At 35.1% G+C, this 142,768-nt stretch overlaps 2 protein-coding genes and 1 long non-coding RNA gene across 4 annotated transcripts; 2 read left to right on the plus strand and 1 right to left on the minus strand.

Moving 5' to 3' along the window:
* The first annotated feature begins 13,972 nt into the window (after window positions 1-13,972).
* Window positions 13,973-22,167, plus strand: MIXL1 (Mix paired-like homeobox). The gene is made up of 2 exons (XM_051993416.1): window positions 13,973-14,404; window positions 18,982-22,167. The coding sequence occupies exons 1-2, from the start codon at window positions 13,973-13,975 to the stop codon at window positions 19,285-19,287; spliced, it is 738 nt and encodes a 245-aa protein (XP_051849376.1). The 3' UTR covers window positions 19,288-22,167.
* On the minus strand, window positions 20,730-104,642 carry LIN9 (lin-9 DREAM MuvB core complex component). 2 transcript variants are annotated; one of them, XM_051993414.1, is made up of 15 exons: window positions 104,492-104,641; window positions 74,263-74,295; window positions 70,796-70,890; window positions 67,060-67,164; window positions 52,884-53,017; window positions 41,651-41,776; window positions 39,313-39,470; window positions 35,093-35,226; window positions 32,613-32,732; window positions 32,180-32,281; window positions 30,944-31,024; window positions 26,477-26,602; window positions 25,096-25,275; window positions 24,869-24,966; window positions 20,730-24,372 (listed from the first exon to the last, which is right to left on the minus strand). In XM_051993414.1, the coding sequence occupies exons 1-15, from the start codon at window positions 104,568-104,570 to the stop codon at window positions 24,267-24,269; spliced, it is 1,677 nt and encodes a 558-aa protein (XP_051849374.1). In that variant the 5' UTR covers window positions 104,571-104,641; the 3' UTR covers window positions 20,730-24,266. The 2 variants fall into 2 exon arrangements, with proteins under 2 accessions (XP_051849374.1, XP_051849375.1); XM_051993415.1 differs by lacking the exon at window positions 67,060-67,164 and having other exon boundaries at window positions 104,492-104,642.
* Window positions 87,349-95,012, plus strand: LOC127559547 (uncharacterized). Its single transcript, XR_007953160.1, has 2 exons — window positions 87,349-87,539; window positions 94,072-95,012. It is a non-coding gene; the product is annotated as an uncharacterized LOC127559547 (long non-coding RNA).
* Window positions 104,643-142,768: the final 38,126 nt, after the last annotated feature.

Consider the following 142,768-nt stretch of genomic DNA (forward strand, 5'->3'; position numbering starts at 1 on the left):
TGATGCAAAAAAAAAAAAAAAAAAAATCCCTTAGACCAGAGCAAGAATGAGACTCACATTTCCAGACATGGCCACTGTGTTGATTTGTTTTGCTTGGCTATATTTATATGTTACAAAGGAAGACTTCTATTTGGTTGATGAGTAGTGATAAAGATACAAAAAGAAAGAAAAATGAATAAATGAAACATTTTAAAATAACCAGAAAAGAACAGAAGGAAGCTCATAAGGGTTTGCAGTCAAGCACAGCAATTATATAACTGAGTTATTAAATTTAATTATGCTAATTTTTTAAAAAAGCTAACTGAAACACAAATTTCAGTTTCACATGTGATTCTCTTTTTTATTCTTTTTCTTATGTTGAGATGTTCAAGATAATTAATTTTTAAAAGAAACAGAAAAACTTAGTCATTAAAATAATATATATTTTTAGTCTATACAACTATGAATTGGACCAAGTCTGAATAGTCTTAACCACCATGTAGGCCTTATCCCACCCTGCCTCAGAGGAAATCTCAGTTCCTTAAATTTGTGGACCATTCCCAATGTATTCATTAAGGCTTTTGTGTACTCTGAGAATAGAATTTTTCTTTCCCAAAAAATAAAAGTTCTTCCCAAACTTAGAATCTGGTGTTTTAACCAAATAAGTCATTCCACAACTGCAAAAGCCATCCTACTATTATGCCCGGTCCAGAGAAGGACTTGATCTGAATATTTCATGAACATTTCATTCATTTATTCATTCATCAAACATTTATTAACCATTTACTATGCACAGAGCAGTATTGTAGGAGTTTGCAGGGAATACTGAAATTTAGTTACAACATCATTCTTTCCCTCCAATCCAATTAAAGACAACATATGAAGACTGTCATTGAGAGATCAGAGAAGGCTACAAACAAAGCTTTCATTATGTTGGATGCTGAGGACATTTCTCCTTACCACCTAGTTCCCATTAGAGTTATTCAGAAAAATAAACAATTTCTACTTAGAGATATGAACAATAGTGGAGATGGCTGAAGAAGGGAAAGGAGGGGACCACAGGAAACTGGAGGAAAGGGAGAGGACTCCACCAGGTTTTGCCTTCATCTTTCCCCAAAGAGATGACATGGGAAGACTGGAAGATGCTGGAAATTGAAGCTAGTTTCAGAAACTAGTGGTTGCCTTGGTCACCATAGATGCCATGAACTATGGACCATCACAAATTACACCCAGAAGTTAAAGAGAAAAAGATTACTCACATTCCCTCTCTTTCCTACGCTTCTCTTCCCAGCTCTGGATTTTCTCTCTTTCTCCTCCAGTATTTCCAGAATCCTTTGTTGGGATTTCTCCTTTGACACATCACCAGCTACCTTGTGTAATGGGGGAACGGGCCAATGAAGAGTGAGTTTTAAGTGGTCAGAGGGGTCACCAGAGCAATGGTGGTGCCCTTGGAGTCAGCAGAGGAGTCTGCTGGTGGCCACAGCAGCTTGTCCAGTGAGAAGTTATTCCAGGGGAGTGGCCTGCTTGGATAGTCCTGCTGAGCAAGAGAACAATTTGTTCTTTAGATTTTCTTTAGATCAGAAGTCAACCTGATGGGGACTCCTTGAAGGGAGAAAAGGATTCCTAGGGGTCAATAAGTACACTCTTTCCTCCTTTCGTCCTGCAAGCAATGGTTGGGGAATGGGGATTTTGTCGCAATTAAACACAGGCTGTCACTCTGACTTAGTTAAAGTCCTATCTTCTGCAAGAAACCTTAGTCTCAGTCCTCCTTAACTCTAGGGTCTTCCCTCTGAATCTGCCCTAATTACCAGCAGATGTCTTGTTTGTTCAAAGTTGTTTGAACATTGTTCTCTCTTATGGTCAAGAACTATTTTTGCCTTTCTTTGTAGCCTTAGCACTTAGCACTGTACCTGTCACATAGAAGGCACTTAACAAATGTTAATTAATTGACCAACTGTCACTTTAAGTTTTAGTCTACTTACTGGGAGAGGAGATGATGGAATGGGGAGAGTCTCCCAGTTTGGGGAATGCTGTTATACGTTTAGTCTTTGCTATATCTTTCTTTGTAAAAGTCAACTGATGGTAATTGTTTAATTGATATTGGAAAGGTATTGAACTGGTTAAATGATATTGAGGAACACATTACAGGGGAGCAATAAGCCCTTAGTATCATGTGTCCCCCAAACTCTACATTGCTTTTAGAATCCTGAAAGGGGCAGCATTTAATCCCCACTAGAAACCTCACCTTTTGTGAGTAGAGAAAGTGAACCCATCCAGGGGTCCTCAAACTTTTTAAATAAGGGGCCAGTTCACTGTCCTTCAGACTGTTGGAGGGCCGGATTATAGTAAAAACAAAAACTTTGTTTTGTGGGCCTTTAAATAAAGAAACTTCATAGCCCTGGGTGAGGGGGATAATCGTCCTCAGCTGCTGCATCTGGCCCGCGGGCCGTAGTTTGAGGACCCCTATCTTACTTTATAATAATCTGTGTACAGTAGAAATATTAATTCCTGAAAGGCAGGGACAATTTTGTATCCCTTGTTCATGATGGTATAATGTCTTCCAAATAGGAGGCACTTAGTGTTTGATAAATTTAATAAAATCAGAGTATTAACTTCTTTAGGATAAGGTTTTTCCTCTCTATTTTGTACTTGTATCCCAGGGTCTAGTACAACATAGCCACACAGTAAGCATTAGGAAGTATTCATTGAATTGGAAAAAAATTCATTTTGACTATCTAATAGAAAGGATAGATAATGGTCTTAAATCCTAGATCAAAAATATAAGTAGAGATGGGAAGGCAGGAGATAAGCATTCATATATCATCTCCTATGTGCTTGGTAAGAGGGCTCTGTAGTTCAGTGGATAGAATGCTGAACCTGGAGTCAGGAAGACTCCTTAATTTCTGTTTTCCTAATTTGGAGAAGGAAATGGCAGACAACGCTAACATCTTTCCAGGAAAACCCCATAAAGGGTCATGAAGGGGTGTACGTGACTGGACAACAAATGTGCCAGACTCTGCTAAGCATTTTACAGATTTTATCACTGATATTCAAAACACCCTACAAGGTAGACTCTACTGTTATCCCCATTTTACAGCTGAGGAAACTAAGGCAAACAGAAATTGAGTGGCTTACTCAGGGTTACACTAGTGTCTGAGGTCTTATTTGAACTCAGATTTTCCTGACTCCAGGGTCAGCCCTATCCACTGTGTCTCCTCTTTGGGAAATTGTGTAGAGATTTTGAAAACAAAGGCCCATCTTTTTTTTCTTTCATTTTTTCTCTTTTTAAAATTATGAACTTCTCAATATGATTTTTTCCTATATACAATGAACAGAAAAGATTGCATGTGAAACTATGAACCTCTATTGGGTATAAATTGCTTCCTTTTAAAAATATATATGAAATTTAATACAAAACACCTTTAGTGATAGGATTTGTTTTTACACCTCATTTCATATTAGTAGTCAGAAGATTGAATAAAGTTATTTCTGTTGCTATATCTGATGAAGGAATATTTTTAAATGATTTTTACCATATTACATAATAAATAGAAAGTTGGACTCAAAATCCAGGAAATCTGGGTTAAAATTCTACCTCTGATTTATATTAACTGTCTGTCCTTTGGCCAATTACTTTTTAAAGTATTTTAAATATCTCCAAGACAGATGTCAAACATGACCTGGGGTTTCTAAGTCAATGGTGTCAAATTCAAATATAAAGTTTCCCTCATGCTGTATATTAACATAGAAAAATACATAATATTGTTATCTCTGTTGTATGTTTATTTTGTGAAACTTTACCATTTTAATCTGATTTGGTCCTTCTTGGTAAGGCTTAAATAGTTCCCCTTTCTGTCTGAGCTGGACTGCTTTCAGAAGATAATATGGAGGGAGGGTGCAGACTTACATTGGTAGAAGGACTTTCCTCCTGGGGGAGTTCCCTAAGACTAATAAGTCCACAGATCCTGATCTCTAGCCTAGTGTAATGGGAATAAGAGCCCAGTCCTTAGAAGGGTGTGCAGGGTGCTCAGCCTGGTGCAAAGTGTAGACTTTGGAACTCAGGAAGGCTTGGTCTGCTAACCAGGAGGCACTACCAGACCAAAACAGACAGATCTACTCTCTTTCCTGGAGGGTTGGGTTTGTTCTAATGAGAAGGCAAAGAGTGCTGTAAAATTTAAGGGTGGACAAAAAAAAACCCATCCACCACAGGGCTTTTCTGTTACTTCTGTGTCTCTGGTTTGTGCTCTTTTCCTAGCTTAGGGGAGAGTGTTACTAGAGAGAAATTACTAGGCTAGAACCTTGTGAGCTTCAAAAGGGGAACAGCAGGATTTCAGGAACTGGATACGGGATGCCAAAGTTTGCAAGAGTCAATCCTGGTAAGGAGGAAAGCCCCGAGTGCTCTGCTTGACTCAGTCTAGTAGTGGAACAGCAGGAAGATGCTGATTTCTGCATGCAAGAGAACAACTTTGTCCACAGGCTTTACCACATTTGGAAGTGAATTGGGGAGTCGGGGGTAGGAAAAGCTTTGTAGTGACCGCTTTAAATTTGAGCCCATGGACATGGATCACAATTCCACAGAATGAGAAATCATGGGTAAAGTCAGTCCTTATCAATAGAATAATCCTACCAAAAAATTCACATCCTCTACCCAAAGCAAGAATATTTATCTGGTGATATAATAATACAGAAACCCAATTCTAACTGAATCAGTGTCCAAAATGTTAATGAATTACTACTTAACAATCATATTAGCTGACGTGACTAGCTCAAATATTTACAAAGCATTTTGGATACATGATGTTATTTATTCTGTATTGTATTTCAGAAAAATTGCTATAAAGGAAGTATTATCATTATTTTGCAGATAAATAAATAGGTTATTATTTGCCTATTAGACCTATTAGGCAGGTTGTCTCTGTTAAAACCAGTAAGAATAAGACTGAAAACAGGTGAGTAGTTTATTCCACCCCGGTCTACTTTTCACATTGGAGAAAGGGTCAAGGTGAAAACAAAAAAGACGTGCTCTTTGCCACATAGCCTCTCCCTCTGATTGGCTGGTCCCTCCCAGAGCCTGCATTTTTAACCAGGAGACCCAGGCCAACCATTTCTAATTTTTCTCCCCTCTTAATTTATACTCAGCTCCAAAGGATTTTTTTTTCAGTCATCCCACCCACTCCTACCTCCTTTCAGCTCCCTTGTATGTGTTGTCTTCTCCCACTAGAATGTGGGCTCTTTCAGAGCAGGTAATGAATATCTTTTGTTTCTGCTTTTATTAATATTCCCAGAGTTTAGCACACTGCTTGGCACACAGTTAGTAAAAGCTGTGCCTCTGTATGCACAATTATCATATTAAAGAAACTACACGGCTAATTCAAGCCCCACCAACCAATGAAAAACTACCTTTTTCTGAATATATCAATTTTTCCAGTTAATGGACTCAGTTCTTTACTTATTTTTTTAAAAGTGTGTTATCTTTTCTTTTCCTCCATTTCAGAATACAATTCTATCTTCCTTAGACAGCCAGAAAACATTTATTTAAGCACCTAATATGTTCCAGGCACTGTGCTAAGTTCTAAAACTATAAAAAAAGACAAAAGACAGTTTCTGACTTCAACAAGCTCGATCCAACCAGAGAAAACATCTTGTGAACAAAATGAAAATTTGAAGCTTGGGAAATGATGAAGTGACCATTTTAGACCTCTTTCTTAAATGGAGAGCCTGGGAAGAGCTTTTGCAGGTCTATCCTTTATCTTATTCAGTGAGGGGCAAAGGCCCACCAAATCTATTTAAGTCTCAATTAGGTATATTAGAAGCATAGAATGAGTCTTAAAGTTGATGTCATCTTGCAGGAAGATGAGTTTCCTGGATCTGCTTGTTTCACTCAGCATCAATTCATGTAAATCTTTCCAAGTTTTTCTAAAATCAGCCAGTTCATCATTTTTTAAAATAAAACAATGATATTCCATTTCTTTCATATACCATAATTTATACAGCCATTCCCCAACTGAAAGGCATTTACTAAATTTTCAATTCTTTGCCAATACAAAAAGAGTTACTACAAACATTCCCCTCTTTTATGATTTTTTTTTGGGATACAGACCCAGTAATGGCACTGCTTGGATCAAAGGATATACAGTTTTATAGCCTTTTGGGAATAAGCACACTTTTAAAAAAAATTAATTATATATATTTTTTCAATAAAAGAAAGTCAGCCTTCTTTCCCTTCCACATTCCTCACTTACTCATCTACCCACCTACTTGGAAAGCAAGAAAAAGAAAATCTTTTGTTATTATGTGTAAAATAAATAAAATTAATTATTCATGTCCAAAAAATATATCTCAATCTGCCACTTTGAATCAATTTTCTCTATCCAGAAGTAGAAGTTGTTGAAGAAGTCGATAAACTGTGTGCTGTAAGTGTTTGGAGGAAATACCTGCTCACTGGAAAATTGATTTTTGAGTTCAGGGAAATATAATTACAGGGTTATGTTATTATTATTACCTTCCATACTATCAATAAAGAAATAAACCTGACTGATTCTTTCTAGAAAAAAAGGACTTTGCTAACTTAAAGATATCTTTGCCCATCAGGCTATTCCAGCAAGATTAACTTCAAAAAAACCACATTCTACTGGCACAAACTTTACCTTTAGCAATCTCTGATACCCCAAACAGGCAATTCCATTACATTCAAGAGGTGCATTTTGTCAATCCTTCTCCCAGACTAAGATTTTTGGTTCCTATAATTATACAATATTCAGTTTTGGCATTGTGGTGGTATTGTTTCTATTTACATTGTTCTGGTCATCACGTATAGTATTTTCCTGGTTCTTTTAACTTCATTCAACATCAGTTCAAATATGCTTCAATCAATAAATAAACATTTATTAAGCACTTAGTATGTTCTATGCACTGTGCTAAGTGCGGGCAAGACAAAATGAGGCAAAATTCAGTTTTTACCCTCAAGGAGTTTACAATCAAATGAAAAAAGCATAGGAACATATAAATATATATACATATATATATACATATAAATGCAAACCTATGTATAGGATAAATAAGAAATTATTAACAGAGGGAAGGCACTAGAGTTATGAGTGTTGAGAACACTAGATACCTGAAAATGATAAGTAATATTTATCTAAAACCATCAACAAACATTTTTTGTAATGGGGATAAATTAGATGAAATAAGAATGCCCATTATTTCTGTTATTGAATATTGTACTAGAAATGTAAGCTATAGCAATAAGAAAAAAAGAAAATTGAAGGAATTAGAATAGGCATTGCAATAAATGGAAAATCCTAGATATTCAACTAAAATTGCATGAATATAAATCAAAAACATCTCTATATATCATGGACAAAATCCAGCAACAAGAGAGAGAAAGAGAAATTCCATTTAAACTCACTGTAGATAATATAAGATACTTAAGCATCTACTGCCAAGATAAAGCCAGGAAATAAATGAACAAAATTATAAAACATTTTTCACACAAACAAAATCAGATCCAAACAACTAGAAAAATGTAAATTGCTAATGGGAGGCCAAGCTAGTATAATAAAAGCGATAATCCTACCTAATATATTTATTATATAAATAAAATATATTTATTTTACAGATCTAGAAAAAATAACAAAATTCATCTGAAAGAACAAAAGGACAAGGATGTCAGGGTAATCAATGAAAAAATGTGAAGGAAGATAACTAGTCGTATTGGATCTCAAACTATATTATTAAGCAATAATTAATCTGATACTGGCTAAGAAATCAAGTGGTTGTTCAGTGGAATAGATTAGGTACACATTACATTATAGTAAATAAACATAACCTACTATATGATAATTTTTTAAAAATATGGAACAAAACCAGCAGTTTTTGCTGGGAAAATTTGAAATCAATATGGCAGAAAGTAGGTACAGACCAATATCTCAAACCTTATACTAAAATAAAATCAAAATGGGTACGTAATTTACACATAAATAAGGATGACACCATAAGCAAATTAGGGGAGCATGGAATTATTTGCCAAATCTGTGGATAAGAGGAGAATTTAGAACCAAAGAAAATATGAAGAGCATTACAAAAATGCAAACTAGATCATTTTAATTATATACAATTTAGAAGTTTTTACACAAACAAAACCAATGCAACCAAAATTAAATTTAAGGAAAGCAGAAAACTGGAGCAGAACAGGGGGAGAGAGAGGATTTGCAACAAGTATCTTAGATAAAAGACTCATTTCTCAAATATAGAGAGAATTGAATCAAATGTATAAAAATTCAAGTCATTCCCCAAATGATAAATGCTCAAAGGATATGAACAGGAAGCTTTCTTTTTTTTTTAAATTAAAGCTTTTTATTTTCAAAACATATGCATAGATAATTTTCAACATCCATCCTTACAAAACCTTGTGTTCCAAATTTTTTTCCTTCCCTTCCCTCCATCCCCTCCCCTAGATGGCAAGTTATCCAATATATGTTAAACATGTGCAATATTTCAACAATAATCTTGCTTCAAAAGAAAAATCAGATCAAAAAGGGAAAAAATGAGAAAGAAACCAAAATGCAAGCAAACCAATAAAAAATGAAAATGCTATGTTGTGAGCCATACTCAGTTCCCACAGCCTCTCTATATGTAGATGTCTCTCTTCATCACAAGACTATTGGAAATAGTCTGAATCATCTCATTATTGAAAAGACCCACGTCCATCAGAATTAATCATCGTATAGTCTTGTTGTTGCCATGTACAATGATCTCCTGGTACTGCTCACTTCATTTAGCATCAATTCATGTAAGTCTCTCCAGGCCTCTCGGAAATCATCCTGCTGATTGTTTCTTATAGAACAATAATATTCTATTACATTCATATGCTATAACTCATTCAGCCACTCTCCAACTGATGTGCATCCATTCAGCTTCCAGTTCCTTGCCATTACAAAATTTTTTTGCACATGTGAGTCCTTTTCCCTTTTTTATGATTTCTTTGGGATACAGATCCAATAGAAACATTGCTGAATCAAAAGATGTGCACAGTTTGATAGTCCTTTGAGCATAGAAACAAATTGCTCTCCAGAATGGTTGGGTTATGAATAGGAAGTTTTCAAAGAAATCAAAGCTATCTATAGTCATATGGGAAAAATGCTCTAACAATATTAATTAGAGAAATGCAGATTAAAACAATTTTCAAATACCATCTCATAGCTATCAGATTGGCTAATATGACAAAAAGCAAAATGATAAATGCTGAAGCAGATGAAGGAAAACTGGGATACTAATGCACTATTGGTGGAACTGTGAACTGATAAGCTATAAAACTCTGCATCCTCTTTGATCCAACAATACCTCTGGTAGGTTTATATCAAGGACATCCTGAAAAAAAAAAGTGAGAGAGAAGGATCTATTTGTACAAAAATATTTCTAGTAACTCTTTTTTTGTGATGGATAAGAATTACAAATCAAGAGGATGCTCATCAACTGGGGGAATGGCTAAACAAATTGGGATATATGATTGTGATGGAATATTATTTTGCTATAAGAGATGACAAGTAGGAGATTTTAGAAAAACCTGGAAAGACTTACATGAATTGATGCAAAATGAAGTGAGCAGAACCAGAAGAATATTGTACACACCAATATTGTAAGATGAAAAACTCATAACAGTTTTTCATTAAAAAAAATTGTTACTTTATTTTTGTACATTGTTACAAATGATTTCCCTTTTCTTTTAACAAAGTGCAGTTAAGCAAAAGCAATTGAGCAAAATGGCCTTGTGATCATTTTGCCTCATTCTGCACACCTAGAGCCTATCACCTTTCTAGAGATGGACCTCTTCATCATCATTACAGAGAAAAGCTTTTGGTTTAAGAAAAAAAAAGGCGATGCATACAAAAAGAATGTAAAGTACTGAGTTCAAACTGTATTTCCTTTCAAGGTAGTTTAAAATTTGCTTTGTATTTGTTTGGTTTTTTGGGGAGGGGAAGATAGTCATTTTACTTTTTAGAGTTTGTCTTTCACTTCCATGGAAAGGGTGGTTTTGCAACCTAGTGGGTAGGCCTTGACTGCACTCACAAGTACGGAAGGATCAAAGAGGCAAACACCTGGGCAGCTGAGAAGCTGGAAGCAGGGCTATTGACTTCCCTCACTTGTTCTTTCCTGGGTGTCTCTTCAATAAACACCTAAAGTTGCAGGATTGGGTCTTAGGATGGGGAGGAGAGCCAGCCTTGAAAAACAAAGCCAGACCTGGGGAAGAGACTATTTAGCACTTTAAAAGGAAACTCTGGGCTTGGTGCTATTATTTGGCTGAAATGGTAACAGGAACTTTGAATAGAAATTATAAATAGGTTCAAAGTACTATCACCCAGTCACTCTAACACCACAGCACTTAGGCCCTTTTCTTTTTTGGGGGAGAAGGGGTTTGCTTTATATCCCCAACCCCTAGTACAATCCCTAGTAATAAATGCTAGCTGATTATCTCTGCACACCTCATCTTAGTTAAGTGTCTGATAAGATAGCTGTCACTGACTTACGTCTTACATGCTGTATTTGCGCTTAACTATTAAATAGGAATGTTCTCCAAGGAGTGTTTTCTATTTCTCCTTAAAATTCCGACCTTACTTAAAACAACGCCCGGCTCAGCAAATGTTGTGGAATAACAGATGACTTGCAAAACAATGAAAATATGATTCCTAACCTCCTGGGAAGCATTTTTTGTAAGATCTTGCTAGGATGCCTGTTTACTCTTCAGAATTTACCTCTCTATTCTTAGATCCCCTCTGCAGGGATGAAAAAAATTGTTAGGGTTCATTTTAAAAATGTTGTATTAAATGGCACTGACATTTTTTTCTTGTAAGAAAAATTATTACAGGCATTGTTTTGAGGGAAAGGGGCAGCCGGTAGAAATCTCTACTTGACAGATGGATAAAAGAGGTGCTAAAGAGTTAACGTGTGCCAACTTCAATCATCTCTAACACTTGGACTTGTGAAAAATTGCTTACTATTTTTACTAGTGCCTTTATACAAAATAAATGGATCTGGCAGTCTGAAGTAAAGAACCATGCACTTATTAAGGTATTACTATATGCTAGGCCCTATGATAAGCCAGCAGAACAGTTTCCAATGGGATGGATCAAAAGCAAATTTGCTTGCATGGAAGAGCTTTTACTATTCTGGAGTGTCCAGCTTCAAAACCTTGAAAATTAATCCCACTGGGAAAGACAGTCCCTAAATGACCCGGCAAGTGACTCCTATCTACCGCAACAAGAACATTGTTCAACAATTTTTCCTTTTAGAGAAACTGAGAATAATAGCTGTTCTTTTTATAGCACCTTAAAGATTATTTGAGGCTTAATGTCCATTTTCTCGTTTTAACTTCCCTTTTGCAAAAACCATTTTTTCCGTGGAAATGAAAACAAATTAAAAAAAAAAAATGACTACCTTCTCTTCCCCCAAATCCCTTTTCCCTCCAAAAATTGACAGCCCTGTAAGACAGGTTCTAAAAGTTGCTTCCACTTTACAGATGAGAAAACTGAGCATTTCTCAGATTGTGACTTGAATACCATCACACTTGGTAAGTGTCAGAGGAGCATATGAACCTCTTTCTTCCTGATTTTAACTGTACGAACTCCTCCAATGCCTTCCTTCTGTTAATTATTTCTGATTTTTCCTGTATGTAGCTTTGCTTAGTTTCCATGTTGTCTCCCCTATTAGATTGCAAGCTTCTTGAGGGCAGGGACTGTCATTTGCCTCTTTTTATACCCCAAGGCTTAGAACAGTGCTTGGCACATCGTTTGGCACTTAATAAATGTTTATCAATTGATTGATTTCTACTGCTTCTGTTTTCCCACAAAAAGAACAATACTTTCATAGTCTACCTCACAGCATAGTTGTGAAGAACGCATTCTGTAATCAAAGCACTCTAGAAATGTGAATTATCCTTATTATAGTTTTTTTTTTCTTGTAGGGGAAAACTTAGGCACCAAAGGCATAAAGCTTGTATACCGGATGAAATGACCTCCCTAAATGAAGACTGGGAAAATGCTCATGATAACTTGGTCACTAGACAGAGTTCCTAAACTGACAGATCAGTTATGGTCCAAAATGCACTTTTAGAAAGTGATAATAGCTTCCTTCTGAAATGTTTTTCTCTCAGCAGCTCAGAAACAGAAATCATCATCATCGTCATCATTATCATCATCATCATCATCTCCATTTTATAAATAAGGAAATTGAAGTCTTGGTCCCGTGGTTGAGGACTGGATCTATGATCACAATGGTATAGTCTGAGACAACTTCTACCAAGAAAGATTAAGTCTTTTTTACTTTGAGAGACTTGCCTAGTACACCAAGAAGTTAAATACCCAGGGTCACACAGCTTGTATATTAGAGGTAGAAGTAGATCCTACATTTCCCTGAAACATAACATTATTGTGAACATGACGGACAATAACAAATTTGGTCATTTCCCTACAGAGAGAACAGAAGAGGATTACATATGAATCTATGGATTTCCCTGATGTACAGCTTGTGTTTTTTCTTGTTTATTTCAAATTTAACATGGCAGTTAGAAGTCTGCCTCATTTGTCTTTGTGTCCTTCTGATCCATTCTCATGCAAATTCTAAAAATGTGGAAGAATACCACCAGTAAAGTTTTCAGGTACGCTTTCAGTGACCTCCAAGTCATAAGATATCTATACTATCCAGGTGTTTGAAGCTCAGAATTATAGCTTATAACCAGCCCCCAGAATTTCTATACACTGGAAAATTAAAAGAAAAATAGAAAATGTCAAGCAAGGATTGCATTACATAAGTAGGTTTTCCTAGTGGCCTGTAGAGCAAGAGTTCTTATCTGAAGTCTTAATCTGAAGTCTGTGACCTTAAAAAAAATTTTTTTTAAATATCATTTCAATATTATGTTTCCTTTGTAATCCTATATATTTTACTTTATGCATTAAAAACTTTGTTCTGAAAACGGGTCCTGAGCTTTCACCAGACTAGCCAAAAGGGCCCAAAACACAAAAAAAGGTTAAGAATCCTAGGTTAAGGTGTGAGGACCTGGGCCTATTGGAGCCTGAATTTCATTCACTGTTGACTGAACCACAGCGGGTCATCTGGCCTCTGAGACTCTCCCGCCTTCTCACAGATGAACTTGGGGCTGCCTCATTGCCACGGAAGCCCTGGCTTTGCTTCCATAAAAATCTGGCTTTATTCTATCTCTTCAGAGAAAGGTGTCCCAGAAATCCTCGCTACCGCTGAGGTGTGAGAGCCCCTCTTAGAGGACACTAACTCCTGGCCAGACTCCCTGCCCCACTTCCCCAAGCCCCGCTCCTCCCACGTGGGACCCTCTGATCTCAAGGTTACTCTGGGTAGCCTTTCGGAATCCCCGGTTCTTTTCTCCGCTTGCCTCAGCGGCCGCTGTCTGTCTCAGGATCTGGGCTTCCCAGAGGAGAAGGGCGAGACTGTTTGACCAACCACGTGTTCGGTCTAGCGCCCAGCGGGGTACCTGTGATGGTGAGAGTGGGAGAGGGGAGGCGTCCTGCCTAAAACGGGCCGGGTCTCTCTTTTCTTGGGGGGGCGAGGGAAGCCACCAGCAGCGTGGCTCAGCCTTGAGCCATTCCTTAGGGCCACTGACCTCCATCGGCCGCTCGGGGCCCCGGAATCCAAAGTGAAGCTTTAGAGTTAGGGATGTGTATTGGCCAAGCGGGGACTGGGGGAGGTGAAGGAAGGAACTGTCCACAGTAGGAGGCTGGAGGACCCAAGTTCACGCCTCCCCCTCTATCCCTCCCTGGACTTGCAGACCAAGCTCCGCCTACGGAAGCGATTATCACCCACCGGTGTCTAGCGGGGCCGGGGGTCTGGGGGCCCTGGCTTTCCCACTCTGCCCTTTGATCTTCTCCGTCCTGTACCTTCTCGCCCCGCCCTCGGTCCTGGGAACTGTATAATAGTGAAGAGGTCCCCGAGTAACTAACAGGATGACCAACCCGTCTGTACCACGATGACAACGGCGGCACCCAACCAGCTCCAATTTGGGGAAAGCCCCCAGTATCCCGCTTACCTGCCCAGCTACCCTGGGAGTGCTTACCTCCCTCCCTCAAGTCCTGGGAGCGGCCCCTGCCCGCCGCCCTCCGCGGGCTCCGGCCCCGACCTGCGACCCTCGGCGGCGGCAGCGGCCTACGAGGGGTACCCCGGGAATGGGTCCGGGCCGGCGTCCCTTCTTCCCGTCAGCCTGGCGCCTCCAGCGCAGCAGCTCAAAGGGCAGCCAGCCCCGTCGGGGTCGGGGTCGGGGTCGCAGCGCAGGAAAAGAACGTCCTTCAGTCCCGAACAGCTGCAGCTCCTCGAACTGGTGTTTCGGCGGACCATGTACCCGGACATCACCTTGCGGGAACGCCTGGCTACCCTCACTAGGCTTCCTGAGTCCCGGATCCAGGTGAGGATGCACCCAGCGGGGCAAGGGAGGGAGAAGGCGGAGCCGACGGGGAGACTGGGGTCCCTGGAGAAAGGGAGCGGGTGCCTGCCTCCCACCGCTCTAAGCCGAAGTTCCCTCTCCCTCCTCATTAGCCCATTTCTCTCCTCTGCTAATTATTCCTGGAAATCTCTAGTCCTCTCTGTCTCCCTTCCGTAGAAATTCCATCTGGAAAGCAAGACTCGTGTCTTGCTCCTAGCAAAATGACTCGTACCCTTTGGGGGGCTTTTTTGAAGGGTGGGGGAAGGAAAAAGCTCAAACAGGTGCTCTCGCCAGCGCTCCGGAAACTTGCAAATCGGAGACCCACCTGTAACTTCCTAGAATCCTCTATAAAGCGCCAGAAAGGACGTCGGAAGCTATCTAGTCCATCCTGTTCGTTTAACACACGGAGAAACCGAGATCGGGGGTCAGTCCCTGAGGTAGTGAGTGTGACCACGAGTAACTAGGGCTCCCAATATTAGGCATCTGTTTCCCCAGGGCCTGGGCCGGGCCGTTAATGTTATTCCTAAAAGCTTGTTAATTGATTAGATGATTGCTGTCCACTGATTTGCCTGTGGTCAGGCTGGATGTCAGAGCCATAGCCAGGCTGCCCCTCACACCTTCATGTTTGTTGAATGGACTGAATTGTATTTAAATTGCTTCTAACAATCAAGTCGACTTTACCAGGGACTTAAGAGCTTGGGGTGAGGGTCAGGACTTTTATGGTGTTAGAAGACTCTTCTTAAGGAGGTTTTTCTTCGAGGGGGCGGTTAGTTTATAGCATTAACTTCTAGACCGGGCCCTGCAATAAATGCAGAAATTTCTTTGGTCTTTTGGAAGTATCCTTAAGTTCTGATGCTTCTTTAAGGTGAGGGAAAGAGGAGCCCAGAATAAGGATAATGTTTTAGTAGCTGCTGCCTACTGGTGATCAAACAAGCATTTACAGAGGGCCATGTGTGTGAGATGAGGTGTTGGCCATTAAAAACCCAGAGAAAACAGTCTCTACCCTCAAGGAGTTTATGGTGAAGACAGGGAATGGCTATAAGCTCATCTGTATATATACAGGTTTACACAAAATAGATAAAAAGTGATTTTAAAGGGAAAGATCAAAAAGGACCTCATTTAAGGTGAAATCTAACCTGAGCTGTGAAGGGAACCCGGGATGCTGAGATAGGTGAGGAAGGCATGCAAAGATATGAAAGAAAAAGATGCAGTGGGCTATTTGGAGGGGAGAATACTGGCAAAGGGAACAGGTAGCCCTTGTTATATGCCAGGTGTTTTGACAAATATCCTTAATATTGAGCCTTACAAGCAGGAAAAGTGGGTGCTCTTATTATCCCCACCTTACAGATGAGGAAATTGAGGCAGGGAGCATTTTAACGGCTTTGCCCAGGGTTACACAGCTAGTAAATGTGTGAGGCTGGATTTAAACTCAGATTTTCCAGACTTCAAGGCCAATACTATTATCCACTACCACCAGCAATCGCTATTGCTTCCTAATTGAAAATAAAAGGTCAATTTGCCTTGTATATAACCAGTGTGTGTGGAGAGGAGGAATGTGCAGACTGGAAAGGTAGGTAGGTTGGGGCTTCTTTTGAGTGACAAGTCTCTCAGAAGTTGAAGGGAAAAAGTTGGGAAAATGCCGGAGAGAGATCTCTCTGGTTCTTCAGATTGTAATGATTTTAGTTTATAAACTTCAGGGCTTTGGGAGAGGTTTCCAGGTTAGGGGTTACAGGCTGAGTTTTATACTAATAAGCTCTAGTATTAGATGGGGGGAGCATGGATGTACATTTAGGATACTTCTGATTACTTCTGAGGCTAGCTCAAATGGGAAAGTGCTCAGAGGGGGAGTATGGTGGAAAAATCACTGAAATTCACGGGGAGTCCAGAGACTGGGTAGGTGACCACAAACAAGTCACTTAATGTCAATCAATCAACCAATCAGCAAATATCTTTTAAGTATTTACTATGTGCCAGGTACTTTGCTAAGAAAGAAAACAATCTCTATTTGTTATGAACTTACATTCTAATGAGGGAGAAAACAAATGCACATTTTTAAAAAGCATAAAGTTAATACATATATTCACTTATTAGACTAACAAAATATACATAAGAAAATAAAATTAAATAACATATACAGTGCTTTGCAAACCTTAAGGTACTATATAAATGCTATTAAGTATAAACTTGGTATCTATTTTATGCATAATGCTTTCTCTGAGCCTTGGCTTCCTCCTAAGTAAAATTAAGAAAAATACTATTTGCATAGTCTCCCTTTCATGATCATCGTATGGCAAATATCTGTCTAGCTTCTAACACTGTAGTTCACGACCCATATGGACCACATAACTGAATGAGGGTTGCAAAATTATGATTGGTTACCAGTAAATGTTTAATTTGTATGTTACATATATCAATATACCCAGGGTCATATAAAAATTTCTTTGGCAAAAAGAAGTTGCAAGGAAAAAGTTTAAGAAGCTTTGCCTTAGAGCATTACAAAATTCTGAGTTAATTTATAAAATATTTCTTTGTGATTAGGACCTTATTCCTGGCCCACTGTATTTTTTCTCAATTAATTCAATTCAGTTGGACTTATGTGCAATTCTTCTGTTTACCCATTTGAAACTTAGAACTCAGGACAATGTAGATACAATTTAACAAATATTTTTGGGCACCATGTACCATGAACTGTGCTAGATAATGGGTTACAAAGACAAAAATGTTCCTGCTCTTAGAAGTTTTTATTTTAGTGTTTTGAGGTGTTTGTTTTTTATGGAGAGATGGGAGCATGGGGGACATTTATGCCAATGAATTCTTGCCCTGGCAGACATCTTTAAACACCCAATATTTCCATTAAACGAGAATTTATTAAATGTCTCAAGTATAAAGAACAGATTGAGTTGGTTGAGAGAAAAAGCTGAATGTGACTCATGCAGTGTTCTCAAAAAAGAGTGAAAACGACCTCACCTGATAGGAGATATAGTATCCTAGATGACATCTTAGAGGAGTGAAATGAATTTACCTAAAGGAAGAAAGAAAACTAAAGCACAGAGTGGACTGAACAAATATAGAAACCATGGGAATGGGGATATGATGGAAGAAGAAATGGTACATTTTGATTGGAGTACAGGGTTATGTGTGGGGTGAGGGCAAGGGCATGGATCCTGTATGAAACAAGGTCAAAGCAGATGTTGGATGAAGATGGATTAAGAGAGGTTTTGAGTGCCAGGCTGAATGTATACTTAATTTGGTAGGAAGTTGGGAATCAATAGAGGTTTTCCAGTGACAGCTAGAATAGTGCATTAGGATGATTTACTGGGATATCAACAATATAAAGGATGGATTGGATCAGGAATAGGCTGGAGGCAAGACAGCTAATTAGAGAGCCCAGGGAAGAAGTTCTTTTTTTTTTTTTTAATTTAAATTTTATTTTATTTAATAATAACTTTGTACTGACAGAATCCATGCCAGGGTAATTTTTTACAACATTATCCCTTGCACTCGCTTATGTTTCGTTTTTTCCCCTCCCTCCCTCCACCCCCCCCCCCAAGATGGCAAGCAGTCCTATATATGCTAAATATGTTGCAGTATATCCTAGATACAATACATATTTGCAGAACCGAACAGTTCCCAGAGAAGAAGTTCTGAACTCTAAGGATGCTTATGGTAGGAGTGAAAGGTGGGGAAAATATTTCAGAAAGCTTGATCTAGAAGCTAAAGAAGCCAAAGAGCACTTAAGTTGTGAACCCAGGTGATTGGCCACAAAAGATATCCATATAAATAGTAAATGAAAGAGGAAGATGAGAAGGGGAATATATGGAAGAGAATAAGAAATGGAAAAGAGAAGAAGAGTAGGAGGAGAAATAAGAGGAAGAAAAGGAAAAAGAGTAAGGAGGAAGAGCAAGAGAAGAAGAGGGATAGGTTTGGGAGAAGGTAATGAGTTGCTTTTTTATGCATTAAGTTTAAGGTGCTGATCAGACAAAGAGGTGGAAATTTCCATCAGGCAGCTGCAAATGCCACAACTAGAGTTCTGGTCAGAATTTAGGGTTGGAGATAATAGTTTTGAGGGGTCATCTGCATAGCAGTGATAATTGAACCATGGGAAGAACTGACATCTCCAGTAGAAATGATAAGGGCAAATGAGAAGAAAGTCCATGTCAGATTTGTTGTCGTGTTTTTGGAGACTGATAGTATCTTTATTGTATTTGTATAGAGTTCTATGAAAAAAGCTTCTGGGAAAAAGTTTTATCTATTATCTTTAATTATAAAATCATCTTCTGAAAAACATGGCACACTTTTACTTCTACAAGAATACTTTTTGCATAAATGATCTTACTGTCTGCTCAGAATATTTCCATAAAATACAGAAAGTCAGTTATGTAGCAGTTGGAGAAATTGAAGCTTAATATAATTAATCATCTCTAATCAGCTGATGGGTACCCAGCTCTTTGTTAAATCACAGGGCTTTGTATTGAATTTATTTATTGTTTGAGTTATGATCATCTCACAGTGGTAGTAAAAACTTTTACTCATGAAAATTTTTCCTCATGTTCTTCTAGGTCTGGTTCCAGAACAGACGTGCTAAATCTCGTCGACAGAGAGGAAAGCCCTATAATCCCTCAGCAGCACCAGAGCTTTTCCTCAGCCACCCTCCTCTTGGAACTGAAGGGGAGCATTTGGTTCCTCTGCTGCCTCTTGAGGTAGACGTGAACTGCCTGCCTGATCCAAGCAGGGGTGGAGTTGGGCTCTCTGGTTCCAACAGCCAAGGACAGAATTTTGGAACCTTTTCTCCTATATCTGAAAACACTGGTTCAAAGCTGGACTTATGGGAAGAGCGTATTTTATCTACCTTCAGCAACTCTTGACCAACATTACAGCAAAATCTTGGCCTATGACCTTGGACAGTACAAGGGGCTAACACGGTTCAAGAGACCTATCGAAAGTTTCTCCTATTCTCTCTAGCCTACATATTAAGGCCACTGGGTTCATCTTTCTTAATGTGAACTAATGCTCTAAGTTCTCAGTCTCATTTGTCTTCTGAGCTGGACTCTCTTCTCAAATATTAACTCTTAGTCATGTCTTTATGTTTTTTGGCACTCTAGGACTTCATTTTCTCCTCTTTACAAATCAACTTTCATGTCCCAGTCACACATTTTCTTCTCCTTGCCAAATCTCAGGGAAGTCTGTTTCAAATCTCCCCTTTGATAAAATATATATATAGCACATGGCTATAATGGGCAAATAAGGGTCACAATGAGGGTGATAATACCGAGGGTACCTACCTCACAGGGATGTTGTGAGGGTCAAATTAGATTATATATATAAAGTATATCTAAACTTAATATAGTATTATAAGAATCAGCTATTATAATGATTTTAACTTCCTCATTGCCATCACTAGCATTCAATCTTACCATCCCCTCAAGGTCTTGGTATCTGTCCTTTTTGTACATCATTCCTCCTGGACTAACTGCAAATCTTGCTGTTTTCTGGATTTAGTCCCTCCTCTCTCTATTCACAATCACAGCCCTAGTCCAGGCTGTAAACCCTTGGTGCCCTGACCACTTCTTTGCCTCTGGTTTTTCCACTGTTATTTTAATTTGAGTCACTCCGAGCTGCTGGGTCTAGAAAAAAGACAAAGTAGTGGCCGCCTTGGGTATAACATGTAGAACCATCTCAATAAGGGACACCTGTTAATTTTTTTAAATTATGCACATATTTTAAATGTTAGAAAATTCCATTTGATAGCACAGGTAAAAGCCTTGAAAACATCTGAAGGACAATACACAGGAAACCCAATTTTCAAATCTTGCCTAGAATCCACAGTAAAGCATTCCTTACCCCAGCTATGACATTACTTTTTTAGAGATATATGGTTGTTCCTAATAACCTTTTACACATTATAACTTTAAGTGGGTTCTGAGGTCCCTTAACTGAACTCCTTTAGCCTATAGGTCACAAACAAGTATGCTTCTTGACACTTACCCAAAATCGAGCCCTTTAAACTACAGCTATTTTTCTTAAGAGAAACAAAACTACTTTCTCAAAATATGGGTCAAGAATTACCTTAAATTAAGGCTTTGTCTGACATCCTATTTTGCTTCAGTTTCCCACCCCCAACTATCCTTAGCACTTGTGAATATGGATTGTACTTTTGCAGAACTTTAGTTAGGTTACATAATTTTAAAATCGATGTTTTCTATGCCATAGCACTTAATATTAGTGCTTTGCACACAATGGGTGCTCAATAAATGCAGATTATGATAATATAAGAAGTGGCCATGGAAAAAAATTTTAAAGGGTAAAGTGAGTTTCTGCCAAAGAATCTTTAATATGTACAGCTGTCAGCATTGGAGACGGGGGACATTGTTAACAATAACACAAAGTAATGTTAACATAAAACAGATTGGTAATTTGGGGAATAGATTTTATTTAAAAAAAAAAAGCATTTCATCTTTCAAGAAAGCCCTCATAAAGATATTTTTGTCCTCCCAAATTAATAATTATTGATATAAGTATAGTGCTGTTTATAAACTAGAAACCTGTGTTTATGTTTGAGTTTCTGAAATACAAAGAATTTAACAAAGTAAAATGTTAAAATCTAACTGTATATCAAAGTTCGCCTTTAACACACATATTAAATTATAAGCATAAGAAGCTATAGGAGGGAACCAGACACATGTCATATTGCTACTGGGAAAGTGTGATAAGACTCTGAAATCAGTTAGTGTTCAGGTAGAAAAGTCCTTATACAATATATCTGACAAATTATTTATTATTCTATCTCTGCTATTAGACCTCTACGATCTTATAAAGCAGATTATTGCATTTTTGAACAGTACTAACAGGAATCTTTCCCCTAAACACTGAAATAAATTCACATCCTTGTAAACTCTTTCCATTGGTTCTAGTATTATTGATATCTGGTCCAAACAAAACGACTAACTTTAGTCTTCTAAGTGACTCTCACTGGAAGACAGCTATCATATTCACTCCTCACCCTGCCCCCTAAAATTCATTTTAGGAATTTGCATTTCACTCAAATTGAAGTCCAAATCCTCCCTAAAGCACTCAAGTAACATATCCCAACATTTCAGTTTATCAATGTCTTTCCTCAAAAGTGGGTACAGGACTAGACAGACTGGTCTAGATGTGGTCTGATCAAAGTAGATCACATTTGGTTATCATCTCCCTCATTCTGCACATTAAGCTTGGGTTAACATTTGTTCATATTAAAAAGTTCACCAGAATCTTTTGATCTTTATCATATCAATTGCTGTCTAGTGATGTCTCGGCAGTTTATGTTTTGAATCCCAGTGCAAGATTTTACATTCATTTCTGTCATGTTTTATCTTGTATATATACAATCAAGGGTATCTGATTCTTATGCAAATTTAACTGTTGAAATTCAATAATCCAATGCAATTTTAAAAAATGGATATCACTCTAGGACAGTTCAAACATGACAACAATGCTTTGAATTTAGCAGCAAATTCAGAGTTCTGAAACATAATCAAAATTGACCTCAAATCATATTAAATATGAAATGACATTTTTCTGCAATTCCAACTTAATTGGCCAGTACTGGGTGTGACTATAAAATTAACATGATGACAAAACAAAAACAATACAAGATATATGTACCTGAAAGGAGTGATCTTTGACTTAGTAAGGTTTGTTTGGGTATTTTGAAGGACTAAGTACCTATTGAATTATCAATAAATTTGTCATTGTTTTTGTTAATGGCTATGTGCTCATTTCAAAGACTGTCACTGCTCAAAACATTCTTGATGTTCTCTTTGAAATCATCTGTAGGGTTTACAGAATATTCTTTTGAAAACCTTCAATGATGGCAAATCTTTCTCCTTCGAAGGGAAATATGATTTTTATATTATCTTGAATAGGTAACTAATGACTTTCAAACTGATCAATCTTCTTTTGAGTTAAACCAAAATGTGACCCCAAAATAATGGGTGTTTTACTTCCTCTGTGTGGCTAATTGGCTCTAAAGACAAAGCTAAAAGGGACTTATAACATAACATTACTGGAATTCAACAAATAACCTCTCAATGTAACTATGCTGAAGGGGACAACACTCTTTTGGACAGATATTTTGGTTTGTTTGTTTAAAACAGTTTCATTATTTTGGAAACAGGGAAGAACTATCCTCTTCTAATTCAACCACAATATTCGATTGTGCTTATAAACTTTTAGGAAGACTTTAACAAATATGTGGGCAGTCTGTAGCTATGTACCAGGGCAGTAACTAATTTGCTTTTGCTATAAAATATAACACAGGGAATCTTATTCACCAATATATGAAAAATAATAAGCCACAATCAACACTATTAAATTCTTATTTCTAAGTGACTTGCATTCTATGGTTTGCCCCCCTGGAATATTTATTGTTAATGCACAATTTCAAACCTTTTCTATTTCAGGGAGTAATTCTGTTTATTAAATAAGATTTTTAGAAAAATATCAACTTTCTTAGGTCAATTTATTTATAATTACAAATGTCACTGAGAATAAAAGATTTATGGATTTCTTAATTAACTGAATAGTTTAGCTAAATATATACTCTGCCCTAAAGTTTTGCAGTGGCACCATACCAACAAGGAATACAGAAGCATTTTATTTTAACTATACAAAATTTTCAAATTGAAAATAACCTTGTTTAAATTTTCTTTATACATTAACATACAAAAAGTCTCATTTTATGAGACATCTAAAAGAATCAAAACCACTTCTACAACTATTTCCTAAATTCCAAATCTGGAAAAAAATTTATTACACTGAAACTTTACAATACTCTATATTAAACAAAAAGAAAATTCAAATACATACTTTTTACAAGATTAACATTCCAGAATAGCCTAGGCAGGTTTTTCCTTTTTTAAAACTTTTTTTTTCTTCTGTTTCATAGCACTGGTTATTTTTGTTTTCTTTATAAAAGTCTTTATATAAGTTGTATACTATTAGATTATAACCAGTTATCTAAATTTAAAAGTTGTGCAAACAAACAAAAATATGAAAATAGTGTGTTACCAGTCATTCTTATAAATTCCAAAACAAAAGCACCTTTTGCCCTGAACTGAGGGGAAAAGACATGCCAAATCCATTCGTTGGAACTTAGCACTCTGCAGTATGTTTTTTCTGCTCCTTCATTTTCCTTCAACAGATAAAAGACAAAGGCTTCTTTCATAAATTATGATAAATTAACATATTTCAAAAGCTATTAACTGATCTACAGAACTCTAGCATACTCTCAAGCATACATCATGTCCACTTTTATAGTCCATATTTTTCATCCATATTCCAGTGGCATCCTTAAAACTAGGAATTCACACACCTCATTTTATCATCTTTTGAAGACCGAGATATGGCAATCAACTAGAACAACTAAAGTTGTAGTTTTCTAGATGAAGCAACTTCCATCCATTTAGCCACTGATTCGCACCAAGACCCATTCTCTTCTCATTTTCCACTGTGAGCTGTCTGCATGAGTAGTATTACATTCGTCCATATTTTTAAAATGGTTTATATAGTCTTTGTTGAAGTTATATTAAAATATATTCAGACATTTTCAGTTTAAAACAACTTGCTAATAAACATACGTAACTTAAGCAAAGCTCCTATACTTGTAAAATAAACAACAAAATAAATATAATGCTGGTCAGTAATGCTGGTTTATGAAGCAGCATGGTATTTTAAAAATGCCTTTTTTTGGAGAATCTTTTTTCTTGTTTACCAGCAGATAGGTTATTTGGTGTTGAAAGCCTGTATATGGAGCGAGATTTTCCAAAACTATGTCTTGTACATTTGGAATAATTAAACTTTCTTCTCAGTCTCTGTTGGTGTTATTAGCTGCAAAGGCATGTAAGTTTCCCATCTGACTCAGGCCACTCTGAATATGTGCAACATGGATCTCAACATTATTCTGAAAACAACTATTGAAAAAAAAAAAAACATAGTTAACTAACCACATTTCAGAATTCAAAAGAATACATTGGGAAAAAAAAGTCAGAAAAGTTACTTAGGAGTTGGCCAAGAGAATGAATTGACACAAGGGAAAAATTAATTCTCTCCCATTAACACATTAGCTATAATATTACTAAAGTAATACTTGAATATGAAGATACTACACCTCTATGTATACTTTATAAGTGAATCAACTTTATAAACTAAAACTTCAATATATTTTCAAAAAACAGATGAAGTAGGAAGGAAACTCACTGAAACTTTTATGCAACAAAACAAAACAAAAGTATTAAATTCCTATTCTGTCAGTGAAAAGCTACTTTAAATTTATTTAAAGGATATTACATTATAAAAAAATTTAGATTTATGCATGCATATCATTTTCATGAACAAATATAAAGAAATATCATGATAACTTGATATTAGAGTAAATATAAAATAAGATTAAAGTAAAAAGTTAATTACCTGATATTAGAAGCATCTATTGAACTTTTAATGTCATTTAGTGAATCTGTAAGTGATTTGAATTCAAAGGAATTCAGGTCACCTCCTTCTGCTAGACACTAAAATATAAGGAAATAGCAAACTTAACTACAATGTATTTGCTAAAATATATGCATAAATATTTTATTTATTTGGCAATTAAAAAATTACTCTTAGCATGAATTATGAAAATTTGCCCATTGATTTACCTTGATCTGTAATAATATTGCTGTAAGTCTAGAAATCAATTCAGTAAGATTTTCATTTTCAACACAGGGTTGCCCTGTGGATGCATTTGCATGCCTAACAATTTCCTGTGCTTCCTCTTCACATCTGCGTCTCATATCTGTTGGCTGATCTGCAGGTTGGAGTCCTTGGTCTGGAGCAAGCTGAATGGAAAAAGAATTGACAGTTCATTTACAAGACCTTAATATTGTCTACATTTCTTTTTTAAATTACAGCTACATTTTTTTTTAAAAGTTGATGGGAAAAAAAAAGTTGATGGAGAGATATGAAAATATAGTGGAAAAGGAAAAATAGTGACTATACTATCTTCAACTATGATCACAATAGTTTTCTAAAAAATAAAATGCTTCTAAAAATATAATCACCATAAACTGTCTTTGGCCTTACAAAAATTCAATACAAAATCACATATTTATGGGTAAAAACTTCCAAATAAATAGAGGTTCTGTTATAATGTCATTTTGTTTCTATTCTAGTGGTATCAAACTCAAATGGAAATTGGGCCACAAATACAAACTTAAGGATCCCTTTGGGTCCATATTGATTCAGTTTTAAATTATAATGTCATATATTATTGTAGTTTTAATTTCTTTTGTTAAATATTTTCCAATTATACTTTAAACCAAATCAGGTCACACACTGCTGGCTACACATAGGCAGGCAACATGTCTGACACCTCTGTTCTAGAGAACCATTCTAGAATTTCCAGGAAAAAGAATTATTTGCTGATGGAAAGAGTTCTTCAGTACTGGGTAAGTCAGCATATAGGAGGAAAATGGATAATGACATCTGATGGAAATGTCTCTATTATAGGGTTTGGGGAACTACAATTCTTTCCCTTCACATAGTTTGAGTGAGCTGATAAGACTAAGGAAGTTGGAAGATGACAGCAAAAATGTTAATTTATGAAGTGAATTAGATTAACAGAAGTGATTTCCTTCAAAAGCTAAAACACTCAGGTTTCCAGATGTTCACAAGAGTGAGCATCCTAAATTGATCTCAGTTACTGAGCAGAATAAAGTAAGAAAGGCAACTGAAAAATTTCATCTTGAATTGTCTTATTGCAATCATATATACATATAAAATGGACAATTTTCAGAATAACCCCGTACTTAATATAGTAGAAGTACAATAAAATAAAGTCATTATAACTAAGTGCCATTTGTTATTAATTTTGAAAAGACATTGTGGGGAATTACATAAAATATATAAAACATGTTCTTGTCCTCAAAAAAACTTACAAATTAATATTATTATTTCAAATACAGAGCACATGAGTGAGAAAAGGAGAAAAAGAAGACATATGAGGCCATATCACCCAGGTTAAGGACAGGAGCAAAGTACCTCATAACAGTACTGCTGAACTTTATGTAAAACTTTATTTAGGTCCTTGTTCAGCTGTTCAAGATCTAGAACAATAGTTGCATATCTCCTCTGAAATTCAATGCTGATGGGCATGGAATAGGATTTCTGTGAAGAAAAAAATTTTATTTTTAGAAAGCTCCTACTAAAAGAATAATGCAATCTTATACAAAAGAAGAGAAAAATTCTACTTGCATTTTGATGCTTAGATTTCCTAACAAAACCAAGGAAACTAAAAAAGCATTTTCAAAAATTAACTAAGAAAGATAACACTTTTGTATGTAATTGGTCACAGGTTTATATAAAACATAAAAGTAAAATAAACCTAATAAAAAAAGAACTTAAGTTTTCTCCCTTGGATTTAAAACCTGAAAAAACAAAAACAAAAACACTTTGCTAACATTTTCCCCATTACTTTCAGTTCATTATTATATATATTCCCTGCATGTCATTCAGGCCCTTGTCCACTCCTGCCACACACATCTTCTGAAGTAGCTGTATTCTTTCAAAGCTGAGTTTCCATTTAAAAGCATAGCTAGAACAAGTTCCCAACAGCACTGGGATGAACCGTTTATCTATGTGTCTAAGTTGCCCCAACACTGTTATTACAATGGAAAGGGATGGGAGAGAAATCAAGGGGCTAAAAGGAATAGGCATCATATTGGCTTGAATAAGGTGATTTCCCATTCATGTAGTTAGTTACCCTGATCCTTTATTTCCTTTCATTCGAACCTTTCATGCTCTCCTTTATTTCCCCCCGATAATGCTTCTATCTCTTTAGATGCTTCTTCAATAATCCCTATCACACCTATATTCTCTTTCATTGGTTTGCATCTGTTCCCATCTTTACATATAATGATCTTTTTGGTCCACTAGCAGTGTTTTCTGTATTATTTTACAAGCTCCTAATCCTAATAATTGTAGTATTAAGGCCTACAAGATTACCAAACAGATGGCTCATGAACTTTAGGAAGAATGTGGTGATTGGTAGAAGTCAAAAATGGCTTCACTAAGAATGCATCTAATTTTTGCCAAACAATCCAATTTCCCTTCTTGATGGGTAGATCAAATGTTTTATTTTGACATCCGCAAACCCCTTAACTCTTATAATATCTTTGTGGATAACATGATGAAATGTGGGCTAGATGACAGGATGATTACATGGATTCAGAATGGAGTTAACACTAGCCCCAAAGAGGGCTGATTACATATAAATGACTTTGGAGGGAGGTCTGTAGTGGAGTGTCATAGGACTGGCCTTTCCTGTTCAACAATTCTATCAATGGTTTGGATAAAGACATAGAAGGGATATTCATCAAATCTTCAAGGGGAAGAAAGTTAATATGACAGATGATAGAATCAAGATTCAGAATGGTTGACAGGCTGGAACAAACCAACACGATGAAATTAAACAGGGGTAAATATAGGACAGGTGACCATTAAGTAATGAGACTCATTTTTAACAAACATACCAGAACTTAAATATTCAAATGAGTGCTGTCCCCTTCAAAGTAGTTACCTTGGGAGGCTTTATACTTTTTCCAACGATGCTGCCATTGTTCAAAACACTTTTGGAATTCCTCTTTTGAAATTGCCTTCAGAGTTTGCAGCACATTCTTTTGAAAATCTTCAATGATGGCAAATCTTTGTCCTTTGAGGGTGGATTTGAGTTTTGGGAAAAATCATTCGGAGTCAAGTCTGATGAATAAGTTGGGTAATACCATTTTTGTTCACAAATGAAGTGTTACTATAAAGTAATGAGACTGATTTTCTTGGGTGGCTCTGAAGGCAAACATCTCCAAGTCCTACATTTTAGGTTCAACCAATCAACTATACAAATACAGGATGGGAAAGAAACTGGCTTGGCAGCAGTTTATATGAAAAAGCTCTGAGGTTTTTAAATTGACCATAAGCTTAAAATGGGCCAAAAGCGGGATAAGTCTACTAAGAAAGCTAGTGCAATCTTGGGTTGAAGGAAGTATATAGTATTCAGTTCATGGGAAATAATAATCCCACTGTACTTTGTGTTGAAGTATAATGTCCTCAATTTTGGATGCCACATTTTAAGAAAGATATTAACAAACTATAGACTAACAAGTACAATGAGAGAGGGCCTTAGAAACCATGTTATAAATAAGCAATAGTTCAAAGAAGTAAGGAAATTTAGTCTGAAGAAAAGACTAAGGGGAGACAGAACAGCTATTTCTAAATATTAAAGGATTGTCGCACAGAGGAGGTAGTAGATTTGTTCTGTTGATCCCTCCAAAAAGCAAAACTAGAACCAGTGGGAAAGCTGATAGGGAAGGAAGTTATAAGGAGGCACATTCTGTTTCAACCTTAAGAAAGAACTTTCTAATAACTAAGACTATTAAACAAAAGAAATTAGGGTGATAATTGCATTGTTAAGTAGTGAGTTATACATCACTAGAAATATGTGATAGAGACTGAATCAGTCATGAATGCATAGTAAGGATTTCTTCATAGATAAGAGGAAGAACAAATGATCTCAAATACCCCTTCTAATTCTGAGTTTATGATTCTGATCTCTGTCCTGCCAATTGACTTGCCTTCTAATGGAGACTATATTTATTCTGGAAGCAGAGGAGTTGGATAAACAAGTTTGAACTTGTGCCTTCTAACTTCCTTTTCAGGACAGAAGGAGTGGTACTTGTTGTAAAAGTATCCCTTCTAGATACATAGTTGGTCATGACACTACCTAAACTGCTCCAGAATAAATCGAGCTTCCACTTAAAGGAAAAGACCAGCTGAGAGTTCCAACAACCTAGCTCAATGTCCTCCCTGGAGTCATCATGAAGTCATCGAGGTACACTGCCACCAGAGATCTACTTGAGCAAAACTCAACGAGGAAACATGGACTTAACACCACAAGGATTTAGGAGCCTGGGAAAGAAATCAGGGAGTTCTGCCAGCAAATTATAAAGTTGTTTTATAAAGATGGGATAGATGAAGAACGGTTGGGAAGAAATTTGATTCTGATAGGGATTATTAGAGCTATCTAAAAGAGTACTGGGGAAAACATAGGAGAGAAGTAAATGTTTACTTTAAGTTTAGAGATATTTAAACATTTACAGATTTTGATTAAAAAAAAAAAGACTATGAAATGGAAAGTCACCTTATATTCAGGCCAGTATAATAGATATGTCAACCTTTTTCAGTTCACAATATACTCTGATGTAACTGGTAGGTGGAGGCAATGTAGTGTGAACAATGTAAAACAAGGAGTCAAGAGACCGAAGTTCTATATTCTGCACTGACACTAACTAACTGTATAATTGTGGACAAGTTGGCTTATTTTTCTTGAACTGTTTTTCATCTGTGAAATGCAAGTGTTGGATTAGATCAGGGATTCAGAATTTTTTTTGGTCACAGACCTCCCTAATTCCCCCCACTTTTGGCCGTCTGGTGAAGTCTTTTTGGGCCCCTTCTCAGAATAATATTTGTGAATGCATAAAATAAAACACACAGAATTACAAAGGAAACCAAACATACTCAAATAGTTATCAAGGTATTGAAGGGAAATAGTTACCAGACTCAGGTTTAGAATCCCTGGGCTAAATGATCTTTACTACCCCTTTTAGCTTTACATACAATTATATGGATGTATAAAGAAGAATTCTAGCAAGCTCACTAATTTATAGAGCTGGAAGGACTCTTAGAGATCATCAGGTTCAAGCCCCTCATTTTATAGATAAGGAAAATGCCCAAGGTTATATAGGCAGTGTCAGATTTTTCCCCTATACTGTACTATGTCTCTCAATATGACCCACTCTTCCACCAGCTGCCTTCTCATGATCTCCACTGCATTACATACAGAAATGTTGTTGCAGTTTTCTTATCTTTTTCTTTATATAAAACTTTTTAAAAGTATCAGTTATCTCTCACTGTACAAAAATTTGGAGGGCAAATTTAAATTTGTAAAATCAATAAAATAGGGAATAAACTGTATATTTTTGGAAGATTTCAGAACAGCTATTGTCTATCAATTCTATAAGGAAAAGTTATTTTTTGTTGTTTTGTAGCATTTTTAAAATGGAAAGCTAGCTTCCCTTCTTCTGCCTGTTGTTCTATGCAGATGAACCAGCATCAACTAAAGGAAGTGACCAGCTTCTTGTCACTATGAATGAAGTGAGCCAGACTTAGAGCTCTCACTAGCAAGGAGAAAATAAATTTCCAGGTGCCAATATTACCACATTTTCCCTAATTCCCATTTAAAAATGAAATTGATGGGAAAATGGGGTTTCATTTTTAGAATTCCATTTTATGGTAAATCTGCCCAAAACATACCTGCTGTATTTTGTAAGATATTTATATTAAACAAGAACTCATAAAACATATTTATTTAAACATTTTCTTAAATAAAAAATCCTTGTAAATAGCAAAGTTCAGTATTTTAAATTCAAGCAAACTAACAGCTGAAAAGGTCCTTACCAATTTTTCTGCTTCTGTGTTCATTTCCCTTAATTTCTTGATGTGCTCTTTCTTAATCATAAGAATTTTTGATAATCTAGTCTACAGACCAAAAAAGAAGAAATATTTTTGATATAAAAAATATACTGAAAACAAAAATAAAATGTCTTTTTGTTTATTATCAAAGGCCTGATAATAATGATATTATGATAAATTTTAAAAAGCATCAGATTTCCAATTTTTTTACTCAGTAATTTTAAACAGTGGATTTTGGTACTTTTTAGCAAGACACAAAGATATAAGGCATTAGATTTTTTTCTACATTTTTTTTACAAACTGAGATGAAATTATAGTTAGAAAATTAAGCAAAAGATGTTAGCATCAAAGAGAATAGCTAGTATTTAAAAAACTGTTGCTTGATGTCAGAATGTTAAAAATAACGAATATGAGTATTCATATAAAAATATAATATTGACATTTTTATCTTCACCATGCAAAGGGAAATAATAAAAACTTTAGTTCTTTTTATATAAGCATGTTTCATTTTAACTCACCCCATCTACCTGTTAAAAATCAGATTAGACCCTCTTTTAAAAATATGCTAATATATGTTACACATTGCATGAACTTTTAAATGATCAGGGCCTCTACTATAAAGACAGGTCATTAGTCAACCAATACATTTTATGCTATGTAACTTATGTTTTGGTTAACAAATATTTCAGTTACAAATGTGGATTATATTCTTTCCATGAGAATCAAACTTGCATGTGAATACACATAAAATACAAGTCTCTCTCTTGTTGGGGATTCCTAATTTTCACAAGTGACTAAATTTTAATGTTATAGCTATTTGCCATTATATGAATATCAGAGTTGTAATGTACCACTGTAATGATTATCTTGTCTACTCTAGCTCAAAGTTAAAGTGCTGTTTTCAAAAACTTCAAATGGATAAGGATTATATGATATACATATATATATAAAACATTTGATTGTTCACAGACTCATACTACTACTTCAAAAAGCCAATACTAAATTTAAATATCAAAGTCACTATAAAGGCTTAAGTTAAAATAAGAGATCTTAGAATTAGTATGTGTTGTCCAAAAAGACCCAAAAAGCCAATAAAATAAATTTATTTTGATACCATTTTGAGCATGAAATGACATTAAAACATTTAGTTATAATAATCATAAAATAAAACCTCTGAGAAAAAAAATATTTGCTGCTCACCCCACTTAAAGGAATACTTACTACTTGGATAAGGAATTCCACGGGAAAACCACCTAATGTTTCAGTATCTGAACCTGGAAGTTTGCTTCTCCATGGTGACTGTCCTAATAAAGGATCATTATCCTACCAAAAAAAAAAGGGGGGGAGGGGGAGAAGGGGAAGGGAAAGGATAATTTGACAACTTGCTGCTCAAAAGAAACTATCTTAATTTTTGGTATTTTAGACATAGAACAAATTTCATTATAATAAATCCCATGTCACTGAAATCCTAATACAGTGAAAATATTTCTAAGTGCTTCCTAACTAATTTCAATTTTTGTATTATTGAATAAAATAATTTGGTTAACTTATTATGACATATCATCTATATTCTTTATTAATAGCGTACACTGAATTATTAAAATCCAACAACATAAACACAAAACACCAGCAGAATTTTCAAAAAATCACTTACCGTAATGGGTGATTGGAGAGGAGGAGTGTAATGTAACCGTGGTGGAGTCATGAAAAATCGAGAAGGTCGTTGTTTTTGTCCAAAGGCTGCAATTGGCATTGTTTCATGAGGCTCATTACTCTTTTGAGAGAGGGAAAATACTTCATGTTAATTTCCATTAAAGTTCAAAACATACTACCACTAATTTAGTTTCACAGAATTTATATTAGTATGTAATCTGTATGCTATCGTCATAAGCTGTATGCTTAGGTCATAAGCTATCGGCTAACATACTTTCAATAAATTAAATCTCAAAGATTAGAAGTTTAACTTCCAAGAGTTTGAAAACCATACTTTTTGGAGATAAGAAGTTGCATAAACTAAAATGGGATTGGGGATTAGGACATCTGAAAAGTTCATTAGAAAATTTAAGTTTGACATAGGTGTTCTATGCCACTATTCAGAATTTTGGATGTAGATATTTTTCTAATGAAAATCAAAGAGGTTTTTTGCCTAGGGAAGAATATTTGATAGTTCTATTACATGGATAAAAGAAATCCTTTTTTGAAAGGAAAATTTAAAGACAATATGTAACACAAATTTAATGATTTGTAATGTTATAATAGCAATTATAATAGTGATTTTTTTAAAAATGCAATAATCAAAGCCTCTTCTCCCTATAACAGCAGAAGGGTAAAGCCTTCCAAATAGCTAAGTAGAATGATTTACTTTCTGAAAACATGAATGGTTATTTTCTTCTCTCAATTTTTTGTTTCAAAGGTTAAATAATCTATTTCATAAAAGACAAATTCATGTCCTTGACTTTTATCAATGTTGTAACCAAGAACTAAATACAGCACCAGGCTGAAAATTGATCTTTCAACTTACAGCATAATGCTTAGCAGCATAAAAAAAGCAACAGCTACACTATCTTTTTGGGGAGGAGGGTACATGTGATTACAATAATATGAGACTCTGCCAAAGCAGACTGGCAATTTATTTTTAACTTAAGAGAGTTGCTTGGATCATTGGCTTTCTTTGAGTCTCAACTAACATCCCCCTTTTGCAAGAAGCCTTTCCCAATTCTCCTTAATCTTAGTGCCTTCCTTCTGAGATTTTTTCCAATTTAAACAGTCTGTATCTTGTTTGAATGTTGTTTCCTTAATTATAACACAAACTGCTTAAGAGCAGAGACTGAATTGTGATTTTTTGGTTTTTGCCTTTTTTTTGTAATCCAAAGCTTAGCACGATGCTTGGAAGATAGTAGATAATCTATAGGTTGTTGATAGTTCATTCCTAAGAAAGGCAAACTACAATTATTTTAGTTATTTGAAATCAATTCATTTCAAATTACTTTTAAGGACCATTAATGTGGAGATTTTTTTTTTTTTTTGAGTAAGTAATATAGGGCAGTTAGGTGGCACAGTGGATAGAGCACTAACCCTGAAGTCAGGAAGACCTGACTCAGACACTTAACACTTCCTGACTGTGTGACCCTAAGTCACTGAACCCCCAATAGCCTTAGCAAAAAAGCAAGGAAGGAAGGGAGGAAGGAAGGAAAGAAGGAAAGAAGGAAGGGAGGGAGGGAGGGAGAGAAATAAGGAGGGAAGGAAGAATAAGTAATATAATGATCATAGATGTTCATAATATAGTAATATAAATATTAATTAATTTAAAGTTGCAAATTAACCATGATCATGAAACAATGAGTACTTGACCATTAAGTGAGAAGATTTGTACTTGGGCCCAACCTGTCCACTAATTTAACTCTATATCTTGGATATATTAGGAATACAGATAGGAACTAGACTTATGATTTCACTGAAATAGGGAATTCCCTGGAAGGAAAGTCCCCATCAATGAAAGTCAGGCCTTTCTATCTCAGGGAGCTGCCTAGATCAGCGATAGGTCGAGTGAATGGCACAAGGTCATATAGCCAGGATGCATCTGGGGCAGAAGTTGAACCCAGGCTTTCCTGGCTCCAAAGTCAGCTTCCTACTCTATAAGTCACAATGCTTCTCTCTGGATGTATTACCTGTCTTTATGACTCACTTTCCTCATCTGCAAAATATAAGCAAAACCAAACAAGCCATACTGTTCCTCATTTCTGAGAATAAGAAACAAGATACAGGATAGCATTTTTTTAAAATGGAGGGATCTACACAAATACAAGGTACTTTTATCCTCAAAGATATTCATGAAGTCATTATAGCCTTTACATATATATGAACCCAATTTTGGTTAATGGGACACAACTGGAGCTTAACTATCCACCCAAAGTAGCTTGGGAACTATAGAAAGTTCAAGTGCGTTTCAGGAGTGAGGTGATTCTCTGATCTCTACCCCTCCATCTCTGTAATTCCATGCAGTCTCAAAGATCAGGACTATGAATTCACTAGTCACTTTTCCCATGCATTCTCAAATTTGAAATATAATTTTTGTGAATATTTTATACACTAATATAAAGTCACATACAAAATTATACTGGAAAAACTACTCACCAGAACTTCATAATCAGGGACAGTATGGGTTCCAAGTCCTGCTCTATCAAATGTAACTCTATAAGTAGCATTAAGTGTGTCTACAGCATCTATCTGTCCAGTAAAGAGGCCGTCATGAACACCACGCAATCGTGCTGAGAAAAGAAGTAAAAATATAATAATGGTTGGAGGACGCAGAGAATCTTTAAACATAAAACTTAGACATAAATATTTTATACATTAAATAGTCATATAAATTATACACTATGATTTATACCATTTAATACCATTTCAAAGATGGTAGTAGAAAATTTTTTTAAAATGGAAATTAGTTTTAAAAAGGGAAGTCAATTATCCTGATATTAATTCATGACATGTTTGTCTCAATTATACAGTTTACTTTGTGGCAAACTATAAAATAGCCACAAAAGGACAAAATGATGGTTGACCTAAATGGTCTCTAAGAGTTCTTGAGCTCTAAATCAGTGATCCTATGACTTCTGGCAAATAACATGCATTTTTTTTTCTTTTTAAATTTTCAACAGTATTCTATTTTTCCAAATACATGTAAAGATACGTTTTCAACATTCATTTTTGTAAGACTTTGTATTCCAAATTTTTCTCCCTCTCTTCTTTACCTTCTTCCTCAAGACTAGAGGAAGTAATCAGATATAGGATAAATATATGCAATTGTTTAAAATATATTTCTAGTTATGTCAATCACATGTATTTTCAATTCAGTTGAGTTCAAACACCTATTAAATATCTGTACATGCAGAAAACTATGGCAGATGTTGGGGGGGATAAATACATAAAGAAGGTAAAAGACCTACCTATCTACTTTACAGAGTTTACAATTTAGTCAGAGGCATGAGACACATACAGAAAAAATACAAATGTTTTTTGTAAGTATACATACAGAAAAAATACAAATATATGAGAAGAATATAGAGTGCTATGATGTCTGATATTTCACAGTAAAACAGAGTTCCACTGATAACTTCCCATGAATTCAAATATACTGTGGGCATCAAATACAACCAAATGAAAATTTGATCTTCATTATAAATATGAAATAAGTCTCTACAAAAATTATAAGATTCTAGTAGTACTAAAAGGAGCTTTTTCTATATGGAATATTATGTTGAACTGAGTGATCAGTGTCAGCAATATCCTGGATTTTAAGATTGACGGGTCCTCTAACACCTATCTCAAATCTTTAGTATACATATACTCATTATTGACACTTCCTTGTCTTCTCTCACTTCTCTTTGTCCTCCTGTCCTTTCAAAACAGGTATCCCATCTGAAGATTATATCCCAGAGTACTGAGAAATTAGATGAATTGTCCCAGGTTGTACAGTCAGCATTTGGCAGAGCAGGGTCTTGAATACAGGTATTCCAGTCTCTCTGGACAATTCTCTAACCATTATGACATACTAATTAATAACTGATTCTCATCCTTTGCCCAAAAATCTCTGTTCAATTTGTCCTAAACCAATTTTCCTCTAGAATAATCCCTTCCCTAATATCTACCTGGAAACTTCTTTAACCTCTTTATAAAACACAACAGATTTATCTCCTTCAGAAAATGCTTTCTGATAAATACTATCTATTTTCTAATCGCAATGCAATCATTAACCTATTTTTTCTTCTCAAAAACAAACTTGTTATTTATTAAATTGTTATTCAAATATACTTAGATCAAATATTTGTCTCCTAATCTCTTGATGGTATAGTTTAACTCAACTTGGGTATGTTTTGTGGTACTTCTACAAAGTCACTGGCACACATAAGAGGAATTTGCACAAAGCTATATTAAACTAATAGAATAATTAACTGAATCATTTACTATTTATTATTCAACTACTAGGAAGTAATTGTTTCTAGTTTCAAGCCTTAAGAAAGCACCACTTGTTAATGAAATATATGTTAATTAGAACTTAATTTATTAGGATTAGAAAATAACAGGATAGAAAAAACCTAAAATAATTTTATAAACTATTTAAAATGTCTTGAGTGATTTGGTAAGTGCTAAAAAATTCTAAATTTCATTTTAAAGTTAATATTAGTTTCTTGAATTTTATTTTGAAATAAATTGAATACACAGTCAACCCTCAATATTCACATGTTTAAACTTTCATGATTTTAAGCATTTGCATGATTTTGTTTGTAATCTCATTTTCACTTTAATAATGGTAATTGTTCACATTCGCAGTTATGCAAAGTAGAGAAAAAATGAAAAAGAAAATGCATACAAGTTTGTGGAGTAGTAGTTGGTATCCTACTAGGCACTTCATTGGTTTTGTTCACCCTATTGTTATAAAGAGCTCCTTGTGCATCTAATGCTTAGTTTTATTGTTTGTTTTTAAAATTAAGTTTTGTGTTGCAATTATGCCCCTAAAGTGTAGTGCAAATCCTTTGGACTCTAAGCACAAGGGTGTAGAGTCAGTGATGTGGCTTAATAAGAAAATCAAGTTACTAGATAAACTTCTTGCTGGAATAGTTACAGCTACTGTCAGCTAGAAGACCCTTAAGGACCTCAAATAGTATGTGAAGCAAATGTCACTAATAGATTATTTGAAACTGGTAAGATCCTCATGGTTTCCAATGCCATCCACCAGGCATGAAAGTCAGTGTCAAAGATGATGTTACGACCTTATCAATCTTGGCAACTTGTGACGCAACCATTAAAGGCCCAGAAACATTCTTCTAGGTTTTCAGAATGGCCAGGGTAGAGAGGTTTTCAGCAGTACAGGAAATCATACAATCTTCTTATGATATGATATGACACAGTGAAAGGCAAGATGGAAGTTAAAAACTGTTTTCATTTTGACAATTTTATTTGCCGCATAGTATTAATTATAGATTAATTAATTAATTAGATTTTGTGTGCTTGAAAAGTTAATATTATCTGAAATCAAAGTTGTTTTTTTAAATTGAGATGTTAGCATAAAAGGCCACAAAATTCTAGGGAATTACTAGTGAGAAAACATTTTGTATGTTGCCAATTTTATTTTGTATACTGCATTTTATGGATTATTTTGTGGTTACTGCATTAGGAAAGTGCACATTGTCAGAATTAATATGTTGTTATAAAGAATTGTATGCATAAATTTGGAACTATGCTCAAAAAGTTATCAAACTGCATACCCTTTGATCCAGCAGTGTTTCTACTGGGCTTATACCCCAAAGAGATACTAAAGAAGGGAAAGGGACCTGTATGTGCCAAAATGTTTGTGGCAGCCCTGTTTGTAGTGGCTAGAAACTGGAAATTGAATGGATGCCCATCAATTGGAGAATGGCTGGGTAAATTGTGGTATATGAACGTTATGGAATATTATTATTCTGTAAGAAATGACCAGCAGGATGAATACAGAGAAGCTTGGGAGACTTACATGAACTGATGCTGAGTGAAATGAGCAGAACCAGGAGATCATTATATACCTCAACAATGATACTATATGAGGATGTATTCTGATGGAAGTGGATTTCTTCGACAAAGATTTAACTCAGTTTCAATTGATCAAGAATGGACAGAAGCAGCTACACCCAAAGAAAGAACACTGGGAAATGAATGTAAACTGTTTGCATTTTTGTTTTTCTTCCCAGGTTATTTTTTAACCTTCTGAATCCAATTCTTCCTGTGCAACAAGAGAACTGTTTGGTTCTGCACACATATATTGTATCTAGGATATACAGTGACATATTCAACACGTATAGGACTGCTTGTCATCTGGGGGAGGAGGTGAAAGAAGGAGGGGCAAAAGTCGGAACAGAAGTGAGTGCAAGGGATAATGTTGTAAAAAAAATTACCCAGGCATAGATTCTGTCAATAAAAAGTTATAATAATAATAATAATAATAATAATAAGTAAATTTGGACATATGAAAAAAAAAAGAATTGTATGCATAAAAGTGTATTTTCAGGAATTTCTAGTGAAAGATTAAATTTTTGGTAGCTGTGGAAAAATTTCCCATAGGTTCAATGTATCAGTATCAATATTTGCACATTTTACTTTCTATGAACATTACCTCCAAGAAAATTGATAAATGATTATAATTTTTTCTTGATAATTAAAAATCATGTGTGTCTGAAATGAAGTAGTCTGTCTTCAATAAGTATCACCAAATTTGTGAGCTTTAGCTTTTAATTTGTAAATAGCTGCTCAGCTCATGTTCTTCCTAATACATTTTCAGATAATCTCTTTTTTGGAGTATGGAGGATCTACTTCTCTCTTACCTGTGACTTTTGTCCCAATAACCAAGGGGAGAGGAATCTCATCTGGAAGATCTTTAAACTGGGACACATCTGCAACCTTCCTTTGTTGTAGGAGCCGAATTTTTTGCCGTTTCTGCTTTAATGCTGCTCGTTCCTCCTCAAAAAATGCAGAAGAACACCTAGGATACATCATTAGGTTAGCTAAATTGAATCCTGCTTATTTAATTCAAATTCTGAATTAAACATGTCCTTATTAGGCCTCATGTTCAACTTCATTCACAAAAAGAATGACCTTTCATATTTAAAAGGCACTTTTAAGGTCTTTAAAAACAGCTATCTCTGAGGCAGCTAGGTGGTGCAGTGGATAGAGCTCCAGCCTTAAAGTCAGGAGGATCTGAGTTCAAATTTGATCTTAGACACATAACTCTTCCTAGCAGTATGATCCTGGGCAAGTCACTTAACCCCCAATTGCCTCAGCAAAAAAACAAAACAAAGCCATTATCTCACTATGTTGAGCAATAAACAGGCTAGGCATAAGGATCATCTATATTTTTTATATAATTTAAAGCAGGAAAGTGATTTATCCAACATCATTTGATTTGAAGTCTAAAATGCCTACTTCAGTTTTCTTTTCAAAAAAATTGTGCTATGTCTTTCAGGAGTGAGGGGTCATAAATACACTTACATCATACTGTTAGAATCAAAAGAAAAATTCATCGTATTTAAAAAGTATGAAATGTTTTATCTGAAATAAAAATTAAAATTTTAAGTAATTCTTCTGTGTCTACAGTCTGGCTGCCTCCTATGCTCAAATACTTTGGTAAACTCAAAAAACAATGAATCTTACTATTAGTGGTAGAGAGGCAAATGATTCAACTTTATACTCATAAGAACACACCCAAAAGAAAGAGGGGATATGGTGGCCTGATAATGCTATGAAGTGGTATTAACAAAACTGATAAGAATGATGACAGCAGACAATAAAGGAACAAGAAGGCAGATCATGTGGGTTAATATGAAAGTAGTTAATGTGGAAGTGATATTAATTTCATATTAATATATGGAAAATGGGCAGCTAGCACAATGAATAGAGCACCAGCCTTAAAGTCAGGAAAACTTGAGTTCAAATCTGACCTCAAACACTTAATACTTCCTAGCTGTGTGACCCTGGGCAAGTCACTTAACCCCAATTACATCAGCCAAAAATATAAGCATATAAATAGGTAGATAGATAAGTGAATGAATAAAATGAATAAGTAAATAATATGTGGAGATTTAGAATTTACAAAGCATTTTACAGATATTATTTCATTTGATCTCCACAAAATCCTGGGAAGGAGTTGCTATTAGTATCTTCATTTTACAGAAGAGAAAATGGAGGTTATAAGTGACTTGCCTGGGATGGTACAGCTAATAAATAACTGAGGCTTTAAGGATTTCAACTCAGGTCTTCCTAATTTCAGGTTCAGAGATCTATTCATTGAACAAGTTAACTAATTCCACAACACTTTTACTTCAAAATATTTGAGGGACAGAGAGAGACAGATAGGGAAGAGAGACAGAAAAGAAAGAAAGAAAAAAGGTGTTTCTGTAAATATTTTTGAAGACAAAGAATAATAATAAAACATTAACAAATTGACAAAATATTATAAAATTTATATCTGGGGTAATTAGATGATGCATGGATAGAGCAGTGGCCCTGGAATCAGGAGGACTTAAGTTCCAATCTGGCCCTCAGGCACTTAACACTTACTAGTTGAGTGATCTTGGGTAAGTCATTTAATCCCAATTGCTTTGCAAAAAAAAAAAAAAACTACAACAAAAATTTATGTCTGTACTTCTGATGCACAATTTAAGAAAGCCAAACTGTACCTTAATTAGCCAAATCTAATAGACTTCAGTTTCCCCCTAGTTATATGGAGAAATTTCTATGTACAATAACTCTTTATGGATAATACAACAAAACAATAAGGATTAAAGCTTCCAAAAACAATAAAATTAGCATAAAATTTTCCTACTTAAAAAAAAAAATTGTACCATAAAAAGTTAAGATTCACTTAAGGTATTTAGAAGAGTAAAATGAAAAAAGTTACTTGTGGGAAAGGTTAAATCAAAGTTCTTCGGAAGATAAAGAACTCCAGAAAAGTTAGTAATAGGTAGCATCATATATCAAGGTAATCTTTTGTCAGGAGTTCTCATAATGTTACTTGTAATATTTAAGCTAAAGTTAATAAAACATTTAGCAGATAAGAACATATAATCTTAAAGTTAGTAGTATGGTGTGGATCATTACACATAACAGTTATAATAATAACTAATAAATTTAAAACTAAACAAAAAATCACAACTATATTTTTACCTCCGTGGTTTTCCCATTAGTCGTCTAATTTTTCCCCATTCCACTCTTGTTAGCTTTCGGGTCTTCAGATTAGGAAAAGATTCTTTCAGACAGACACAAAAGTCATTATCTCCTTCAAATAGCGGTCTGTTAAAACAAAGGTGGTATTTTAATAAGTTGAGTAATTGGCTATTTTCTTAAAATGAATTAAAAGCATACTCTTTCTAGGAACATTCTGTTGGTTAAATGCTAAACTTTTCATTATAAAAATAACTGCTATTGCTACCGTTTCTATGTTATTAATAACAATAACTAGCATTATGCAGTGTGTTAAGATTTGAGAAGCACTTAGGAATAACTCATTTGATGCTCACAACAACTATGAGAGGCAGCTGCTCATTTGTCAGATGAGGAGAGGCAGAGTTCGTGAGACTTACTTCAGGATCACTTGGCAAAGAAAGTGTCTGAATAAATTACCCCAAATGCTATTCTTTAAGCTCTATTAGTCACTGGCATTTGTTATGTTCAACTCCAAAGCTGCCCAGGAATTGCAATATTAACAAAGGAGATACCATGACAGACCAGGTTCAATTTCTGCTCTTTAATGATCTCTCTGGGTCACCTTTCCCTGGAGTTTTCATGGCACAGACAATGAAGTAGTTTGCCATTTCCTTCTCCAGTGGATTAAGACAAGAGAGGTTATATGACTTAGGAAGGTCCCGTAACTAGTAAGCGGCTGAGGATGGATTTGAATTCAGGTCTTCCTGACTCCAAGTTTAAGGCTCGATCCACTGAGCAATACCTAGCTGCTTCCTAGACCAGACTACTAATTTAAAATTAACTATAAATATATTTCATGTGTGCCCCTGCAGAAAGTATACAGTTTTTTGATTTAAGGATCATGCCTTAGATTAGTTATGAAATCAATGAAATCCCTAGATGTGAGGAGTCAACTTCAAAACTGCTTGACGTCCAGTTAATCAACAACTATTTACTTGTTTAACAAGTCTTCACTTAATACACAGGTACTGTGGTAGGTATTGGGGAAACAAAAACAAAAAAGAAACAGGTCCTGACTTTGTGGAGCTTATATTTTATTAAAGTTAAAAATATGTCCACGTCTAAATATAATAGCAAATGAAGATATAAGCAGAAGTACTTTTGGGGAGCTGGGGGGAAGAGAGCACTATAAGCTGAGAGGAACAGGAAAGGTCTCCTAGGATAGCGTGGCTTAAGCTAAGCTGCAATGGAAAGGAGGGGGGCATTCTGGGTAGAGGAGACAGCCTTTGCTAAGGCACAGACAAGAGATGAAGTGTGGCATGTAATATTTAGAAACAAGTATATTTTGGCTTGACTGCAGAGCACATAAAGGGGAATCCCTATAGCAAATTAAGTCAGTCCTAGAAACCGAGGAATATGGATGATTAATAAATAGTTCCAGTTTTGAATGGCCCTTAGCAATTCCCAGTGGAATTGCTTCCTTTTTCCTAGGAAGGAATTCCTACCTTTTGGGTAGGAAAACTGAAAACTCAGATTATTACTAGAAAAGTTTCCATTACTATGTCCCGTAGAAACTAAAAGTTTCACAGTGGAAGGGTAGATTTGGGAGGTGAATAATTGGTTAAGAAAATGATACCTTAAATTTATGACCAAAGAAGAGCTAGAGATCATTATTGATCACAAAATAGAAAATTTTGATTATATCAAATTGAAAAGTTTTTGTACAAACAAAACTAATGCAGACAAGATTAAAAGGGAAACAATAAACTGGGGAAACATTTTTACAGTTAAAAGTTCTGATAAAGGCCTCATTTCCAAAATATATAGAGAACTGACTCTAATTTATAAGGAATCAAGCCATTCTTTAATTGATAAATGGTCAAAGGATATGAACAGACAATTCTCAGATGAAGAAATTGAAACTATTTCTAGCCATATGAAAAGATGCTCCGTCATTATTAATCAGAGAAATGCAAATTAAGATAACTTTGAGATACCATACACACCTGTCAGATTGGCTAGAATGGCAGGGAAAGATAATGCGGAATGTTGGAGGGGATGTGGGAAAACAGGGACACTGATACATTGTTGGTGGAATTATGAATACATCCAGCCAGTCTGGAGAGCAATTTGGAACTATGCTCAAAAAGTTATCAGACTGTGCATATCCTTTGATCCAGCAGTGTTACTACTGGGCTTATATCCCAAAGAGATCTTAAAAAAGGGGAAGGGACCTGTATGTGCCAAAATGTTTGTGGCAGCCCTGTTTGTAGTGGCTAGAAACTGGAAACTGAGTGGATACCCATCAATTGGAAAATGGCTGAATAAGTTATGGTATATAAATGTTATGGAATATTATTGTTCTGTAAGAAATGACCAGCAGGATAATTTCAGAAAGGCCTGGAGAGACTTATGTGAACTGATGCTGAGTGAAATGAGCAGGACCAGGCGATCATTATATACTTCAACAACAATATTATATGATGATCAATTCTGATGGATGTGGCCCTTTTCAACAATGAGATGAACCAAATCAGTTCCAATAGAGCAGTACTGAACCAAACCAGCTATACCCAGAGAAAGAACTCTGGGAAATGAGTATGAACCACTACATAGAATTCCCAATCGCTCTATTTTTGTCCGCCTGCATTTTTGATTTCCTTCACAGGTTAATTGTATACTGTTTCAAAGTCCAATTCTTTTTGTACAGCAAAATATCTGTATGGACATGTATACATATATTGTATTTAACTTATACTTTAACATATTTAGCATGTATTGGTCAACCTGTCACCTGGGGGAGGGCCTTGGTAGGGGGAAGGAGGGGAAAAATTGGAACAAAGGGTTCGCTGAAAAATTACCCATGCATATATACTGTAAATAAAAAGCTATAATTTTAAAAAATGATACCTTAGAAATTAATTTGTAGTTCTGGAATAAGACTTAAAATGTAGGAATTATGTGATCTTAACTCATGATAAAGTGTACTTAAGAGAAAGAACTGGTAAAAATTATTCTTGCCAGCAATCCTATAAATCTAATCAAAGGCTTTTCCCATGGGCTTCACTCACTTTGGAATATTCTGACTGCCCCATCATAATTCATCATTGGAAAATTTCTTCATTTTACAAGAATTAATTAATTTGATTTGAAAGGTAGAGCTTTAAAAACCTCCATTTTGGAGAGGGCTGCACTCATTTTTGGAATACTTTGACAGCTCTACTAGCCCTCTCCCCATTTCCTTACCCATTCCCTTTTTTTAGTTTTCTTTTATGCATACATTCCTCATTAGATTGTAAGCTCCCTGAGGGTAGGGACTGTCTTATTTAAATGCCCCATGCTTGGCACAGTGACTGCCATATAGGTAGCAGTTAATATACAATGATTATTAAGTAACTTTAAATGAAAAAGAAAGAGAGATCTCTATCTATATCCATACATATATGCATACACAAGCTCACAGTGTCTGTCTCTCACCAAAATAGATATCACAGAGAGAAACTACAAGGCAAGGATAACAGGGATTTGATAAAGATGCCAAGAAATTAACAAGAGACAAAAATCCAAGAAAGCATTCATTAATAATTACTAGCCTTACATGTTGATGCAAAACACACAAATTGTAATTAACAGATAAAGTTTAAATATATAGAAAATTAATAGCAATATATATATGACCAAAAGCAATTTTCCAACATTTAAGTGGTCAAAGGATGATGAAGAAATTGTTTTCAAAATAAGAACTGCAGACTACTAACAACCATTTCTTCCTCAGCTCTGCTTCAGACTCTCCAGACTTTACCACCCTTTCCACCCCCTTCTCACCCTGGATTTTCCAAGGCTTACATTTTGGGGAAGAGCCCAGGCCAGCTATCTCTCATTCTTTTCCTGGTTTATTTCTCTCTCTCTAGAATTCTAGTTTCCCTCCATCCTCCATGAAGGTACTCCTCCTGTTCTTTTCTTTCTTTCCATTTCCTTTTCCTTTTATATACTATATTTTCCCATTAGAATGTGAAGTCCTTGATGGCAGATACTGTCTTTCTTTTTATTTGTATTTCTATCACTAGTGCTTATTAGCACAATGCCTGGCACATAGTAAGTGCTTAATAAATGTTTATTTTTTAAAAAGTTATTGTTAATAAATAATAAATCAAATCATTAATAATAAGAAAAATGCAAATCACAACAACAAGGAAATTTACTTCAAAATCAATTAAGTTGGCTAAAATGACAAAAGGTGGGAATAGTCAATGTTGGAGAGATTTTAGAAAGACAGGCACACTAATACATTATTGGTAGAACCTTAAATTGATCTTTTCAGTCTAGAAAACAATTTGGAATATTATGAGTAAAATAACTAAAATACTTGGGTTCTCTGACCAAAAGATTCTTCTAAGGCTTCAATGAGGTCCATAAAAAAAAAAAAAAGCTCCAAATATACCAAAATTTTTATAGCTACATTTCTTGTGGAAGGAAAAAACTGTAAACAGGGGAGATGCTCATCAATTGGGGGAAGGATTAAGCAAACTGTGATACATAAAATATTACTGTACAGTAAAAAAATGATGTACAAGATGAATATAGAAAAACGTGGATAAAGACTTACATGAAACAAAGCAAAATGATATAAATAGTCAGGAAAACAAGAAAACAAGAACCACAAAAAAACTTATACAGAATACTTCAAAATTTATAATTTAGAATAAACTTGGTCTCAGAAGAAACAGAAGACTCTTTTTCCTGTTTCATGGCAGCAGTCAGGGGCCATGAATACACAACATTGCATAGGACATTAGAATATATATATATATATATATATATGAAGAATGAATGATAGATTAAAAAGATTTAGGAGTAGCACTATCTATTAAAAAAAAATACTTGTGAGAGGAGCAAGAATAGGAGAAAGCAGGAAAAAAAGGAACTTGTATGAAAATCAGTGGAAATAAAATAGAAGTGGTACCAAATTACTCTATAGATCTCCAGACAGAAAATGGAAATGAATGAGTTTGGAAAACAAATCACAAATCTGGCACAGAAGAATAATATAATAGTCACAGTGTATTGGAGTCTAGCTTCAATGAATAGGAAGAGTATGGTTATCAATTTCCACAAGCCAGGCAAGATTATGTCAAGCAGTCTTGTTTATTGATCTGAGAGCCAAGCTTTATATACTCTCTAAACTAATATTGCAATAATACTAAACTTTTTCAGTATACTTAGTGTACATTCCAAGGTTACAGGTATATATCATTTCCAACATTCCAGTTTGACATTAACATTAAATAGTAACTAGCAGTAATAAACTGACAGTCATAAATTGAAGCAACTAGTAGAAACAATTTATCTAACAAAGTCATAAATTGCATCATTTGTGATGTCTTGTTCCAATTACATGCACCAAATTATCTTAAATTTATCTCAATCATGTCTCTCATCACTGTCAGGGAAGATAATTAGCCAGGGCTTTGAACTGGGTGCCCTTACAAAGAGCAAGTGATACCTACACTGGGCTCTTCCTGTACATGGACTTATTCAATACTGGCCCTCTACAACAGGGAACTTAAAACTTCCTGGACATTTAATTCCATACAACATTAATTAAGTAACTTCTAGAATAGCTACTATGATAGATGCTAAGAATACAAAGATATCTGAATAAAATTCTCTTCCCAAAGCAAAACTTACCTATTTATTGACTTATTTATAACTTGGTTCTTTTTTTTTAAATTAAATTTGTTTACAATTATGAAACATTTTTTCTCCCTCCCATTTTCCCACAATCCCATGGGGGGGAAAAGAAAACAGAAAAAGAAAACTCTGAAACAAGCACTGACAAGCAAAACCAACTTTCACACTGGCCATGTCCAAAAACATGTTCTTCATTCTGAATATAAGTTCATCACCTTTTTGACAGGAGATAGGTAGCATTTTTCATCATTGGTTCTCCTAAATTGATCTTATAAAGAAGAGTAACCAAGAAGGAAAACCACTATAATTCTTACCAAAAAAAGGGGAGGGGGAAAGTAGCACATTATGATGAAATTGACCACATCATTTTGTTTGTTTGTGGTGAAGTGACCACATCATTTGAAAATTTGTGATTAAAAAAAGGAAAGGAAGCTGTACCAGACCTAAAACTATTATAAAGCGCAGTCATCAAAACCATTTGGTACTGGCTAAGAAATAGGATAATGGATAAGTTATAGGTTGGGTTAGGTTCACAAAACACAGTAGTCAATGACTATATATGTAATCTAATGTTTGATAAACCCAATATTCACTACTTGACAAAAATTGCTAGAAAAATTAGAAAACAGTATAGCAGAAATTCTGAATTGATTAACTCCTAACACCTTATACTGATAAGGTCAAAATGGGTTTATGATTTATAGACATAAAGGGTGATATTATATGTAAATTAGAAGAACAAGGGATAGTCTACCTCTCAGATCTATGAAGAAGGAAGAAATTAATGGCCAAAGAAGAACTAGAGAATATTATGAAATGCAAAATGGATAATTTTAATTATATTAATAAGTTGTTATACAAACAAAACCAATGCAGCCAAGATTAGAGGAGAAGCAGAAAACTAGGGAAAGTTTTTTATATATATGAAGGTTCTGATAAAGGCCTCATTTCTAAAATACATAGAGAAATGACTCAAATTTTTAAGAACATAAGCTATTCCTCAATTGAGAAAGGTCAAAGGATAAGAACTGACAATTTTCAATCAAGCCATTCTCCAATTGATAAATGGTCAAAGGATATGAACAAACAATTTTCAGATGATGAAATTGAAACTATTACCACTCACATGAAAGAGTGTTCCAAGTCACTATTGATCAGAGAAATGCAAATTAAGACAACTCTGAGATATCACTACACACCTGTCAGATTGGCTAAGATGACAGGAAAAAATAATGATGAATGTTGGAGGGGATGCGGGAAAACTGGGACACTGATGCATTGTTGGTGGAGTTGTGAACGAATCCAACCATTCTGGAGAGCAATCTGGAATTATGCCCAAAAAGTTATCAAACTGTGTATACCCTTTGATCCAGCAGTGTTTCTATTGGGCTTATACCCCAAAAAGATACTAAAAAAGGGAAAGGGACCTGTATGTGCCAAAATATTTGTAGCAGCCCTGTTTGTAGTGGCTAGAAACTGGAAAATGAATGGATGCCCATCAATTGGAGAATGGCTGGGTAAATTGTGGTATATGAATGTTATGGAATATTATTGCTCTGTAAGGAATGACCAGCAGGATGAATACAGAGAGGCTTGGAGAGACCTACATGGATTGATGCTAAGTGAGATGAGCAGAAGCAGGAGATCATTATACACTTCAACAACAATATTGTATGAGGATGTATTCTGATGGAAGTGGATTTCTATGACAAAGAGACCTAACTGAGTTTCAATGGATAAATGATGGACAGAAACAGCTACACCCAAAGAAGGAACACTGGGAAACGAATGTGAACTATTTGCATTTTTGATTTTCTTCCCGAGTTATTTTTACCTTCTGAATCCAATTCTCCCTGTGCAACAGGAAAACTGTTCGGTTCTGCAAATATGTATTGTATCTAGGATATACTGCAACATATTTAACATATATAGGACTGCTTGCCATCTTGGGGGGGTGGGGTGGAGGGAGGGAGGGGAAAAAACGAAACATAAGCGAGTGCAAGGGATAATGTTGTAAAAAATTACCCTGGCATGGATTCTGTCAATACAAAGTTATTATTAAATAAAATAAAATTTAAATTAAAAAAAAAAAAAAAGAAAGAACTGACAATTTTCAGATGACAAAATTAAAGCCATCATAAGAAAAAAATGCTCTAAATCATTGGCTAGAGAAATGCAAATTAAGACAATTTTGAGACCACTTCACACTTCTCAGATTGGCTAAGATGAAAGGAAAAGGTAATGATAAATGCTGGATGGCATGTGGGGAAAGTGGGACACTAATACATTGTTGGTGGAATTGTGAACTGATCCAACCATTCTGAAGAACAATAAGGAACTATACCCAAAGGGCCATCAAACTGTGCATACTTTTTGATCCAGCAGTGTTTTTACTGGTTTCTATCCCAAAAAGATCTTAAAGAAGTGAAAAGGACCCACATGTGCAAAAATGTTTGTAGCAGCCCTCTTTGTAGAGCCAAGAAACTGGAAATTGAATGGATGCCCATCAGTTGGAGAATGGATGAATAAATTATGGTATATGTATGTAATAGAATATTATCATATTATAAGACACAATCAGCAGGATGATTTCAAAAGGCCTGGAGAGACTTATATGAAGTGATGTTAAGTGAACTGAGTAGAATCAAGAGAAGACTGTACAACAAGATTATGTAATGATCAATTATGATAGACTTGGCTCTTCTCAACAATGAGGTAAATCAGGCCAATTCCAACAAATCTGTGATGGAGACAGCCATCTGCATCCAGAGAGAGGAGTATGGGGTCTGGTGGATCACAACATAGTATTTTCATCTTGTTGTTTGCTTTGTTTTTTTCTTTCTCATTTTTTCCCCTTTTTGATCTGATTTTTCTTGTACAGCATGATAAATGTGAAAATATGTTTAGAAAAAATTGCACATGTTTAACCTATATTAGATTATTTGCTTTCTAGAAGTGAGGGGAGATAGGGAGGGAGGAAGAATAAGTTTTTCAAGGGTGAATGTTGAAAATTATCTATGAATGTATTTTGAAAAATAAAAATCTATTATTATTTTTAAAAAAGGAAAGGAAAAACAAATCTAATCTAATATATAGCTCAGACTTGAGAAAAGCTAATTTCAAGGATTCAAAAAGAAGATTAAGTAGAATCTCTTCAATTCTGGAATACAGCTCTTGAAAAGTATGTTTTACTGAATGAGATAAGTAAAAGGGATGTGAGTAGCATTGTATGTCTGGGCTGCCCATGAGGAATAGGAAGCTCTCAAGAATAATATTATGAAGACACGGAAAAACAATTCTGATGATCAACAAAAAGGAGAGCTGTCTAAAGAGGTCAATGAGGATGCTGGGGAACTTATCAACCAAATATGAGTTTCAAAAGACATGTACAGAAGATGGGAAAATGTCCCAAATCTTTTACTTGTTTTAAAAACAATCAACTTCATAACTAGATGATGGGAGAAAAATGGTTTGACAGCAGTTTATTTGGAAGAACCTGCAATTAAATGTAAGAAGAAATTAAGTATTGCCATGGAAAGAGCACCAGGATGGAAGACCAGAGTTCAAATTTGGTATTACACAATAACTAGCTGTGTGATTCTGATCAAGTAAATTAACTTCTGCTTGCCTCAGTTTCCTCAACTGTAAAATGGGAATAATGATAGTATCTACCTCCCAAAGTTGTTATGAAGATCAATGGTAAAATGCCTGGGAAAGTATCTGGTACAAAATAAACATTATATAAATATTATTACTAATGTTGATGAATAATACAAAAATGCTAATAGGATCTTAGGTTGTATTTAGAAAAGCAGATTGACATATATTGGATTACTTGCCGTCTAAGGAAGGGAGTGGAGGAAAGGTAGGGAAAAATTTGGAACACAAGATTTTGCAAGGGTGAATTTTGAAAATTATCCCATGTTTGTTTTGAAAATAAAGTTTTAATTAAAAAAATTTCATTGGGAAAAAAAGAAAAGCAGATTGAAAAAGATTATGAAAGTGATAGCCCTACTGTTGTCTGCTCCAATATTATTATATTATATAAAATTGTGTTAAATTTTGGGTGTCATAACTTAGAAAAGGCTGGACAGAAGATATCCAGGATAGGCTAATCAAAATGGTAATGGCCTAGAGATTCTACTATATAAATTTCAGCTTAAGAAACTGGGGTTCTTTAGGCTAAAGAAAAGACTCAGAAGTGGGAAGAGAGAAGAAGCTATGCTCTTCAAACATCTGAAGGGAAAAGTTTGTTTATTTGGTCTTAGAAGGCACAATCAATCAAAATCACAAGTTTTAGAGAAGCATATTTATGTCTGATTCAAGAAAAATACTCTTAACATCAAGAGCTACTCTCTGTTATCCCTCTAAAAGTGGAATAGGTTTGCATATGTACTAGAGGTCTTCAAGAAAAGGCTACTATATTTGTAGAAAAGATTCTTGTTATGTACTAGTGGCCACTCATTTCTTTTATAGAGTTGAGATTCTATGATTTGGATTCTGTGATACAGGTAAAACCATTACTCAATAATTTTCCCAAACCCCTTAGTTTCTAAGGTTAAACCATCTCACTCACAAGCCTCTAAAACTAGGAACCAACCTGGGCCCAGAAATCATTCTATTTCATAATACAAAGTAGTTGTGAATCCTTTGAGCCTAACTTAATTCAAATCTGAATCTTCATGGGACTCAGTTTCAGACTAGAGTGAAAGTACTTTATCTGGTAGGTGGCCAGTAAATCAGAATAGTTAGAAGAAAATGATTAATTAGATTTCTAACAAGTGAGTATTTTTCCCATAGTTCTTCTATGTGTACCCAGAATTCAATCAGATACTTGTGGATTTTTTCCCCATTTATATATAGGACACCTATTAGCAAGTTCTGTAAGTACTTCTTTGGAAAACAGTAAATTTATTTTTCAAAATGCTATCTGATATACTGCAACATATCTAACATATATAGGACTGCTTGCCATCTAGGGGAGGGGGTGGAGGGAGGGAGGGGAAAAATCGGAACAGAAGCGAGTGCAAGGGATAATGTTGTAAAAAAATTACCCTGGCATGGATTCTGTCAATATAAAGTTATTATAAAATAAAATAAAATATTAAAAGAAAAAAATGCTATCTAATAATTTTTATCACCAATTATGTCTACCAACAAACTTACATAAAACCCTAAGAAAATAGACTTTTCACTGCAGATAGTAATCTGTCTTTGAAGAATTAAAAGAATATTCAGTTTTGAGTATCTACATTTTTTGTCCTTTAAAAAAGCATATTAAAAAAAAATTCACTTTAACAACAGATCCTGAAATTCCTTTCTCAGAAAGGGAGAGAAAAATGTCAAACTATGGTTAAAGCACATGGTTGATTTGAGAAAACAGAAAATTTTATTTAAGAGGGGAAGGATATAGCATAGTGCCGTACTACGCATATTTTTTAAAATTATTTTATCTAAAAAAGAATGATGCTAAGGACAAAATATCTATAGATAAAATTCCAATTTTTAATGTTTAAAAAAATTTGAATTTATAGTTCAAATTAGTGTAAAACATAACACGTACTTATCTATATTTGAATAGAACCATTCATATATACACCACTTGTGCGCTTTAGGAAGTTTGAGAAGGTTACGTAGACGGAAGCCAATCTTCTGTGAAGCTTTCTTGTCTGGTGTTGACATTGTTGCTGTGAATTTCTAGAAAATGAAATAGAAATTATTTGAAATTCAGTTTCCTAAGTGAAGTGCCTTTTTAAAAAAACCAAATAGTTTTGTAAAACTTATATAAATATTCAAAATTCCTAAGCTAAAATAATGTTTTATTAGTATTAACTTAAAACCTACAAGTTTTTATAAAACATATCATAAAAATCAAAATTGATAATTGTTTGCTTATCCATCCTAAATAATGCCCTCAATGAAAAAAGATCCAAAATTTTAGCAATGTGGGCACTACAATAACATAGTTTAAAACTTACCCACCCTTTTCTATGCTGTGACCATTTCCTCTTACAAATCTTCCATAATGAAACATATAACTTATTTATAATTCTTCATTTTGCTCTATGACCAACCTATCTACTTTTCCAGTAATATATATTTTATTTATCACCTTTATTTGAAAATATTTATCTCCTTTTTCACCTCAGAAAAGGGGTCTTTATTAAATGACAAAGAATAAAGTAGCAAAAAAAAATCTTCTCATTTTTATTCTTCAAATTCAATGTTGATTTTGATTTCTGCTCTAGCAAGTCAATGATCTGACAATACACTAAAATTAATTCTGGAATATTATTACCATATTTTTTGAAGACTTTTTCTATAGAAAAAACAAAAACCCAAGGGAAAGAATAGGTTCCAAACCAGCAGATTATTTTTATTTGTAAATCACATTTTACTTTTTTTTTTTTTTGGATCATAATTTGTTACAAAAATTCCACAGGGCAGTCAAACTTTTTTTATTGTACTATAATTTCATTAGATGTAGACTGGTAGATAGTAGAGTTGGTAGAAAACAGAATTCTGGGGTTGGGGAAGTAAAAAAATTCACAATATGTTTCAGTAACTATCAAATGAAAAGACATGTTAATAAGACAAATAAGAAAAACATATGGAGACTACACATAGCCTTTATTTCTACACTTTTCCTCCTTCAAACTCCTAGCTCTTTTGTCTTCATACATTCCATAATTATAATGGTGGGGCTTTTTGAGTATTATCTATTACCTACTTCAATAGCCTTTATTGGAAGTTATTTACTCATTTCAATCATGCTCCAATTGCTCAAATTGGAAAACCTTTTTTGGAATGGTCTTCAGACTCACTTTATAAGCCACTTACAATAAAGACTATTAACAAAAGAAAAAAAGAAAAAAGAGGAAAAGGACCTACATGTACAAAAATATATTAGCTTTTTTTTTCCCCAAGGCAAAGAACTGGAAATTTAAGAGATGTCTATCAATAAATTGTGGTATGTTATTATGATGGAATACTATTGTTCTATAAAATATAATGAGCACGATGCTCTCAGAAAAATATCAAAAATCCTCCAAGAGCACATGCTAAGTGAAATGTACTGTGTATAAATAGCAATATTGAGTGATAAGTGAATATCTATGCTATTTTCAGTAATAAAATGATCCAAGACTATTCTGAAGGACTTATGATGAAAAATTCCATCCATGGGACAGCTAGGTGGCACAGTGGATAGAGCACCAACCCTGAAGTCAGGAGGACCAGAGTTCAAATCTGACCTCAGACACTTAATACTTCCTAGCTGTGTGACCCTGGGCAAGTCACTTAACCCCAAGTGCCTCAGACAAAAAAAAAAAAAAAAGCCATCCATACTCAGAAAAAGAACAGACTGTGTCTGAACACAGATAGACACATATTTTTTTTTTTTAAACTTTATTTTTCTTGAGAGTTTTTTTGGGGGAAAGGGGAGAGATCTGTTTTCTTTCACAACATGACTTTGGGGGAAAGTTTTGTATAATTTCACATAGGCCTTCTCAATGGTGAGGGGATGGGGAAGGAGGAAGGGAGAAAATCTAGAACTCAAAGTTTTAAAAATAAATGAAAAAATTGTTTTCCATGTAACTGGGAAAAATAAGATATCAAACAAATATAATAATGATGACACTACTGACATTTCTAACAAAATATGTTTAAATGTCTTCCTTTCTTCAGTCCCTATTCTTCATATTGCTAATTTCACCCAGTCAAGTCTCAACTTTGAATCATACTCTCATCACTCAGTCTTCCCTCCTACATATGTGGGAATGCTCCAAACTATGCTGTACAATCTCAACTAAGCCCTCACTGCCATTAAGCAATCCTATTATCTTAATTGATTCTTATCATTAACTTTATCAACTCACCTTCCACTGCAGCTCTGCCAAAACTTTTCATTCTTCCTCAAAAATCCTCAAACTCTCAGCTGAAAATTTTCCCACATATTTTACTGATAGCCGTCTGCCACCCCCACTCTATTATTTATTTTCATTCTCTCCTTGTCTAGAACCTTATTTTCTAAGAACATGTCCCATGTCTCTTCTATCCTGAAAAAACTCAGTCTCTTTAATTCTAATATTCCATATTGCTTCTGTCTTTGCAACTAAACACCTAGAAAAGACCAACTACAATAAGTACTTCCACTTTCTCTTTCACTTCTTAATCTCTTACAATCCAGCATCCAATCTTATTCTACTGAAATTTCTCTTTCTTAAATTATTTACAATCTCTTAGTTGTCAAATCTAATGGTTTTTTTTTTCTCAGTTCTCATTCTCCTTAATTCCTCTCTGTAGCCTGTGACATTGTTGATCACTTTTTTGATATTCTTTTCTCTCTAAATTTTCAGAACACTACTCTTTCCTGGTTCTTTGTCTGCCTATTAGACCACTCCTTCTATTCCCTTTGCACAATCCTCTTAGGATCTTTTAAGATGTCCATTGTCAGGATTCTAGCTGGCTCTCTTCTCTCTCCCTCTATTTCTACTTCACCTGATGACATCAACTTCCATGGATTTTAATTAGCATATCTATGATGATAATTTCTCAAATCTACCTATCCTACTTCAAACTCTCTGCTGAACTCCAATCTCATACTTCCAACTTCCTTTCAGTCATCTCAAATTGGAAGTCCAATAGACATCTTAAACTATGTCCAGAACAGAGCTTATCTTTCTCCCTAAACTCTTCTCAAACCCCACCGCCACCTCCCTTCTTACTGTAGAGTGCAACTCCATCCTCCCAGGCCCTTGGGTTCATAGGCATAGAGTTATCCCAGACTGCTCATTAATTCTCACTGCCCATATTCAATCCATTGCTAAGGGCTGTTGATTTTACTTTTGCAACATCTCTCACAAACTTATTTCTTACACACACACATATATATACACATATATATGCTTCTCTCTTCTGACATCACCACCACTGCAGTGTGTGTATGTATGTATGTATGTATATACATATATATGTGTATATATATATATATATGTGTATATATATGTGTGTGTGTATATATATATATATATGTATGTATGTATATATGCTTCTCTCTTCTGACATCACCATCACTGCAGTGTAGGCCCTCACTATCTCATGGACTATTACAATACCTTGTAATTGGATCAGCCTGCCTTGCTCCAATCCATTCCATCTCTAAAGTAACTTCCCTAAAGCAAAATTCTGCTCATGTCATCCCTTTCTCTCTTCTACCCAATAAATTCCAGTAACTTCCAAATGTCTCCTGGACCAAACACAGGATGCTGCTTGGCATTCAAAAGCCTTTATAATTCTAGTCTCCTCCTACCTTTCTAGTCTCCTTATACTTTACTCTTCAATTCACTGACCCCGTCCTCAAGGCATGAATAAGATGACCCATCTCTCAGCTCTGAGTATTTTTTCTCAGTTTCCCTTTCTGGGGTTTTTTTCTTCATTTTGATCTGATTTTTCTTCTATAGCATAACAAATATGGAAATATGTTTAGAAGAATTGCACATGTTTAACCTATAATGGATTGCTTGCTGTCTAGGGGAAGGAGAAAAGGAAGAGGAATAGAGATGGGGGTAAGTAAAATTTGGAACACAAAAGTTTCACATAGGTTAATGCTGGAAACAATCTTTATATGTATTCAGGAAAAATAAAAAGCTATTTTTAAAAAAAAGAAATGATAAAAAGGATGATTTCAGGAAAAAAAACCAGAAAGACTTATATGAACCTGATGCAGAGTGAAGTGAGCAGAACTAGGATATAACAATGTTCTTAGTAACAAGAAGAATCAACTTGTGAAAGACTTGGTTACTTTGATCAAGACAATGATCCAAGACAATTCTAAAGGATCCATGATGAAAGATACTATCTCCAGAGATAGAACTAATGAATTCCAAATACTGAGTGAGATATACTTATTTTATATTCTTTATTTTTATTTCTTATGTATTGTGTTTCTTTCACAATCTGGCAAATAGATTTTGCATGACTTCACATGTATAATTAATATCGAATTATTTATCTTCTCAAAGAATGAGGTGCAGAAGAAAGAGAGAATTTAGAACTTAATTTTTAAAAAGTGTTAAAAGTTATTTTACATGTAGTTAGAAAATATCAATAATACAAATATATTTGAAAAGGAAAAACAAATAAAATCCTGCCTTCTACGGTAAGCAATGGATAGAGTACCAGGCTTGAAATAAGGAAGATCTGAGTTCAAATCTCTTTTCAGAAACTTACTAGCTATGTGACCTTGGACAAGTCACTAAACTTGTCTGCCTCGGTTCTTTATCTATAAAATGAATTAGAGAAGGAAATGGCAAAGCATTCCAATATCTTTATTAAGAAAACCCCGAATGGGATCACATATCCTTGAGTACTGACACAGTTTTTTTTAACCTCTTTTTATATCCCCATGCTTAGCCCAGTGTTTGAATAATAGTAAATGCTTAATAAATATTTATTGTTTGACTGACTGATGAAGATGCCCAGCTTATTCAGCAGACTTGACTTTCAAAGTTCTATTTCCAAAAATTGAATACACCCTTCAAGGCTAAAGATCTGCCACCACATAAGATATTATGAACTCTAATAACAGTACTTTTGTACATTTTCCCCCTTAAGCATTTTCATATTCTTTGTATTATATTTATTTGCCCCCAGTAGATTGTAAAATGCCATGAGTACAAAGTCACATTTCATTCATTCTGTACATTCTCTAAAAATCTAGCTAATAATAGATACTCAAAAAAGCTTATAGAATTAAATGTCTAGATGACTATATCATAGACACTGAGAACCACTGAAAAGTAATGTTCAAAACCTATTCTGAACAATAGTAACACTGTGTATAAGTGTTTATCATAAGTATTTTGAACAAAACAATGCTCATTTGGATATATAAATGTGGATGTTTCCTTTTGAGGATAGAGGGAATAGAAGGGTATGTTTCTTAGGCTCCAATAAAATTCAACTCCATTATAATGTAAAGATGATACTACTTTCTCACTGTACCTGCAAACTGTAGCAGTTTAGATAATGTATGACAATAAAAAGCAAGGTCAACTCCCCTTGGGAAAGTTGTTCCTATGGAAAAAAGTAATCCTGACTGTATTCCAGAAACAAGACATACAGTTTTAGAGCTTGTAAAAATTGGAAAATATACCTTCTAGAGAAGCTTAATTCCAGTTTTGGGAGGGAATGAGAGCTCTTACACATATTCAAAAGCTGTTCCAGGAATAAGGATGGTGCAATAAGCACTAGCAATATAAAACAATTGTCTCACCATGGGACCTCCAATCAGAAGAAAAACCAAACAAGTATATGATTCTGAAAGAGTCATATAAATAAAATGGCATATTATTAACATCAACCTCTAGCAGTTTACAAAGCTAACAGGAATGGCGTCTCCAAGGAGCAGGAAAAGTTTATGATCAGAATGTGTTAGCTTTGATGCTCAAGCCTCCTGTTATATTGAAATAGCTTTTGTGAAAGCTGAATTCATCTAATTCATAAAGAAATAAACTTGAAATGGCAGAATCCTGAGTCCTTTATCTAGTCTATTTCACTTATTCTTTACCATGCAAATATGTGATGGTAAATCTTTTATGGAGAATTTAGAGGAAAGCATAGATTAGAATCACAAAGAAAGTGGCAAGGAATATCCATTCTAGTCTTAATTTTTTTCAGGGAAGCAGGATGATAAATCATTTATTGTACACATGGGGTCTAAGAATGAGTTAATGTCTAGAACAGTTGCACTGGAGAATAAGATAGGGAATGCATTTGAATTTTTAAAATGCTGGGTAACAACGAAGTCCCAATTGAAATTATACACAAATAATTTTATAATACACAAAATCTATGCAGTTTTGTGGCTTTCACCAGTTGAACAACTTTAAAAGGAAATGAATGATAGGGTTAATGAAGATTAAGAAACCATAGAGAAAGAATACTGATATTAATGGGGGGGAGGGGAACCCCATAAAGGAAGGTAGCCTAGCTGCATCAGATCTAAAACTATATTATAAAGTGGCAATCATCAAAATCATTTGGTACTAGCTAAGAAATGGAATAGGTTAGATACACAAGACACAAAAATCAATATTATCTACTGTTTGATAAATCCAAATTCTCCATCTTTTGAAATAAGAACTCCTTATTTGACAAAAATTGCTAGAAAACGGTATATCAGAAACTAGGCACAGACCAACATCTCACACTCTTATAGAAATATACAATCAAAATGAATTTATGATTTTAGACATAAAGGCTGATACTGTAAGCAAATTAGGAGAGCAAGATAAAGTTTACCTGTCAGCTCTTTGGAGAAGGAAGAAATTTATTTCCAAACAAGAAATAGAGAACATTACAAAATGAAAAATGGATAACTTTGATTACTTTAAATTAAAAAGGTTTTGTACAAACAAAATCAATGCAGCAAAGTTTAAGGGAAACAAAACTGGGAAACACTTTTTACAGCCAGTCTTTCTGATAATGGCCTCATTTTAAAAATATATAGAAAACTGAGTCAAATTTATAAGAATAGAAGTTATTCCCCAATTGATAAATGGTAAAAGGATATGAACAGACAATTTTCAAATGAAGAAATCAGAGTCATCTATAACCATATTCAAAAATCCTCTAAATCACTCTTGTTTAGAGAAATGCAGAGAACAATACCCTAAGAAATAGTAGCATTGTTGAAAATAATAGGGAAGTCCAGAGGAGGATAGAAGGGAAGACAATGATTCTGCTTTAGACATGTTGAGTTTGAGATAGCACTGGAACATCCAGTTCAATAAATCCAAAAGAAATATGGGGATAGAGAACTAGCTCAGAGGAGATACTTGGCTACATATATCCCTGGGAAGTATTTGTATAAAAATGATCATTGAACCCTAAGAAGCTGAGGCAATCACAAAGTTAGATATAAAGAAGAAAAGTAAGTTCAGAACAAAGTCTTGGGAATAACCATGGTTAGCTGATATGATGGGGATGAAGAATCCACAAAACATCAAGAAATAGAGACTAAAAAAGAAAAAAAAAGTAGCAGGAAGAGAAACAGGAGAAATCAATGTTATGAAAGCCTAGAGGGAAAAACACCCAAGAAGACAATTTAACAGCATGAGGGCACAGAAGGATTAAGGATGAAAAATGGAAAAAGGTCATTAGATTTTTCAGTTGAGATATCATTAGTAACTTTGGAGAAGACAATGTGAAATAAATGATGAAAGCTGATGCTAGACTACAAAGAGTTTAAAAGAGAGGAAATGGAGATACGTAGTAAAAATGGCTTTCTCAAGGACTTCAGTTATAAAGCAAAAGTGGAAAGGATAATAAAGCAAGGATAGCAGAATGAAAAAAAGGATTTTTTAAGGATAGGGAAGACAAGTCCATATTTGTTAGCACCAAGGAAGGAGTCAGGAAGTAGAGATTGAAGATTAAAGAAAATGAAGGGCCAACTCTTCATCTGAAACAGAGTAAAGGAGAAAAAAGTAGGGTAATATGCTTGATGATGTCTGATGAGTAGAAGATGAAGGATCTGCAAATATTTACAATGTTTTGGGATTTTTTTGGTGAAGTATAAGAAAAAATTTCTCAGCTAAGAGGGAGCAAGTGTTTTATAGAACCCTCATTGAGGAGAATTAGGTTTGGGAAAGCTGACATAAAAAGTGCAATAGTGAAGGGAAGGGAGGGAGAAAGGTCATGCTGAAATAAGGACACAATTGAGATTAGATAATATAAAACTGAATTGGACTTGGAAGTTTTGTGAATTCTTCCATCTTTGTTCAATAGTATGTAAGAGCAAAGAAGGTAGATAGTGAGGACAACCTAAGGTTGGAGTCTGGAAAGACAAAGTTTATCTAAGAAGAAATGGCAGTCAAAATCACAATGAGAAAGAACAAGGTTAGGAGCTGTGAAGCAGAGGGAAAGCTAGAAGGAAAAAAACACTACTTAGTAAAAACATTTGTAACACTGTATCACAGGAAAATTAATTACAATCAGATAATAAAATTGTTGCTATAGACCATATGCAAATGTATCTTAAAAGAACCTTTGTTATAAAGATACCTGTTACATATTTTTAAAATTATGTTATTAATACTAAGATTTTGAAAAAAAAATTTTCTACCCAACAGCAAATTTTCTTATTTTGAAAAATCTTTTTAATACAATTTTTAAAGCACAGATAGCCCCAAAATGCAATGGTTTTGAATTTCACTAAGCTTATTCACCATTATCAAATTAATACTTAATATTTAATTGTTTTAAGGAACTAGAGGCATAATAGTATTTTTTAAATACTGGGGCCATCAACATTTAACACCCTATATAATAAAAAAGTCAAAATGGATTCATGATTTCGACAGAGATATTATAAACAAATTAGGAGAACAATGGATAATCTACCTCTTAGATGTGTGGAGAAGGGAGTGATTTATGGTCAGAGAAGAACAAGTGAATATTATGAAAAGCAAAAATTTATAATTTTTATTATATTAAATTTAAAAGTTTTGTACAAACAAAACCAATGTAGCCAAGATTGGAAGGAAAGCAGAAAACTGGAGAGGGAGGAGGGAATTTTTACAAACAAGATTTCTGATATACGCCTCATTTCTAAAATATATAGAGAAGTGACTCAAATTTATAAAATACAAATTATTCTCCAATTGATAAATGGTCAAAGGAAATGAACTGACAATTTTCTGATAACAAAATTAAATTCTCTATCTGTTATGGGCCAGAACTCTGAACTTGAAACAAAGGATTCTTACAAGGTACTAAGTCAGTGGAATTGATAGAGACAATAATTATCTAATTTAGCACTGTTCAGTATGATTGATTTAATCCTACAAGGAGATGTTATGGGCCAGAATTTGAAACAAGGTAGTAAGTGGAACTGAGGAGACAATGGTTAAATCTAGTTTAGCATTGATTTAATCCTATAACAAATAATGGTTTCCTAATGATATAATAATTGGTTTGTACTCAGTGTGGAGCATATAAATTAGAAGCCTCAGCCAGGGAGATTGAGAGGCATTTGGAGAGAAGGCAAAGGACCCTGGGCATGAGTTTAAGCTCTCAGAACCAAGGGGAGAAATTCAATTCAATCTTCAATCTTCCTGGTGGCTGGCCTGGACTCCTGCACTTCCCCCACTAAGACCAAGGCCAGACTGAAAGGCTCTCCAGAAAGCTGCTCAGCCCCAAGAAGGAGATAATAAAGGATCTGGATGGACTATAAGAAAGCTAACTGAGCCCCAGGAAAGGAGGCAAGACTTTGAAAGAGAGAACAAAGAATTTGGACTTTTAACCCCTGGCTACTCGTGTGGTGATTTCTGAATTGAAACAAAGAGACCCAGAGCCCCCCAAGGAAACCGAAACAGAGAACATTATATTTTGGAGAGAATACTACATATATCTATGTATAGTTATATAAAAAAATGCTCTAAATCACTATTGATTACAGAAATGTAAATTAAGACAACTCTTAGGTATCACTTCATATCTCTCAGATTGACTAAGATGACAGAAAAAAATAATGATAAATGTTGGAGGGAATGTGGGAAAGCTGGAACATGAATACATTGCTGATAGAGTTGTGAACTGATCCAATAATTCTGGAGAGCATTAGGAAACTATGCCCAAACAACTATTAAACTGTGACTATTCTTTGACCCTACTGGCTTATATTCTACAGAGATCTTAAAAAAGGGAAATGGACCACATGTACAAAAGTGTTTGTGGCAGCCCTTTTTGTAGTGGCAAGAAACTGGAAACTGAATGGATGCCCATCAGTTAGAGAACGGCTGAATAAGTTATGATATATGAATGTTATGGAACATTATTGTTCTGTAAGAATCGATCAGCAGAATGATTTCAGAAAGGCCTGAAGAGACTTTTATGAATATGAACATGAGTTAACTGAGAAGAACCAGAACATTGTACATGGCAACATCAAGATTAAGTGATGATCAACTATGATAGACTTGGTTCTTCAACAGCGATTTAGGCCAATTCCAATTGACTTATGATAGAGAGAATCATCTGCTTCCAGAGAAAGGATTGTGGGGAATGAATGTGGATCACAACTATTTTTGCCTTGTTTGCGGTTTGTTTGCTTGCTTTTTTTTTTCTTTCTCATTTTCCTCTCTTGTTGATCTGATTTTCCTTGTGTAGCACAATAAATGTGGAAATATGTTTAGAAGAACTGCACATATTTAACTTACATTCGATTACTTGCTGCCTAGGGGAGGGGATAGAGGAAAATAGAAGGGAAAAAAAAATCTGAACACAAGATTTTGCTAGGGTAAATTCTGAAAATTATCTTTGCATGTATTTTGAAAAAACAAAAATGTATTATTAATATATATTTTTATAAATTCTGGGCCTTATTGTGGTCATATAATCAAACCCTAAAACTTTCTTAACACACTCAAAGCAAAGGAGTGTAATTTCTTTTTCTCCCTACAATACACATTCTTCGATGTTTTATGATTTCTTTTCCCCTTCAAGACTGCTCATATAGTGTCTAGAATGTAGGAGATACTTGGGATGGTTGAAAACAAGAACATAAAAAGATATGAAAAAAGGGAGTACATTCAAGAGACAGAACTAACTGAAGTTTCACAAAATCTTCAATATTTGAAGACAAGAGCTAATTTGATGAAGAACCCAAATTGAGTTCAACTCTAATTACAACAGAAAAATTTAAACCAGAGGGAAAAAAGACACTGGTTTAAGCTTCAGAAAAAGCCCAAGACCATTTTATAACCATCAGATTGGGAAAGCTAGTACAATGGGAAAATGACAAAAGCTGCAGAATCTGAAGGGAAAGAAAAGATATATCAATGAAATTTTAGTAGAATTGTGAATTGTTACAACATTCTGAAAGTAATTTGGGACTATGCCCCCTAAATTATTAACCTCTGCATATCCTTTAACTCAGCAGCATCATTACTAGAACTTTACCTGAAAGAGATCAAATGAAGAAAAGGACATATGTACAAAAATATTTATAGTAGCTCTTTTTGTCATGGTAAAGAAATGGAAACTAAGAAGATGTCCATCTGTTGGGAATGACTGAAGAAATTATGTTACATGAATGTAATGGAAAACAATAGTGTTATAAGAAATGATGAAAAAGATGGTTTCAGAAATACTTGAGAAATACTTGATCAGTTGGAACTGATCCAGACTTCTAAAGTGAGTAGAACCAGAAGAACAATTTATACTATAACAATGTTAAAATGAACAGTTTTGAAAGTCTTTTTAGGGCAGCTAAGTGGCGTAGTAGATAGAGCCCTGAAGTCAGGAGGACCCAAGTTCAAATTTGATCACAAACACAACACTTCCTAGCTGTGTAACCCTGGACAAGTCATTTAACCCCAACTGCCTCAGGGAAGAAAAAAGAGTCTTTTAAGAACTCTAAACAACACAATGATCATGCATGACTCAAGAGGGCTAATAGTAAAGAATGCTCCCTCCCTCCTCACAAAGAGGTGATAAACTAAAATGCAGAATTAGAAACACATTTCTGGGCATGGCCAACTTGGAAATTTGATTTGCTTGACTGTATATTTATCACAAAAATTTTGTTTTTCTTTTTCATTACGGGTAGCAAGAGAAAAAGAAAGAAAATAAAATTTAACTAAAAAATAAAAGTTTAAAATAAATAAGACATTAAGAAGACACAAGAAAACACCTCACTTTTTTTTCTGCATAGGTGAGGAAGAGATATATAAGGTATAGATCATTATAAATAACATTAATTTTTCTTTTCAAATATTGACAGTTTTTGCTGAATTTTTTATTCTCCTGAAAAATTTTGTTATAGAGAGAGGAAAGGAGAAAGGGGAAAATCTAACTGATATATATATATATATATATATATATATATATATAAAACCATTAATAAAAATCTACTTAAAAAGAAAAAAATGAATTATTCAAACAATTCTCCCTCCAAATACTTTGTAATTCTTAGTGGACAAGCAAAATTAATGGTGTATGTTTGTCTGATATTTATTATGGCTCTTATATTGCTTTTAAAGCTCAAATACACCATATAGGAAAACTAATTTTTGTGTTATATGTAAATTTGGAAGTGAATTAGTGATTCCCATCAACTGTAGAAAGGCTGAACAAGTTATAGCATATAATTATGATAGAATACTATTGTGTTATAAGAAATGACAAAGTAGATGTTTTCAGAAAAACCTTTAAAGACTTTAAAGAATTGATGAAAAGTGAAATAAATAAAACAAGAATATTGTACACAGTAACTGCAACATTGTGCAATGACCAACTGTGAAGACTCAGCTATTCTCAGCAATCCAAGACACTTCTGAAGGATTTATGATGAAAAATGCCATCCACCTCTACAGTTAGAACTGAATGTAGATAGGAACTTATTTTTTATTTTCCTTATTTTTCTTGTTTTTTTTTTTTTTTTGGGGGGGGGTATCTATTTTACAACACAGTAATATAAAGATATATTTTATTTGACTATACACGTATAATCTATATTAAACTGTTTGCCTTCTCAAGGAAGAGGAAGGAAAGGTAGGAATTTGGAAATCAAAATTTTAAAAATAAATATTAAAAATTGTTTTTACATATATTTGAAAAAAAAATTGTTTTCTCCCCAAAAAGTGCCTTGTAAAAGTTCCTTGTATAAAAAAGGGTTTTGTTGCTATTGCTGAGTTATTTCAATAGTGTTTGACTCTTCATGACCCCATTTTGGCAAAGACACTGGAGTGGTTTGTCATTTCCTTCTCTGGTTTATTTAACAGATACAAAACTGAAGCACACAGTGTTAACTAACTTGCTCAGGGTCTTATAGTTAATAAATGTCTGAGGCCAGATTTGAACTAATCAAGATAAATCTTCCTGATTCCAAGTCCAATGCTCTATCCACTGAACCATCTACTTGCCTATAAGCAAGATTATAGTATATTTACAGTCACTTGAGGACATGGTTTCACTATTTTAAATTTTTATGGAGTTTATTGTTGCTTTATATGGTTACCTCTATAATCTGGTCTATCTATTCTGATGGGAAAATAAAATCCCCATTACAATGATGCATTTTTTGAGGCTATTGTCAGAAATGTGGTTGTACTGAAAAGCTGAATCTGTGATGAAGATGGATTGCAAGTTCTGTATAAGCAGTAATATAGAATTTCTAAATTTAATATAATTTAATAATTCTTTCTAAAAATGTCTATTGCATCTTAAATGCCCCTTTAATATACAGATAATCAATTAAAGAACAGGGATGCCAATAGTGAAAGGGATTATTTGATTTCACTCCAAATAAATATTTGGATATAAAATTGGAGATAAAATTTAAAAAAGGGTTATGTGCTCCCTCAGTAGTAGTGTACATAACTTAATTTTCCTTTACTCCCTGAGGGGAATTTTTTTAAAAAGGCTTTTACATTGCCTAATCTATTCATTTAATGTTTTCTATGCCTAAGAAAGAAGAGTAAGTGGACAGGGCTTTCAAATTTGAAGTTAATAAATGAAGTAGTAACTTTCTATTAATAACTCTTGAGACAAAAACTAATCTAAAGAATAAAAATAAAGAGTATCATTTTGGTATCATTATTTTCATTTTGAGTCTTGGATACCAGTTTTTGCAAATTATGTATTTCCCAGAAATTTATAAAATACTGGCTCAAATTGATTTATGCTAAACTGTTATTCTTTTTTCAGTTTAGGAAATTCTTTTGACTCACACATACCTGTGGAACCATTGCAACTCTCTGGTTTCTTTTAGGGGACCTTGTATTTAATTGTCTGTCATCATCTTCACAAAAAAGACGGCTTCGTTTTGAATTTCTGAAGGGCTATATGACATAAATTTGAAAGAATTAAATGAAAAAGCAAGAACAATTTTCTATTTTTAGATACGATACATATTCCCACAACAGGATGATATAGCCATTACTTGATTAGAAATATCAATGAAAAATAAAATTCCAGAGATAATTTATGATTTACAAAGCAGCCAGACAGATATTTTCACATGATTGGTCTCCAAATCCTCCTGCCTACTCCATTAGTCTGAGACTTGATTAGATAGGAGGGAACAGAAGGAAAGTTCCCAAATGGCAAACATACCAATCACAAGATTATTTACTCTTATCATCTACCTCTAAAATATACTCTTGTTCGGCTTATACAATAGTTTATTATCTATTCCAGTATTATGTCATTTTGGTTGTTCAGATGCCCTTACTTGTTTTTTATTATACATTTCTTGAGCATAAAATTCTCAAGTATTCAAAATGTTCTGTGATCTCATCAGAATATATTTCCTTTTTAAAAATATGAGCTGGCAACCTACTATTTGTAATTCTTGACTTTGTATCTCACAGGTTTGACAAAAGGGGTTCACCTAATGTGTTGGAGGCCTTCCTCACTTTCTGCTGATACATTATGAGGTACTAGTGGAGCATAATGGATGATCATCCTTTTATCTTGCTTTTGGCACATGAACAACCTGTCTTTTTCAGTCATAAAAGGATTCACAATATTCTTTATTTTAGTTTTTCACTGTTATTTGTTACTGCAGTGTACTTACTACCATCATGTGTGACTCCATGAATTATATTGCTGTTTAATGCTTTCAAGACTAGTGTATCTTGTCTCACAGATATGAAGGAGACTGATATTAAAAAGATGGCCTTTGTTTTTAGGGGAAATGTGAGATCAGTAAAGGAGCTTTTAGCAAATTGAATACTATTAGGACAAAAGAAATAATGAAAGGAACAGTTTCAGAGAAACCTGGGAAAACACTAATGCAGAATAACATGAACAGAATCAGAACAATTTATACAATAAAAACAACACTGCAAAGGCAACCAACTTTTGAAAGAATTAAGAACTCTGATCAAGACAATAACCAACCCCAACTCCAACTGCTGATAAAGCCTGCTATCCATTTCCTAAGAGAGAAGTGATGGACTCAAGGTACATAATGAAATACACTTTTTTTTTTAACATGGCCATGGCCATGGCCATGGGAATTCTTGAATTCGAATTTTTTGACTTTCTTCACAAAAGCAGAAATACCTTTGCTAAGTACACATGTCCCTGAATTATGTCATACTTAATGTTAATGATCAGCAGGTCAGAGAAGATTCTGTTGCAATATCTTTCATGAATTCTTGAGTAATTTTGATGTGTGTGTGTGTGTGTGTGTGTGTGTGTGCACATGAAATATACCTTGTTGGAAGATGATCTTTAAAAAGCAGCATTTTATTCTTCTGAATCAAAGGCTTTTTAAGATAATTAGTAAACAATAAAAACAGCAAGATCTACATCTTTTTAGTCAATTGTGTAATGGTAACTGTCTTCCATGCAGAATATTGCTTGTAAAAGCCTGCCTCTAACACTACTGATATTTTAATTTAGGATAATCCTCAGTTCATGTGCAGATTGACTGCATAAAAAATAAGAAAGTTTGAATGTAAATCATTAATATTATCCAAATATCCTTTTAAAAAGTATTATCAGGATGTTAAAAATACACTTTTACTATATTCCCTTCCTTCAGATATCTTATGAAGTGATGCATTTGCAACTTTATCAACTCTGGGATGGAACTCTTCCATACAGATTTGGGTTAATTTGGCTGTTTTTATTAGCTCTTTATTAACATCTTTGCTAGGATGTGATTCCAATGTCTTTGATTGCAAAAAAAAAAAAAAATTGTCATCACTATCTTTGTAAGTCTTTTTCTTTTTTCTTCTATTGTTCTACTTTCATTTTTATTCCTAAATGCTCTAAGGAGAACATTGCTTGATTGAGTATCTCATCAAACTTTCTTTAAATTGCTTTTATCCTCCATTACTTCTCTCAGTTTTGTGATACAATACTTTATAAAAACTTCCATTACTTTTAATAAAATTGTTCTTTTTGAAAATTCTGAACTTAACAAACACATATGCCCACACAAAAAGAACAATTCAACATACAATTTTACAAAGTAGTTTATATCATACTTTTGGCTATTCTCTCATTACACCTGGAAGTCAGTTGAGTGTCAGCACATAAAGGTACTTTTAGATTCTTTGGTCACCTTGTTATAGTTATTCATTTGTATTAGTGAAACTTCTGCACGAAATTATTGCAGTCTATGTCATCTCTTTCACATTCTATTTTTTGTCTTTGATAATTTATTCAAATAGTTGTTTTAATTATATGCTGTATCTTTTTTCTAATTTCAGCTTTGTACTAATTTTCTTTATTCTAACCACACATAAACAGATCTTTGCTCTAACAAGTTGGTGATCTGATTGTGTAAGCACATAATGAATTTAATAACGAGTCTCATTCAGTACTGAGTCATTTCCTACTTGTTAAAATATGATCAATTTCATTTCTTGTGAGTTTGTTTGCTCAACAAGTCTAGCATCTTCTAATTCTTTTCTTGAAGAAAATATTCATGATATGTAAGTATAAAGCTTCTAGTGTGTAAGTCTTTGACTTCTTTGATTTTTTTTATTTGTAATCCACATTTTCCAATATATTTCTTACTGTCTTGACAAGTTTTCATCTTTGCACTGAAATCCCCATACCATCACAGTATATGTTGATTTAAAATGTAAAGCATCAATGAATTCTTTGAAGAATTTTTTTCTTTTTGCAAGAGATATTTGTGCATGAATTGCAATTACTGTCACAGTGAGCTTTTTTGCAAATATTTAATATGAGCACTAGAATACAAAATAATCAAATGTTCCATGAAATGATTTTTCTTAGCTGCTATCTTTGTACATACTGTAAAATCAACTCCATCAACCACTTAATATTTGTTCTTTCAGAATTTCAGTTAGCCACAACTTTGCTATTTCTTATGTTTCTACTTGTAGTCAAAAATAACACTCATTAGTCATTTGATAAATATCTCACATTTAGAATACGGAACAATATAAAAAACATTTGAATCTTAGCACTGTGGGACTGACTCCTTTTTAATTACTATCTTTATATAAGTCAAAGGAAGATACAAAAGATTGATGCCTATTTTGAATTTTTTTGGTTTCATGTGTTGCTATAATCAAAGAATTCATCATCAAGTGACCAGTCAACTTCTAATGAAATTTTACTTACTTAGATAAATCCTTAGGAAAGTAGATTTGAACAATTAATAGAATTGTACTCAAAATGTTTCCAGGAAGATAATGATATAAGAATTATTTTACATATATTATCTAACATAGAACTACCTACAATAATACACAAAGAAAACTTTGAGTATAACAATGAAGCAGCAATAAGAACTGATTAAACTTTCATTAATTGAATTATGCTTGAGAAATAAAGTATTCACTACTTTCTTGCAAGAACCTCAAATACTTCGGAGAAAAGGGAATCTTTCAATAATGATATCTGTGAGAATTATTATTCAGTAATAAAATATAAATGATAATTTCATTATCATTACAAATAAAAAAATAAATTGCTCTTTACCATTTCCACTGAAGAGGCTGTATTCTTCCCTTTCCAAACAGGTGTTTTCTGTAAGGAACTGTATTTTTCATTCCATGTACTGGATAAGCTTCCCTCTGTGATAAAATCATATCTCATTAATATAAATCTAATGGATTCAATGGAAACTAGTTGACTTATGCATGTATCATTTGTGATATAATTTTAAAATACTTCAAAGAAAAAGCAATGTGCTATGAGCAAAAAAATAAAAAATACTAGATTTGAAATCAGGAGATTCAGTCCTAGAGAAGCATAGACACCAATCTCTTTCTGTATATTGTGTGTGTGTGTGTGTCCTGAGCAAGTCACTTAGTGCAGTGGAATAGATGGAATAGAAAGACAAGGGTTTAAATCCTGCCTCAGATCTTACCATCAGAAATAAGGTGCTCCATATAGCCCATAAGGATATGTATAAACTATCATTATTAAAATCTAAGTTACTCATTAATAAAGAAGTCAGAGCATAAATTTTTTTTCCATTATTTATGATGTGAATATTTTCTCTGATAATAAAAATAATTTCCTCATCTTTGAGACTGAAAGGCATATTAACACAAATAAATTTTTAAAATTGTCCTACATACAAGACATTTTTTTCTGTATTAACTCCAAAAATAATTTGAAAAAGTCATTATGATAGATCTTGTTTATTTGCCACTTATTACATGCAAGATACTATTAATAGGGGTGATAGAAAATTCTAAGTTGATACAGTCAATGACCTCAAGAAAATGTAGAGCCTAACAAGATATAAGAATAAAAATGACAATTATATAAGACAGAATTTTTAAGTGCTATTGAAATTTAAAAGGAGGACAGGGATTACAAATTATCCAAGAGACTCCCTGGATAGCTTCATGAAAAAAATTAGGCCTTTAAATACATATAGAAGAAACAGAACAAGCAGAACCATGAAGGTGAGGGTAGAATATAATGTAGGTATAGACAATATTATGACCAACGGTAAAGAGAACAATCTCACTAATTAGGGCAACATTCAGGAACAAATTTTCTAATTTGATAGGCATCTGTAGTATACAAAAGTAAAATAGTGGAAAAAAGACTGTCAGTAATGCTAAATTGTGAAATACAGTGAATTTTAGACAATATGAAGCCAAGGAAGACTTTAGGAACTGGACCAGGAAGTAACAGGCAATATGATCAAAAAAGTACTTCAAGAAAATTAATTTACAGGAACACATAAGATTGATTACACAGAATAGTAGAGACAAGGAGATTAATTAGCAGATTACTGCAATAGTTCATGTATTTAACTGAGGTGATGGTTTGAATGTAAAAGATAATTTGAAAGTCAAATTGACTGGAATTAGCAAGTGATTTTTTTAAAAATTATACACAAAGGAAAAGGTTACTTTTAAGCTTATTGTTAGTAGGGAAGGATTACAGTGCCATTAATTGAAATAGGGATATCAAACAGGGAAATAGAATAACATATCTAAACAAAATTCTTTAAGTACACACACACACACACACACACACACACACACACACACTGATCACTAAAAAATGAAATGTCCCTAAATAAAATCTATTCTTCCTTTATGTCAGGCCTTAATTTATCTCTGCAATTTTCACTGACTGTTTCTAGTTACACTAAAAAAGCAAAATCTTTCTTTTGTATAATAATTCTTCAAATATTTGAACATAGCAGTCACTCACATTGTAATTCTTCTCTACTCAAGACTAAATATCCCAAATTTAAATTCAGCCAACCCTCATATAGAATGAACTTGAGGCTCTATCCCCTGAATCATTCTAATCACCCCTCTCTCTGGACACTCTCCAGGATTATTAGTGTTCTGCCCTTACTTCTTTTAAAAACTAAGTTGGTTAATAAGCAACCTGTGCATTCATATCGTTAAGACAATTCTCACTTTTCCTCTTTACAATTACTTTTCTATGGATCTTCACAATTTCCTTCTTGAAAACTTTTCTACTCCTCTGAGGCTGACTTTCTCTTATTTCATGAGTTCCTACTTTTCTTTTCTCTAAACCCTCTGAAATTCACTTTCCAAAAATCTAGCTATATGTGTCAGATTATGTGTGGCTTTCATTTCTTTAAATATAATATTGACTAAAACTAGGAAAGGTTGGCAAGAAAGAATTCAATGGTCTTTCTAATAAGTCTTAATCTTAAAATATTTACCCTGAAATTTTACTGCACATGGAAATTAAATTAGGTTGTACACACTTGTTTTCTAGTGTCAAAAAAAAGGTAAACAGTATACTAAAGAAAAAAAAAATCTCATGTAATAAAAACCTATTATTTACCTTACGTAGGTAAATAATAACATATATTTTCCAGAGCTTGCCTTTGAAAAGAAAGAAGACATTTTTTTCCCCTGCCAGGTAAATAAGAATCAGACATATATTTCTGAAAACACATGGACTTTTTAGTCTGTAAAAAGACTATTTAATACATTATGACTCCAAAGTGCAAAAACAGAAGTTTGTTTGAAAGAAATAATGCAACTTTAAAAATGTTTGGGTTGGTTCTGCAGATTAGTTTCTTTACACAACAAATCTTGTCCAACAACTATTCTAACAAAAAATTTGTATTAAGGGCTAGCATAATGCCTTGAAGTAGGACAAACCCAAAGAAAAAAGTGCAAAAAACCCCAAAACATTTAGTCCTTCAGATATCCTTTTCTTCAGAAAGATAAAAAGCAGTATTGTACATACATTCTAATTATTTTTTAGTTAATAGTTATAAAGAAAAGTTCCTTAGAACCAGGAAAGTCTCTATATGGTTCATAATATTCAAAGCACACATGCTTTAAAAATGTATTATTAAATTATAATTAGGAAAGAATAATTATACTAATAAGAAAAGTCTGCAAAGCTCAGAGTATTGTCTTTCTTGAGATTTTTTTTTTAAGTCCAGAGATTTCCTTAATTGTAATTTCCTAAGGATTACAACTCCTGGATGGCAGAATCTGGGTCTCATCAAAACTTTGTATCCCTAATACTTTGCACAGAATAAACACTTGAAAAAGATTTATTAAATTCAATTGAATTAATGAAATTTCTTACATATCTAATGATTAATCTTTCTAAATTACAACACAAATCAAAACTGTTCCTGCATCTAAATAATAACTAAAGCATGTATCAGATTAATATATTTTTAATAGAAAAGAACATATACACAAGGTTGCAATAACATCACGCTATATTTTTCCAAAACAACATAAAGATGCAAAATTTTATGGAAATACTGATTAGTCAATCACACATTTATAAATATTGTGTCCATGTGTTAATCTACATTCTCCTTTTATCTAATTTTTGTGGCACCAATTAACGACATTATGGAGAGTGCACTTATAAATTGTTTTGCAATAAGTGCATGGGCAGATCAGTTTTAATTGGTTAGTTATCAATCCTCAATTTAGATCACATTTTTAAAAAATAACACTTCTTACCTTTTAAACTAACAAGTGCTTTTGCTGAAGAACCTGAAATTAAAAATAAAATAAGTTAATAATCATGCCAGTCTAAAAAATCCTTATCAAATATGAGAGTTTGAAATCCAAAATGCACAGACTAATGACAGAAGCAGGATTGCAAAAAAATGAGTCTGATGTATTGTTGGTGGAGCAGTAAATAATTCTAATCAGTATGGAAAATAATATGAAGATGTGCAAAGAAAGATCAGTAAAATATTCTTTGCCCTAGAGATACCACTGTTACATATATACTCCAATCAATATCAACATTCATTAAATATCTAACTTTTTGCCAGATACTGTGCTAAGCATTGGGAGACAAAAAGAAGCAAAAGGTAGCCATGCCTACAACAGGCTCACAACCTAACGGGAGAGACAACATACAAATAAGCCTACTATATACAGAATAAATAGAAAAGAATTAACAGAAGGGAGACATGAGAATTAGAGGAGTTGGGGAAGACTGTAGTGAAAGAGGAGATTTTAATTGGGATTTAAAGAAAGCTAGGAGTTCATGGAATTCATGGAAGTTGATGTCACCAGGTGAAGTAGAAACAGAGGGAAAGAGAAGAGAGCCCAGACAGAATCCTGATGATGACATCTATGGTAAAAGTCCTAAGAGGATTGTGCAAAAGGAACAGAAGAAGTGGTCTAATAGGCAGTCACAGAACCAGGAGAGCCTAGTGTTCTAAAAACTTAAGAGAGAAAAGAATATCAAGGAGAAAAGAATGATCAACAATGTCAAAGGCTGCAGAGAGGGATTAAGGAAAATAGAACTGGGGAAAAAGCCAGGCAAGTTAATGATAAAAAGGTCCCATAGACATATTTATAGAAGCACTTTTTGTAGTAGCAAAAAACTGGAAACAAAGTAGAAGTCTACTTATTTGGAAATGGCTAAATTAATACATAGTAATATTCTACTGAATCCATTTATGTACCATAAATTTAAAAATATTTATAAAATACTTCAAAGTTTGCAAAGCAGTTTCTATATGTTATCTCCTCACAAAAACACAAAAGGTAAGTGCTATTATTATTTCCATTTTACAGAAGAAACTGGGATTAAATTAGGTTAAGCAACTCACTTAAATTAAGCCCAAACATAACATCTCTAGTGCCTCAGGCAGAAATTGAACTTGGGAATTGAACTTGGGTTTTCCAGACCCCAAGTTTACTATTTACTAGGCTGCCTAATTTCCATAAAAAATGATGAACATGATGAAAACAAAAAAAGTATGGAGATTCTTATATGAACTGATGCAAAGTGAAATAAGCAAAACCAGAAAAAATAATATACAGTATTACAAAAATAAGAATTTAGATCACAGTAATAACAAGAGAACTGAAACAGTACAATAAGAATAACAAAATTTATTGAAAAGAAAACTGATCTCTGCTTCTTTGCAGAGGTGCAAGAGGATGACTATTGAAATGCTGAAAATTTTTTTGATATGTTGCTTGGTTAACTTTCCCCCCTTTTTTTCAATTTTTTAAAAGTTTTATTTAAAAAAAGATGTCTCTTAAGAACCAAGAGAACTTTATATACAGTAACAAGATTATGTGATGATCAACTGTGATGGATTTAGCTCTTCTTAGCAATGCACTAATTCAAGGCAGTTCCAATAGACTTGGGGTAGAAAAATGCTATCTGCATCTAGAGAGAGAAGTATGGAGACTGAATGTGGATTAAAACATAATATTTTTCACCTTTTTTGTTATTATTATTTTCTTGGTTTTTTCCTCTTTCTAGTGTTTTTTTTTTCTCTCTCTCTTTTGAGAGACCTTTTGGTCTGATTTTTCTGGGAGGCAGCCATTATTATTATCCCTATTTACACAAAGGAAACTGAGGCAGACAGAGATTAGGTGACTTGCCCAAGGACACAAAACTTATGTTTTTGAGATCATATCTAACTTCACATATTCTTCACTCCAACTCTAGTGCGTTGTCCACTGTGACCACTGTACCATCAGAAGCAATCAGGCAGCTATTCAGAGGTAGGGTGCTTTGTTTTAATAAAGATAATCTTGCATCCCAAGGAACAGTCAGTTTACCAAAGAATGAATAGAATTACAATCCTGCATAAGGTCCATGATTCTTCACTATGAAAAGGATGTTACAAAGTCAGATATTACAATACATATAGTTTTTTTAAATAACATATTTATTATTAAAGCACTATATGGCTTGCAAAGCACATTCCTGATGTAAAAAATTCAAGGATTAACAACCTCATTTTGCAAATAAAGGAAAGAAGAATTAGAGAGATGGACTGACTTGCCTATTTTCATACATCTAGTAACAGTAAGAGCCAAAATGAAAATCCAGATAATATTCATTAGTGCTATTTCCATTGTACCACCCTTCTCAAGGAGGTAATTTAGCAGCAACTCCTAATTTGAAATAAATACAGTACAATGAACATAATAGAATGTTATTACTGTATTGAAATAATTGGAATATATTGGGAAAAGATAAGCACAGAAGAGGCAGAGTCAAGAAAATAACATATATACACACACAACTAAAACAATTTAAACAGAACAATAAAAAAGAATGCTGTAAAATTATAAATAATAAGCAAGACTACAAAGAGACAGGAAAAAATATCCTCCCTCATGCTACTCCTCTTCAAAGGTGGGAGGGTCCATAGTATAGTACACTGCTTGTATTTTCAGACTAGGATAAATGGACAGAGACATAGAATATAATGTTACATGTGAGAAAAAAGCAAAAAAGGCTAATTTGGCAAGACCATAAAATGCCACCATATCATCATAATAGATAAAATTTGTAGCTCTTTAAAGTTTGCAAAGAGCCATGTATGTAATCTTATTTAAGCCTTACAACAACTCTATGAGGTTAAGTGCTCATAGAGCTTCCCTGGATTAGAAATGTCACTCATTGGGACATTTTGTTGATTATTCTGCTTAGAATTCAGTTTGATGTACATTTTACATCAATGTAAACCCTCTGAAATTCACTCGAATTTCAGAGGGTTTACATTGATGTAAAATGTACATCAAACCTCTATCTCCATTTTAAAGAGAAAATTAAATCTGAGAGAGATTAAGTAATTACTGAGTTGAATCACAAGTTTCCCTATCACCAGAATAGATTTTTATGGTCAGTTTCCTTTTTTGTTCATTTTATTAGCCTATTTCTTGACTCTGGGTTTTATGTTAAGAGTTGGGCTTCGCTAATCTAGAAGAAGGGGTTGGTTACTAACATGAGCATCAGGCTATTCTCTCTGGCTGTTTTCATACCTAGGTCTGGGGGTTTGTAAGATCCCCATTGTTCCAAAATGGCAATGATCGAACAGTGAGGATGGAAAGAGAGGTCTGTGGACATGGGAGTGGAAGCCAGCCCAGGGCACCTATGAAGCAGTACTGGCTGTGGACCTTGGAGCCAGGACAGGAACATAGAAGCAGGGGCATCTGCACTGCAAGAGGTCAATGCCCAGGCCCTGGTGAAGAAACTGAACCATTGGTCAGAAAGAGACTGATTTAGGAAGTGTCTGGGTAGAAGTGCCACTCCACTCCCAGTCTGGTACTCTGTATCAACCAAGCCACACAGTTGTCCAAGAAGGAATAATGGAAAAAGTAGGTTGAAGCTAAGTTGTGAAAATTAAATGCCATACAAAGACATTTGTCTTTCATCCTAGAGGTAACAACAGCAAGCCACATGAGATTATTGTGCAGAATACCAATATGAATCAGACATGTGACTTAGGAACATTACTTGTAAGCTATGTGGAAGATGAAATGGAGAGAGAAAAGACTTGAATAAATGAGATACTAGAAGAGACCAGAGTTCTGCTTCACACACACTAATTGGGTAACCCTGAACAAATCACTTAAAATCCTAAGCCTCAGTTTCTACATCTGTATAATGGGAGAAAGAATACCTATAAATTGCTACTTCGTATAGTTGTTCTTCAGAATAACCTGAAATGCATATAAATCATTTTGTAAATTAAAGTCTCTAAAGTAGTATGTAAATGTCAGCAAATATCATCTAATTCAATCACCAATTCACTCAAACATATTTCCTTTTTTGAATAGTAGCTAAAAAATAAAATAATTCTCCATGCAATTTTCTTATTAAAATTCTTCTGCATGAGAATGCTATGGTTTTCCTTATTTTCTTCAACATATTCAAGCAACTTTGATTTTTTTGAGACCCACTACACTGACCGCCCTGAATTCACTGAACATTCAAATCAACAAATATTTATAAAGTACCTGCTATGTGTCAGCCTATATTTTGTTTAAAATGCATGAACCAAAGTTCCTTATAAGGATTTATACTATGGGTTTTAAGGCAAGACACAAAATGTTAGTGAAGCAGAGATGTCACAAGGTAATATGATTTAGTTCCAAATACATGATACAAATATTCTAGGAGTTCAGATAAATGAGAAATGAGAAACAAGAATGTAAGGAAAGGCTTTATAGACAAGATAGTATTTGGCTTTTACTTTAAAAGGTGACTTCCAAATTTCTCTCGCCAGCCCTGACCTATCAAATATCTTCTACAAAGTGACATTTCTATTTGGATGTCCAGATATAACATTAATTTTAACCTTTATAAAACAAAACATATTAGTAAGTTACTGAACTGCTATTATTGTCATCAGAATCAGATGACCACAGGCAGAGCTAGGATAGCTGAGTTAAGTCTGCAATTTTGTGGAGTGCTCCCAATCCACATCACTGAGCAATTTGAAAATGTACATCAAATTGAATTCTAAGCAGAATAATCAACAAAATGTCACAATGAGTGACATTTCTGATCCAGGGAAGCTTAAGGAGATAAAAAACAAAGGTCTGTGGACACCAGAAAGGGAACTGGCCTGGAGTGCCCATGAAGCACCATGAGCTGTGGAATAGGGGTCCTAAAAAGCAGAGGTCCTACTTGGGCAGAGTTTGAAGTTCCTAGAAAGATGGATGATGAATTAAGAGAGAGGAGGAGCCCGATTTGGATAAGGAGCAGAGTACAAAATAGGAGGGCACACGCACCCATATTCCAAATCATACCACTTTGCAAGCATAGAAAACTTACTAGTCCCCCGCATATGTAGCTGTGAAAACCACAGAAGATGAAAACCTGAAACTAAGGCTAGTGGTACCACCCTGTCCTTTCCCAGATTACCAGAGCCCAATTCTGCGTCAAACCAGAGTCAAAAATAGGCTAGAAAAAAAAAAAAAGGAACAGTACCAACAACAAAAGAAAACAATAACAAAAAGCAAACCAAAAAACCATACACAATCATAAAAAACTTCTATGAAAATTTATTAGAAAATAAAAAGTAGGATTAGTAACCATTGTTCTCAGATAAAGTCAAATTCAAAAAAGATTTAGTCAAAAGAAAAATCTACATTGTATGTCAGCTATTTTAATAGTCTAATGTATGTATTATACTTGTGTGTATGTATATATTTGTATACACATATGTATATGTGTATTGTATAAACATACCTAAACACACATATGAAGACATTCATGCTTAACTGTAGCCGTCTTGGAGGGTGGGAGGGGTGGCAAAGAGGAAAAAAGAGAATAAAGCAAAACGTGCATAGCAGAAAACAAAAGAAAACCTACAGGAATCAAAGAAAAAATGGACAGTTCTGAATGTCTTCTATTATGATAATGTTTTCTTGAAATGGAAATTTAGTGTTACATATTCTGAATCCTCACTTATGTTCTGCTGTGCAAATATCAATTTTTTTCTTCTTCTACTTTGTATTTAAGTTTTAAATAAATAAACTTTAAAAAAATTTAATTACTATGGTGACAGAGAAGCTCAAGATATATACCCAAGAAGAAAATGGCTTGAAAACATTATAAAGCCTCAAAGAAAAATGTGGATTCAACACAAATCCAAGAAGGATTCCTAGAAGAGCTAACAAAACAGATTTTTTTATGTTAAAAAGAGCAAAAAAAAATTTTTTTTAACTCAAATAAGAGTAAAAGACATGTTAGGAAAAACAACAAGAACAATGCAAAAAATATGAAAAGAGAATTTAATAGATTGATAAAAGAGAAATGAAAATAGGGAAGGAAATATGATTAATATGGAAATGATTGCACACATCTAACATATCAAATTGCTTATCATTTTAGGAATAGGAAGGGAAAGTAGGGAGAAAATCAACAAAATTTCAAAAAACTCTTCACACAAACATAGATCTAAGTAAAGAAATATTAATTGCTCATGAAAAGAATGCACCAATGGAATAAAGATAATAGTATGAATTTATTTATTCAATGTCACACCAATCAAACTACCAAAAAATTACTTCATAGAGCTAGAAAAAAACAATAATAAGAAAAGAAAAATCAAGAAAATCAATTAAAAAAAAAAGTGTGAAGGACGGAAGTCTTAAAGTGCTAGACCTCATTCTGTATTACAAAGTAGTAATCATTATGAGTAAGATATAGAGTCATTGATCAGTGGAATGGATTAGGTACACAATATACAGATTGGTACACATTGGTACTGCTTAGTATTTGATAAAGCCAAAGATGTTAGCTACTAGGGACAAGGACAATTTGACAAAAAGTTCTAGAAAAACTGGAAAAAAGATTTACAGAAACTAGGAATTAGGGATAGGCTAACACTCTCATACTGTAATCCAAAATAAGCTCAAAATAGGTAGAGGTTTAGATACAAAGGGTGATATTCTAAGCAAATCAAGGTATTATGGAAATAATTACCAGTCAGACATATGAATAGGGAAGTTTAGGACTAAGTAAAAGAAGTTCAGAGGAAATAAAATGGATAATTTTGATTACATAAAATTTAAACATTTTTGCAAATACAAAGTCAAAGAAGCCAAAATTAGAAGAGAAGTAAGAAACTAAAGAACAATTTTTGCAGCAAGTTTTTCTGATAAAAATTTCTCATTTCTCAAATATATAAAGAACTGAACCAAATTGATAAAACTAGAATCTGTTTTCCAATTGATAAGTGGTCAAAGGCTAGGACTAGGAAATATTCAGAGAAAGAAATCAAGCTATCATAAGTCATATGAAAAATGATCTAAATCACCAATATTTAGAGCAATACAAATTAAACAAGTCTGAGGTACTCCCTCATACTCATTAGCAAAGATGACAGAAAAGGAAAACAACAAATGGTAGCAGGGACATGGGAAAATAATGCACTAATACATTATTGGTAAATGTAAAATAACCTAACCATTCTAGAGAACAATTCAAAACTATGCCTAAAGGGCTATAAAACTGTGCATAGCCTATGATCCAGCAATACTGCTACTAGGTCTATGCCCCAAAGAGAGGGAACAAAAAAGGAATAGGAGTCAAACGTACAAAAAGATTTAAAGCACTCTTTTTGTGACAGCAAAGAATTGGAAAGTAATGGAATGTCCATCAACAGGGGAATAGCTAAACAAGTTATGGTTTCTGGACATCATGGAATACTATTGTACTGTAAGAATTAAGGGGATAGTTTCAAAAAAAAGGTGGGAAGACTTATATAAACAGATGTAGAGTTATGTGAACAATCTTACACAGTAAAAGCAAAACTATTAAGAAAAAAAAAACTTTGAAAGACTTAGTAACTGATCAATATAATGATGAACCACTGAGAACTAATGGACTCAAAGTGCAGATTAAAGCATTTCCCTTCCCCTTTATTTTTCTTGTATTTTTTTCCTAATGAGGAAATGTTTTGTATGGGCTGTATATGCAGAATGCCGTTTTATTTCTTGCCTTCTCAATAGGTACGAGGGAGTAGAGAAAGAGAGGGAATATAAAACTTAAAATATAGATTCCCTCCCAGGCATGATTATCACCACAATTTAAGCATTGAAATATTCCTGACATAGGGCAGCAGAGATTGGGATGGAGGGGGGAGGAGGGGAGAGGGAGGGAGGAGAAGCAGTGGATAGAGCACCAGCCCTGAAGTCAGGAGGACCCTGAGCTCAAATCTGGTCTCAGACACTTAACACATCCTGTGTGACCCTAGGCAAGTCATTTAACCCCAATTGCCTGGGGAGGAGGGGGGAAGATATTCCTGACATATTATGGAATATTATTGTTCTATTAAAAAAAAGACCAGCAGGATGATTTCAGAGAGGCCTGGAGAGACTTACATAAATTGATACTAAGTGAAATGAGCAGAACCAAGAGATCATTATGTGGCAACAAGTATATACATTGATCAATTCTGACAGACATGGTTCTCTTCAACAATGAGATGATTCAGTCCAATTCCAATGGTCTTGTGAGGAAGAGCCATTTGCATCCAAAAAGAGGATTGTGGAAACTGAATGTGGTTCACAACATAGTACTTTCACTCTTTTTATTGTTGTTTGCTTGCATTTTATTTTCTCATCTTTTTTCCTTTTTGATCTGATTTTTCTTGTGCAGCAAGATAACTGTATAAATATGTATACATATATTTGATTTAACATATTTAACATGTTTAATATGTACTGAATTACTTGCCATCTAGGGGAGGGGGTGGGGGGAAGGGAGGAGAAATTTGGAACACAAGATTTTGCAAGGTTCAATGTTGAAAAATTATCCATGCATATGTTTTGAAAATAAAAAGCTTTAATTAAAAAAAAAAACAAAAAAGAAATAGTCCTATGTGCAATCACCAAGTTTTATCAATTATGCCTTAATAATTGTTGATAAATATCTGTCTTAGGACCCAAAGAGTAGTATGAATGGACTACTGGACCAAAGCTATTCTAGTATCTCTTTATAATGTAAAGGTGATTGGAGTTTCTGAAGGCTATGCTACCATAGTACTATGAAAGATTCTAAAATGGAGAAAAAGCCTCCAGTACAGCTGTCAGGTGCAGACTTCTGTGCCTAAGGTTATGAATTCAAATCAGATTCAGATATCCACTAGCTGTGTGATTCTGGATAAGTCATTTAACCAGTTTGTCTTAATCACTGAATAAGAAAATGGCAAACCACTCTAATATCTTTGCCAAAAATGCCCCATACAGGGTCTTCATGAAGAGTTGAACATTACTGAATAATTGAACAACAATATTCTTGGCAATGAATTATCCGTTTTCTTACTAGTCAAGCTAAATATGGAAAGATTCCTCTTCAGTAGGCTAGTCACCAGATGATAAATTATTGACAAAGGCAATCCATAAAACAAAGAAAAATACAAAATGATCCTTTTCCTGTATTATTTCTGTTGTACATGTTTATTAATGGTGATTAAGTGGCAGAAAAAGGGGCAAATAGTGTTAAAAATCACAACAGCTATTAGATGACTTGGGTTAAATGAATAGTTTCTATGATAAAGGTAAGAAACTTATTCAGGGAACAATGAATGGACATGCTAGTAAAGGAAATGAATGATACTAATCTCAATAGTATCATCATAAATTAAATCAGAAGACAAAAGAAAGTTGCAGTAAAATTGAAAGATGGCTCATAGGTCCTCCTCAAGGAAGCAAATAAAGAGTTTGAAAAATTGGTTTTATCATGTGTCCCAAGGCAACAAGAAATACTTAATAGAGCACCTGCTCCCTTTGAAGTGCAATGTTTATAAGCATGGATAAAAAGATCACCATTAAGATAAGGAACCAGTCAAGGAATTAGAAATTGAGTGGATGCCCATAGTTGGGGAAGGGCTGAATAAGTTATGATATATGAATATTATGGAATATTATTGTTCTATAAAAAATGACCAGTAGGATAATTTCTGAGAGACTTGGAGAGACTTTCATGAACTGATGCTAAGTGAAGTAATTGGAACTAAGAGATCGTTTTATACAACAAGCAACAGCAAGATTATATGATGATCAATTCTGATGGTTGTGGCTCATTTCAACAATGAGGTGATCCAGGTCAATTCCAATAGACTTGTGAGGAAGAGAGCCATCTGCACCCAAAGAGAGGATTGTGGGGACTGAGTGTGGATGACAACACAGTATTTTCACCTTTTTTGCTGCTATTGTTTGCTTGGATTTGTGTGTGTGTGTGTGTGTGTTGTGTGTGTGTGTGTGTGTAGCATGATAATTGTGGAAATACGTTTAGCAGAATTGCACATATTTAATCTATATTGGTTTACTTGCTGTCTAGGGGAGGAGGGAGAAAAATATGGAACACAAAGTTTTGTAAGGGTGAATGTTGAAAACTATCTTTGCATGTATTTTGAAAAGCAAAAAGTTATTATTTAAAAAAGATAATGACTTTGTATGTATTTTGAAAAATAAAAAGCTATTATTTAAAAAAAAAAAAGATGACTCAGTGTATGCAATTGCTGTGTAGTTTATGTACCAATATCTGTTTTGTAGGTAAATAAAATTCAAACTAATTAAAACCTACCAAAAATAATGTAGCTGAATTTGCTATGACAATGCAAACAAACAGAGAAAGATAGATGACATAAAATGTTGAAAAGTATGGCTGAGAATAACAAAATCTATCTGGAGGAATAAAAGGTTAATAATTTCAAAGGAAATCATGAAAAACTAAGGGAAAGAAAATACCAGTTCTTAAACTATACCATAAAGCAATAAAAATCAGAACTCTTTGGTACTGGTTAAAACAACAACAAAAACAGAAGAGTTCACTGAGTGTGGCAGCACATGTCTAAAAATCCCTACTATGAGGAATGACTTAAGTTGTAAGACTGAGTTCAGGAGCTGTAAAAAGGCTAGCCCTACGTTAAGTGCAACACCAATATTATGGGGGGGTGGGGGGGGGGAGATGTACATAAGTACCTAATAAGGAACAAACCAGTCCAGGTTAGAAAAATGGAGCAGAAGGAGGAAGGGCTCAAATGAACTGGTGCAGAGTTGTTTCAGGTGTCCCTGACTCGTCATAACTCCTATATATAAAGAAAAGCAATTTTGAAAGACTTGGGAACAATGATCAATGCAATGACCAGTTAGTACTCCAGAAGAATGATAATGAATCATGATTCCTACCTCTTGGCATAAAGGTAATGGTCTAAAAATGAGAAAAGACATTTTAAGATACAATATGTAGTTTTGTTGTGTGATCATATTTACTTATTATAAGGGAAAGCTATTTCTTCTGGGGAGGAAGAAGGGAGGTTTGAGAGTAGAAGCAGTGATACTAAAAAAAAAAAAAAAAAAAAAAAAAAAAAAAAAGTGTTAATGTACCATTGTAAAAACAGAGAATAGAAAGGAGATCAGAAGGGGAACAGACAAGAGTTTCGTAACTACCATGTTAAATTAAAAATATACTTTTTTTTTTGGCTGAGGCAACTGGCTGTGTGCTCAGAGTCACACAGCTAGGAAGTGTTAAGTGTCTGAGGCCAAATTTGAACTCAGGTCCTCAGGTCAACCTTCAGGGCTGGTGTTCTAGCCACTGCATCATTTAGCTGCCCCTTAAAAAAAAAAAAATATATATATATATATATATATATATATACATATATATACTTTTAAGAAAAAATAAGCTGTACAGTTTCATATGCATTCTTCTTTCTGTTATACTTTATACATAGAAATGTTGTAGATTTTTTCTAGTTCATAATAATAAAAAAAAATTTAAAGAAAAAGGAAAAATATTTGGCTGAGTCTATAAGAATTTTTTAGATGTCCTTTCCCCTAACAGTCTGTCAATAAGCATTTATTAAATGCTTTGAAAGACATTGTACTAAAAACTGGGAATACAAAGATTAAAAAAAAAAGTTCTTGCTGTCAAAAAGCTTATAGTCTAATGAGGGAGACAACATGAAAACAAGTATGTACAATCAAGATCTATAAAATAAATTTAAAATAATTCACACTGGGAGGGTTCCAGAATTAAGGAAAATCAGAAAAGGCTTCCTATAGATGGTGAGATTTTAGCTGGGACTCTAAGTAAGCCAATAGGTGAAGATGAGGAAAAAAGAACATTAGGAGTCCAATGTCAATAAATCACAAAGAAAACTTATTGGAGGGAAAAATTATTTCATTTTTCTTTATATTGCCAAAAACTAGTATAGTGCCTGGCACACAAAATAAACATTTAATGCTTGTTGAGTGGTTCAGAGTTGGGTGGGACATGCTTGACATAATAAGCATGGAATAACTAATATGTGTGTGTGTGTGTGTGTGTGTGTGTGTGTGTGTGTGTGTACACATGGCTTTAAATTCTGAAGAGCTTAAAAAAATTATCTATTTAATTCTTATAACAACCATGTGATGTGGATACTAAAAGTAGTATCTTCATTTTATTATTAACTTCACAATAAAGAAAGGACTCTGGAGATTGTGACATCCTCAAGGGAAAATCATTAATTTTTTAGAGCTCTAAGCAACTAAATCTACAAATTACAGAAAAGGTATCCACCTGCATTGGTTGAAGGAGTTCCCTTCAGCTTCATGAGTCCCTTATATCAAAGAAATTACAACTCCAGTCCCCTATCCCTATTATAGGAAAACAAACAAACAGAACAAACAAAAAAACAAAAATAAAGCTGAGAAATGTTGAGTTATCCAGTGTTATATGTCTAAGTAAAGTATAGGAGGCAGGATAACACTAGTGCTCCTTTCACTATACTATTTAACAGCTGCTTTTAAAATCTGCAGATGAGGAAAATTTGGACTACTAGCTACTATGTTATATGCCAGAAAAGTCAAAATTCAAAAGTTAAAATAAGTTAAAATAAACAGTATTGAGTGCTATACCAATCGAACTACCAAAAAATTACTTTATACATATATAATATACTCGATAATATATAATATGATCTATTTTATAAATATATAATAACAAAATTCATCTGAAAGAACAAAAGGAATATCTAGGGAAGTGACGAGAGAAAAAACCACAAAGGAAGGTGGCCTAGCTCCCCCACTAAAACTATATTATAAAGTGGTAGTCATCAAATCTATTTGGTACTTAAAACTATATTATAAAGTGGTAGTCATCAAAACCATTTGGTACTGGCTAAAAAACTGAGTGGTGGATCAGCATAATCTTATTACAAGTTACACATGGCATAAAGTCTATAACTATGGTAATCTACTGTTTGACAAATCCAAAGATTCCAGCTTCTAGAATAAGAACTCACTATTTGACAAAAATTGCCGGGGAAACTAGAAAAAAAAAGTATGGCAGAACAAGACATAGACCAATATCTCCCACCTTATCTCAAGATAAGGTCAAACAAGTTCATGATTTAGACATAAAAGATAATACTATAAGCAAAGAGAGCTAGTGATAGTTCAGATCTTTGGAGAAAAAGAGAAATTTGTGGCCAAAGAAGAAATAGAGAACATCTGAAATGCAAAAATGGGTAATTTTTATTATATTAAATTTAAAAGTTTTCCCACAAACAAAACCAATGCAGTCAAAATTAGAAGGGAAGCAGAAAGCTGGGGAGAAAATTTTATAGCCAGTCTTTCTGATAAGGGCCTTGTTTTTAAAATGTAGAGAGAACTGAGTAAAATAAGAATACAAGTCATTTCCCAAATTTTAAATAGTTAAAGGAAATGGAAAATTTTCTGCTGAAGAAATTAAAGCCATCTATAATTCATATGAAAAAATGTTCTAAATCATTACGGATTAGAGAAATGCAAATTAAAATTACTCCGAGGTAGCATCTCACACCTATCAGAATGACTAAGATGACAGGAAAAGAAAAGAATAAATGTTGGATGGGATGTGGGAAAACTGGGACACAAATGCAGCTGGCTGAGTTGTGAACTGATTCAGTAATTCTGGAGAATAATTTAGAACTATGCCCAAAGGCCTCTCAAACTATGCATACCCTTTGATCCAGCAAGTGTCTCTACTGGGCTTATATCCCAAAGAGATCATAAAAAAGAGAAAAGGACTCCCATGTACAAAAATGTTTGCAGTAGCTCTTTTTGTGGTGGCAAGGAACTGGAAATTAAATCGATGCCTATCAGTTGGGGAATGGTTGAATAAATTGTAATATATGGAATATTATTGTTCTGTAAAAAATGATCAGCAGGATGATTTCAGAAAGGTCTGGAGAGACTTACATGAACTGATGCTGAATAAAGTGAACAGAACCAAGAGATTGTTGTACACAGTAACAACAAAACTATGTGATGATTAACTATGATAGACTTAGCTCTTCTCAGAAATACAATGATCCAAGACAATTCTAATGACTTAGGATAGAGAATGTTGTTGGGATCCAGAGAGAAACCCATGGAGCCTGAAGGCAGATCAAAACATATTATTTTCAGCAACAGCCCTAAAGTCAGGAGGACTTTTTCTTTCACAATATAACTAATATGGAAATTGTTTAAAATGATTGCACATGTATAGCTTAAAAATAATTAAAACTGTAAAGTTAAAAAATTAGCAGATCAATTTATTAGATATTTTTATTGGAAAGGACCTTACGGTCAACTTTAGAGCTGAACACTTTAGAACTTTAGAATACTTTAGAGTTCAGGAAACTAAGGTCAAGAATGATTTAAATGATTTGACTATGTTCATAGAAATAAATGGCAAAGCTGAGGTTTGAATCCAAGTTTGTTGAATCCAATGACAAGATTCTTTTCAATGCACCACACTGCCAATTTATTAAATCAAACTGAGTAGGAGCCAATGTAACACTTGGGTTGGAAAAAATATCCGTATAATTCAATTCAATAAACATTTATTTAGGTCCTATTATGAGTCAAAGCAAGATGCAGTGTAATATGCAGGAGGTAGACCTTGGGATCAGAAAGTCCATCAATAAATATTTATTAAGTGCTTACTGACATGGTATGATGCGGGGTTTGGCACCAAATGATATAGTGTGAGGACCAAAATGACGTAAGGTGATACAGATACCAGATAATGGAAGGTACCAAAAGTTGGGGTTCAGTCATGTGAAGAATTCAAGGTAAAAGGTAGATTTATTGAGGAGAATAAGTTACAGACAAAATGAAGGGATGCAACAGACACCAGGAATGGTAAATATGAAATAGAGTGGGAAAGCATATGAAAGACAAGTTCCTCAGTGGAATTACTCAGTAGAGTCGGAGTACCCTAACTTAGCGGGCAGACTAAATCTAAAAGTGAGTTAGCCATAAGGAAGAGAAGTGGGGTTGGAAAGCACAGTAGTGTTTGGGGAGATACCATGCAGGGTAAGGAGAAAGATACCATGAGGCAGAGTACCATAGTGGATTGACCCAGAGGAAGGCAGCATCCATGCGATGACCCATAAGTAGACTTTATAGGGAAAAATTAACTTCGGGGACATGACAGGAATTTCTGACAAGGCATGGCAATGTGACACTGCTGGAGACCTCTACATAAGAATTAACATAACTTGGATTTCAGACTGGACAACCTCTCCAGAGGGTGAGACCATAAAGCTAAACTTGCAGAGCTTTCTCCCTATCTGCCTCAGGGATCGATTCCTCTACTAACCACAGCTAACATAGAAGATATCATCCCTTATTATATGCCAGATATTGTGCTAAATGCTGAGGATACAAAAAAAAGCAAAAGACAATCTTTGCCCTCAAGGAGTTCACAATCCAAAGGGGAAACAACAAGAAAAACATATACAAAGTATAAACAGAATAAATAGGAAATAATGAACAGAGAGAAGGCACTAGGTTTAAGAGGAGTCGGCTGGGAAAGATTTCCTGTTGCAAACAGAATTTTAGCTGAGACTTGAAAGAAGCCAGGGAAGCAAAGGAGAGGAAGAAAAGCATTTTGGAAACTAGGGACAGCCTGTGAAAATGTCCAGAATAAAGAAATGGAATTTCTTGTTTGTAAATAGCAAGGAAGTCAGTGTTACTGAATTGAAATATGAGTATATGGTAAGGAATATAATATAACATGACTAGAAAAGTAGGAGGGCAGGGGAGGAAGGTTGGTTATGAAGGGTTTAGAACCCCAGAGAATTCTGTATTTGATCCTAAGGGTGTGAGAAGCCAGTGGAGTTTACTGACTAGGCTAAACTCCACAAGAAGCCATAATCAGACATATACATTTTAGGAAAATCACTTTGGTAACTGAATGGAGGATGGACTGGATGGAGTAGGGAGAGAATTGAAGCAGGCTGATCCACCAGCCCGGTATTACAAAAGTGTGAGGTGATGAGGGACTATTACCAGAGTAGTGGCCGTATGAAAGGAGAAAAGGCAGCATGTTGTAGAGATGTTGCAAAGGTGAAATTAACAGATGTTACAACAGATTAGGTGTAGGGGGCAAAAAGCAGAAGACAACAGCTAGGTTCTGAGTCTGAGGAATTGGAGAACATAGTGTTAGTTTTAACAGCGAGAGAGCAAGTTAGTGTGAAAGGGTATAGGAGGAAAAATAATTGAGTTCCATTTTGGACACATTGAGTTTAAAATGTCTATTAAAGTTGTCATATGGAATGGGAGGAGGAGAGTATCAGATACTTGGAATAATTATGGGGATACAAAAAACAGAAAATGAAAATATCCATAAAAATTTAGTTTTGATATAGGTTTGAGCTATCTGAGAGACAGTTGGAGATGTGATCCTGGAAGTCAGCTGAGAAATACAGGTTGGATGTGTGAATCTGAGAATCATCAGCACAGAGATAATAATTAAATTTGTGGGAGCTAATGGGATCATCAAGTGAAGAAAGTTCAGGACAGAACACTGGAATTCCTATAGTAAGAGGGTGTGGCTAGGCTGACAATTTAGCAAAACTGAATGAGAAATCAGTCAAATAGATAAAATGTAAACTATGAATGATGTCCCAAAATTCTATCAGAAAATTAACAAGGAAAAAAGGGTGAGCAACAATATCAAGAGCAGCAAAGAAGTCAAGAAGAATGAAGTCTGAGAAAAGGCCACTGGATTTGGAAATTAAAAGGAAGTTTAAAAATCACTAATAACAGAGTAGAATGGTGAAGTCAGAATGTAAGGGGTAAAGAAGGCAGTTCAGAGTAGAAAAGGGGTTGCACCTATTGTAGGCTGATTTCTCTAGGAGTCTGTCCCCAAAGGTAGAAGAAAAAAAAACAAACTTGGGTTCCAATACTTCTGGTATACACTAGCAATGTGACCCTAGACAAGTATCTTTACCTCTTACAGCTGTGGTTTCTTTATTAGTATAATTCTGAGTGCCCTTAAGTTAAGTCCCCAAAGCTTTAAGTTAGACAAGACTTGTTGATATTCACTGGTAGTAGTGGGTTTCAATTTAATTCAATACAACAAGTATTGAACTATACAATAAAAAATCCCTTTCAACAAGAAACCTTTTCTTAATCTTAATGCCTTCTAAAATTATCCCCAATTTATCCTCTATCTTGTTTCTACTTAGTTGTTTAGTTGTGGTTTTTATTCTTTTTGAAAGAAAGGTTTATTTATTTATTTATTTTTGCCTTTCTTTGTATCCCTGGTACCAGGCATTTAATAAATGTTTATTGACCGACTACAACAGGTATTATGCTAGGTGCTTGAGGATACGAAGATAAAAATGAACAGTTCCTAAACTCAAAGAATTCTATATTCTTCTGAGGCTGGGGATAGTGGGACCAGGGATAATGGGGTAGAGGTAGGGGAGATAATGTGTACATAAGTATATGGAAAATAAATACTAAGTAATTTTGGGAAAGAAAGACATACAAGTTGAGGCACTAAAAAAACTATAAGGAGTGGTCTGGAAAAGCTTCCTCGAGAGATTATACTTGTTAAGCCTTGAAGAAAGTTATAAATTTCAAGAAAAGGTTAAGGGGGGAAAAAAGCATTTCAAGAAGGGAAGAAAGACTTTGTTTGGAGCAGAAGTGATAAAACCGAGGACAACAAATAGGCCAGTTTGTCTGGACCACAGAAGGCATGAAGACAGGTAATAATAAAATAAATTTGGAAGGATTACAGATTTAGAATGGGAGGAAGGGACTTTAGGGGTCATCTAGTCTAATACCCACATTTTCTTTTCTTTTTTAAAAAATTTAATAGTAGGAGCAGTTAGGTGGCACAGTGGATAGAGCACCAGCCCTAAAATCAGGGAGGCCTTGGGTTCAAATCTGCCCTCAGACACACTTCTTAGCTGTGTGACCCTAGGCAAGTCACTTAACCCCAATTGCCTCAGCAATTTAAAAAATAAATAAATAAAATTTAATAGTATTTTTTTCAATAACACGTAAAAATAGTTCTCATCATACATTTCTGTAAGTTTTTAAATTCCAATTTTTCCCCCCTCCTTTCCTTCCCTACCCCCTCAAGACAGCAAGCAATCTGATACAGGTTTTACAAATACAGTACTTTTAAACATATTACCATATTAGTCATGTTGGAGGAAACAAAACAATATAGAAAAACAAAAGGGAAAACAATATGCTTTAATCTGCATTCAGTTTCCATAATCCTTTCTCTGCATGTGGATGGCATTTTCTATCACTGTTTACTGGAATTGTTTTGGATCACCACATTGTTGAGAAGAGCTAACTAAATCTATTACACAATCCTGCTGATATACAGTGGGTACAATGTTCTCCTGGTTCTGCTCACTTCATTCATCATCAGTTCATATCAGAAGTCCAAGCTTATCTGAAATCAACCTGCTCATCATTTCTTATAGAATAGTAATATTCCATTACATTCAAATGCCACAACTTATTCAGCCATTTCTCAACTGATGGGTATCCACTCAACTTCCAATTCCTTACTACCACAAAAAAAGCTGCTACAGACATTTTAAACATATGAATCCTTTTCTGGTTTTTGTGATCTTTTTGGGATACAGGCCCAATATTGACACTGCTGGACCAAAGGATATGCGCAGTTTGATAGGCCTTTGGGCATAGTTCCAAATTGCTCTCTAGAATGGCTGGATCAGTTCACAACTCTACCAGCAATGTACTGGAATCCCAGTTTTCCCACATCTCCTCCAACATTATTTATCATTTTCTTGACATCTTAACCATTCTGATAGGTGTGAAGTACTACTTAAGAGTTGTTTTAATTTGCATTTCTCTAATCAATAATGATTTAGAGCATTTTTTATATGATCTTAGATGGCTTTAATTTCATCATTTGAAAATTGTCTATTCATATCTTTTGACCATTTATCAACTGGGGAATGACTTGTATTCTTATACATTTGACTCAGTTCTCTCTATATTTTAGAAATGAGACCCTTATCAGAAAGATTGGCTGCAAGAATTATTTCGCAGATTTCTGCTTCCTTTCTAATCTTGGCGGCACTGGTTTTGTTTGTACAAAACCTTTTAAATTTAATGTAATCAAAATTATCCATTTTGCATTACAAATGTTCTCTATTTCTTTTTTAGTCATAAATTTCTCTTTTCTCCAAAGATATGACAGGTAAACCATCCCTTGCTCTACTAATTTGTAATCACATTTTAAAGACAAGGGAATGAGGCCCAGTTAAGTGATTCAACTGAGGTTACACAAGAAATCAAATGCAGAGCTGGGATTAAAAACTATTCCTGACTCCAAATACAGTTCTCCAATGTATCAAGCAGTCATTTTGAAAGGATTTAAATGCCAACAATACTGTATTTTATTTTAAGAGGCTAAACTGGTAATAATAATTTCTTTTTTTCCTTCAATAGTATTTTATTTTTCCAACCACATGTAAAGATAGTTTTTAACACCCATTTTTGTATGATTCCTAGTTCCAAACTTTTTCTCCCTCCTCCCCTTCCCTTTCCCCTCCCAAAACAGCAAGCACTTCCATACAGGCTATGAAGGGGGGAAAAAAAAAAAGAGAGAAAAAGAAAAAAAAGTGAAAATAGCATGCTTCGATCCATATTCAGTCTCCATAGTTCTCCCTCTGGACACAGATGGCATTTTCCATTCCAAGTCTGCTAATACTTTCTAAAAGTACAAATTTGTCACATTTTCTTGTTCAGGAATATCAACTGGCTTGGAGAAAAGGCCAAGACAAGAAGACCAATTAGAAGACTACTACAGTAGACCGGGTAAAAGATCAAAAAGGTCAGACCTTGAGTGAAAGCCATATGAGCAGAGAAAGAGATGGATGCAAGTAATATTGCAGAAGTAGAATTAACAAGATTTTAGCAATTGATTACATATGAGAGAAAGGGACGAATACATAACCTCAAGATTGAAAACTTGGATGACTAAAAGAATGTTGATAACCTTCAAGAGAAATAGGGAAATTAATAAGAGAGATGGATTTTGAAGGAAAGATAACAAATTCATTTTAGGTGTGCTAAATTTGATTTATCAAAAGCCATCCAGGTGGAGGAGATATACAGCAGAGTTAATAATATTGAACTGAAGACCAAGAGACAGAAGAAAGATGGATATTTATTTAGAAATCACACGCATAGATATGAAAATTGAACCACAGAAACTGATCACCAAGAGAAAGCAAGGGGGCAGTGGGGGAGAGGAGAGAAGGAGATCTAGAACAGGACTCTGAAGCTACGTTAATGATGATCCAACAAAAGAGACAGAGAAGTTCTCAAGTAGGTACGAGAGAATGAATGTCTGAAGAGGGTGGTCAACAATGCAAAAAGTTGCAGAGCATACAAGAAAGATAAACAAAGAACATATGTGGAACTGTCTATATTAATATAAAATTGTAGCTCTGCATTAACATGAAAGGCACTGTGCTTAGAATTGCAAATAAAAAGAAAAAATAAAACAGTCCCCACTCACAAAGAATTTACTAGGGAACTGGATACAGGCTCACAGATAAGTAAACAAATAGGAAAAAGAGATCACTAACAACTGTGGAAGACAGAAAAGGTACAAGCACAAAGCGAGGAAAATATGGTCAAATCAAGAAGTAGTTATCAAGGATCTATTGTGTAACAATAATAAAGCACTCAGTACTAAATCCTGAGATTAAAAAGGCAAAAACAGTCCTTACTTTCAAGTACCTTACAATGTAATGAAGGAGACCACATGTGAATAGCTATATAAAAACAAGATATATTATGGTAAACTGAAGATTATCACACTGGAAAGACACTAGCATTAAGGGGGAGTTGGCAAAACTTTTTTGCAGAAGGTAGGATTTTAATTGAGATTTGAAGGAAACCAAGAGGCAGAGGTGAGAAGGGAGATCACTCTAGGAATGGGGGACAGCCAGTAAAAATGCAGATTCAGAAGATGGAATGTCTTGCCTAAGATCACTGAACTGTAGAACATATGGGGGGCAGGGAAGGGAAATAAGGTGTAAGAAGAGTGGAAAGTTAGGAAAAAGCTAGGTTATGAAAAGTTTTAAAAACTCAAACAGGATTTTATATTGATCCTGAAGGTCATAGACACTGGAGTTAAGTTTATGGAGTAGAAAAGTAACATGGTCACAATGAACTTTAAAAAGAACAATGTGATAGCTAAAAGGAAGATGAGCTGGAGTGGGATGAGATTTGAGGCAGGGAGACCGACCAGCAATTTGTTTCAATAATCAGGATAGTTTCGGTGTCAGAGAACAGAACTCGATGTACATGAACATTGCAACAAAGGTAGAATTAGTAGGACTTGGATGTGCAGGGTGAGAGAATAAGAAATAAGAGTATTTAGGTGGTCAGCCTAGGCAACTAGAAGAATAGCAGTACCCTTAGTAATAGTAAGTTAGGAAGAGGTAAGGATTTGTTTGGAAAGATCATGAGTTCAATTTTGGACATACTGAGTTTAAGATGTGACTTTATGGGACTTTAGGGTTAAGATGTCCATTCAGTAACTGGAGAAGTGACAGCGAAAATCAAGAGAAAGATGAGGGCTGAATATCAGCTACATAGATGATATGTGAATCCATAGGAGCTGATGACATGAGTAAGAAAAATAGAATGAAGGGAAAAGAGAAGAAGCTCCAGGTCAGAACCTGAGAGAGAGAGAGAATGCCTTGAGGCATTTAACCCCTTGGGAGGTGGGGTAGTGGGGCACAACCAAGATGAAGATCCAGCCAAGAAGACAGAAAACAAATACTTAATACAAGTAGGAGATAGTATCTTGGAGAAGAGAGTAATAATAGTGTCAAATGTTGCAGTGAAGTCAAGAAGGATAGACTAAGAAAAGATCATCAGCTTTGAAAAATAAGAGATCACAGGTTGCTCTGGAAAGAGCAGTTTCAATTGGTTAAGTCAGAAAACAAAGTAAAGAGAGTCAAGAATGAGGAAAGGAAATGAAGGCATCAATTGTAGATGGCCATGAATATGAAGAATATAATAGAATGATAACAATCTGGGATGGTCAACAACAGTCAAATGAGGGCTTTTGGAGAAGGGAGGAGACATAGGAATGTTTGTAAGCAGCAAGGAAGCAGCAGTCAGTGGACAGGGGAAAATGAAGATTAATGAATGATGAAAATAAAGGGGTCATTTTGTTGGAGAAGATTTAGTAGAATGGAAATGTATCATTTGTGCATACAGAGGACTTATCCTTGTCTAAGAGAGACCTTCGTCTCTACAAGTTACACTGAGATGAAGAAGGGATTTGAGTGTTGTAAAATGGGGGGGAGGGGGAGAGGAAAGGGAAGGAGGAGTACAGAAATCTCCCCAAATAGCATCAAGTTTTTTTTTTTCGTTGTTCTCAGCTTTGGAGAAGGGGGAAGAATCATGAAAAAAGCTGAAAAGGTTTGGAAAAGCGTCTGTGTTGAGTGGGTTAGTGAATCTATTAGGAAGTTTAGTTTAAAGGATTGCCATTGCAGCAAGGATTCAGCTGAGACTATGTAATACAAATTTATGGTAGGCCCAGTCAGTGGGCTTACATGATTTTTTCCAGCTTCATTTAGAAGCCAATGAAATTGGGATGATAGGAGTAATCTAAGGCTAAGAGAGTTTTGGCAGGTAAAGAATGCCAAGGGGGTAAGAAGGAAAGAGATTCAAAAGAAGATAGTACAGAATTCAATTGGTTCACCAAGAAGGGGAAGGGAGGAGAGTGTGGTCCCGCAGAGATCATAGCCTGGGAAAGAACTTAGTTCTGGAGGAACTGGAAAGTACAGGAAAGGTTATTGTTGACTTGTTGATTTGACTAATAATTAGAGATGTCCCCCAATTTAATTAGCTACTTAGAAAGCAGGTTTTTCTTCATTAACCTTCTAGTAGAGATTAGATGATTACTTGTAAGAGATACTACAATTTCTGGGCAGATACAAGTCCAAAAGATATGACTGATCTCGGTCTCTGATTTTACCTTTCCAATCTATCTCAAAGGATCTTTGTGACCTAGGCTTTATGGGTAACTCCTCACCACTACCTTCAGGAACAGAAGTAGTTTCTTGATGTGGGAGCTCAAAGAAGGAGTTCTAGACCAAACAGAGCCCAAGTGTGAGAGATTAACCAGAGAGAAAGGTGGGAAGCTTGAGCCAGAAACCCTCTGTGCATTGAGAACAATCTAAAATGGAACTCCTAGGAATTATAAGTCTCTAAATAGCCAGACCTAGAAATCTTGTCCCCTCAAGAAATTCTTCTCAGAAGCAGAAAACTGGGGAAAATTTTTACAGCTAGTGTTTCTCATAAAGGCCTCATTTCTAAAATATATAAAATAGATTTTTATTTTTCCAGCTTTGGATGTGTAAAATTATAAGACTACAAGTCATTCCCCAATTGATAAATGGTCAAAGAATATGAACAATTTTCAGATAAATTAAAGCCATCTATGTTCCTATGAAAAAATGCTCTAAATCACTACTGATTAGAGAAATGAAAATTAAAATAACTCTGAGCTACCACTACACACCTCTCAGACTGGCTAAGATAACAAGAAAAGAAAATGATCAATGTTGAAGGGGATGTGGGAAAACTGGGACACTGATGTATTGTTGGTAGATTTGTGAACTTTTATGACCATTCTGGAGAGCAATTTGGAACTGTGCCCAAAGGGCTATCATAACGTGCATATGCTTTGATCCAGCAGTGTTTCTACTGGGCCTGTATCCCAAAGAGATCATAAAAAAACAAAAAAGGACCCACATGTGCAAAAATGTTTGTAGCAACAAAAGTGGCAAAGAATTGTAAAATGAGTAGATATCTATCAAGTGAGATATGGCTGAATGAAATATTATTGTTCTATAAGAAACGATGATTGGGATGATTTTAGAAAATCCTAGAAAGATTTACATGAATTGATATTGGGTGAAGCAAGAAGAACCAGGAAAACATTGTATACAGCAACAGTTAAGATTGTGTGATGATCAACTATGACAGACTTGGTTCTTCCCAGTGGTTTAGTGATATAAGGCAATTCCAATAAACTTTGAATGGAAAACATCATCCACATCCAGTGAGAGAACTATGGACACTGAATGTAAATCAATACATGCTATGTTCATTTTTTTTCTATTTCTTCTGGTTTTTCCCTTTTGTTCTGACTTTTCTCTTCTAACATGATTGATAAGGAATTATGTTTTTCAAAAAAAAAATGTATAACAGAAAGAAAAAGAGAGGAGGGAAAGAAGGAGGGAGGGAGGAAGGGAGGGGGGAGAGAGAAAGAAAGAGAGAAAGGGAGGAAGGGAGACGAGAGAAAGAGAGAAAGAAAGGAAGGAAGAAAGGGAGGAGGAGGGAGGGAGGAAGGAAGATTCTTTCCTAGGTCTTGCCTCTTCTCCTAGTAGTTCCCCCCTCCTTCCAATTTTTCTTTTTTCTTCTCCTATTTCACAATTTCTTCCCCTTCCCCTCTCATTTCTGTTTTTTATCTCTCTTCTTTCCAATCTTTTTATCTCTCTTTTTTCTCAAATACACTGTGTTTCTGTGTGTGTCTTTCTCTCTCTTTACATCACAGAATCAAATATGGCTCTGGAATCAGAGGACTTGAGTTCAACTCCTATCTGTCATACACTACCTATGTGACCCTGGGCAAATATCACTTCCCCTGCCACTATCTGCAAATCTATAATTCATACATGTAATACACTAATATACTACTTTGTTTTCTCTTTGGTAAATTAAATGGATTGGACTAATTGGCTTCTGAGATTCTTTCTAGCTTTCTAGATCTTTGTTGCCCCAATAGTTTTGACTCTACTGTACTTCTAATCTTTGGACCAACCTATGTTTGATGACCTGTAGGTATACATATAAATTTGTTAACTATTTCTGTGCTTAAACTGGATATGTCAATCCAGAGTGTTAAGTAAATTGAATGAAACCAATGATATTCAGTCATTTTTCAGGGGTTTTCATGGCAAGGATACAGGAGTAGTTTGCCATTTCCTTCTCCAGCTCATTTTACAGATGAGGCAAACAGGGTGAAATGACTCCCCCAGAGTCACACAGCTAGTAAGTATCTGAGGCTGGATTTGAATTTAAGAAGGTGATTCTTCCTGACTCTGGGGCTGGCACTCTGTCTATTGTGTCACATAGCTGCCCCAGGTAGGAAACCAGCTCCCAGTGACAACAGAATTTCTTGGATTAGAAAACCCCTGGCATTTACTAACTTACCAGGATGTCTTTCTTGGCCTAGAGTGTCAGCCATGACTCACAAAAAGCCAAAGTCTACTGCTCATATTTTAGGTATCTATCATTTTGGGACTGGAGTTTTATACAATAATGGGTATTTCTATACCACAAAGAGAAAAAACAAAATTGATACTCTGCTTCAACTAGACAGAATAAAGTTTTCCTTATAACCAGCCCTTCTGGAAAGGTACTAATTCCTTATAGGCACTGTCCTGAGCTGATAAAATGGAGTGTGTCATATTGGGAAGGTAGTCTAATACAAAGGAAAGAAGAGCAGATGTGGAATCAGAGGGCCAGCTCTGTAATCTTCCACCCAAGGTTAAGTCACCCCACTCTGGATGTCAGTTTCCTTATTTGTAGAATGAGGTGGTTATACGACATGAATTTGAGATTCCTTTTAGTTTTAAATCCATGACATCATTACCAAGAAGCTGTGTCTAACACATCACATCTATGTGAAATTCAGTTTCATCATGTATAAAATAAGATTTGAACTAAAATACCCTCTCCAAGGTCCCTCACAGCTATAAAATGTTATAATTCCATTCCCTTACAAGAACTTTCCGTTCCAGAGAGATTGGTCTACTCACACCATGTGCTTTCTCATCTTTGTTGATGCTGCTTCCCTAGCCCAGAATGCCCTATCCGCCTTCTTTTTATATACAAATCTTTCCCATTCAATTCAGATCCTATTTCCAACTAGTCTTCCTTGACCACTGCAGAATACAGCAGTTCATCATAAGTTTTAGCACTTATCACTCATTTGCATTTCATTATATGCCATCTTATAACATAATATTGTGAATTAATGTTTTACATGTTTATATTTTTTCTCCTTTGGTAATTACATACGTGTGGGGAGGGAGGGGGGAATTCTATTGTAGGCACCTTGAAAACAGGGATCTTTTGTTACGTTTCTTCATATTTCTCACAGGACTTGGCACAGTGGAATGTATACAACGGATTGTCAATAAACATCTGTTAAATGAATGAGATAATAGCTAAATTGGGCTACTTATGAGTAGTGTTTAAATAAGGAAAAGGGGGGAGAGGAAAAGCTAAAGAGAAATAGCTAAATAAGGAAATAATATAAGCAAAATAGGTAGTGATGAATATTGTGTGGTTAAGAGACACCAGAAAGGATCAACTGGAGTGGAGGATTGACATGAGAAGAGCAAGAGGTAAATCTGCAAAGAAAATGTTTTGGCTTTAATATAAGGACTTTACTATTCTACCTTTCTTATTTTCATTAGTTCCATCTTTTGGGTTTCTTTGATTATTTTCTCTAAAATGCATGTTTCCAATACTTTTTTTAACTGCTGGAATAACCTGTTTTTCCATATGCCAAATCATATATTCTCTGCTTGTCACTTAAGTACAATGTGATTTCCTAAAAGTTCAGTAGTATTTACTAATAATATAATACTTACTAATTAATAGTATTTATTAATACAATATTTACTAATTCCAAAATAAAATATATTCTCTTTCCAGCAAAAAAAGAGAGCTGAGCTGAATTGTTTTAAAAAAAAAAATTCTTAAAAAAAAAATTTCATCCTATACATTGAAAAGAATTATATTAAGATTAAAATGTATGTGTGGGTTACGATATACACCAATTTGGAGATCATCCATACCAATGAGAACCACTCAAGTAGCTATCTAACCACAGAAATTAATATTTGGTACTTAAAGAAATCAAGCAGCACTCCAAATACAAATACAGAGGCTCAGTCTTTTATTTAATTTTTGATGGTAAATGTTAAGTATGATTAGCTGGGCAACTCAGCAGATAGACTATATAGAAGAAATCAAGAACTCATCCTACTGAGTTCAAAACTGGCCTCACAACACTTATTGTATGACATTGGGCAAGTCATTTAACCCTATCTGACTCAGTTTCCTCATCTGTAAAAGGAGCTGGAGAAGGAAATAGCAAACCATCCCAATATTTTTGCCAAGAAAACCCCAAATGGGGTCACAGAGTGTTGGACATGAGGGAACAATGACAAAAATTAGCTGCCAGAATGATACTTTGGATGAAATTAGAAGTAAAGGAGCAGCTTGGTGGCACAGTGGATAGAGTACCAGTTCTGAAATCAGGAGGACCCGAGTTCAAATCTTAACACTTAACACTTCCTAGCTGTGTGACCCTAAGCAAGTCATTTAACCCCAATTGCCTCAGCAAAAAATAAAAAATAAAAAATAACAATTAAATTTTAAATTTTTTTTGAAAAGTAAAAGACTATATTGAGAAACACAGGCAGACACCAGGGGAGAGTGTGGAATTCTACATTAATTCATAATTATAAATGATACTGAAGAAATCTAAATTTTTCAGCTGAATCTTTTACATTGATTTAGTATTACTTTCATTAATTTTATGTGTAATCAATAACAATCAACTAAGAGGTCTATTAAAAAAAACAAATGTGTGCTCCAAATTGCCTATGTCACTTATCAGATAGTACCTCACATTATATATATAGTCTTTTCAGTTAGATTGTAAACACCTTAAAGTCAAGAAAGGCATGGAAACAGCATTAGCTTATGCTGTAGGACTTTAGAACTAGAAGGAACTTTGGTGATCTAGTCCAATTCCCTCACTTCACAGATAAAGAAAGCTTCAAGTTCTTCAAGTCAAAAGACTGGCACTCATAAAATTTAGAGTTCCTATAAAGATCTGACCAATGTCCTCCAATTAGAAGGCGGTCAAATTCCACCAATGTTTCATATAGAACTGTTTTTCCTATATGAATCTAAGTTACTCTGGTTTTTAATCTTGACTCAAACTACATTATCCATAATATAGTATGTATATATTTATAATGTGTGTGTGCGCGCGCGCGCGCGCTTTTAACAATTTCTTTTCCAGTTACTTCTCTGACTACTATTGGTAGAAGTCAAAAGATCTGGGTTCAAGGTCTTACTTGGCTACTAACTGCTTAGGTGACCTAAGCATGTCACTTTATCTCAGGGCCTCAGTTTCCTTGCCTGTAAAATTAAAGAACTGACTAAGCTGCCCTTCAGCTCTGAATGCCCATGATTCTATGATGAAGAACTAGGCTTTATTCCTCTTTGCATCCCACTCTAGCAGTATGAGTTGACATATATTAGGTGTTCAATATACATTTATCTACTGAACACATAAAATGAAAACACACCAATTAATTTAATCCAAATGGAAATAGGTCTCATTTTCAGCAGATATATATGTGTACATACACACATATATATATATACATATATGTACATAGAGAGAAAAGCAAATTAATAACCATATAGACTTGTGACTAAAAAGAAAAATAGCAGTGAGGATACCATTTTTAGAGAAAAATGTATTTTTTCAGATGATAAAAATTCCCTTTTTATTAGATTATCTGAATTACAATGAAAACCTGGCAATGCAGATCATATATTGAAACAAGGATCTACAAAAAAGTACTTTGACAATGTCATAAGGATTTTTCTGTAGTGATTTTAAAACCTCTGCTGACATTAATACATATCTTTACTCATTTGACTTTTTGATAACATTTTTGTGGAGTTAATTCACAGAACTATGTGTGGCCTTATCTATAAATACATAAAGAACTAAGGGTCCACCCAAAAAAAAAAGATGTTTAACAGTTTCTTATTCCTTACACCCAACTTCCTTGTACACTATGAGCTTTTACCAGTGATTGAGACTATATCATCTCTAATTTATCCTGCGGACAGCTTGTTTGTTCACAATTGTTTGCATATTGTCTGGAACAGACTATGAGCTCCTAGAGAGTGGGGACTCTTGTTTCTTTGTATCCTACTCTTAGCAAAGTGCCTGGCACATGGTGAGTGCTTAATATATCCTAACTGATTCACATTTAAAAAAAAAAAAAAGTCCCTCAAGAATTGTAACAAACTAAATTGATGATGTATATCCACATCATCAATATATCAGCATATCAACACTGCTCATTTACAAAGGGATTTGTGAATCAAACCTGCCTATTTCAATATGTGAAGTACACTAGGTCCCTTAGGTAGTTAGCTTTTTATAGCTACTCCATTAGAAGTATGCATAAATAGCGTGAATGTGTATACTTCACTAAACACAAATATGTCTGGGCTTAACTCAACTGCACGAAGTGAACACGATCACCTGCATGAAGATACAATGTGGCTGTCACATATGCCCTGCTGGCCAGGTCTGTATGTTGACATAGAACTCTGGGAGTCTTCCCTACGGACCCACGTACACACAGCGGGGCTCCTGGGATGAGGGTAGGTGAGGGGCTGTCTAGACACCTGTGTCACCTGGGGAGGGCATCGAGGGTACACCCAGGAGAAGGGGCAGGGGCCCTGACACGGAAATGTTTCCATAAGGTGGCCACCCCACCCGGGCTGCTATAGGGGAGCGGGAGGGAGCCCGCAGGGAGGAGACACGGGTGGCTGAAGACACCAGGATGGGGGCCGGGGCAAGATGCGGGGTGAGGGGGCCTGAACAGGGGCAGCGTCCACCGGCCGCCCCAGCCCGACCTTGCCCTGGCCCCGGGACCAGAGACTTCCATAACTACGTCTTCGGAGACTGCCTCCAGGAATGCCCCCGCACTCCCCGGTCCAGGGCCCCGGCCAGAGTGAGAGGGGGAGGGGGAGGGAGGCCGCTAGCCCGGGCTCCGGGGCTTTCGGTTTCCGGCCCCGGCGCTCTCACAACAACACAACCCAACACCCAGAGACACCATAACAAAGGCGGAGACGGCAGCGGCGGTAACCCCAGGGTGCGGGGAGGGCGGCGGGTCCGGCAGCCGCACGCCCGTCGGGCGCGGGGCAGGGCCCCCACGCCCCCCGTCCGGGCCCGGGCAGCCCCGAGGCGGGCAGCCGGCGGGGAGGAGGGGGAGGGGGGGCGATTAGAGGTGCTACTCACTCTCATCAGGCAACTGGTCGAGCTCCGCCATCTTGAATGAGCCGCGCCGCTTTTTCAAAGGCTGCCCGCCGCGGTGCATTGTGGGGCGGAAAGAGCCTTTGCGAGGGAGGTTCGAATGCGGGAGCTCACTCGCTCTCCCGCTCGCCCTCTCCCTCCCTCCCTCCCCGGGCTCCCCCGGCTCGCGGCCTGGCCCGCGCGCGCGGGGACACCCCGGCGCTGCGCAAAGGGCGCGCAGGCGGGCGCGCGGGGGCTCGCGCCAGCCCGGGGAAATGAAGAGGGGGAGGGGGCAGGAAAGCGGAGCCCGCGGCGTTAGCCCGCCCGCCGGCCCAGGGCCGAGGTGTCCCGGAGCCCCCTCAACCCGGCCCCACGCTGCAGCTGCGGGCGCAGCTAAAGAATCGGGAGGTGGCGGAGAGAGGGAAGAAGGGTAGCAAAAGGGAACAGACCTGGCGGCCCGGGGCCGAGGATGCCCCACTACAAGTCTACGTTTCTGTGCAGGTGGCCTGGCCTGCTTGGGACCTCCCCCATTTACACCGCCCGCCCCACTCCTCCCCTGGCAGCTAAGCCTGATCCTGTTTACGCCTCAACTTCCTCCTGCTCGCCTCCCCTCCCCCCCACGGGATAGGGCCGGAGAAGGAGGGAGGGAGGGAGGAGATGACGGCTCCGGTGACACCCGGATGGCTCTGGCTTTGTTGCTGCAAGCCCCGGTGTCTCCTTAATGACAGGTGGCCCGAAGCGCTTCCTGCCCCCAACTGTGCGCACCTCCTCCCCAATCGGCGCTCTTAAAGAGCACGGGATCGAGACTCGGGCGTCTGCGTGTGAGACCTGGCGCAGGTCCAGGCTACCTGTGCGATCTTCCGCTGGGCGGCCTCGCATTTATCTTGAAAACAGGCACAGAAGCTAGATAGGGCATCTAACCAAGAAATCTGGGAACTTAGGTTTGTTTTCATTGTTTTGATAACTTTCAGTATAACTGGTTTCCTTTGTAACATTTTATTTTATGCAATAAAATTTTTTTTCTTCTCAACTTTCTATATAAATGGTTTCATTTGCAACATATGCAGTAATATTTTTTCTTGGAAACTTTCAATATAATTTATTTCTTTCATAACATTTTATTTTATGCGATAAGTTTTTCCTCCCCTTGGAAACTGAATGATTGATACCCATCAATTGGGGAGTGATTAAATTAATTGCGGTATATGATTATAATGCAGTACTATTGGACAATAAGAAATGTTGAGCAGGATGGTTTCAGAAAAATCTGAAGACATATAAACTGATGCAAACTGAATTGAATAAAACAAGGAGAACATTGTACACAGTAATAACAATATTGAAATAATGATCAACTGTGAAAGCTCTATTCTGATCAATACATTAAGCGAGGACAATTCGAAAGAATTTATGTTGAAAAATGCTACCCAGTTCCAGAGAGAAAACTGATGGTTTCGAAGTGCAAACTGAAGCATATTATTTTTCACTTTTTTTCTTGGAATTTTTTTTCCCAACATGGCTAATATAGAAATGTTTTGCATGACTTCACATGTATAATGAGTGTCATATTGCTTATCTTCTCAAGGGATGTGTGAGGGCGTTGGGGGAAGGCCTGAAGTTGGAGAGAATTTGGCACTTTTTTTTTTAATGTATATTAAAAATAATTTTATTTTTAAAATAAATTTAAATAAAAAATTTAAAAGAATAGCTTTTTATTTTCAAAATACATGCAAAGAAGTTTTGCAAAACCCTGTGTTCCAAATTTTTCTCCCTTCTTTCCCCTCTTCCCCCTCCCCTAGGCAGCAAGTAATCCAGTAAAGGTTAAATGTGTGCAATTCTTCTAAACAGATTTCCACATTTATCATGTTGCACAAGAAAAATCTAATCAAAAAGGGGAAAAAAAATAAGAGGAAAAAAAGAAGCAAACAACAAAAAAAGTAAAAATACTGTTGTGTTCCATATTTAGTCCCCATAGTCCTCACCTTGGATGGAGATGGCTCTCTCCATTACAAGTCTATTAGAATTGGCCTGAATCAACTAGTTGTTAAAAAAGAACCAAGTTCACCAGAATTGATATCACACAATCTTGTTGTGTACAATATTCTCTTATTTCTCTTTGTGTACAATGTTCTCACTTCACTTAGCATCAGTCTCTCCGGGCCCTTCTGAAATCAGTCTGTTCATCATTTCTTATAGAATAATAATATTCCATTACACTCATGTATATAATTTATATATTCAAATGTATGTATATAACTTATAATGTAGATAACTTATTCAGCTGTTCTCCAACTGGTGGGCATCCACTCAATTTCCAGTTCCTAGCCACTACAAAAAGGACTGCTTAAAAACATTTTTTGCACATGTGGGTCTTTTTCCCTTTTTTATGATCCCTTTGAGATACAGACCCAATAGAGACCCTGCTGGGTATGCACAGTTTGATAGCCCTTGGGCATAACTCTAAATTGCTCTCCAGAATGGTTGGATCAGTTCAGGACTCTACTCACAATGTGTTAGTGTCCCAATTTTCCCACATCCACCAGAATATATCATTATCTTTTCCTGTCATCTTAGTCACTCTGAGAAGTGTGTGGTGGTACCTCCAAGTTGTCAATTTGCCTTGACAATAGTGATTTAGAGCATTTTTTCATGTGACTAGAAATGGTTTTAATTTTTCTGTCTGAAAATTGTATATTCGTGTCCTTTATTTATCAACTGAAGAATGGCTTGTGTTCTCATAAATTTGAGTCAATTAAAATTAATTCAATTAAAAAATTTAAAAAATGATTTAGGGGCAGCTAGGTGGTGCAGTGGATAGAGCACCAACCCTGAAGTCAGGAGGACCTGAGTTCAAATTTGGCCTCAGACTTATTTAACACTTCCTAGTTGTGTGACCCTGAACAAGTCACTTAACCCCAAATGCCTCAGGGGAAAAAAAAAAGAAAAAAAATGACTTAAAATTGTTTTAACATGTTATTTGAGAAGAGGTTCACTATTTTTACCCAGTTGCCAAGGGAGTCCAACACATAAAAAAAGGTTAATAATACTTGGGCTATATAATATTTAAGGTCTTCTAAACTTTTAATTCCTAAGATTCTAAAACAATTAACATGAATAGCAAATGCTGACTTCTTAAAATTTTTAAATCAATTTTTATTGATTTTTTTTGTTTCTTAAATCACTATAGTTATCCCAAGTATCCTTCTTTCTCCTCTTTCCAGAGAGCTATCCTATATAGTAAAAAATATATTTTTGCAGATGGAAAAAGAAGTTAGTACAACTGATCAATAAGTTGAAAAAGTCCAAAAATATGTGTAATACCCACCACAAAGGGGTAGGTTAAAGGTGTTTTCTCATATCTCTTCATGAAGCTGGTTTGATTTTTATATTTTTATTACATTTACTTTTTATTTTTTTGGTCCTTTGCTTTTTTCCATTTACACTATTGTAATTATTATCTGTATTGCTTTCATATTGACTTATTTCCCTTTGCATCAGTTTGTATAGTTCTTTCTTTGCTTCTCTGTACAGCACAGTAATAGTTAATTACATTCATGTACCACAATTTCTTAAGTCATTCCCCAGATTATGAGGAAAAATTCAAAATATATAATAACAAATTACCAGATCAAGAAATATTAGTAGAATAAATTATATTCATGAATGACCATTTTTTCTTTATTTCCTTGTAAATTGTCCTTTGATTCCCTGCTGCTAACCTTACTTTATTCTTTTTTCCTCCCTTTCATCCCCCCCAACCACTCCCAAGCATGCTACATTTAAGAAAAGATATATTTCTGTATACATATATAGACATATAGATACATACACATTCAAACCCATTCCACATAAACACATATGTCTTTCCTATCCTTGCTGACTCTTTAATTAATTTCTGCTCCATAACTTGCCTTGCTATTACATAATCTTCCCCTACCCAAGGATCCCTCTCTTGCTTTCTTCCCTCACCCTTTGCTTCCCCATCGGCCCATTCCTCCCCCCTTATTTCTTTAAAGATTTTGGGGGGTGCTATATCCTTTGGAGGGTGCCATATCCTTCATGGTGTATATATAATGTTGCCTATTGAACCTGTTCCCAGTGTGAGTTTTCGGAACTACAAGCCCTCCTCTTCATTTGTATAACATGATTTTATTTTTACCTTAACTTGCCAATCTTTCTTTTGAACTACCCTATTCTCAAAACTGATCTTTCACATTGGCTTTTCTATGTTAAATTTTCTGTTAAGTTCAGGTTTGGTTGATAGAAAATCCTGAAAATCTGCAAGTTTATTGAATATCCATTTTTTCTCATTCAGGATTATAGATAATTTTGCTGGATGTGATATTTTTGGCTACAGGCCTAGTTGTTTTGATTGTTGGTAGATATGATTCCAGGGCCTAGTCTTTTATTGTAGCTGCTGCTAAGTCTTGTACAATTATAATTGTAGATCCAATATATTTGAATTGTTTTTTCTTGTTTCTTGCAAAATTTCTCCTTGATCTGGAGGTTTTGAAATTTAACAATAATATTTCTGTGTTTTTCACACAGGATATCTTTGAGGAGGTGATCGATCATTGGATTGTTCTGTTTCTACTTTGCCGTCGTGTTCTATCACTCCAGGACAATTTTCTTGGATTATTTCCTGTATTGTTATATCAAGGTTCTTTTTTTGGCCAGAACTTTCTGGCAGTCCAATTATTCTTATATTTTCTCTTCTTGATCTGTTCTCTGCATCTGTCATTTTTCTTATAAGATGTTTTACATTTTGTTCTATTTTCTCATTCTTTATAATCTGTTTTGTTATTTCTTGATTCTTATAGCTTCACTGGCTTCCCCTTGCCCAATTCTAATTTTCAAAGCATTATTTTCATCTTTGAGACACTGTACTTCTTTTTCTAGTTGGTTAACTTTTTTTCTTAATAAGCTTCTTGTTTTTCTTGGATGATTTTAATTTTTTTCTTTAGTTTTTCCTCAACTTCTCTCATTTGATTTTTGAATTCTTTTATGAGTTTTTCTATAAATTCTTTCTGGGCAGAGAGCCATTTGGGGGAGAAGCTGTTTTTATTAATGTGTCCCCTTCTGAAGATGAATCCTGGTCTTCCCTGTTCCCATAATATAATTCAGTGGTGGGGTTCTTTCTTCTTTGCCAGTTCATTTTTTTTTAATGAGATATTAGTATAAGCACCTCTATTAGTGGGTTGAGGGACTGATGCCTTAAGCTTCTCTTCAGCTCTCTCATTCTGACCAGGAATCCTGAACCAAGATACAAATCTAAAAGGAAGAGAATGATTCCAAAATATCTATAAGGAAGACCTCAAGTCAAAACACATCTTGGACACAAATTCAATTAAAAGTCTTGTAAGAGATGAAACAAAAGTTTAATTTTAAAAAAATTAAATGAGAGTTCTAAAAAAAAAATTTTAGAGAAAAAAATGAGAGCCATAAATGAAATGATTAGATAAAGAATGAACATATTCTCTAACATATTTTGGCATAAGGTATAATGCTTTGCCAAAGTAACAAACTTCCTGAAAATTAGATTGAACCAAATAGAAGCCATAGAAGAATTCCAAGAGCCAAAAAGAAATAGTGAAGCAAAATTGAAAGACTGATTTAAATGTAAGATATCTCATAGCAAATCAACTGATGTGGAACACTGATTGAGAGAAAAAAAAAATTAAGAATTGCTGGGCTCCTTGAAAGATATGACCTTTTTGCCTCCCCCACAAAAGAGAGAGAACCTAGATATCCTATTTCAAGAAATCTTAAAAGAAAACTGTCCAATCTTATAGGACTAGAGCACAAAGTGGATCATCTCCTAAAAGAAACACCAAATAAAAATTCCTAAAAATATAAATTAATAAAAAATAAAAACTAGCAATACTATAAACTCAGAGTAAAAATCTAGAGCTTCAAAGTTAAAGAAAAAATACTGCAAACAGCAAGAGAACAAATATTTAAGTACCCAATAAGAATCATGCACTCTTTAATAGGCATTGTAAAGGAACAGAGAACTTGGATAACTATTCCAAAAGGATATAGGATTAGTTACCCAGGAAAAACAGACTATAATTCTATAGGGGGAAAGTGGATCTCTAATGAATAAGGGATTTTCATGCATTCCTGATGAAAAAACCAGTGCTGTGTAGAAACCTTGAATATCACAGATATTAACATTAACTAGAAAATAATCATAAGGAGCTTAAAAAGCTTTCCATTATGAGGAGATGATACATATGTCCCTTCTGAATTCTATCATTATCAGAAATCATAGTGGCAATCTACTTAGACATACAGAGTCTAAATAGAGGACCTGGGAATAGTTCTGTTATATCTTGAAAATCTTAAAAGAAAAATGGAAAGAGAAGGAAGATGAATACACTAGAAGCAAAAGGAAGGTTATGGGAAATTATCTTACATAATCAGACTATGTAAGTATAAATCTGTATAAACAGAGGAAAGTGTGGGGAAATGAATGTCACATGGATATAATTCATCTGAAATAGTCAAAAGAAGGATGAATACATACACACATAAAGTTCATTACAAGAAATATATTTTGTCCAACAGTGAAATAGAAATGAAAAGGAGAAAAGAGAATCACAGAGAGTGAAGAAGGTTAAGTTCTTAGCAAAACTAAGAACTTAGCAAAACTCTAGCTAAGAATTCCCCAAAATATTTGTAGCCTTTTTGGAGGTGACAAAGAATTAAATCTGAGGAGCTAACTATCAACTGAGAAATGGATAGACAAGTTATGGTAAAGAAATGTCATAGAATATTATTATTCTGTATGAAATAATGAATATGATGATTTCAGAGAAGCCAGAGATGTATATGAAAAAAGTCAAGTGAACAGAACTAGTAAAATAGTTTATGTAAGGACAACAATATTGTAAAGACAAACAACTTTGAAAGACTTAGGAACTCTGATCAGCATAATGACCTATCATAATTCCAGAAGGCTAATCTTGAAATATACTATCCGCTTCTAGATAGAAAAGTAAAGAAACTCAGACTGCAGAATAAGACATATGTATGGATTCACCTTTAATATAGCCAAAATGGCAATATGATTTGCTTAATTATACATATTGGTAATTGGGATTTTGTTTTTCTTTCATTTTCAATTGAGGGAAAGGGAGATTGGAGAAGCTGGATTTTTCTTGAATGAAAAGAATAAAGCTAAATTAAAAAAAAAAAAAAAAAAAAAGAAAGAAAGAAAGAAAGAAGAAAAGAAAGGCCATGGAGTCAGAGCTGGAAGATAGTTCCTTCCTACCATATTCCTACCATATCCTTAAAATGGGAAGGGTCATAGGGATAAGTTTGCAGAACTGCTCATTTTATTAAGAAAGAATTCATTTATCAGTAGGGGGAGAGATTTGCTCAAAGTCACACAAATAGTAAATAGTAAAGGCTTAATTTGAACTCAGCTCAATGCTTTGACCAAAGGCATGAATATGCCATTCAAAGAGTCATAGTGGAGAAAAATTTAAAATCAGGAAGTTGGTTTAGACTTATTGAGTCTCTTAAATCTAAGTTTGCTCATCTATAAAATGAAGGGTTATTAATAGTTCTCTATTATTCTACTTAAACTGGCCTTTTTTCTAATCCTACTACATGATAAGCCATATTCTACTTCTATGTCTTTGCATGGGTTGCCCCTCAAATATGCAAAGCACTCCCTTCTTACCTTCCCCTTTCATAGCTCAGCTCATAAGCCACCTCCTAAATAAAACCTTCTCTAATCCCTTCCAGTTACTAGCTCCCCCCCCCCTGAAATTATTTTGCATTTGTTTTGTATCTGCTTATATAAGTATAGACCATCAACCATAAGAGTAGGGACTTTTAGTTTGGATTTTGTGTCTTCAGTGCTTGGCTCAAAGTAGATGCTTAATCAGTTCTTTTTGAATGATTGACTGATACCCAAGTCACAGGTTTGTAATGAAGATTAAATTAGGATAACATATATAAATGATAGAAAATTTAAATTAATTTATTCACTAATAACAAAGAAAGAGGTATTGAAAGATCCCTCTTTCAAACTTTTCCTCAAGGACCCAAAATCTGTAGGATTTTGTTGTTTTTTAAAAGGACGCTGAAAAACATAGACCAGTAGGAAGAGAAACACTGTCATAATGACCTAAAGATAAGAGAATATCAAAGAGATGGCAGTGGTTGCCAATATCTCTCCACTCACAAGCTACTAACCAAGTTCAGGTCTTAATCTTCTCTCACTTTGACTGTTGTAATAGTCTCCTAATTGCTTTTCCTGTCTCATTTCTCTCTACTCCAATCCATCTTCCACACAGCTACAAAAATGATTTTCCTAAAGTACAGGTCTGATTGAGTCATTCTCTTTCACAATTCATTCCCTCTAGTATCAACTATAGACTCCTCTCTTTTTTCTTTTTTAAAACTTTTTATTTTTCAAAACATATGCATGGATAATTTTTCAACATTAATCCTTGCAGAACCTTGTGTTCTGAGCCCCCCCTTCCCCTACTTTCTCCCTCACATAGCAAGTAATCAATATATGTTAAACATGGTAGAAATATATGTTATATTTAACATGTATTGGTCAACCTGCCATATAGGGGAGGGAGTAGGGGGAAGCAGGGAAAAAATTGGAACAAAAGGTTTGGCAATTGTCAATGCTGTAAAATTAACCATGCATATACCTTGTAAATAAAAAGCTATTAAAAAAAGAAATCTATGTTAAATCTAATATATGCATACATATTTATACAATTATCTTGCTGCACAAGAAAAATCAAATCACACCAGAAAAAAATGAGAAAGAAAATAAAATTCAAGCAAACAATAATAAAATGAATAAAAATGCTTATGTTGTGAACCACCCTCAGTTCCCACAGTCCTTTCTCTGGGTATAGATGGCTCTCTTCATCACAAGACTATTGGAACTCTTTAGAGATAGAGTGAGGAGATGAGAATGATTTGTTCCAGTGGTCACGAAAATAACTGAAGTATGGTCAAAGATGCCAAGGTCATCCGCTACAACCCTCGGACATCACCTGTTTTACTTTGTCACTAGAATGGATGACCCTGGAAGAGAGAGTAAAGCTGATGACTTTGTGCAACTTTGCCTTTAAATCCTAAGAATCACCTCATAATGTCATTGGTCTTCTTCCAAAGTGAGACAGGCAATAATACCATAGATAGATAGATAGGTGATAGATATCAATAGATAAATATAGAATAGATATAACTCCCTATTTGCATGGGTCCTGTCAAATAAGTGTTGGCTGTTTGTATATATGCCATTTTATTTCTTTTCTCTTTACCTTTTCACAAGCCATTCTCCATGTCTTATATGTACTCTCTTCCTATCTCCTCCTTTTAGAATCCTAGCTTTCACTTTTTGTTGTTCTTGTAGTTTGCTTGCATTTTGTTTTCTTTCATTTTTTTCCACTTTGATCTGATTTTTTTTTTTTTTGGTGCAGCATGATAATTGTGGAAATATATATAGAAGAATTGTACATAGTTAAAATATATTGGATTATTGCCATCTAGGGGAGAGAGTGAGGAGGGGGAAGGAGGAAGAAAAAAAAAAATCCTGGTTAGTTTAGTTCAAAATATCATCTCCTATATCAGAACTTTTTTAAAAAACTTTTTTCCACTCACAACCTCTTTTTGCCTGAGAAATTTTTATGCAACTTCAAGTATGTAGACATATAAAATAGGTATATAAATCATTTACTGAATTTTCACTTTTTTTGTTTGTTTGCTTTTTCTTTTTCATGTTTTTTTTTTCCCTTTTTGGGTCTGATTTTTCTTGCACAACATGTCATATGGAAATATGTTTAAAAGTATTGTACATAGATGAAAAGAGCCATCTGCACCCAGTGAGAAGACTGTGGGACTGAATTGTGAATCACAACAGTGTTTCCACTTTTTGTTGTTTTTGTTGTTTGCTTGCATTTTGTTTTCTCTCATTTTTTTCCTCTTTGATCTGATTTTTTTATATGTATAGCATGATAATTGTGGAAGTATATCTGGAAGAATTGTACATGTTTAACATATATTGTATTATTGCCGTCTAGGGGAAGGAGTGGGGGGAAAGAAAGAAAAAAAATTGGAACATAAGGTTTTGCAGGACTGAGTGTTGAAAACTATCTATGCAAGTGTTATGAAAATAAAAAGCTTTATTTAAAAAAAAGTATTATACATATATAACCTATATCGGATTGCTTGCTGTCTTGGGGAAGAGGAGGTAAGTGAGGGAGGAAGAAAAAAATTGAAACACAAAATCTAATAAAAATGAATGTTGGAACATATATCTAGAAAAATAAAAAACTAATAAAAATTTAAATAAAAAATCATTTATTGCTAATAAATCATAATTTTGCAAATCCCATCTTCAGTTACATAGTCCCATATGAGGTTGAAATCTACAGTTTAGTAAACTTTTCTTATATTATGTCTTTCCTGATTCCCCCAGCTGTTAGTGCCTCTTCATCTGAAATTACAATGTATTTTTTTGCATTTTGACACATATACATAGACACATATATAGGCATATATGTACATATATATACATAAGCATACATAAATACACACATAATATGCACACATACATATGCATATATATCTACATATTGTCTCCTTTGTAGATGTTAAAGTCCTTGACAGCAAGAACTCTTCATATATGTCTTTGTATCTTCAGAATTTAACAAAATATATCATGCATAGTAAATGTTTAATAAATGCTTGTTGATTAATTGGTTCTTCTAAAACCCCCTTTAAAAATGTAGACAACCCTAGGAATTATTTGTAGTTAGATTGTTTGACTGAAAATCTTCTTACATGCTACTTTTTAGCAGCTGTGCCCTTTTGTTAGTGGGGAGAGCTGCAAACACGAGAGTCAGATAATCTGGTTTTTAATTTTGATTTCATGTTTGATCAGCTTTATGACATTGAATACGTCAGTTATCGTCTTTATACCTCAATTTCCAACAAAGCAAAGATAATAATGACTACCCACATATTTGTGAGGGAAAATGAGATTTAATTTGAAAAAATGCTCTTTAAAAAGTTACATACTGCAGATGTGATGCCCGAGTTTAAGGTAGTAGAGTAACATTACCTCCCTTGTGAAAATTATGGCTTTAATTTTTGTTGGAAATCTTTTTCTTACAAATGTTTTCTGTTTATTTGCTTACTTTTGCCTGAAACTAAACTTGTCAAGTGTTCAGTGTTCAGGATAATCACGGATGTAGTCACTTTCATCATATTTATTTTTGTCAAATTCTCTTACACAAAGAGAACATTTAGGTAATTTTATGCAACTCAACAAACATTTAGTAAAACCTAATACCTTTAAAGCCACAGTATTTATTATAAATTCAAAATTAGGGAAATACTTCAGTATACACATGAAATAATCGTAGCAAATCCAGATAGAAAAGCTCACAGTCTTGTTTTAAGATCTCTTTCCTGCTTCCCTTGCCAAACGTGTAATTTTACCTTCTGAATAATATTCTGGAAAGAGAAGCTCCTCACACTGTTGATCCCAACCAGCTGTGTGAATCTCCTGCTACTAAATCCCTGGCAGATTCTGTTTCCTCAACAATATAATCTCTAGGAGAGCCACTATAACATATTGCACATCTTGCATTTCAGATGAACACAAAATAAGAGTTCTTTTCTGAGGTGAATGAAATCCATTAGGATTTAAGTTCTGGAATCTCCTATTCTAAAACATCTAAAACATCTACCTTACGGACAAATAAAATTTATTGGTATCAAGAAAGCCTCATAATCCTTTGGGTTGCCTCAAGGACTATTCCTACAGAGAATTAGGTATCATTTTGGTCAACTGACTAGCATTTACTAAATACCTCCTATGTTCCAGGTACTGTGCTATATGCTAGTGATATAAAGAAAGACCAAAGATAGTTCCATCTTTTAAGGAGCTCATAGTTTAATGGGAAAGATGCATGTAACAACTTTGTATCAAATCTCCCATTCATAGTATAAATTGGGGGTGGTTCCAGAGGGAAAACATTAAGAATAGGGACTGGGAAAGATTTATTGCTGAGACTTGAAGAAAGCCAAAAATGGGGATGAAATGAGGGAGAATTCCAGGAGTTGCAGATGAAAATGATTGGAGTTGGGAGATAAAGTGAGAAAAAGTAAGAAAGCCAGTGTCAATGGATCACAGAGTGTGTGGAGAAGAATAAGATGTAAGAATTCTAGAAAGGCAGAAAAGGGTCAAGTTATGAAGGACTTTAAAAATTGGAAGATTTTATAATTGATCCTAGAGGTAAAAGGGAGATATTGGAATTTATTAAAAATACAGCTGACTTGGTTAACTACCTTTAGAAAATCAAATTGGCAGCTAAGTGGTGGATGGACTCAGGATAAGAGAGAACTGAAGTAGGAAGACCAACCAGAAAGCTATTGGAATAGTCCAGGTGTAAGGAGACCAGTAGAAAAAAGAATAGTGAATGTACATACAAAAGACTTGGGAAGGTAGAAATATTAGGACTTGAAGATGGCTATAGGATAATTGTGAGCCTGGGTGAGCTCACTTTCTTAATCGGTTTCCTTTATTAATCTTGTTTTCTTCTTTTACTATTCATCAAATATAATATAAACTCCCAAGAATGATGAGATTCAAAGAATCATAGATTTAGATTTATAAGCTAATATTTGCACATCGCTTTAAGTTCCTTTGAAAGGGGGTCAGAAATAAATATATTACTTAATAGTTTTCATTTGTTGGCTAACTTTAAGTCCTTTTCTTGAACTCATTTAATACCTGTCTTCCTTAAACTCTTAAGCTAAGGAGTGGTAAATAATCTGTGTACCAAGTCCACAGAAGTTATTGTTTGTTCCTCTTTGTTTTTTTTTTTTTTTTAAGTTTTGCTGAGGCAATTGGGGTTAAGTGACTTGCCCAAGGTCACACAGCTAGGAAGTGTTAAGTGACTGAGACCAAATTTGAATTCAGGTCCTCCTGACTCCAGGACTGGTGCTCTATCCACTGCACCACCTAGCTGCTCCACATAGCCACATTTGAGCTTCACAACTATTCTGTAATAAACATTCAACAGGTATTATTATTCCCATTTTATGGATGAGTTGACTGAGCCTTAGAGAATGCACATGATGATATAGCTAGAAAGTTCTCAAATTGAGGTTTGAACCTAGTTCTCTGATTCCAAGTCTGATATTCCTTGTACTTTGTTATGCTTCCTAATATAAATATGATGAAAATAAGAGTATAAAGTGTTAAGAAATTAAATGAAGGGAAAAAATCAGTTTCACCAAGGATTAGGTAAAGAAATGATCAGGGAAGCTTTGATGGTGGGAGTGACATTTGAGATGTGCCTTGATTCAAGTGCCATGTAGCAAAATATTTGATCATCAAAATAGCATAATGGATATAGATTTTAAACTGGAAGAGATTTTAGAGAGTCTCATCTAACCTCATTTAATAGACTTATACTCAGAAGGTGGCCCTATAACAGAATCAGGATTTGGACAAATCCAAGAACATATCTTCTGCAATTACCTCATAGTTCAATTTCAGGAGAAAAGTAATTGTACAACAACAAATAAAGCCTAATATTTAACAGATATTGATTGATACATGAATACAGTATCTCCATGATATAAGAGAAGGGATATGTTTTTAGATAGTTACATAAATTGTTAAAATACCCATCTTATCTTATACATCCTTTGCAATTAATATCACACCACTTGTGTATTTGCATCATCTGCTTTTTCTTTTGAAAAGTTAATATTTTAAGTTTAAACTTTTTGTACAAACAAAACCAATGCAGACAAGATTAGAAGGGAAGTAGAAAACTGGAGGAAGTTTTTGACATTCAAGGGTTCTCATTTCTAAAATACATAGAGAATTGACTCAAATTTATAAGAATACAAACCATTCTCCAACTGATAAATGGTCAAAGGATATGAATATACAATTTTCAGATGAAAAAATTAAAACCATTTCTAATCATATAAAAAATGCTCTAAATCACTGCTGATCAGAGAAATGCAAATTAAGACAACTCTGACAACTACTCATCTCTCAGATTGGCTAAGAGGACAGAAAAAGATAATAAACATTAGGGGGGATGTGGGGAAACTGGGAAACTAATGCATTGTTGATGAAATTGTGAACTTATCCAACCATGCTGGAGAGTGATTTGGATCTAGGTCCAAAAGGTTATCACACTGTGCATATCCTTTGATCCAACACTCTACTGGTCTTGTACTCCAAGGAGATCCTAAAGGAGGGAAAGGGACCACATGTGCAAAAATGTTTGTGGCAGCCCTGTTTGTAGTGGCCAGAAACTGGAAACTGAGTGGATGCCCATCAGTTGGGAATGGCTGAATAAGTTATGATATATGAATGTTATGGAATATTATTGTTCTATAAGAAACAATCAGGAGGACTTTAGAAAAACCTGGAGAGACTTACATGAACTGATGCTAAGTGAGTAGAACTGGGAAAACACTGTATACAGCAACAAAAAAGTTCTGCGATGATCAATTCTGATGGATATGGCTCTTTTCAACCATGACCTGAGTCAGGCCAGTTCTAATAGACTTGTGATAGAGAGCGCCATCTGCATCCAGAGAGGAGTATGGGGACTGAATGTGGATCACAGCATAGAATTTCCACCTTTTTTGTTGTTGTTTGCTTGGTTTTTTTTCTTTCTCATTTTTTTTCTTTTTTGATTTGATTTTCCTTGTGCAACATGATAATTGTGGAAATATGTATAGAAGAATTGCACATGTTTAACACATATTAGATTACTTGCTATCTGGGGGTGGTAAGGGAAGGGAAGGAGAAAAATTTGGAATACAAGCTTTTTCAAGGTTGAATGTTGAAAACTATTTTTGTATATGTTTTGAAAATAAAAAACTATTATTTTTAAAAAGTTAATATTGCATTTGACTATTTAATAACATTGTTAAAAATGTAAAGGTTTCTTTAGTTGAACACTTACTAGAGTGTTTTGATATTCTTGGTGACAACTTACCCAAACATCCCACATAAAATGTAAGCATGTACATTTCCCACTATATTAGTACCCAATATAAATTACATGAATAATAATATTTCTATAATGCTTTAACATCTTGATCTTTAGGATAAGTCATATGAATAAGAATATCACTTATGTAGTACTTAACAGATTTGCAATGAACTTTATATATAACATCTAAAATATCAATATTACATTAGTTAGAACTTCACAGAAAATCTGCAAGATAAATTCTATCAGTATGGTTATTCCCATTTTACAAATGAGAAAACAGACACAGAAAAGTTAAGTGATTTGATCATGAGCATATACTTAGGAGATATTAGGTATTGCATTTGAACCCAGAACATCATCATTTTGATTCCAAATCTAGCATGCTATAAAACTACAAAGGTGTTTCTTCACAAATGGGCCCTTAAATCAACTTTTTAACCTCTAGCACTAGGGCAGGGCAAGAGGTAATCAAGACAAATTCAGGTGATAGGGGTAAGAAAGGATTAATTATTTTAAAATATGATTTTAACAAATTATTCTCACTAACTAGGTGCTCAATTATTTATGGTGCATGTTTTATGTTTTTGTGCCCTCTCTATATTTCAGTGTCCTAGGGCAACATCCCAGATGCCCTGCCCTAGTTACAATTCTTTATCTATTCTGAAAATGGATTTTCATTTCAATGGAGGAAGATGGCTCATACATGAATTAAACATATATTTCTCTTTTAAAGGTGACATTGCTGGCAGTAATTACAATCTATATTTTTGGATATGACTAAATAAAGCAGTGTGGAAGAATAACAGTCCATTCCACAATGAAAATAGTCCTCTGCTTTTTAAGCTACAAAAAAGCAACTGTATGCCTTTAACCTTAAAATTTAAGATCTGTTGTTATAGTTGTTTCCCAGTCATTCAAATTTCATCTACTAAAGTACTATCTTTCCTTTCCTTTTCTTTTCTTTTCTTCATTCTCTTTTCCTCTCTCTCCCTTCCTTCTTAAGTCTTCCTTCCTTCCTCCTTCTTACTCTCTTCCTTCTCCCTCTTTGTCTCTCCTGTCTCTTTGTCTCGGTCTCTATCTTTCTCTTTTCTGTTTCTCTATTAGGCTATACTAGAAATTAGCAGAGATCCTCAGACCAATACGTAGAAAATACATAATGACATTATTGTGAGAATTAATTGTTGGAGATATACAGAAATTGGGGTGGGGTGGGGGGTGAGGTGGAAAGAGATGTCAGAGAACCTGAATTAAAATCCCAGCTCTGTGACTCATGATCTTCACAAAAACTAGGCACATGAGTATATGAATGCTATGGAATATTATTGTTCTGTAAGAAATGACCAGCAGAATGAATACAGAGAGGCTTGGAAAGACTTACATGAACTGATGCTGAGTGAAATGAGCAGGACCAGGAGATCATTATACACTTCAACAACAATACTGTATGAGGATGTATTCTGATGGAAGTGGATTTCTTTGATAAAGAGACCTAACTCAGTTTCAATTGATCAATGATAGACAGAAGCAACTACACCCAAAGAAAGAACACTGGGAAATGAATGTTATCTGTTTGCATTTTTGTTTTTCTTCCCAGGTTATTTTTACCTTCTGAATCCAATTCTTTCTGTGCAACAAGAGAACTGTTTGGTTCTGCACACATATATTGTATCTAGGATAATACTATAATATATTTAACATGTATAGGACTGCTTGCCATCTAGGGGAAGGGGTGAGGGAGGCAGAGGAAAAGTCGGAACAGAAGTGAGTGCAAGGGATAATGCTGTAAAAAAATTACCCTGGCATGGATTCTGTCAATAAAAAGTTATTAAAAAAAAAAAAACCCTAGGCACTTGGCGACCATCACATGCTCTTTCAATGGAAGAGACGATGATCCTGGTAACAAACTCATTCCATTTGTCAGAAATGCCTGAAAACAGGAAACTTGAATTCTTTGTCATGATCATGTTTTAAGTAGCAGAAGTTGTCTTTCCCAAAGTCACTGCAATAATGATTCAAAATAATAATACATAATATTCATATAGAGCTTATTATATGCCAGGCACATAAATGCTTTACACATATTAGCTTATTTGATCCTCACAACAATCCTGGGAAGTAGGTGCTATAATTATAACCCACATTTTACAGATGAGGAAATTGAGGCAAATAGAAGGTAAATGATTTTCTCAGGGTCACACTGTTGGGGTATACCAAAAGTGTTGGGACACCTTGGCGTGTGATGTTGGGTCATCTTCAAAAGAATTTAAGTTCAAAACTGTCTCAGAATCAAGCATGGGACTTTATCGGGGTGACATACCTTGTGTGCTCCTCCTTAAGAGAAAGAGGCAGTCCAACAGAGGAAGGCAAGGGTTTATATGGAGAAGTGAGAGTAAGAAAATAAAAAAACTAGGAGATGGGACAGAGCAGAAAAATTGGATAATCTAAGGTAAGATTTTGCTTATGTTTGGACAATCCAGGATAAGGTATTGGGGGGGGGGTGTTCTCTGTCATTGGATTTATTTCAGAAAAGGTTCTTTTGTTCTTATGGGGTTTATATGAAAGGAAGAGAGAGAAAGGGACAGACAGAGAAAGAGAGAGAGAGAGAGAGAGAGAGAGAGAGAGAGAGAGAGAGAGAGAGAGAGAGAGAGAGAGAGAGAGAGAAAATAGAAAAAGAAAGAGAGAGAGAAAAAGAGAGAGAGAGAGAGAAAAAGAAAAAAGAGAGAGAGAAAGGGAAGGAGGAAAGGAAGGAGGGAGAGAGGGAGGAGTATGAGGTTAGGACAGCAGCTAAGATTCCATCAACCTGGCTTCCTAGTGTCTGGAGGCTAGAGTTCAGGTCTTTCAGAGTCCAGGTCTGACTATCCACTGTGTCACCTAGCTGCCTTTGCTGTTTAGAGTTTGCTTATTCATCTTTCTGTAGAGAGAAGGGGAGCTGGGGGTGCACATTGATACAAGACAAGGTAGAGTGTGAAAATAGGGTCTTAAAATCTGCCAGATCACTGGTTCATATTTAGATTTGACCAGAAGTACAAAAACTCAGTTGCACCATATTAGTATCACCTCTTTATGAGAGAAAAACAGAACCTCAAATTTCCATGGCCCTGACCACCATTTAAGTCCAAGGATTCTTCTGCCCCACAGTTGCCCAACCTCTCCCTTCAAAGAGCTAATGATCCGTACATCAAAACTAAAAGACACCGGGGGAGCTCAGTATTTAAAGGAAGCCCAGGGAGAATTATTTTATAAGGGAAAAATCTTTTTGGAATGCAAATAATCACCGTTACCCCTAAATTATATGTTTTGCGAGTTTCTATTTCTAGATTCCTAGCAGTTCTTAAAGCAGACACATCTGCACTTCTCTAAGTCTTTCTGGGCCTCACTCCAGAACCTTTCTATTTGCTAAATATGTACAGGAAAGGACTTGGTGTCTTTTATAGTGGGCAAGGCATCCAATGATTACCTCATACTCAGCTGAAGTCATTTGCCCAACAGCAGGAGGCCAAAGCCGCTTTCAGTGGAGAGGCTTTAAAGCATTATGGTCTAGTTATCAATTAGTCTGGAGATGTGGATCTCCCGGAAGAATGCTGAGCTCACTGATCATAAAGTGCCATAGGAAATGTGCTTAACAAGGACCATGAACAGCACAAAACTGCGGTCATAAAGAGCACTTCTTGCTCCTCACCCCCTTGGATGACACTCCAAGCTACCAGATTTTCATTAAAAACAAACAAAAAAAATTTTTTTTAAGTAAATGCTTAACAAGGACCATGAACAGCACAAAATTGGGGTCATAAAGAGTGGTTCTTGCTTACCACCCCCTTTGGTGACACTATGAGCTACCAGATTTTCATTTAAAAAAAAATCCAACAGAATTTTAAATTCTTAGCAAATTGCCGACTACAATACCCTCATTTCAGAGAGGAGGAAACTGAGAGGTCCAAACAGGTTAAGAGATTCTGGAACTCTGAAAAACTGAGGTTCCTTCCAGACTTTACCCAGAAGAGAAAAAACAAATGTAGAGGTCAAAGACCGAGGATCAGAGGGGAGAAGTCACAAAATCACCGAATTCTGGGGGCAAAAGGATAACGACCTGGAACAGAGTGGCCAAAAGGTCTGCAGCAGAAGAGCTAGCAGAAACAGGCAAAAGAACGCTTCTTGTTATTCAGTCTGACTCTTCGTGACCCCACTCAGGGTCTTCTTGGCAAAGATGCTGGAGTGGTTTGCCATTTTTTTCTCCAGCTCACTTTACAGATGAGGATGCTGAGGTAAGCAGGGCTAAGAGACTTGTCCAGTATCACACAGCTAGGAAGTGTCTGAATCTTCTCTTCCCTTTTTGCCTCATAGCTGCTCCCTTGAATGCTTCTGCAGCCAAAGATCCTCATCATCATGTGGTTAGCCAGAACTAATTATAAGTCATCTATACATCCTCCACAGTCTCTCCAAGGCATTCCCTTACATATCATAAGGAGTCTTCAGAAAATAGCTCCTGTCCTCTCCTCACAGAGGGTTATCAGCCAAGAAAGCTAATGTTTACCTAGTCCAAAAAGAAAATCTAAATAAATAAATGTGGGAAGGAAAGGCCCTCTGGGTTTTTGGAAAAAGCAGAAATTATTGCTATTTACATTCAATCGGAGTCAATCAGGACTCCAACAATAACCAAATGGGACTTGTTTTGGAACCTATTGATGGCCAATCAAGGAGAATCAGAGTGGTCTTGGTTGGAGGAATTATACTAGATATCTATGAGGAATGCTGTAAAGGTAGGTTCGAACAATCAATCAATTAATAAACATTTATTTAGTGACAACTATCTGCCAGGCACTCTGTTATGCACTGGGGAAGCAAACAAATCATCCCTCCTACCCACCAGATTGTTTTGGAGGTTAGCCAGTACATCCAGGGCCTTAAATGTCATTCATCAAATCAAATATCTTGGTTTGCATTTTACAAAAATAAAATATTGTTGAAATTTATTCTACCAAGTATCTATTTCTGAATCAAAACAACTGAATTTAATATAAACATAATACACTAGTTTTCTCCAATGTAAATGTGACATATGATCTTGTTATTCAATTATGAATCACCTCAAAATGACACTAAAAAAATCATCATCCACCTCAAGGATTTACTTTATTTCATACTTCATTAGGACTGTGGTTGACTCAGGCAATTTTTAAACCAGAAAGGCTTATTTTTGTAGCAGGATTCTTCAAGAAAAACTGAAAAAAGAGGAAATTGATTCCTTAATATGAAATGCAATAACTATAAGTAATGGTAAACCTAGAATATGTTGATTTAAGAAAAAGTTTAAAGACTGTGCATACCCTTTGATCCAGAAATATCATCACTAAGTTTGTATCCCCAAGAGATTTTAAAAAGGGTGGAGGAAAGGATTTATTTGTACAAAAATATTTATAATAGCTCTTTTTAGAGGGATAAAGAATTGGAAATTGAGGGAATGCCTTTCAATTGGGGAATGGTTGGTTGGGTGGTTGGTTGTTGTCCTTTGTTCTTGAAGAGAATCAAAATGATATCACTATGTTAGAATGTCTGACTGTAGCTGATTAGATCAATATGAGCTTGGAATGCTTAAATAGTCCCTATGAACATTTGGGGCAGATTCTCAAACTTTGTGCATCTCATGTTTCTTGTGAGCTCATTCAATTCTGTTTTACTTATAGAATACAGCACTTTCCTTGATGAGGGCACACCAGGCAATCAATTCTAATGTTCTTAAGAGAGATATTGAGTGTCCTTGTATTGCTTTTTCTGACCACCTTCTGAGCATTTGCCCTGTGTGAATTCTCCATGAAATAGTATTTTTGGCAAGCGTACATTTGGCATTCGAACAGGAGTGGCTGAACAAGTTGTTGATTGTAATAGAATATTACTGTGCTATAAGAAATGATGAGAAGACTGACTTCAGAAAAGCCTGGAAATACTTACATGAACTGATACTGAGTGAAGTGAGTAGAATCAGAGAATTTTGTACATAATAACAACAACAACAACAACAACAAAATGATGAGCAACAGTATGATGGACTTGACTCTTCTTAGCAACTCAAAGATTCAAGACAGTTCCAATAGACTTGTGATGGAAAATGACATCTGCATCCAGAGAGAGAACTATAGAGATTGAATGTGATTGAAGCATAGTATTTTCACCTTTTTTTGTTTGTTTGTGCTTTTTTCCCTTTTGGTCTTATTTTTCTCATCCAACATGACAAATATTGAAATATGTTTAAAAGATTGTCTATGTTTAACCTATATCAGATTGCATGCTATCTTGGGGAGAAAGGAAGTAAAAGAAGGTGGGAGAAAAAAATTTTTTTACTATAAAACCTTACAAAAATGAATACTGGAAATTAACTTTATGTGTATTTGGAAAAATAAAATATTATGAGGAAAAAAATAAAAAATAAAAAATGAATGTTAAAAAACATAACTGGAGAAAAATAAAATATTATTTAAAAACCAGTTCATTATTAATGTACTCAATAGTTACTCACTTGTTCAAGGTGGCTTTTGTGGAAGGGAGTGATAATTTATGGGAACAGCCCCCATATAATGAGTTTTTCAATAAATATATAAAAATAAATCTAAGAGCAAAACAATTAATTAAAATATTAAATAACATAATTAATAAGGAAGGGAATCAAATTGTAAGATTTTCTGGATTCATACACAAAAGGATACAAATTTCCTATGTCTCCATTTGTGCTATCATTTAGTCAGTTCTTCTAATTTTCCAGCATAGTGGAAAAGTAGTCACTTTATGACAGTTTATGTGGGAGAAGTTAAGAGCAGGATGGCTTCTACTTCTTGGAGTCTTTCCCAGAAGTTGCTGAAAGCAAGTTGGAGAAAAGATGAATAGAGAAAAGTTCCAACCTTGATTCTGTGTCACTATCATGGTCCAGATGATGGTGTTAAGGATGCCAATGATGGTTCTTCAATGGGGTCATCTTTTGTCTCTCTACTTTGAGTATAGTTATATATTTTGCTTCTGCTAAAAGCATACATATATCTGGTTCTTGCAACACTACTTTAAAAATTTTCTTTTTTGGGAGCAAAGCCAATATGGTCGAATAGCAGGAAGCAGTAGAGCAGGATTCTTCCTTTGGAAGAATCCCACTGCAAAAAACCAAAATGAAATGAACCCAAAGAAAATAAAATGAAACAAACCAAAAAATCTCCTTCAAACAGATCTAGAAAATGTACCAAATCAAATCCTAATGGGGAAATCCAAAAAAAATTGGTGAATCATTTTTCCACTGTACGTTCACATACAGAGATAGAAAGGTCTGTGGACTTCTTGAGATGGCCAGGAGTGTAGGAATGCACAGAGCATTCTAAAGGACAAGAAAAAACTGTGAAATTGGGCCAAGAGGAGGTATCAGACATTGGTGCTAACTGGTAGCTTTGTTCTTCATCAATCTGTTCTGAGTTACAGATCCAGGGAGGGTTGAGGATGCAACCTGCATCCAGCCCAGGATGATGTCTGGGGTAAGGAGAAGTTGCAGACCCTAGGCAGTATATTGAAAAAGAAGCGAGTTCAGAAGCAAGCAGCAGAATGGGGTCTCAGTTCCAGCTCCTAGCCCTGTGTAAAGTCTGCAGAGGAACAATCAGGATGGGATTCCCTGGAGACAGAAAGAAACCTTCAGTTCTATCACTGAACCAGTAGAACTTCCTAGCTGGCTGACAGTGTTTGAGTCCAGAAGCCACTTTACTGTTGCTCAGAAATTTGAAGAACTCAAATTGTGTGTGAGTGTGTGTGTGTGTGTATGTTTGTGAAGGGAGGGCAGTGATCAGTTTTTGTCCTGGATAATGGACCATTTTGGAAGCACCAAAATCCCCAGCCTGGCTATGTTTGAAAGCCTAGAATAACACAATATTCAATACTCTAAGAAACTGACAACAGGACCAGCCCAAACCTTGCCTCTGGAAGTGCACGTAATTTGGCTCTGACATAAAACATCAAGTCAGAAAGTAGGCAGTAAGAACAAGCAAATGAAAAATGAATGACATCATAAAAAGCTACTGTGGTGGCAAGGATGCTCAAGGCACAAACCCAGAAGAGAATGATTCCAAAATATTTGAGCAAAGGCTCAAATTAAAACAGATTCAATTAAAATTCCTGAAAAGAATGAAGTAAGAATTTTAATTAGTTAAAAAAATTAATGAAATAAGAGTTATTGAAGAAAGCTCTGGAAAAAGATCAACGGCATGGCACAAGAAGTGCAGGACAAATTCCCTAAAAAATTCAAAAGAACTAAATAGAAAACAATGGCTTCATGGAGCAAGAAATAGTAAAGCAAAGTCAAAAGACTAGAAAAATGGAAGAAAATGTAAGATAGCTCATAAGAAAAAGAATTGACTGGAAAAACAAATGGAGGAGGAAAAAAAATTTGAGCTATAAAAGCCATATATGACCCCTTCCCCCCCCCCAAAAAAAAGCCTAAATATTCTATTTCAAGAAAAAACTGCCCAAGCCTCTTAGAACCAGAGGGCAAAGTAGAAGTAGAAAGAATCCACTAGTCACCTCCTGAAAAAAATTCCAAAATAATAACTCTCAGAAACATTACAGCCAAAATTCAGAGCTTTCAGTTCAAAGGAAAAAAAAAATACTGTAAGTAGCTAGGAAGCAAGAATTCAAGTACTACAGAGCTAGAGTTAGGATCACAAAAACAACCCTCCTATAACAAATATGTATAATCAAATAAAATATTTTCTATATTAACCTTGTCCAAAAGAAAATATCTCAATCTGTGCCCTGAGTCCACCACATCTTTGTTAGGAGATGGACAGTGTGTTTCTTCAAAAGGAGTCCTCAGGAATAATGAATCAGGATTTTTCTAACAATTGCCAACCTGAAATTGAAATAGCTTCTCATTAGAGTGAGCTTTTATCCCCTAAGTTCACACAAGAAAATTCTTTCCCTATGACTAAGAGAAATGCATGCTCATTTTATTTTTTTACAAGGTAAGGATTTTTGCAAGAGTATCAGCAAAATTGCTTAGTAAAGTCATTCTCTTCTATAAAATGAGGAAAAGAAAACTCTTACAAGTTCTTTTTAGTATGAGCTCAAATGCCACGATGAGATAGATGAGTATATCTCAGTTGGAATATCTCATCAGTCTGGAAATGCCTTCCACTCAAGCACCCACCCCTGATGGTTGGGTGTGCTACTCTCGTCCTGCTTTCCCATAAATTTTCTATATTCAAGGGTGCCTTCACAGAACAGTTTGAGGTTATTAGTGGAGTATTTGGTTTATTTATCACTCCTCACTCTCTCTAAGTGGCTAGCTCGTGTTATTTTTCAATCCTGTATTTCCCTTTATTCTATTTCTTCTTTGAAGTTCCCTCTTTTTTATAGGTGACAGCCCTATCCTATCTGACATACAAACGTATATCCTCCGTGTACCTCAGTCCTTCAATGTAATACTCTTTTTCAGTTCTTGGGAGGTTGTATTGTTCCATGATTCAAAATCTTAGAAAAATATTAATTTATGGAATGGAATGTATGTAATCATAAAAAAGGGAAAGATTAGCATGTTCGATAAATTAATCTTGAAATGCAAGGTACTATCAATTGAATACTTAAAATCAAATATAGCCTGAGGAAAAAGTTGTAAAAAATATACCAATATTTTTTATTTGTTTCTTTGTTTTTTGCCAACCTAGAAATAATGCTAGTTTTATTCCATCCAGCTTTAGCTTTCCCTGGAACAAGAAAAGATGTGAATCAGATCATTGACAAAAAATCCTTCCATTTCTTCTTGGTTCACTCAGACTTGGGAGTTTTAATGAGAAGGAAAGCAAAAGAATATTGGTCAGAGGTCCCTTCCACTAGAGACTCCTCTTTCGAGGGAGGTTGCTGGATTTTTAAGAGATACAAGACAATGTGGAAATAATGAAAGATGGGCCTATTCCAAGGGAAGCGGACACCATCCATCGATCTCTGAAAGAGGGGGAAATTAAATGCATCTTTCTTTCCTCCTAGCTCTGGGGCTCACCCACTGCCTCACAGTATCAGGCCACATTTATCATCCTCATGCTGAAAGTCAAGGGCTTGAGAAAATTGCCACGGAGCATTCCAGCTTGATTGACCACAAATATAACCTGGGTTACAAAGGCACATATGTAAGGACTCACTCAGACTTTTTAGTAGAATTTACAACTCGGGGCCAAGGAGGGGGCCCAGACCCATAATGAGTGAAAGTGAGCCCTTCCTGCATCTGCATAATTTCAAGATGTTTAAAAGAAGGCTCCAAGCACATTGGGCAGATTCTCTGTGGAGGACAGAAAGACAGAGACCAGTATCATTAGGGAAAGAGATCTGTATGTGCACGAATGTTTGTGGTAGATCTCTTTGTAGTGGCCAGAAACTGGAAACTGAGTAGATGCCCATCAATTGGAGAATGGCTGGGTAAATTGTGGTATATGAATATTATGGAATATTATTGTTCTGTAAGAAATGACCAGCAGGAGGATTTCAGAAAGGCCTGGAGATGATGCTGATGCTGAGTGAAATGAGCAGGGCCAGGAGATCATTATATACTTCAACAATGATACTATATGATGATCAATTCCAAGGGACCTGGCCATCCTCAGCAATGAGATGAAACAAATCAGTTCCAATGGAGCAGCAATGAACTGAACCAGCTACGCTCAGCGAAAGAACTATGGGAGAGGACTAAGAACCGTTACATAGAATTCCCAATCTCTATATTTTTGCCCACCTGCATTTTGGATTTCTTTCACAGGCTAATTGTATAATATTTCAGAGTCCGATTCTTTTTGTACAGCAAAATAACGGTTTGGACATGTATAGTTATTGTGTAAATAATTTATACTTTAATATATTTAACATCTACTGGTCATCCTGCCATCTAGGGGAGGGGCTGGGGGGAAGAAGGGGAAAAATTAGAACAAAAGGTTTGGCAATTGTCAATGCTGTAAAATTACCCATGCATATAACTTGTAAATAAAAAGCTATTAAAAAAAAGAAAGAAAGAAAGAAAGTATCATTAGATTGTGTGCTGAATTGTAGCAGGAGTTCTTAATCCAGGCTCTGCAAACATTTTTATTTATTTATTTAACTATTTTGATAGCTGTATTTCAATATGGGAGGGGGGTAAACTCTGACCCCCATTCAGGTTGAAAAAGCTTTCAAAGTGATTTTCATTCAATTGGGAGATCTGGGCCTGATATTGATAAGTATCCAGGCCTGGGGGCATTGGCTTTCTTTTCCACTGGGAACTTCAGTCTCAGATTTCCTATTAAAGGGCAATTTTAAACTCATTTCTTTGCAGAATGTCCAAAGCAAGATTATACCTTGTCAAGGAACTTCTTGGCATAGCTGCCTGCCGGAACTCCTGCCTGCTGTGAAGAGACCCTCTTCTCAGAGCCAATAAACTTCCTTTTTTGCCACTAATATTTTGAGTTTATGAATTCTTTCACGTTAAACCTGCGCTGACCAGAAGGGGATTCTCACACCTCAAATCTCTGTACTGCCACTAGAACAGCATCAAATATAATTGGTTTCTTTTGTAATTGTATGTATTTTATTTGATTGCAATAGTGTTCCATTATATTTGAAGCTCCTTGAGGGCAGGGACTGTTTATTTTCTATATAATAATATTTTATAGTAGAGGCTTAATGCTTGTTGACTTTATTTGACTTATGCAGTAGGGAGGAGAAAAGAGGTTTACATCAAAATCAGTGCTAGTGACAGATCCTTTATGTATGTAAAGACTGCATCTGGGGCCATAAACAATCTCCCTGATCTATATCACCCCATCCAGATGACTCTGGAGGAGAAAGTGAGGCAAGTGATCCAGCACAGCCCTTCCCCACTTAAATACAATTCACTTGCATCTCATGGCATCATCCCTCTGAGTTCATGGTTCTCTTTGAAGATGAAGAATAAACAACCACCTTTGAGTAGAGCTGCCTCACTGAGAACCCAACTGGAACTGGACAGCTAGGTAACAGCTTTCTCTTCCTTCCTTCCCTCCTTCCTTCCTTCCTTCCTTCCTTCCTTCCTTCCTTCCTTCCTTCCTTCCTTCCTTCCTTCCTTCCTTCCTTCCTTCCTTCCTTCCTTCCTTCCTTCCTTCCTTCCTTCCTTCCTCTTTCTCTTCTTCCTCCCTCCTGCTCTCCTTCCTTCCTTCCTTCCTTTTTCCCCTCTCTCCTTCCCTCTCTTCCTTCCTTCCTTCCTTCCTTCTCCACATCCCACCACACTTACTTTTCTTTGTTTTCTTTCCTTCTGTCCACATATCATTCATATCCTGTGGTATTCTGTCCAAAGTAATATATATATTTTATCATTGAAACCTGCCAAGATATTTTGGGAGTTTTATCAGCTAGACTTTTAAATTAAGGATCATGCCTTAAAGAAAAGGGACCCACATGTACAAAAATGTTTGTGGCAGCCATTTTTGTAGTGGCAAGAAACTGGAAATTAAATGGATGCCCATCAATTGGAGAATGGCTGAATAAATAATGGTATATGAGTATTATGGAATATTATTATTCTATAGAAAAAAATCAGCAGGATAATTTCAGAGAGGCCTGGAGAGACTTACATGAACAGATGCTAAGTAAAGTGAGAAGAACCAGATCATTGTACACAGGAACAACAAGATTATATGATGATCAATTCTGATGGGCGTGGCTCTTTTCAACAATGAGATTATTCAAACCAGTTCCAATTGTTCAGTGATGGAGTCATCAACAACCAGAGAGAGGACTGTGGGAACTGAGTGTATTCCACAACATAGCATTCTTACTCTTTTTGTTGTTGTTTCTTTGCATTTTCTTTCCTTTTTGATCTGATTTTTCTTGTACAGCAAGAGAATAGTATAAATATATTTACATATATTGGATTTAACATATATTTTAACATGTATAACATATATTGGATTGCTTTTCATCTAGGGGTGGGGGTGGGAGGAAGGAGAGGAAAATCTGAAACACAAGGCTATGCAAAGGTCAATGTTGAAAAATTATCCCTGCATATGTTTTGAAAATAAAAAGCTTTATTTAAAAAAAAAAAAAAAAAAAGGATCATGCCTTAAAAGCACATCACTCTAGCTCTCATTGATTAGCCAACAATAGCTCCCAGGCCTAGCTCCAATTGGTCTTTGTTTGGGCCCTTATTGACTCAGAGTGAATTCAAATAACAATTATTTCTATTTTAGCCAAAAACCCTAAGGGTCTTCCCCTACCAAATTGACTTTATTTTTTTAAACTAGGTCAAAAAAAAGCCATTCTCTGCCTCACTTTTTACTTAAGCTGAGGGTGTTGCCTCAGTCAAACTGAAATCTGTTAAAAACCTTAACTTAAAAAGGTGGAGGTTTCCCATTGCATCCAGGGCCATCTCCAGTCATTTTGATCTGTATCTTGCCACTGGACCCAGAGGGCTCTGAAGGGGAGAGAAAGGCTTTCTTTCTCTTTGTACATCCCTCCCTCACAAATTCAATTCACTTGCATATCATAGCATTCCCTTTCTGATGTCATGGTTGGCTTCTATTGTAATACCAGATAAACCGAGGCAGGTTTATCTTATGGGGGAAACAAAGGCAGATAAGGGGGGGAGGACACTGGGAGGATAGACAAGCCATAATTCCAGGACAGAATCATAACTTAATCCTGACAGGATAGGGATCAAGATAAGAAGGTCGAGGGCAGCAGACAAGGGGTGAGGGATAATACTCAAATGGAGCTGGAATTATGCTATATATCTAGCAAGGATACCACTGTGTCATAAACTCCAGGTGTATTATCTTAATCCTTGCTAGGAATAATTTCATATAATCTCTTTACCTAGCACATTCCCTCCTCACCTGAACCTCCTTGGCTTTCTATAGGATTCAATTCAAATTCTAAAGGAGGCCTTTTCTGCCTCCCCCACCCATCACATCCTCCTAGTTAATATTTTCCCTTCAGATTCCCTGTCTCCCACTCTGCACCTGTCTTGTACATACATGTTTGCTAATCTACTATTATTACTAATCTACTTTATTAGAACATAAGCACCTTGAAGGCAGGGGCAGCATTCATTTTCCCAGTTTATAGCTTATTTATTGTTTGCATGTTAGAATTAGAATGGGAGCCCCTTGCGGGTGGGTATTTTTTGGTTGCCTTTTGTTGTAATGCCGGGGTTGCCGTAATTTTTGTGGTTGAATCATGTCTGACTCTTCCTGACCTACATGGGATTTTCTTGGCCAAGATACTAGATGATTCGCTATTTCCTTTTCCAGTTCTTTTTCCAGATAAGGAAACTGAAGTGAATAGTAAAATGACTTGACCAGGGTCACAAGGTAATAGGGTTATGAAGCTGCATTTGAATTCAGGTCTTCCTGACTCCAAGCTCAGTGCTCTGTCCACTGCCTGATTAGTGTGGAATCTGGAATACGGAATGCATTTAAGAAATGCTTTGTCGGCTTGGCTTGCATCTCCATTGCTTAGCACAGTGCCTAACACAGAGCAAACACTTCATAAATGCTTGTTGGCTGATCTTAATAGAGATGAGCTGTACTGATCTATGACTGCCCTATGCCAATCAATGGGAGAAGTGTCAAGAGACATCAGCAGAGGGCTAACCTTTCCTGAACCAACAAGGTTCTAACACAAGATGTTCAGGAAATGATTCTTTCATTGGCTTGAAAACACAACCCAAGTTCAGTGATTTTTACCATATCAGCAGGGGTAGGGAAAGTATAGATAGCAGAAATCCAAATTTTGCTTTTGCAAATAGCATAAACCTCCTTGAGTAATGATAAAAGCTCTGGCCTAGGAGTCAGAAGCCCCTGATCTAATTGTGGCTCTGCCCTTAACTTTGTGTAATTATGGGCAAGATACTTCATCTCTCTGAAACTCAATTTCCTCATTTATGAAATTAGAAATAGGGGTTTGCTATTATATATATAAAGAATATACAAAGAATTTCTTTTTCATCTTCTCTTCCTTTACCAAAGTTTATACCCAGTGTTACTTGCAAAAAACCAAAAATGACTGGACTGATGAATTTCTTTTCTCTTTATTTTCTGGTGAAGGAGCTAAAAAGTCATTAGCAATAAATTGGATGACAACAAGGATTTAGACTTAAATCGTAGCTTTGCTATCTAATATTTATGGGATGTTAGGAAAGTAATTTACCTTTTCTGAGACTAATTTTCCCCATTTTCAAATGGCAGAGTTGACTACATCAGGGGAGTCAAACTCAAAGAGAAAAGGATAACTGATGGCCACATATTAACTTAGACAATATAGATTAACTTTATCTTTGTTGTATTATATTTTTATCTATTTAGCTAAATATTTTCCAGTTAGGTTATAATCTGGGTTGGGTTTCCCTCAAGGAGTTTTAAGTGAGAAATTTGACACTTCTAGATTAGAAGGTCTAAATTTTTTCTTTAAAAAATAAACACTATTTTTTTTTCTTTTCTTGCTTTTCTCCTTTCTTCCTTTCCTTTATTTTTCTACTTCACTCTGTCCTTCCTATCCTTCTTTCCTTTCTTTTCTCTCTCCCTCTCTTTTTCTTTCCTTTCTTTTTAAAGAAACAATTGGAGTTATGTGACTTACCCAGGAACATATAGTTTGTAAGAGTATACTTTTTTTTTTTAGAGATCAAAAATACTTACCTAATCGAAAAGGGAAAAAAAAGAGAATTAAAACTCTTGTAAAACAGAAGCATAATCAAGGAAAATAACTTCTCACACTAAAAAAATACATGCCTCAATCTGCACCCTAAGTCCATCATTTCTTTATTAGGAAAGGGGTGTAACATGTTTCTTCCTGAGTGCTCTGGAATCATAATTTAAGGATTTTCTATACTCTTCCTCGTCTTGGAAACTGGGTTGTGGCTGTCACACTTTCTTCCCCAGGGTCTACTTTCCACCAGCACAGACTGCTCCTCTGGCATTTAATCACAAGTAATGTCATTTCTGCAGACACTGGAAACAAACACATTTATTAAAATTAAAAAAAAAAAAAAGAATCAGGCTACTACTAGCAGTGGTGGATAGGAAATAGGAAACATTGGGTCTATTCAATTCCTAAAGGGAAGAAAGTAGAAGCCATATTTGGATTTTTTTTCTTTATGGAATGTTCACTAAAACTTGGTTACTTCTCTATTTTTCTTCTTTTTTTAATTTTTTCTTTTTCAGTTGCCATCACTGTTTCGGCTGACTCTGGATGAAGCTTCTGACCACACAACATGCTAGACACAGTCTATCATGATATCTCTCTTTTGCAAGCCTCTCTGGGATATTTCTCCTACTCTGTTGCCTGGAGACAAGAGCACAATTTCCCCCATCACGTTCTTCATGGGTCAAGAACTTCTACTGATCCCAAATCCCATGAAATATTTTCTCTTGGAGGCTATGAGCCCTTCCTCTCTGTCCCTTTGCTAGAGAAAGTCACAATTAATCAATCAACAAGTCTGTATTAAATGCCTACTATGTGCTAAGCATAGTGGTGAGCAGACTTAAAGTAGAGAGACCAATCAGCAGGCTATTGTAATAATCCAGACATGAGGTGAAGAGATGTTAAATGTCTTGCCCAGGGTCATAATATTGGCAAGTGTGGCAAGAAGGATTTAAGCCAAGATTTCCTTGACTCCAAGTCCATAGTCTTATCTACTTTTCTCTCCTGTTTCACAATTGCCATCTCCTTCTGCAGTAAAGCACCATGGCAGCTCTTGATTGAAGAATTGGCTAGGACAGAGAAAAATAGCCTTTTTCCTTTTGCTGAATTATGATGCACTTTGGAAGATTAGAAGGGAAAAGAATAAGAGTGAGTGTTCAAGAGCAGTCAGAGACTATGATCAGCCTGTATTTATAGACCATGAAGATGAATGAATGGTGGGTTCTTAGTGAAAATAAAATGATTAGATGTTCCACATCCAATTAGTTACCTCCCCAAATAGCCCATGGTCTTTAATCTCATCCCTTTGATGAATTACTCTTCAATTTTATGCTTTCTTCAAAGCCAAATAAGCCCATGATTCCTCTTAAAAACACCTTTCCCCCGGTGGTTATCTCATGCTGGTAATGCCCCCATTTCCATGATCTCTTCCATCCATTAGGGAGTTCTTCCCTTTTTTCCATTTGAGAAAGCATTCATATGAACACCCCAGAACCCTCTCAACCTTGCCCCCACAAATTCCTACCCCCTTTCAGTTTTTTAGCCTTTCCCCACTAGAATGTAAGCCTTTTGAGGGCAGAGCTTATTTTATGTTATTTGTAGTCCCTGTCTGACACATATAAGTATTTAATAAATGCTTTTCCTATCTAGGACTATCTTTCTATCAGGAAGTTCTTAGATTCACTCCTTACACATTTATATGTCATAGTATTATGTCGCTCCATTCCTTCCCTCTTCCCCTGGTCATTCCTAAATCTCTGGGCATCTAAGTCCATCACTTTACTATAACAAAGAGCTATTAGAAATATTTTGGTATATATTGGACTTTTGCTATCTTTGATTAGCCTAGGATCCAATATTCCTGGGTTTTTTTTGTTTTTGTTTTTATTTTAAAGAGGCAAAAAGACACTTAACACCTCCCCTGGAGTGGCAACAAAAGTTGTGAATCTCAAACCCAATTTTACAGATATTTTTTCTTTTATAATTAATTAGAAATCATAAAAGAATGTCAAATACCAACAAAGGGGCTTTAGTACTTGCTATTTATTCCACATATTTTTAAATTTAACCATCGATTGAGTTGCATTACTATTTCTGGCTAATATTTTCTCATCATGGGCTCCTCCCTAAGTCTGTAAACTCTTGGAATGTAGAGATGGGAGTCTTAAACTTCAGTTTCTCTCACAGCACCCAGAACACAATAAGACCAAAATTCTTGTCATTTGTCCTTCATTTTTGAAGAGGATCAATGGCTGAAGATCAACCAAAAAGTCACATCTTGCCTCTTGTGTAAATTGGACTTAAGTGAGGCAGAATTGCTGAAAGTTGTCAGCTTCAATCTCTTTTCTAGACTTATTGAAGTCTGGTGGCAAGACAAAATTCAAGGATTGGCAATGGCCTGAGATGCAGTGGATGACCTTGGAGTCTTCCATGGCTGACCAAGCTCTAAGAGCTCCACAGTGCCTGCTTCAGCCACCTTCCTGGACAACTGGAACCAATTATTCTCATCTGCCCATTCCACTGGAGATGTCTTCACATGCTTAGGGTAGAGATCCCACTAACTCACCTAGGTTTGAAGTCTATTAACCTGGTTTAACATGTGCACATACATGTAGACAAATTTATAATGTGTATATGTGTGTTCCACTAACATAGCCTTCAAGTAACCTCCAAATCATGTGGCATTATAGAAGTACTTGAGTAGGGAGAGATATACACACATGTGCACATGCATGTAGACAAATTTATTGTATGTGTATATATATAGTGTGTGTACACACATCTTAGCGTATGTGTAGTGTGTGTGTGTGTGTGTGTGCATATGCAATATATTTATGTGCATATATCTTCATCTACCTAAATCTGGACTGGACTTGTGATTTCATTGAAATAGGGAAATTTCCTAGAGAGGAAACCCCTTGTACTGATCTTTAGCTACTCTGCAATTTACTGGGAGGTTGAGTAAAACGCACAAGTCAAATGTTAATATGCATCAGAATCAAGTTTTCAGTTGTGCAATTTTTAAATTATACTGTAATGTGTTCTTATTTATAAAATATATTTTAATCTTGTAAGGCAAGAGGTTCCAATGACTTTTCTTTATTATTATTGTTGTTGTTGAAATCTGAACTAAAGTCTTCCTAATTCTGAAACTAGCTCTCTACCCATTTTATTATGCTGCCCCTCGTGTATGTATAAACACACAGATTCCCATATTTCCAAGTTTTAGTCTTGGCTTGGGAATTCTAGGATGAGCACTGGCTCATTCATCTGCTTCCAAGCCAAGTCTGGTCTTTTGCTTAAGGGGCCAACTGGCTAAAATTAGCCTGGCCATCTGCTGAGACCAGAGCTGAATTATTCTTAGCCCCAGGATGCTTGAGAGCAGGGTTGGATTCTTAAAGATGAGGCAGCAGCAAGACTAATTAGATTTGTCATTTTAAGCATTTGAGGAGGAGAAGAATAGGATGCTCAGGAGAGGTGTGGGTGAACCTTACCTAAGCCAGTCATCCCCACCAAATGCCAGCCACTGCTGTCTGCAGAGAGCCAAAGCCCTGATCACTCTGAACCCAAGATTCTCAGGAAGGGTGATATTAAATAATGAGTTATCATCATCTGCGATACTGCATCCTAAGGACCACAGGACTTTTCTATCTACCTTGCAACTGAAAACTTTACATTAGAACATAAGCTCCTCAAAGGCAGGGATTATTTTACTTTTTAAATTTGTATTCCCAGAGTTCAGCACTAAACTGTATGGACAGCAACCCTTACCCTAATTAAAATCAGAGACTCTTAAGGTAAAAAGCAAAAAAAAAAAAAAAAAAAAGATTTATTACTATCTTGAGAGAAAGGGCAATTTTCAACAGACAAGGTGTCAGTAGAGAAGTGCAAAGTGCAAATCACAAGATTATATATAGACCCTAATACAGAAGCCTTGAACCCCACTTTTGATCTTTTCTCCCATTGGCTGGGGAGTTTTAATTTATCCAGAGCCCAGAAATAAAGAATACTAATCAATAACACACTCTTTATTGTATTAGGTACTTAAATGCTAATGAAAAGGTAATAGGAGGAAGACAGGAGGCAAATGTTAATCTAAAGCAAAGGAATACCTGCAATTTTTTAGCTATAGCTCACCTTGTTATTGCAAAGTCACAATCAGAGCAAAGGTTGAAGCCATATCCTTATGAGAGGTCTTTCCTCAGTATATCCCATTCAGCACACAAGTATTTAATGAATGCCTTATTCTTCAGTCATTAATAAGTGCTTGTTGACTTGCTGTTGACTCCATACTTCCTGCTTCTACTTGGTAACTCTTCCTTAAAGATTGATTTAGGTAATCCAAAACTCATTGTTTTCTTCTTTGCCAAGAAGTTATAACATGACTTTAGAAAAATTTGTGATAAAAATTACAGGAAGAGTGGGTTAGTCTGGTTAGTCAGTAATCAATGATTGTGTCTATTATGTAATAATCATTGTGCTAGGCACTGAGAATACTGATATAAAAAAAGAGAGAGTCCCTACCCAGAAAGAGTTTACAATCGGAGAAGACAATACACTAATGAAAGCTGAGAAGGTGGGGTGGGAGGAGGAATTGAGAAGTCTGAGCTCCTTCCTTAAATAGAGATTCTGGATTCATGACCTCAACCTCCCCAGACAAAGGGGAAGAGGGCAGAATCTTGAAAAATGATGAGATTTTCCTCACCATTATAATGATTATGTAGGATAGTAGCAGCCACAACAACAAGCAGAGATTCTCAAAGTAAGAAAAAGCAAAAAGGGATTTATTAGGCTCTCCAGAGAAAAGACAATGCCTAATAGACAAAATATCAGTAGAGGAGAGCAAAACAAACTGGAAAACACAAGATTACATAGACCAGAAGCTTCCACTTCCCTGAACACTAAACATGGAAGTCTATCCCAGGAACGTAAGAATATTAGTAAATGGACTCTTAATTTAAATTTCCTTAGAGAAATGTTATACAAGCAGATATTCTTGGATGAGAAGATTCTGTTACCTAACTTCTTAAAGCCATCATCACCTTTAGAAGAAGTACTTAAATGCTAATTAAGATGTGGTAGGAAACGGGAGAGGAAATGTTCATCCAACACAATTAAACACCTGCAACATTTTTTTTTTTTTTTTTTTAGCATAGCTCAACTTGTTATTGTAAAGTCTCAAGTCACAATTAAGGTATAGTTTAAGGCCATATTCCCATGAGAGGGTCTTCACTAGTTAATCCCACACAATCCCTCCTCTTTATGTATTACCCTTTGAAGACCTCACACCCTTCTGGATACATCTCCTCAACCAGCTTGTTCTCAGTCTCCAATCCCTCCAGATCTGGCTTGTCCTTTTTCTCCACTGGGGTCCATCCTTGTCTAACTGGACCTTCCTCTCCAGGTTGTTCAGTCTTTACTATCCTGACCAGTAATGTCTGTATTACCTTTGTGATAGGCTGTTTCACACAAGAGAGGCAGGCAGGGAATAGTATGACAGGAACCAAAGAATATATTTCCACCAGCTGCTTCCAGACTAAGACCACCAAGAGATAAAGGATGAGAATCAGGTCTGGAATGGAACATGAGCCAATTTTCTGATGTCCTTGAAAATTTCCTTCATCACCAGTCCATTATTATCAGCCAATAAGTAGTCTAATACCAATCTATACTGGAGTGTTGCTTCTCTGTCTGAGTGGCTTGATCTGCTAATGAATTTAGGACCTTTGTTGTCTGGTTAGTAATTATTTCCATCTAGCCTGGAGGTTAATGAGCCTATTCAGCATGCAATTTGGGGTTCTGTATCCCCAACTTTCATCCGGGCCATCTATCACCTAAACCATTTGTGTTCCTAGTAACTGGAGTAGATAACCTTTCACAAATAAGATGCCTATTAGGAAAGTCAGAAACAATAGCAATGCTAAAAGAAATAGATAAGATAACTAGGCCAAATACTCACTTACTTATTTAGGATATAATGACCACATATTTTCAGGTAGGCAACTATAAGATCTTCTACTAAATAATTGCCCTGATTATAGAAATTTGCTTTAAGAGGAAAAAGCAGGGACATGATTATAATAAAAAATTGGTCCTTTAGGTCTCAGCCTGAGAGCACCTACATGACAGGATAAAGCATCATTAGCTAATTGTATGCAGTAAAATTCCACCTTATAGCCAATCTCAGGAATAATCAGGTGGGTTCTTATTCAAAGGAAAAACACTGGGAAACTTTAGAGTAAATAGAGGCCAAGGTTGTCCTTCCAATTCTTGCCCAGATACTAACCTTCACCTATAATAATTCAGGATCACATTCATCTGAGTTGCTTGTGAAATATTCCTTTCAGATGGTGGTTCCTGGCTTGATGATCCATCAGATAATCATATCTGAATTCAAAACTCCAAATGATAACAGCTATAGACCTAAGCGATTTTATTTCAAATAGCAAGTCTCATTAATCAAAGCTTTAGGTGAATTTAGCTCTCAAGGATCACATATCCTACATAAGTATTTATTATAATCTTACAATAACAGGAGATTCATCCTAGAAAGTTCACAGCTTATCTTCACATCTAAGTAGATGGGTTTTAAATTCAACATTACACAAATCATTTTATGTTAAGATGCTCAATAACCAATCTATATTAAAACATGTTCAGATATTAATCATGTTCAAAGGGGCAAAGACATAGAGCATTATTCTCAAAATCTTCCTAAACAATGGGAACAACTTAAAAACGACACAATACAACCAATTAAAACTCACATATACTGTCCTAATTTTACTTTAAAGAACCCTATCAGAATTAACATTAATTATTTCATCCTAAAAAATGTTAATTCAACTTTCTCTAATCGATAAGTTTATAAACTTTTCTGGAAATATAAGTAAGAGGTACAACATCAATATTGTTAAAATTCCTCTAAGCACAATTAATCTCTCTACCTACCAAAACATTCCTAATTGCCAAGTCAATTTTAGAGATTATAAACTGTTTTTTAACAGTTCATTCTTGAAATTTCTCCATAGGCCTTTTAATCTTGGTGTTCTCAGCCTCCAGACAGCAATCTCAGCCATCTGTAACATCTAGTAAGATCCTATGCATTTCATGGGATAAACTGGGTAAAGACCTCTCATGGGAATATGGCCTCGAGATTTTACAATAACAAGTTGAACTATAGCTAAAAAGCTGCAGGTGTTCGATTGTTTTGGATGAACATTTCCCTTCCTGTTTCTCACCACCTCTTAATTAGTATTTAAGGACTTCTTTTAAGAGGTAGATTGGCACAGTGAATACAGAGCTGGATCTGATGTTAGGAAATCCTAGGTTCAGTTTCCAACTTTGGCATATAATGGTTGTGTGACCCTGAGAACCTAGATTGTGATGTTGAGTTGTATTGATAGATTTTTTCCACTAGAAATTCTATTAATGAAAACTCAGGTTAGATCCATAAAACAAAAATAATTTACCAAAAAAAGTTAAACAATATATTTCAAGAACAAATGTAAGCTTTGCTATTATTTTAATTTAATTTCAACTGGGATTTTTTTGTCTCCTTGGGGGAAAAAAAGAAAAAACAAAATTCTTTGTATTTTGATCTTTTTGAGGT

The sequence above is a fragment of the Antechinus flavipes genome, chromosome 4 (genome assembly GCF_016432865.1).
Source record: "Antechinus flavipes isolate AdamAnt ecotype Samford, QLD, Australia chromosome 4, AdamAnt_v2, whole genome shotgun sequence".
Classification (NCBI taxonomy): Eukaryota; Metazoa; Chordata; class Mammalia; order Dasyuromorphia; family Dasyuridae; genus Antechinus; species Antechinus flavipes.

Bases quoted from the DNA above. Each gene is read 5' to 3' on its own strand.
- LIN9 (XM_051993414.1), bottom strand. From the start codon at position 104,570: ATGCACCGCGGCGGGCAGCCTTTGAAAAAGCGGCGCGGCTCATTCAAG. The intron at 74,296-104,491 runs GTGAGTAGCACC...TTTTAATTTCAG, and splicing joins CGACCAGTTGCCTGATGAGA to GTTCTTCAGCAAAAGCACTT. The intron at 31,025-32,179 runs GTAAGTATTCCT...TTTGGTCTGTAG, and splicing joins TGGAATTCCTTATCCAAGTA to ACTAGATTATCAAAAATTCT.
- MIXL1 (XM_051993416.1), top strand. From the start codon at position 13,973: ATGACAACGGCGGCACCCAACCAGCTCCAATTTGGGGAAAGCCCCCAG. The intron at 14,405-18,981 runs GTGAGGATGCAC...ATGTTCTTCTAG, and splicing joins TTCCTGAGTCCCGGATCCAG to GTCTGGTTCCAGAACAGACG.